This window comes from Haemorhous mexicanus, chromosome 3, assembly GCF_027477595.1.
Source record: "Haemorhous mexicanus isolate bHaeMex1 chromosome 3, bHaeMex1.pri, whole genome shotgun sequence".
NCBI classification, from domain to species: Eukaryota; Metazoa; Chordata; class Aves; order Passeriformes; family Fringillidae; genus Haemorhous; species Haemorhous mexicanus.
The window spans coordinates 15,658,935-15,803,113 of NC_082343.1; the positions used below are offsets into that span (position 1 = coordinate 15,658,935).

Below are 144,179 nucleotides of genomic sequence, written 5' to 3' on the forward strand. Positions count from 1 at the left end.
ATCCTGGGCAGCAATGCTCAGTCTTAGAATATGGGACCTGTACAACAGTTGCTCTTGCTGATCTCTCCTTTCTTTTAAAAGCAACTTGCTCCATCTGCAGCCTTTTTCTTGAGCATCCTCTCAACTGAATTGCTACAGGACCTGCTAGGTTGTAAGTGAAAAGATGGCCTATTTGGCATTAATGTGGGCATGAGAATTTGCTTTAGAAAGGGTATACTTCCAGCTGGCTGAGAATATCAATCCTCCTGTGCCAGGATTGGCTGGTTTTATTCATTGCAGCATTTTTTAAATGCTGGAGAGCTAGGACACTGTGGGTCTTACACGTTTTTTACTAGGACAGAAGTCTGTGAATTTATGTGCCACGTATTGTGTGCCAGTGTATATATATATATGTTCGTATGTAGAAACAAAATAAACCAAAGTATGCAAATTATCGAAGAATAAAATCACTTTTCTAGCAATGTAGAGACAGAACAGATTCACAGCTGGAAGTCTAGAATAATTAAAGCATGTTATCTGGAAACTTCTGCTAAAATGCTGGCAGTAGTACTTCTGCCTGAAGTGCAGGTTTTAATTTGGTCAGTTTTTTAATTTTGAAGAATTCTTGCTAAGAAAAGTCTAGGAAAGAAGTTAATGGAGAAGATTATTTCTAGATTTTCATTTCAGTAAAATTTGCCCATATAATGTTGCCTTAGAATGGAGATGCAGCTGGCTAGCTCACTGTTACACACTGAGCTAGCTGGATTACATCAGTGCCACTGTCAGTTCCTTTTGGCTATAGAAATCTAGTAAAGCTAGAAAACTAGTAAAGCCTTTTGATTAATAACTCAGTAGAAGAAAATATTTCTTTGCTAATTCAATTCTGTCCTAAATCTTTACTTTTCACACTATATTACTGGAACTAACTGCATATTAATAAGCTCTTCTGAGTGTTATCATATTAACCATCTGCATTTTGGCACACTGGATGTGTCTTCCCTAGAAACAGTAGCTTTGGCCTGCATTCTCAGAAAGCACTGGCTACATACCCTCTACTGTCTGATTCTCTAAAACCACTGCCTTTTAAATACAGTGTTTTCAGCTCATGTAGATGGCCATAGTAGAGAAGAAATTGTTTAGGTCCTTTATTACAAAGATCAATAGTCATGTTTACCATTTACATATACATTTTACAAATGATTCACAAAGGGAATAACAGATATGCAGGAACTGACAGCTTACTTCAACCCAAAGTGGAGACAGGACAAGTGTAGTTGTTTCCTTGCTTCCCTGTCTTCACAGAAATAAAAGATACATCTGTTTTGTGTTGTCTGTTTGTGTTAAACACTGATCTAGTGTTTATGAAGCACCTTAGTTATAACTATGCAAATGCTTGCATGCTTATCTTTATTTGAAAGGCTGCAGTGCATGTATAAATGTGCCCTGGGATCTGCACCTTCACACTACTGAGTGCTTGTTGGTCAGAAATCTTGTCAGTGAATACAGTGGTCAGGCTTGAAAATGTTGATTTGTAAGATTTAACTGATCTCATCAATGTGTCATTAAAATAAAAATGGAGTTTAATATCAGAACTCTTACTCTAGGAAATAAATTAGGTATGGCTGCTGTATCTCTCAAGGATACTATATGATCTTAAGATAGGTCTTAGCCATGTTGTTAGATGTCTTGGATAACACAATGGACTTACTGTTTTTCCTTCATCATGTTTTATACCATTTCCTAATGCTATTTCAAAGACTGGAAAGCTTTACAAAAAAGGAGATGTGGTAAATTAGCAAACTTCACAGAATATCTTACAGCACTTAACAAAAGGGAGAATGAGTTCCCAAATCCCTTGGTATGAAAGCACAATACCAACAGTGCATTAGCTGCCATTTAGCTAAACCTACAAGTAACCATATTTTTAATTTTTGGTGTCCACTGGGAAGACAGTACAACAAAATGCTTGAAGGAACACACCGATTATGGAGCAAACACAGATGTAAATACAGAAATCACCAATGTGATGTTAATCCAAATTCTAAGCAATGAAGCAAAACACTTCACAAAAGTTGTTACATCTAGTCAGAATAATCCAAATACTTACAACAGTATTATGATATGACTTCCTACCAAACTATCAGATAATCCTTTACCATGAACCTTTCAGTATTCTCAGGGTGACAGATAAAGAATGTTGCAGATGCCATGGTAAACTTAAAATGCAGTAATAGGCAAATATTTTAGTGGCATCACCTAAATATACAATGTAGTTGCTGAAACCTTATGGACAAAGCAGTGTTACAGTATGCCTTTGGTAAGGCTTCTTGCTGGTTTAAAAAGGTAGATTTTTCTTTAGGGAGATTGTCCAGCAGTATTGGTTTCCCATCTCTTCAGTGGAAGGTCTCTTTATTGATCCACATGAGACTGCGTGTTTCATTTGGTTTGCATTCGTACTCAATACTGCCAAAGCTGTTTCCCCATTGGCAATGATCCCGTTTGTGGTAGTTGTAGAATTTGACTTGCCAGACTGTCTCAAAAACGCCAATGTCATTAAACTGTGAGGAAAAGGGAATACCAGTGTTAGTGAGCTGATTATTTTGTTGGTTTCTCTCTCATCCTGAGAAATAACACTTATGAAGCTGCAGAACATGAAACACCTGGTATAAGGACCATTGCTCCTCAGATCAATAAATCGAAGACCTGTAAAACCTGCTCTAGCAATCAGAAAGTCTTATGTTTAACCATACATAGTACATGAAGGATCAGATCCTGCATATACTGTCCTCTTGCACTCACATCTGGGATAGTCGAGGGAGTAAAAATATTCAAGTTGCCACATGGATACTTGTTACTAACAACAAGAATCAAAGCCATAATCTTTCTTAAGATGACACAGCCTGTATATACTGTAGATCATGTGCCAGTGATCTGCAGTGATACAGACCATCACTTTACCTTTATACCATACCTAGAGACTGCAGTTGGGATTGGGAAAATTCTTCTTTTCTTCAGTCTGAAACTTTTAATGTATCTGCATTTTGGAGTCTTGTATTTGTAGTGTATTGACTGAGATGTGCTGCTCTTGCAGCACACCACTTACTACTTTTCTGGAATTCTATTCCACATTTTAAATGAGACTTGAGCAAGAGAATTTCTGTATGCATATCTGTAACTGTTAGTTGGACTGTGATAGTGCAGCTGAGTAATAAGAGCTAATAAAGAGATAGCCTGTTTAGCAGATAAGTGTCTAATACAGTGAAGTAGTGAGAATTGACTCTAAATTGTCTGTGCATGGAGCTTTAAAGTGAATGAGACTGTGGCTACAATAGAAGTTCTATGGCTATAATAAAAATTTTTGTAAAATAAAGTTGTTTTTTTTTTCTTTGACCACTCCTAGACACCTGTACAACATCAGAAAACCTCAGTGAGGCTTTCAAGAATAAATTATTATTTCAGTTTTAATGGTAATGGAAAATTTGAGTTCCTATGCCTTGAGACCTTGCAGAGACTCTCATGTGTGGGTGTGAAGCCTGTACGTATTGCCATTGGCACTAAGCCAGTATGGCTTGTTGATTGTGTTATGTTAGAAGATACTAGATAGTGAATTTAATGCTACTGAATGGCACTATTCTTCAGTATTATTTCCCTTTCAGTATTTCCATCACTCACTTTAATGACAGCTTCTACTTTAATGACAGCTTCTTCACTTGACTGTTTTCCATTCCTATCATGTGCCTGGGAGCTGATCTTTGATCATCTGCCTGCTACAATCATACTTGCAAAGTCAGTATAAAAGCCCTTTTACAGAGAAATTGTTCCTGATTTACAAGCAGAGTCTTCTGTATCCAGATTTTTCAGAAGGACACATTTGTCATTGTTTTTTTTTGAAATTCAAAATGTGGTTTGTAAGGTGCTGCTGTGTAATAGCCATTACTTTAAACCTTCCTCCTGCCCACCTTGATAAGTTAAATTTAGCCTTGACAATAGCAGAAGTTGCCGTGTGCGGTAAGTGGAGGGGTTTTATTTGGCTCCAGTTACAAGTGTTACCTTGAAGGAGTAACAGAAAAATTTCTGCCACTTCCTTTGACTAAGAAAGAATCACATGTACAGCTATTTTATCTCTCCTAGCAACTAAAACATTAATTAAGGACTTTTTTAAAATCAATCATCTTTGATAGTAGAACTGTTACACTCATAATGCAAGACAGTAAAGGTTAAGCACTTTGGGTATTACTGTGCACAGTCCACAAAACTTGTCAGAGAGGAGAATCAGCCACCCTCACTGTGGAAACTAAGGAAGAAAAAGCATTTCTAGTAACATTTTTAGAAGGCAATGTGACACAAGAGCATAATTTCATTTCATTAATGTACAAAGGATCTGAATTTCAAAAAGATAGATGAAGAAAGCAAATTTAATTTTCCTTAATGATCCAGTTTGCTGAGCTACCCTGAGTAATTAGAATGCTCTGGCTTTCCAGGAGAAGGAAAAAATCAATTACAGAACTTTTCTACTACCATGTGCCTCCCACAGCCTGGTACTTAGCACATGCAGAAGCTCTGAGGCATAATGAACATTCTGCATCCTTAGAGGTCCCCTGAATTCCCGTGGGTCCTACAGTTGAATACTGGCTACTCCACTGAGCTTATATATGGGCATCCCCAGGGAGGAAGAATAGCCCTGCTCTTTGCAGGTCAGGCTTCAGATTAAGTGTATTTCCCTGTCTGCTCTCCTCTATCATCTGGTGCTGTAGGAGTAAATAGTTATTTAATCACTTCCTCTACATTTGCATGCTGAGATGATTTTATAGTTATTACTGTGAATACAGTTCTAGCTTCTTTATTCAATCTTAGACTAGTCTGATCAAGAATAAAATGAGGTCCAAAGGAAGGTTTCTAACTTAGTTTATACCATTTGCTAGACAGTTTAGAAGTTTCTGGATAGTGTGCATGATTGACCAATCAGGTAACAGAAACATATAATCAGATTCTGGAATTCAGAAACAGGATTGCTGTTCAACATGTATAAACTCTGGCTGTCATGGGTCAGATGTCTTCTAGCCAGTTAAAGCAGCAACACAAAGAATTATTTGTTTAAAGTTTCAAAGCAGATAGGAAAGAAGTTCTTATGGATTTTAATGGACCTTAAGTCATTCAGACACTAGATTAGCAGTATCAGACTTGTTTTTGACTGCAGGACTGATCTCACAATCTATTTCTAATGTGAATTCAGTTTTTATGTGTAAAATAGTGTCCTTATCGCCATAGGATGCATCGCTATTCTGTCTGTTTTAGAAAAGGAAGTGGAGGCAGAAGTTCCTCATAATTGAAGGAAATAGGAAAATCTAAAGCTGTCTGCAATAGGCTCAGTTTTGAAGATTCAGGAAGTAGGTATCCAAAGCAGTTTTCAGGCTGGGGTATCTGAGGCTTGTTCACTAAATCTATTACAGCTCTGCTTAGCTAAGCAGCTAAATGATGAGTTAAACAAGTAAATCCCTATTGAGTTGCCTATATTTAATACTTAAAAGCATCATTTGTGGGTATCTAATTCTGTACTGATGAACTTATCTATCAAGATCAGTTCCTAAAAGGAATTAAGGACTTGCTTAATGCTTGAAAATCCTGTAAGCTTCATGGTTAATATCCCAGGATCTTATCTGTAAAAGCAGCTCTTTGGGCAAATATTGTGGCTACTCATTCTGATGCTGCAACAAACCATGTCAGAGCTTGTAACTGAAAGTCAGAACCTCCTTACATTTCATCTGTGATTTGACTTAACTTTTCCAAAGGAAAAGTTAAATTTCTAGATTTTCAGAGTTCACATCAGTGCTGCACTTAAGGGTAAAGATGACCAGCAAACAGGGATGCCTTAATCAAAGCAGATGGTTTTTTGGGAATGCTGTCCTTTCTCCTCCTGGTGCAAGGTGAAATATAAATACAATGATCAACAGTGGCATCCAGCAGCTATGTTCAGCTTTTTGTGAAATAATACTGCGTTTGGTTTTCCTGGGTGGTGGCTGTATATAAAAGTGATTAACATAATACTCCATATTCATCTTAATAACCTAAGATTATGAAATAGTAATGTGATGTGGGTCTCCAAATTTAAGTTAGGCACATTGTAATTATTAGAAACACCAAATGGAGATGTTACAGTTCTTATTCATAAGGGGATTACTATGCTGAACTATGATTCCAGAAAAAAAATACTGAAGAGCAATATGAAATCTTGTGTGCAGAAAGCAAATGTCATAAAATTCTGAAATCTGGTGGGCTTGTTTAAACTGGAACAGACTCTTAAGAGAGCTTCAGATGAAGATGGCTTACTGCCTTGATTCCTTTTTTTGGTAGAGAAGACATGGAATAAACAGCAGGAATCCCTCACAGGAGAAGAAAAAAAACTGCCAAAACTGAGCATACCACCCAAAGAGTGCTGTGGAAATCTGCCTGCTGCACTTCAAGTCTTCTGTTAGCTCTGCTGCCTTGTGGGCTGGAGCTTTTGTCATCTCACTTTGGGGCCATGGAGCCTCTCTTTAAGACTAGGGTGAGAAGCCGCTTAAATATGAATTTAGGTTTGTGGGTGCAGATAATGGAAACATATGGGAAAAGAGAGAAGACAGCCTTGGTGTTCTCCTGGCAAGTCCTCTGGCAAGTCCTCAGGCATGCAGAAGGTGACAGATGGAGGGAGAGAGCAGTCACCCCTTGTGCTTGGGGCATGCTCTGTGCTAAAAAAAGGGTGCTGCCAGGCAAAAGAGGGTCCCTGTATGCCAAGGGATTGGATCTCTAGCCAAGAACCTCAGTGGGAGCTGCCTGATATGTATAGTATGTCCTATAGAAGGGGTGGGATGTTCAGCTCACAATTCTTTCAGCTGCATCACCCCAAAGGTGCAGGTCTCTAGAAAACCTTATCCTTCCTCCTGACCCTTGCTGTTTTCTTGGGAGAGAAGGCAGTAGGATTTGTATTTTCCAGCTATGTTCTGTCCAGCGACCTTAGTGAGACAAAGCAAAGAGGAAGGCAGCTGCAACTAGACTTTGTCCTGGAATATTTCACCACACTCTCTCTGGGAGTCAACCCCCTGCTGCCCTCCCCTCATCCTCTTATGCCAGGCTTGGAGAACCACATACCTGCATATTGACTTGGATGGGCTGTCTCTCCCCACTTTTGGTATGGGGCACCCCTTCGGTGTCGTAGATCCCTGTGTAAGAGGCCACTTGTGCATCGCGTGATTTCTCTTCCAGTGGGACATTAACACCGCCGATGCCCATGGTCCTACAAAAAGACAGGATCCAGCCTTTCACAGCCCTGAATTCCCCCTTCCTTGGCAGTTTGAAGCCAGCACGTGGGTTTGCAACCTGGTAGCCTCTGTGCTGGGAAAAAGCTTCAGGCATTTTAGCAGACCTGCATGTGCTGCTGACTCATTGGGGCTCCTGAAATGTGCCAGGGCTCTGCAGTCACCCAGGGAAGGAGTAGAAAGGAGTAGCAGGCGGGATCTGATTTCGAATGGATCGAGAGAGGTTAGTCGAATCTCTTCGGCGGGGCTGCCCCTCCACCCAGAGCTGGTTCCCCATCTGGTCCCTGTCTCTGCTTTGCAACGCCGCAGCGAGGCTTCGGCGTTGTGTAGGAGGGGCTTCTTCCTCCAGCGAAAGCCGCGGGGAAGGAAGGAGAAAAGGAGCTGGGCTTGAAAAGACTCCGGGAGAAGGTGGGGAGGGAGAGGGAAGGCAGCGATTCCCAAACGTGGCCCCCCCGCCCCAGGCCAGCCAGGCGGAGCACAGGGAACAGCTGGCGAGGGACAAAGAAACGGGGCCACCGAAGTAAAAGGGCGGGGAGGGAGAAATCACGGAAACCCCGCGCTGACAGCCTGCCAGGAAAAAACATTAAACGTCTAAAAATAAAGCAGTGGGAGGGAGAGGAGGGTCGGGGGAGCCGCCCAGAGGAGGACGGCCGGACTTACGTGGCCTGGACGGTGCCGGGTCGGAGGGACACCTCAATCTTGTATTTGGCCCCGGTGAGCAGCTTGATGGTGCGGTTCTGACCGAAGCGCTGCCCGTCCACCTTGAAATACACGGCCCCGTCGTTGGGCTGGATTTTGAGGGAGACGCTGATTTTCACGAGGCCGGGGATGTCGCCCATCGCTTGCGGCCGGAGAGGCCTATGGGCTCTGCGCGCGTCTCGCCCCCTCCGAGGAAAGGCGGCTGGCCGGGAGCGAGAGAGAGGAAGAGGAGGAGGAGGAGGGAGAAGGAAGAGGAGGGGCTGCCGGATCACAGCCAGCCCAGCCCTTCCCAAAAGCAGCGGATGAGATACTTGATTATTTATTTTCCCTCCCATTAATCGCGGCGTAGCATCTGGGCGGTTGATGTCTTTCCCCCCTCTTCTTCCCCCCGTCTCCACTTCATCACCCCGCCCCATATTCTGGTTTGGGGGACATTTGCAGCTGCTCAGATTGCTGCCGGTTTCCAGGGAGTTAATCCGGCCCTGATTACTGCAACCTTAATCCCGCAGTTCGTCCCGGAGGAAACGAGGCGGGCCTGGGCCGGGCTCCGCTGGTTCAGCACCATGGGCGCGGACAGCGGCAAGGGCAGGGAGCGCCCCGACCCCGCTCTGGCTCCTCCGTGGGGTCCCGGTTGGGGGGAGCCCCCCAAACCACCCCCGACCCCCTCACTTGGGGGGAGCCCCCCAAATCACCCTCCGATCTCCCACCCGGGAAAGGCCTCCCTAGGGTTGATCGAGCCCTCTGGGGTGGGCTGAAACATCTGTGTGGCGGCATGGAGGAGCCAGAGCTGCCCGAGAGAGAGGGGAGGGCGGGCAGAAAAGACGTGGCTTTCTCGTTCTTCTCTCTCCCGGTGCAGCAAAAGGTTTGTTGAGCCACCGTGCCTGGACTGAGGGTCGCTGTCTTGCTCCCTGAGGTCAACAGTCAACATCAGCAGGCCAAGGTTTCTCTTGGGATTATTTTAATGACTTCATTGCAATCCTCTTATTTAAATAGAAAAAAACCCCTCCACTGTAACAGCACTATAAGTCAGAATGTCTTGTCTTGAAGTCTAATACTACTCTTTACATGTGGCTGGCGCTCTTTTTTCTTGAACAAAGATCTTTGAAACTGAACAATTTACCATAATTCAACTCTCAGCCTGTCTCATTCCCATCTCTAAAGAGATTACTTTTAACCCAGGTAGGTTTGTGCCTATTTTCCATTCTTTTTTATTTGTTCTTGTTTGCTGTTAAAACTGCAGCACCCTTATGTCTGACACAAGCTTTGGGCCACAAATATATATTTTGCTTGGACATTATAGCAGAGTTAATGGTTTTGTTAGGAGAAGTTCATAGGTCCATGTTGCACTGGACCTAACCTGTCCTTTGTTTCTTTGAGGCTGGGATGTACATGTAGTGGTGTAATGCGAACAAAGCCAAATTGTAGATACAGCATTGCCCACCTGCATTTTCTTATGCATGCAAGTTATTCAGTGCTTTAATTTTATTAGGAACTTTAGGAAAAATAATGCATTCTGCTGAAAACCTCTGGGAAAAAAAAAAACACCAAAACCCCCAAAATCCTACTGAATATGCCTTGCTTCTGGTCCAGCTAAACACAGGCTTCATAATGTGTTCAGCCATTCAGGTTTCCACAAATATAGGGGCAGGATATGATCCCTGCTTCTCAGAACTGTGTATCTCTGCAAAAATCCTACTAAACAAACAAACCAAAAATAAACAAACAACACCCACTCCTGGTGCATTTCTCTTATCTCTTTCATCACTGCAAGAGAAATCTCATTTTGCATTGCATTCTGCAGAAACTGCTGCATTTTGTAGCTTGTTGGAAGTTTTGCTGGCAGCAAATGCCCTTTCTGTAAGTTTAAATGTAATTCCGTATGAAATCACAGAGGCCTCACCTGTGGAGAATGTGATACTATCACTTAAAGTGATGTGTGAAGAGTAATGGCCAGGGATCAGATTTACTTGCTTCATGGGCCAGACATAACATGTTGTAGTAAATTGTGTGTGGCTGAAGTCATTGATTGCAATTAGCTTCCTAAGTACATGAGAGGTCAGATCTATAATGAGGGGTTTCCCTCATTATTTCTGCCTGAATGATTATCTTTCTATGGACACAGCTCAGACTGGAACTTTATTCCTGACCAGTACTAGGCAAACATGAGGGATAACTAAAAAAGCATTATATTTTGGAATGTGTATGCATAGTAACTGTCTCACCATATGCAAGTGTAACATGGTGAGAGTAGAACATTTCTGAAGAAGAAATTCTTAATTTAGGCAATGACCTTCTTTTGACTGATCTAATAATTTCACTTGTGTTAATACCTTTACTTATCTGATCCCACCAGATGCCCTTTATCAGTATAGATCAAGGGAAGGGATTGCATTTGCTAAGTCCTTCTGGGAGATTAGTTTTGCTGCTGCCCACATTAATGGCCCTGACCAGCATCACCTGAGGCTGCCCATGCTTTAGTTTTAGTTTAGTTTTGGTTCTCATGCCCTTCCTGAATTATGCTTAGGACAGCTGTTCTCCATCTCCGCCACTGATGTCTCCAGCCATGGATGCCCTTGACCTCACCCTGCATGTTGAGTACCTGGCTTGACCTCAGCCCAAGGATGGAGGTGCTTGATGCTGTGGGATGGGCCCTGGCTAGAGAAACCAGGCCCTTCCAGTCCCCATGAGGATTTTCTATGGGTCCCATATCTCAGGCTGCTACATTATCTGATGTTAATCGCTTGATATTCTGTAGGGAGCAAAATATCTGAAGGAAGAAGAGTTGGTGTGGTTTTTCCAGGAGCACAGAGTAAACATGCTGACATTTATAATATTCAAAGCTAAATAAATCATCACAGACTTAGGACAAAGTCCTATTTCTCCTAAGCCACAGCAGCAATTTGCTCCTGGGATCAAAAGGATAAAGTTGCATCAATTCCTCCCTTCTCTATACCTACATTTGAAGGGTGGACTACAATATTTAATGTCTTTCTAAACTGCAAAACTGTTTTTCTATTTGTTTGTTTGTTTGTTTTGAGGGGGATTGTTTGGGTTTTTTGTGTGTGCATCTATGTTTTGGTTTGGTTTTTTTCGGTCCTCAAATTTACTTTTCATTCCCCTGGCAGCTGAGGCTTCCCAGTCTGTTGTGTGGAGTCAGCAAGGTACACTAAGCTAATTTCCTTCCCTTGGGTATGAAGAATGGAGCACTCACCTGTGTGAGTGATGCCTCAGTGTGATGCCTCAGTGCTTTTGAAGGGAGTGGTGAGTGAGTTGTACCCAGAAGTTCTGTACCTCTTTTTCTTCCTAAGACTATGAAAGTGTCATACATCCTGCAACATGTGTGAGCTACATACAAGCTACATCCTCCAAGACCTCTTTCTTGTGCATAGACCTTCCCTGCTGCACCAGCATAACCTGCATGTATTACTTATGGGGAGCTACTGTAGGGGAGAGGTGAGGGTGGATGTTTTCAATGAAAGCTAAGAGATAACATGCAGATGAACCATGACCTATGCTTTAAGAATTATCTGTCTGAATTATCTAGAAAACATTCTGGAGAGATGTGTTCAGTCTCTTGATTGCACCTACTCAATATGAGCTCTCTAGGCATGATATGTCAACTGCATAAGCTTTCAAGTATTAACATTTATGCAGAACTTCTCACTAATGCACTAATCCTACTGCAAAGCTCAACAATCATTAAATATATAAAATGTACCTCGAGGCAGAACAAGATGGTTCATTTAGGATGGCCAAACCACAGCATTTAGATTCCAAGGTGACGTGTGATACCTGTATTAGCCTTTTTATGCTTGCTCCTCTTTGATTAATTTCTTAACACAGTGCTAAATTTGGAAATGTTGTGGTTTGGGGTTTCTTTTCAAGAAGGGCATACAAAGCCACAGTCTCTCATGCTCTAAAAATAGCAATATGTATGATTCTGTATGTAGGGAATTGTGCTAAGGCTTGCACCTGCCAGCTCTCAATTTAAAACTTTGATTCTTTCAAGCCCTCTGCCTCTGTGCAGAATTAGAAGTGTTTTTTTTTACTGAAATATCAGCTGGACAGTCTTTATCTTGTTTGGAAATCACTTGAGTGTATCTTTCCCATAGAGACAATAATTTTGAACATATAACAATTGTTATAATTTCCCCTGCAAATGCAGCTTGATTTGCCGTAGTGACATATACTTATGGATAGGTCATGTGTTTTGCTGCAGATTAGGTGGGTTTGTGGCATTTACAGTGCAACAAACATGTTAGAACCATCTCTGTAAGGGATTGTGGAGCAATGGGGCAGGTGTAACTGAGAATTTTGCCTTCCTTGCAGCTGCTGTATGGTTCCAATTTTTGGTATAAAATTAGTCATCTTAGTCCCTCTTGCTTAGATACATGTGGTTGATCTTTTTTTTCTCACTGCTTGCAGGAACTTGTATTCTGAAGTAGCAGAAATAAAGAAGAATTTTCTGAAGAAATACAGCTGTAAGTTCTCCTGTACAAGAAGAGTAAACTGAGCTAACATATTCAGCTCTGCTGCAGATTGTGACATTGTGACAAATTCTGATCATCTGACATCATACACCTTTACCTACTTGAGACAGAAATTGAGAGGACATAGTAAGTTATAACAGATTTCCACATTGCAGGTTATCTTCTCTTTCTGACAAAGCTCTTCCTCCCCTTTGTGGAGAGGTAAAAGAAATGCAGCTCTTCCTCTCTCTTATGCCTGGTGCTGCTGTTTAGGAATGGCTGGACAAAGAAGACTGACATCCACAGTCCACACTCCCTTGCACCTGCCACAGCTACTGTGTGTTTAAGGACCATTTTGCCTGACATGAATGATTCAGCTACATCAGCATGTTTCTGTCTGGGGGGGGATGAAGTGCTGATTTCCTTGCAGTAGTGTGTGGTAAATGAAACCAAACCTCAGCGTTAAAGAACAGGATTGCACCAGACTTGTAAAATGGAACAGCAAAAGGACGAGCTGAGCTTTGAAGATGAAATAGAAACAATATAAAGGTGTTATAAAAGTGGTTGCCTTCAGCTAACATTAAATGGAAGTTATTTTGTGTTTTGACACTGAGTAGCATAAGTAGTAATGGTAAATTCTGGAGCCTTTGGCTAGGTGCCACTGTGTTTAGATTTACATTTCATACCTCCAAAGGCTTTTCACGCAGATAAGTGAGAAAAAGGAGTTTTTGTCAAATTGTGGAATCCCCATCCTTTTCTGTTTTCATTAAACCACTTTTTAGTATAGGGATATATAGATATTCTATTGAGGAGTACCTATCTCTGGTCATCTCATATCGCAAATTTATTGTGCAGGGCCCTGTCATCCTGATTCAGCACAAGCACTGAGTCAGCAGGAGCAGGTGAGCAGGAAAACCTGCACAAAGGATGCCTGCAGGGAGGGAAATACTGGCAGGTTCTTTTGTCTTTGCTCTTCATAAAGCCTTCCAACTCGGGAGGGGGCTTCCTTTCCTCACACTGAGGTGGGGGAAGCAAAGTAGGGACGGAAAGAAGAGCTAACTGTGATCCTGTTCTCGGTCTTTAATCATAGCTCCAAGCTCTGAAGCATTATGTCCTCAAGGCAGGTAATAAAGGGATAATTTGGCTTCCAAATTACACTTTGAGACTTACTGTTGTCTATGACTGGTATTTTTTGGTATTTGGTATTGGCCAGTATTTTTGGTTTATCCAATTGGAGAAAAGGGAAAAAAAAAGTATCTTTTCCTGAAGATAGAACCACAGAAACGAAAGTGAAGAGAAATAAACAATTCCCCTTTGTAGGATTCTTGGCAGAACAAGGGCATGCTATTTTCCTACAAGAATTGGACAACCCTGGCCTGCAGCTTACAGAGTTACTTTGAAGACCATGTACTGTCCTTGGAACAAGATAGACCATCTGTTCTCAAATAGATACAACAAAGAAAAATGAGCATTGTGCCAGGATGAGGCCAGATACCAGGTACATTGTGGGAACGTCTAATTTAGCACACCATAGCAAAAATGCTTATAGCGTGACAAGAAATCAGCAAATAACATGTATGTATGAATGCAGCCACTTAACCAATGAGCATTAAGCATTAGTGACGTGAGACAGTGTATAGGGAAAGATAAATATGCCAAAGTTTCTTAACAAAGTAGAACATGTAGCTCCATTGGTGTGATTGTCGTTACTCAGCCGACTCCATGGGACCCTCTTCACACCTTCTTAAAGCAAAAAGAATTAGTGACCAAAAAAGACATTATACAGGAAGATTCTACAAGCTCCTCTGTCCCTCAAACACCTTTTTAAAACTTCTGGGGGAAGAAGAGAACCTTCACAGAAATATAACTCAGAAATCCCATTAGATTATCTCTGCTCCAGGAATCCAGAGCATCTTCAGTTCATTCCAAGTCCTAGACCTGGTGGGCAAATTTTCTATTGTAAATGTTGGACAAGGTTTTTGATAACTTTTCAGTGGTAATTTTTTACTTTTAGTTCCAAGGACCATGAAGTTTTATTAGGTCTGTTTGAGATTCTGTCTCTAATAATTTTAAAATCTAATTGTTGAATTCAAGTATGCTTCACAGCTAGAGAATACATGGAGTCTTTAATTTGCAAACTGATGCATGATTGGGTTCATCAGCAGCTAGTGCCTCTAATAGCAGTAAGATCCTTACAACAGTATGACTTACATGAACAAAGGAGCAATGTACTGGGACTGCAGGTTTTAGAAACCCCAAACAATATAGTGATAGATTAAATCATCATAAAATGGTATGCTTTGGACAGAATGCACCATGACATAACCAGAATGTTTCAGGTTAAAATGTTTAACCTGAAACAGGTGTACAGACAGGTGCTCTGCCTGCACAGAGACTGGATGTGTCATTTGAGCAGCAACTCATTTAGAATGACCTGGAAAAGGAAAATCTCAATTCAGACATTGAGGAAAAACACCCAGCAACTGGGATAGTAAAGCATTGATACAGATACCAAGGAAGGAGTGGAGTCCCATTTGTGAGAATACCACTAAATAGGCATCAGTGAGGAATGTCTAGGAAAGGTCTCTGAGGGCTCTGCTAACCCTCTGGTCCCCTATCAGAGACTTGTGAGTAAGACTTCCTTCAGAGTAAAGTCTGAGACAGAGAGTCATATGGAGAACAGGAATTTCTGTCTGTGAAAAAAGTCCCTGTTTAGGAATCTTTAGCTTGGCAGTGGTGACAGATGGAATCACCCTGGGCTCAATCAACATTTATCTGAATGAGGTTAGCTGCAAAAGTGACCTGGAATCTTGTGCTTGGAAGAACACAAGAGGCTGCTTCAAGATACCATGAAGCAGCCTCTTACTGCTTCCCATATACACCCACTGTCTTCTATATGGGGAAGAGGGATTGTGACTCTGGTATTTATAAAAACCTATGGGTTTGCCTTGTCTTTTCCCAAAGAAAGCCAAACAAGCTCTGCAGCAAGTAAAAGATGACTGTAGAAAGCATTTTGTGGTCAGTGCTTTAGGTAATGCACAGGTCTAATCCATTTGTGCCTATTTGACAGCGGACGTCTTTGGGAGGCCTCAGCATCAAAATTCAAATCCTGAGCAAGTCTGATAAACAAATTTCTTATGTCAGCAGAGGGCGCATCCTCATTAACCAAGTGAGGGTCCTCCACCTTCCTACCAGACCCCACAAACTTGCCCTCACGGAGCCAGGTTTGGAAGGCAGGGTGAAGTGAAAGCATTGATGCATTGAAAACCTGTCTCAGAAATCATTTGGCACACACCAGGCAGCAGCAGCACCATGCCCTGTGTGTTTTGGTAGAGCTCATGTATTTGCAGAGCAGGCCCAGTTTCTTGTGACTGAGCACTGAAGTGCTTATTTAACTTCCCAGGACTCTGTCATCGAGGCTGCCTGTATTTGAGAGGATGGAGTGTTTTGTCAGGCTGTTGTCTGTGCTGTCAGAGACATGTATTTCTGCATTTCCCTATCTCTCACTCTCTAAGAGGAAATGGGCTTGTGATTAGCATTGAGAGGAACTTGTGAAATGACACAGTTGTACTGTAAAAACACCATCCCACAGACTTTGCTGCCAGAGGAACTCGACAGCCAGCGCTGACAGAGCTGAGAGCAGGATTGTTCAAGCCATGGAGCGAGAGCCAATGCGCATAAGGGAGGGGTACTTGGTTAAGAAGGTAAGTGGGGTAGTTTTGGATTGAGTGGAAGAGAAGACTAACTCTGGGAAGGTGTCGGGAAACATACTGTGGAATCTTGGCAAAGAGGCAACAGGAAATAGCCACAGTCTACTCAGTTGCACTTAATTGAGTTAAACATCAAGGAAGAATAGTGAGATTAAAGAGGTCATGTCACCTTGGCCTCAAGACAGTGTGTGGGGCCACAGGCATATCCAGTCTTTGGGAAGGTGTTTGCCACTCCGCAGCAACCTCTGCTTCAGAGTCTTTTGTAGTACAGTCCATAGGACAAAGCCTTTGCTTTTATTTAAATCCACAGTGGCTTCCACTGGCAGAGCAACTACAAGGGGAAATATATGGTGGCCAGAAAAATAACAACAATATTTAACTGCATAGTAGGATGGGTGAGGTTGTGGCATGTTCCCTTTGAAACACAAACTGTAGTTATTTTAGCATCAATCATACACTCCCTGGAAGCTCATATCTTCCTTGGGTATCACATGAAGAGTGCTTCATTGAACATGATTTGTGATTTATTGATGCAGGGCAGCATGTTTAATACCTGGAAGCCAATGTGGGTTGTGCTCTTAGAAGATGGAATTGAATTCTACAAGCGGAAGGCTGATAACAGTCCCAAAGGGATGATCCCACTAAAAGAAAGCTCTATTCACAGCCCATGCCAAGATTTTGGCAAAAGAATGGTATGTACTTTTTTTATAAAAGAATTGACAGTATACTTCTGGAAGCACTGAAAAGGCAAAAGGGTGATGGTTGCAAATTCCTGGCACTCATCCTAGCGGAGATTCTCACTTGCCTTAGGAGGTCACAAGCAGGCTTGGAATTGTGCACTATTTGAATTCAGGACACTTCAAGAGGAATAATTCAGAAAGCACTTGGGGTTTGGTTGGTTGGTTTTTATTAAACTTCTGAATTTCTCAGAGAGCAGAACTAAATTTAATTGGTGTGAGGAGTTTTTGCAGCTGAATGGCAACAACTCTTGAATTAAATGTAAATCTAAGTGCCACAGAAAAATGGTAGTGGGACAATATTTTGTGAGCAGGAGAAACATTTATTTTTTGTCAAGGAACAGCTGGCTTGCTCAGACAGGAAGGAGATAAATGCTGTGACACACATATTTTGTTACAGGGTTCCTGAAAAATAGTTGGTAAAACAGGATTTCTCATATGGGCAAAGAATCATATCATTAGTAATTTATTATTTTGTCAACTCAGTTTAATCAAATAGACATGACATCCCCATGAATTCCTCTGACAAAGGGGTCCCCCAGAATCTGGAACATTATTCCACCATAGTTTAAAGAAATTTACCACAGGGATACCTGACTAAAGATAAAAGTCTCTGTGAGAGTACTAGAAAAATAGAAAGTGTGAGACATGGCTGAGATGGTGAACTTTACTTTTTCATATGAGTAAAGTGAGGTTTGGTAGCAAGTGGAATCAGGATCCCTTGTGTCAGATTTGGACCTGCTGGCTTTGCTTTTTCCTTCTTTTCTTTCTTCTGCTTTCTTTCTTTCCTGTTTTATTGGGGGGGGGGGGCGCGGGGGGCGGGGAGGGTGGTGTTGGGTTTTTTTTGTTGTTGTTGCAGAACCCATATTTATATGAAAAAAAACACACCCTGATTCTTACTATGTCTTTTTAGACTTACAATCTGTCAAGAGAAAGGGCTTGTTAACTTCCAAGCTATCTTTGAGACAGTATAGAAAAAGGATGGGGCAGAGAATAAAGATTGCTGTTAATCCTGTGCTGATTATCTTATTAACAAGCCTCAGCACAACACTCCTTACTCTATACATGAGGTATGAAGGGTATTATGCAAGAGTATCATGGACCTAGATTATAATGATAGAAATAAAGTTTTTCTCACAAAGCATTCTTCTCCAAACAGTTTTGTGTTGAGTTTTGGCTTTTTCCTTTAACTCTCAGAAAGGCACTGCCATCAACATTGTTTCACAATAGTTGCTTGAAAATGTCAGTAACATATTTACAATAAAGGAAAAATAATTCACCAGCATATGTGCATTCAACAAAGTAGGCACAGAGGTCTGAAGTATCTGATGTCTGCTGAAGGCAGAGTGAGAGAGATCCTCACCTGCCCAAAGGCATCCTTTGGGATTCACCAGTCTCCAGAAGATGCATTGTATCTTTATGGAAGGGTGACAGTAATTCCTTTGGCTGCACTGGTTTTTCTGTTATGCTTCATTTTACATTGGGTGTTTACATAATAAGCTTTACATTATGTTTCATTTTAGTTCTTGGGGTCTTTTCTGAGGGACAATAAAGACAAAGAGAGACCCAGGGGTTGGGGCACCCAAAATAGCTTTCCATAAATGAGATTTGCTGCAGAGTTTGCTGAAGTCGGTGGAAACAATCCAAATTACTTCAGCAGGTATTGGAGCAGATCCTTCATATTGAGGTGGTGAGATTGTTCTGCAAGTCCATAAACCAGTAGCCCTGGAGATAGATTTTCTCTGAAAATTTCAACTAGCCAAAAATTGAACACGTTAATTAATATGAACAAAGCTATCACCAGGATTGTTCTTACAAGTACTGCTCAATATTATTACATCTAACTTCCTACATGTATTCTTTGAAAACGAAGTATCTTTATTTTTACATCTTTCATTTTACAGCTTTACTGTACTGCTGAATTCAATGTTTCTGCATTCTGTTCTGGCTTCTCACTAGTTACAGGTCAAAGCATACAGTTATTCCTCTTATGAGAATTACTCTGGTTCTTAAGTTTATATGGCTAGGAATGAAAGTATATTTTTAGGACAGGAATTCTGTATGGTGAATAGTGGGATAATTCTCATTGGGTCAGTTTTAAGGATAGTTTCATCTGTCTGGGCCCAGTTTGGAACAGGGACTATTGGGCCACAAACAAAATTCCATATTTCTCTGGTTAAATTTTTGAATCAGCATGTGTGTCTGCACCAGGACTTCATTTGAAAGCTCAGAGTACATCACCAACATGCTTTGTTTACTACATTAGTTGCAATTTGCAGGTGCTGAGGGGAAAAGAACCAATCTTGGATTTGTTAAGCACAGATAAAGCCTGTTCAGAAGGGGCTGCAACTGCATATTTTGAGATTATATTTCAAAATGCATTCACCACTGTCTGCTGTCCTTGATTTAAAATTTTATCATTGTTTAATGTAACATAAATTCTCATATTATTCAGCTTTTTCCATTTTCCCCATGGTTTTCTTGAGGACAGCATTATCCTGTTTGGTTGCTCAGTTAAATTCATCTCTCTCTATTTAAATATGTAAAATGTTGGTATTTAGTTTAGTCTAATCATCTAATTTTCTCAAAAACACAACCAGGTATACATCATCAGAGGGAGGCTTGGTCATATCTAGGATTGGAGAATCAACCTCTTTACCAATTTCAGAGGAAGCCTGGAAGTCTATCTAACTTACTGGCTTAACTTTGTAAATGCTAAGAAGAAATGGCTTTGCCAGTCTTTTCTGTGTGCTGGAAATGAAAACTCTTCTTAGCATTTCACTCTAGGTTGCTTCTCAGCTCTTTGAGAAGGCCATTTTTTTCCTTTGGTAATAAATCTCATCAATGCTTTGGTATTTCATTCTATTAATCTGGGGTGTTAGCTTGACTGTTGAATATTGGGATTTGGATAGATCTGTCTGTTTGCTTTAGTCATACACTGTGCATTAATTTTCAGTATGTCTTTCCTGCATAACAGAAAAGGTGAGTATTGCTGGAAATATGAACAGTATCAGATAAGAGAAGGCTACTTTTCTATCTGAGATGGACTTTGAGGACTTGTTGCTTTATAAGTTTGAAATGTATCTTCCATGAAATTCAGCTGGACTTCTGCACAATTTCAGGGTGTCAGATTTTTTCCTGTTAGCCATAGTTTGGAAAATGCTTGTGAGGGATGTTCAGAAATGTATCTTTTACAAACGTGGACTTCAGCAGACTCATTCAGAGTGCTGATTTCACTAATGTAAATTTGCTGTTCTTTGACAGTAGCCTTTGCTTTCCTTGCCCTAATCAAGTCGTGCTGTTGGCTTGTGGCTTAGCTTGGCATTTTTAGACAACTGCTTAGTCAGAACCTGTGATATTTATTATAACACGACTACAGAACAAATTAGTGTCACTCAAGGGGAGCTATATTTTAGAGGAAGTGGAAACCAGAATAATTAGATCCAGATTTTCCATCCAGATCATCACTGGATGGAAATGAGTTCAAACAGTGTGAACTTATGTTGGATGGTTTTAGGGTTTGTTTTTTTGTTTTGGTTTGGGGTTTTTTTCAGGTTATTGTTATTTTTTCTGTTTACAACTACCTCTAGGTGATCTATTCTCATTTTTTTGGAAATATAGTCTTTTCATTGTTGCTAGTGTGTTTGGATAGGTGATCCTAAGGCGTAGCCAAGGGTTGGATGTGTCATCTCCCTACCAAGCCATTAAAGGTTTACTAGGCTGCAAATATACTCAAATACTCTCTAGCATATGACTTTTTCTTCCCTTGTGACTCAGTAGCTGAATATGATGTGAGGTATTTTTCCTTCTTCAGACTGCTCACGTGTCTCTAAACATTAAAAAAAATTTACATCCATTGTAAGCCGGCAGGGGGTGGGTGCTTCTTATGCCTTAGGATTTTAACCTCTACATTTTTCAAATCCTGTACTGCTTTAGTGTACAACTCTAAAACTCCATATAGAGTGTCAGCTACTGTCTTCACATTTTGGTCAGACAAAATGATTCTCTAGGCCTGAAGCTCAAGGACACCTCACTGTTCCAGGCCCTGAATATATAAACAAAAGTGAGTTGGGGGGAAGAAACTGGGGGTACATGACTTCATTACCTGAAGCTGTAATGGGAATATGAACCCCTGATATGTAAATGGCCCAAAATTAATCTGTCTGAAAAACTTGTGACCGTTGTCCATCTTGGGTGGAACCCCTTGGAGGCTTCTGACTGCCCAAGGTGTACCTATTGAAGGCCTTTAATAAATATCCACTTTTATTCTCTTAATCTTGTCTAGCTTCTGTTCTAGGTAGCTACTCCAAGGAATCACTTCAGCTTTTCAGCTGTGTTGAACTTCCGAGCAAAAGTTAGAATCAGCAGCTGTACTGGTGCCACATACTGTTGCTATTGAGTCAGAAGCAACACAGATAAACAAGTGCCACACTCCATGCATTCACAGAAGACTAAATATTTTATTAAGAAACTCATTCCTTTAATACTCTAGTTCACTACGGGTGGACCTGATTGGTCCTTTAATTAAAACACCGTCACCATTGGCTAATTAAGAGACCACCTTTTTGGTAAACATATCTCCATAACACATTCCACATGTTCACAACACCAGGTGCAGCAAGTTAATATAAGAATTGCTTATAAATATTTTTTTTTTTTTTCTAGCTTCTTACAGCCTTTCCCAGAACAGTGCATGGGAAAGTTGTCTGTTTCTCTTTGCGACTAGAGAGCTGCTTCCACAGCACACCTTGGATGTGCTGATGATGTCAGGATCAGTGATGGTGAAGTAACAAAAGGATTCAGTTATGTGCAGTGCTTGTTCATGGTTTTCTTTAGAGTTTCTATCATTTTACTGTGTCTCTAAGGCACTTTCTATAGTCCTTAGGCATAGGTAGGCTGTATGTTGTGGTATCTTAATTGTGCCCAACTGGCTACACCAAAACAACTTTTAAAAACACCCCCTGTAATTTATTATTCCAGTTTGTCTTCAAGCTTACAGTGGCCAAGCAGCAGGACCACTTTTTTCAAGCTGCCTACCTGGAGGAGAGAGATGCCTGGGTGCGGGATATCAAGAAAGCAATTCATCGCATAGATGGAGGCCAAAGATTTGCCAGAAAATCCACAAGAAAGTCCATCAGATTGCCTGAAACAATCAATCTGAGGTTTGTTCTCATGGCTCTGCTCTCTCATTTACTTCCATCTGCAGTCAGTGTGTCAGATATGTAACCTTAGTCAGGAAGAACAATGAGCCTGTCTGTCCAGGGATTCTCTCACAACCCTTTCTGCCTGACTAAAAATTTCAGTTTGTACAATGTGTCAGAAATGAGCTGGCAATCAGAACTGGGAAGATCTTTTTGAATATACTATAATTTACCAAAACATGCTTTTTTTTATCAAATATTTTTTGCTGATAAAGAGATTCCTGGGCATAATGGAGTGCAAGAGGGTGTGCCAGCTAAAGTGTGACTCTTCCAGGAGAAGCATTTTATACAATAAATCATTTATTACTAAAAATATTTTAGACCTTTTGTTTGCTCTCCATCTTCTCTTCTTCTAATGTTAGCCTAGTTTTTGGATGGTGAGGGGGGTGTGGTGCCTGCCAAAGAACAAGAAACTGACAAAGAGAGAAGAAGAGATAAAAGGAAGCATTCTGTTAGTACTTTTCAAAATCAAGGATGACTTGTTTTCTGCCTCTGAGCTGTAAATATCAAGATAAAAATAAGCCTGAAGTGTTCTTATAAGACAATAAAACTGCACAGGGCCAAGATCATCAGAGAGCATGCAGACTTTGGGACAGGGACAGGTTTTCTGCTCGGCCCAGTGTCGCTATCAAACACGAAAGAACCAGACGCACACCGCTGCTCCAAGGTGAAGAACAAAAGAGGAAGTTTATTTTCTGACTCCAACATTTATAGTTTTCTAAAAGTGACAGTGGATTGAAGGGTGACCGTGTCACCTCTCCAATGCCACTGGTAAAACCAACAGTCTATCAAGCCTCTCCTCCTCTATAAAGGAATGCAAAACAATGTGTTATCTCCAGACAGTGTGTGATAAAGTTCTCCACAAGGAGGTAAACATCAGAAGACTTAGAAAATCCTAGAAAATCAGGGTGACAGCCCAGGACTTTTGGGTAATACAGAGCACAGCAGCGAACCCTCCTGCTGAGGCTGTGGGGCCCTGTGAAGGTGCCTCAGCAGTGGGTGTTCCTCTCTTCATGCTATAGTCACCATAAGTAGTTGCATTCTCAAAATAGGGAGATGTGGTGAGCCCTTTGTGCACTCTGCCCTGTGCTCCCACAGCTGTGAAGTAATGTAGTGAGACCTCCAGGCTTTGCAACTTGAATTTTTCAGGAGATGCAAGAGATGAAACTAAGCTATTTTACAGCTCTGCAGAGAGCTGAACATGATGACAATGACATTGTTGTACAAACTGGCAAAACCTTTTTATTTGCTAATAGTTTTTGTGCTACTTTTTATGCACAGTGCTTTGTACCTCTCAATGAAAGATCCTGAAAAGGGAATCAAGGAGTTGAAGCTGGAAAAAGATAAAAGAGTGTTTAATCACTGCTTTACAGGTAAGGAGCTCCTGTCCCTCTATACAATAAAGGGAGCACAGAAAAACTAGAGGTGACACAGCTCTAAGCTCTGTAGAGGATAGAGAAGTTTGATTTTTTTCTTGACTAACCCAGGAGATGCTCAAAGGATATATCTTGGGAAAGTGCTCAGTTATGGCCATGGTAAACAAAGGAGAAGAATGAAATTTTACTTGTGTCAGAAAGATTAAAGTAATCTTTTGAGTAGATTGTAGTGTGAAACACTTCTATACAGAAGAATTTTTCCATTCTGGGTTTTTCATCACCAAATGGTGTCCCATTGTAATTCCTGTTTCTCTCAAAGTCAAATCTGTATTTGTGCTCAAAACCACATAGATGTAGCACTTGAGGACATTGCTTAGGAGGGGACATGCCAGTGTTGGGTTAATGGTTGGACTGACGATCTTATTGGTATTTTCCAACCCTGGTGATTTCGAACAGCATTACGTTAGAAGCATGGCAGCTTAGATCCAGGCTTGGCTATCCTCTGTACATCCCCAGTCTCTGTCTTTGAGGCTTCCCAGCTCAGCCCTGCATCTCCTCCCAGCTCTCTTCTCCATCAGGAATGGTGTTTGAGAGCTGTCCCAGCCCCTGCCATCAGCTGGAAAGGCTGTACCTCACTGGATGGCCAGGAACCTCCCTAGATTAACTCCCCATATTGTTACTAAGAACATTTTTCAGGAGATTGATGAATACATGGAATAGGCTTGTTTCCTGTGTACTTTTAGGCTTTTTCATGTCTCTCTTGGTTTGTGGCTAATATTTTGTTCCTTTGTAACTAGGCACCTGTGTGATTGACTGGCTGGTGTCCAGCAGCTCCATCCGAAATCGCAAAGAAGGTCTCCTGCTTGCCTCTTCCCTCTTGAATGAAGGCTACCTACAGCCTGCTGGGGACACGTCCAAGGCAGCTGCAGAGGGACTGTCAGACACCCCCTTCCTGGATCTCAGTGACGCCTACTATTACTTTGTGAGCATTGTATTGTGTTTTTTTACTGTCTCACTTACTGATGCTCTGCTTTTCTCATGCTTCTTTTTGGAGTTCTTAAATCCTGGAGGAAAGATTGTACAGAAGTGGAGACATCTGTCTTAAATTGTCTTTTTCCTGTGATGCTCAGAATGAGCCTGCTCACTTTAATAGTTGTAACCAGGACAGATTTTTTTTTTTTTTCCTGGCACCTTATAAGTGTGAATTGAGTGCTGAGACTAAGTGTGGGAAATGAATTTGCAGAGAATTCTCAAAGTATAATAGAAGGCTCCCATAGTACGCACCTTTAAGCTGGGTTCTTTTTAACTTAGAGTTTGTTCCTGGTAATTGTACTAGTGACCAGAATTTAACCATCTGTTTCCCTGTTGATTCAATGGAAGAAAAGAGAGTAAATCATTATCACAGGGCTATCACAGAGTGGCAGAAGCTACAAATCCATTTTTGTGCAGAGCCATCAAATCTGACACAGTGTGAGTGTGCACACACACAGCTTGCCCGTGAGCAAAGAAGTAAAAGTTTTTAATATCCCCCAGTAACCTGTCCTGGGTGTCATACCCAGCCTTCTCCATTTATTACTTCATATTCTGTGGCCTGTTTTGAAGAACTTGAAATATCACAGTCAAATACTGTTTGAAAGATATTTGGCTTATGGACTTATGCTAACAAAATGTATGTCTTCTATAAAGTGAAAACAAGTAAATTGGTATTACAATTCTGTTTATACTTACCACATGGAATCATTTCGCTTCAGCAGAATGACTCTCCCACTACTCATTTGTTTTCCTAAATATATTTGTGCTAGGGAGACTTTACCTGTTAGCAGAGACACTCCTGGTAAAGGCAGCCTTGTGACCTCTTGGGGTGCTTCTTGTAGCAGCCCATGTATGACCTGCTTGCTTTTGGATTATTTTTAGATTGATTCAATGCCAGTGTGGTGTGAGGAGGCCACAGAAAGTCAATGTCTTGACTTGGTATCATAGAAGTGTAGTCCCACCTCCCACTGAAATGTGTTCATGTGGTTTGGAGAGCTCCTCAACTTCACTGGGAGGCTCTTCCAGTAAAAGGTTAGATTATTTAACAATAACCATAACAACAACAACAATGATAATATCTTCTTTGGGGTGGCAAAAAACAGCATGGAGGGAAGTAAAAAGATGCCAGATTGGTACAGCTACAGAAGCATGCAGCAGCTGTGTAACTTCTGTAACATTTCTCTTGTGGTCTTGCAGCCAGACAGTGGATTTTTCTGTGAGGGATATTCCAGTGATGATGATGTGGTCCTAAAAGAAGAATTCAGAGGCACAATTGTCAAACAAGGATGTTTGCTGAAACAGGTCAGTTTTGCCCATGTTCCATCCTGTCACTAGGATGATGTTCCAGGGTGCAAGACTACTCTTTTACAATTAAAAGCTTTAGGTAAGAGAGAAACTACCCTATGGCATCTCCACACTTGGCAGGTTTCTTCTCTGTCTCTCTTGCCTTTGCACAAGGAACACTTGCTGCAGCACAGCAGCACGACTCTGGACAAATATTGCAAGGTTAATTGCTCTAACCACAAAATAAAACAGTTGATAGCTTTAATTAGGAAAGAGTCCTAACACAGAAGATGTGACAAGTCTTTGGTACAATGCAAAACTGAAGTCAGGTAAAAAAGCTGCCACTCCTGTGTCCCTCTGGACACAAAACTGGATTCAGTTGCCAACTTTCATGGATTTATTTCAGCATGCTTGAGCAAAGGAGTTGTTTCAGTCACTAATATTTCATGTGTAAGACAGAAGATAACTGGATACTTTAATTTCCAGCAAAACTTTAATCAATACAGTGAATGTCATGTCTCCAAGGCCATTGCAAGCAGATATCAGTGAGCTGAAGGCAAAATCAGGATTCTTCAATGAATAAAATGGGTCAGGTGGGAGGGACCTGCAACAATCCTCTGGTCAAACCGCCTGACTACTTCAGGGCTGACCAAGGGTTAAAGCACCTTATTAAGTGTTTTGTTGTCCAAAAGCTTCTTACACATTGACAGACATGGTGAATTGATCAGCTCTCTAGGTAGCCTGTTGCAGTGTTTGACCACCCTCTCTCTAAAGAAATGTTTCCTAATATTGAGTCTGAACCTGCACTGTTAAAATAGTCTTTGAGGGGCTAAGAACTTTTTGGTGGTGCTAACAAGTATTTCTCTTTTTTAATCAGTTTAGTTAAAGGAAGAAATTAGACCCATGCCTTGCTGCTCTTTTACTCCCTCACATTCTTACCAACCTAGTTAGTAAGAGCTTCCATGCAAACAGGAGGTGATTGAGAAAGTTGTATTTTGAAATGCCAGAGGAAGTGATTAATGACAATCTTCCACCACTGTTAGTCTGCACTTGGTCACCCTCAGTGAGTTGTGGGTCATTGCCTGGGAGGGTCCCTGCTTCTGCTGAAAATGCTTCCACACCCATCCTTTTCAGTCACAAAAATGGGCCATGAGGCACCTATGTCCATATTTCTGCCTGAGCTTCTCAGCTGAGAGCCCTACAGGATGTTTAAGCCAGATAAGCTTTTTTTTTGTTGTTATCTTTGCAGGGACAGAAAGACTTTCAGCTCATCCTTGCCAAGAATTCAAGGTGCCTTCCTGCAAGGCACTTTGCAGCCATGTTTTCTAGCAAGCAGTTAAACCCAGTTCTTACAGAACTCACGTAAATGTCATTAACTACCAGACTGTGTGGTATGTTTAGGGGAAATTAAAAAAAAAAAAAAAGAGAGAGAAAAAAAGAAAATGAGAGGGAGAGATAAAGCAGAGGATAGCCCAGTTCTTGTGCAAAAGATTGGAATGTAGAAAAGGCAAATTCAAGTCCTACTCCAGTGAGTATTTCCTGTACAGAATATTCAGGTTTTTTCTCCTTTGTGTTTGCCTGTCCTCTCACGTATGGGTAAGATTTGCATGCAAGCCAAGCAGCTCCATGACATTCCTGGTTTTGAATTTTCCTAGGGACATCGGAGGAAGAACTGGAAAGTGAGAAAGTTTGTTTTGAGAGATGATCCTGCATATCTTCACTATTATGATCCGGCTGGAGTAAGAGAGATTCGGTTTATTTCCCTGTTTGTTTTGAATCCAGTGCCCTGTAGAAGTACCTGAATGGAGTATTTGCATGAGAATGTGACAGGGGAGATCAGGCAGGACAGTGGGACTGTTCTTCCATGGCCTAGCCATCCTCTGGAAAAGCAGAGTGAAGGATAGTTTCTGGGGCTGTAAAGTCAGGGTGGCAAGTGCCACCCAGACCTGGGAATAAGTAACGCTGATCTGTATTTTCACCTCTTATTTGTGATTAATTAGAATCAATGTGTACTCTCACTTGATCAAAACAAATTAGGTCCTAAGTGCAAATTAACACAATGCAGTAATTTTGCAGTTTATATTTGAGGTATTTGCCATGCTAGGCTGAGACATGGCATCCTATTTCTTGTGTATTTCTAATGGGACCATTCCCATACTATGTATTCTGCAGATCCTGAATTCTAAATCACAAGAGTTTACCTATTTATTTGTAAGCCTTTCTCTTGCCACACCCCCAACCTTCCATGTCAACACTGACTGAAGATCCTGAGATATACAAAGTAACAAATGGTTTTGTCTCCATTCTGAAAATGTAGCCATATGTTAACATGCTACTGGTTTCAGAAGTGTTGCATTTCATTTTGATTCTGTGTCCTCCCCAGGGAGAAGAACCATTGGGAGCAATTCACTTGAGAGGCTGCGTGGTGACAGCAGTGGAAGATATGCCAGACAGTAAGGAACCATATTGAATGAGCTCTCTAATAAGTTTTTGGAAAAACCCCTCCTTTCAAACCCCTCCTAAAATCACAAGTGTTTTTTATTCCAGAGCAATGTATGTACAATAATTCAGTAATTCTAATAACTGATCTCTCTCTTTCTGTATGAATTACTGGGGAAGGGCACTGTGGTAAAAGCAGCAATAGGCAATCTAGTATATTGCAAGTACTTTGGGGAAGGCTGGTCAAAAGGATGACACAAACCCTGTGTTAGGAGAATTGGCCTTTAGGCAAAGTAAGCTGAGTTTAAACTCTTTAGTTAATGAATTTGGGATGGAAGCTTCACGTTAGAAATGGTTATGCCAAAAAATTGTTACTGTCCACCTTCTCTTCCTTCCCAAAGCTAGAAGTTGTGGGAACAGAAACAGTGTTGCTGAAAGGACCAAGAAACATTAATTTCATGCATTCTCCTCTCCACATGAGAGGCTGGCTATCATATCCAGCAAGGGATTTTGTTGGCATCTCAGAAAAGAAATGGATATGACATAAACTCAAATATCTTATTTCTGTAGCTGGCAAGGCATGGGATGGTTTGGGGAATATGATCTGTGTGCAGGATTGCAGATCCCTCCATGATTTGAGACCAACAAACCAGTGACTCCTGAAGGTGAAACGTGCAGAATTCATGAGTGGTTTTGCTGAGAGAGAGAGACTCATCTCTTGGACCCAATGTTTGTGAAGGCCTGATCAGGCTCAGCTGTAAAAAGAAAGGAGATCTCCTTACATTGTGTAAAGGAGGAAATATTGAAAGTACAAGACTTTTTTCTCTCATAGCTGACTTCCTTATTTTTTCCCTGTAGCCAAGAAGCATGATGCTGACAACATCCTCTTTGAAATCATCACAGCAAATGAAATCCACTATTACTTGCAAGCAGCCTCATCCACAGAGCGTACAGAATGGATCAAAGCAATCCAGTCAGTTTCTAGGACTGGTAAATGAAGATGACAACAAGACAGACAAATTAAATTAGTTACTCAAAGCAGAATTTAGCATTTCCCTAAGAGAAAGCAGTATCATCCCAAAGGGCTTGTATGTTGGAATTGAGGACTGGGTAGAAGTTTCAATTTTATAGTGGACACTAACAAACTAACATTTTTCCACTTGTGTTATGGTAATATTTTACTAAATTATAGCATAGAATATGCCATATTAGTGTGTTGCTTAGTGTAATCAGTTGACTTTGACAAGGTTGTACCTGTTGCCACAGCTGATAGTGGGAACGTCACCACTAACAGGGAACACAGTCATGTCACTGACAGAAAGTACCTCAATTAATCACTCTCTTCAGCCTGTGATGTGTTTCAGGATTTTCATGTATTTCAGTCTTCTCCAGGCAATTTTTACACTTTCTTCTTTACCAGATCTTGTTGCTGCTTGTTCACTTATACAAATAATGCCATAAGATATAAGGAAAAGAAGTCAACTCATTTGGAAACCTGATCCACTCCTTTCCAATCTGTCAGCATTAAGAGAAGGAAGAATGCAGACAGCTATGGAAACGCCACAGTATAACTCCACGGAGTTATACTCTTTGGAACCAAGTGTAACTCCATGACAGCAATATGAGGAAAAGTCTCTTCTCACAGTATTTCAAACACAAAGGAATCTCACTCCAAACTCCATATCACCCAATTTTAAACCTTGCCAAATTTCTCCACAAGAATCTGCCCCGGGACCATTGTTTCCTTTTATTTAGGTCTACAAAGCAGTTGCTGGGTTGTTAGGTACTGCACTCTATTTGAATTAAGAATCTTGCAGGAGAAGGGCAAGGATGCGTGAGTTGGGTACTTGAACTTGATTGAAGTGCTTTTGATAGGTTTTCCTTTTTTAACCTCCAGCAACATACTCAGTCCTTGATTCTGTGCCTTAGCAATATAAGAGAAACCTTGTGCTTGTAACTGAAATAAATATTTTTATTTAATAATCAGTTCACCTGATTAATCCTTGCATTTTTGTCTGACTGTATATCAAAAAAACTTCTAAGTCTTAAAATCTAAGGAGGAGTTGAAAATCAAGTTAATGTCAGACTGTGCATGTAGGCTGTTCCTCGTACAGACTGATGTTTGCGTGAAGGAGTGTCATGGCTTGAGCCTGGTGCAATGCCAGTGCCCCCATGAAAATGCTTCTTCCCTGGTATCTACTGTGAGATGTGATCAGAAACAGAGTAGAGCAGGCTCCAGCTTAAGAATGAAAGAAAAAAAATTTTATTAACCCAGGACTATAAGAGAAACACGCAAAACACAGGATGAAAACCTCCCAAATATCCTCCTCCTCCCCCCACCAGATTTCCAACACATCACAATAAGACAAAACCTTGGATTTTCAATTCAATTACCACCCCTCAGATCACCCACTCTCAGTCCATCACCACCCTTCAGATAATCAATTCTCAATTCCTCGAGAAGAGAGGAGTCCCTCCTGCACCACAGACTTCCCCAGGAAACAGTCGAAACTTCTCGTGATTCCGTCTCACATGTGGCACCGCCTGGAGAACATTTGCCATTGTGACCTCTTCCTTCCATGTCCAGTGCTCTCACCACTGCACATGGACCAGAGCTGCTTCTAGGGTTTTTCCCTTTAAGGATGCTTTGTTCAGTTCCAAAAATAGCACAGTCTCTTTCTCCTTTTGGGACACCTGTCCCCCACCAAATTTCACCCCCTGGGGCCAAGGGGTCTCCTGAACAGAGATCATCTTCCTCTTCTTCTTCTCGGAAGACAGAGGGCATCCATCCTCCTCACCTGTCGTCTCTGTTCATGCACTCCTTCACATCACTGCACTCTCCTGGCTCTGAGCCATTGCCTCCCCCTAGATGCAGTCTCTGTGTCACAGGAACACAAGTGGTTCTGCCCATGGCTATACAAGAAAAGTCCAGCCAAAGGCCACTCCATCATCTTCTCCCACATAGGATTCTTCTGAGCCTCTCTCAAACCTCTTTCACTTGCACCCACTTACACCACACTTGCCCATTTCCTGTTATCCTACTATCCCATCTCCATCTCTCTCCTCATTCAACTCCAGGAGGATCAGCATTTGCAAGGTTTCCATCATCCACAAGAAGGGTTAAAAGTCCCAGGCTCTGCCTGTCCATGAACTCCCACGGCTGGCTGCCCTGCGGCTGGCTGCCCTGCCGGGCACCCCCCTCCCCGCCCTTCTCCTTCATGCTGCCCGCCATCACAGGCACAGGTTATCTCCCTCTCTCTCCCTCCGGGGGGTGGGGGTGGGGGGAAGCCCAAAGCCTCACAGTGCTCCTCCACCCTTCTATCTCGCAGGGGCCTCCTCCCTTCTGTCCCAGGCCAGGCCTACCTCCTCCGGCCGCATTGCTCCCCTCCCCCGCCCAGCTCGGAGCTGGGCAGGGGAGGCCCGCTCTCCTCCACGACTGGAACCCAAGAGAGTTTCCCCCAGGAGTTCACAGCTTTTAACACCCTGTGTTCTCAGAGGCGTATCCATACCCTCAGTGGACAAACCAGATGCCAATATTAAATTCTGAGCACCTACTGGTTTGACCACATCATCCCAAAAACTCACTTCCTCTTAATCAAACCGCGACAAGGAGACTTCAAAATCTTTAAAACTCTGTTCATAGATCTAATAAGGTACCTTAAACTTAAGAATTTTTATTGGGATCTCTTCCATCTAAAAATAAATGCAGAGCTAAAGCTTCTCTCCAACTGTGCTTAATTATACCTGTAGCTGAGCTAATGAGCCTGAAGCCCTGTTGCCTTGCATTTCTTATCCCAAAGAAAACACAGCCTTGCAGGAGCAGCAGGCTGAGACACTGTATCATCATGTCCACTTCAGCTGGCCGGCAGAAATCAGTTTCTGGCAGGCATTTCCTGTCTCTCATGCAAGCTATCAGGATCGTTGCAGTCTGATGTGCCTTCCTTCTGAGGAAGGAAGACTCATGGTAAAAAAAACCCACTTTTTGCTCAGCCTGCTTTCTTGATAATTGCTGCTTGTTGCTGCTTATTTTGCTTTCAGAGCTCACTAACCCAAAAATACCCAAGGGCACAGGAAAAGAGAAAAAAACACCCACACAACCAAATAACAGAAACTTGTCCAGCTTACCAAAGGAGAGAAATGCCAAAATTTAATAAAACTAAACTGTTTTACCAGTACATGATCTTACAATTTTAACTTGTGCCCAGTCCAAGGTATGGCTGTCCACCCATAAATGGCATTTTCTCAGGCAGAGGATGATAGTCAGTGTATTTATGGGAGAGCTCTTATATTTGTACCATCCTGTATTGATGGGGTCTGTAATCTCATGGCTAGTGCTTCAGAAGACACATTTCAAGGGTTTGTAGGTTCCTCTGCTTCTTGGCAGCAGTGAGAAGATCTTGTCGAAAGGGAATTCAGAATTAAAAAGCAGCTACATGTCTATCAGAGATGATAAGGACAGCCCAGTAACTCAGAAGGCATGGAAGAGGCACAGATCATGAATACGGGCACAAAGAAGAGAGAGACAGCTTTGTGCAAGGAACTACTAAACAAAAGGGAGGAAACAGAAGAGCAGACCTACATGTGTCATGCTTCCTCTAACTTTCACCCTCTAACTATTTAAATCACACTTCCACCACACCCTCAGCAATTACTACATTAACGTCGGTTTCTTTTTTACTTATAAGAAAGACCTAGTTTAAAGGACAACAAAGTAAACAAACCATTGTAGATAAGGATTGTATTTATTATCTTCAGTCTGAAAGACTTGTATAATATACTCTTATATAAATATCCTCTTAAGTTCATGTTTGTCTTGCACAACCTGCACTGAGCAATTTTCCCTTCCCTGGAACACTGCCTACGTGCTTACTACAGTCAGAGTCAGATTTTTGGTAATGTTGCCTAACCATGCACTCATAAAAACATCCACAGAGACACAGCGCACCTACTTCCATTTTAAAATGAAGTTTAAAAGAAAATGGTATGAAACAAACCACTGAAAAAAAATACTGAAAAAATAACAACCCCAGCCCAACAAGCTTTTAGCTCGAGTCAGTGATAGTACTTCTTATAATCCAACAAACAACACATATGGATGTAGTTTGGACTTAATATGTCTCTAGCATTTTTTTCAAAGAGCTATTTACTTTCCCTGCCCCACACTTTTCTTCTGAAGGGTAAGGAGATATAACTTTGTTGATAAGTGTAGTTATTTTGGTGTTTTTCTTTGCAGTGTGCTGTCTTTGCTTTTTATTTGAAAGAGCAGTTAACAGAAAGTGTGAAATGTCTACTGAAAAGGTGTTTTAGTAACAGAACAGTTTACTTAGTAATATTTAATCAAAGTTGTTTCATAAAGACAAAAAAACTCATTAAGGCCTCTGAGGTATCTAATGTTTACTGTCAAACCTCTCTTTTAGAAAAGTTTTTATTTTAACTTCTTTTAGCAATATTACCTATAATTCTTCAATGTAGTAGTATCTCTTCTGTTTTGGCTTAGAGTTCACTTTACTACAAACATTAAACACCTATTTTCCCCCCCTAATTTGTTCTCAAATATTTGAGAAGTTATTTTAAGTTCAAACTACTTGCTTCACAGGGCTCTTGATAAGTGCTTTTCACTGTTTGAAGTGTTTCTCCACTTGTTCTGAGTTCACGCTTGGGCAACACTGAAATCCAGAAAAAAATTACCTAAAGAATCTTTTTGGTGGGGGCCAGAAAAATTTAAGTAGGGTGGGACTTTTTGGGGTCGGGGAGTGGGGTGGGAATGGGTTGGGTTTTTTGGTTGTTCTTTTTCAGTTTGTACCTTTTATAACTGTAGGAGACGGTAGGAGGAACTTGAAAAAGGTAATGAGTAGATAAGAGTCCTCTCCAGGTTGTTAGTATTTCTGTGGGTGCCTTAGGTTTGCGTTTTGAAAAGTGTAGGTAATTTTTATTTGTGAGCTGTGATCTTCTCATTGATGTATAGAGATTTTTCTATGCTCAAAGTGAACTCTGACTGAAAACAAAGTTCTTTTGTTGTTACTCATCAGATTTCTTGAAATAGAACTTCTTTATTTGGCTTCAAAAGAAGCTTGGCAGGGGGGTTTTGATTAGAACATAGCACTTCCTGCCTTGCATTTAAAACGAAAACTGTGGCTTTCCATACTTTGTTTCTGGTTCTTGTAGATTGCTTAATATTTTTTTTCTTCCAGTGCAGTAAAAGGGAGACTTAGACTGTATGAAACGTGAATAAAATGCTGTTTTTCATGCTTCATTGGCCTTCCATGTTAAATTTTATGGGCTACATTAAAACTCTTTGCTTTCCTGCATGGACTCTGCCTTTGTTTTAAGATGACAATGTCTTTCCCTCCTTTTCTTCAACTCATTAAAAGATGACTGAGCAGGCAGGAGGAAAATAATTAAAGGGAAATGCTAATAAAACTGATGGAATTTTGCTTCCAGCACTTGAAAGGGAGAGAGATGATGTTAGTATTGTTTAAAATTTGCCTTCAGTATGTTTTTCACCACAATTTTGAATATTAATAAACTGGAGTGCTCAAGGGAGATGAAAAAGACCTGGGGATTGACTAGTTCAATTAAAAAATCCCAAACAACTAGACATCCTAATCTTCCTACATCCTCAAACTCTGATATAAAAAGGACACTGAGAACTCGTAGAGTACTGCCATTAGCCTCTCTCTCTATCAAATATACTAGAACAGCCTATTGCAGACTAATAGGATATCAATTATGTAAATCAGTGTAGGATCAGTCTTTTCATGTACCTGCTTCCTTATCATAAGGAAAAGTCTGAAAATCCTTTCTTAATCACCAAAGTATATCAAAAGAAAATCAAGAAACCATCTCTTTTGTCCTCCATTGCTTCTGTTATATGTGTATGTAGGTACCCTGCTTTTGAAAGCTTAAGTTGCTGTGTTTCCCAAGTACATGATGGTTAAAGTACAGTAACAAAACCAATGCTCACGTGTGAGACATTTTTGAATAATAGGAAAATAGGTTTTTAACACTCTTATGTAGCTTTTTGCTAAAAGGAAATATTTAATGATTCTGGTATACAACTGGTAAAATAAGATTGGTTTGTTAGTTTGGATTTCTCTTAGTATTTTTACTTAAAGAAATGGTTTATTTCCCAAGTTACATCTTCAGTTTTCCCTTTCTTCTCTTCTGCCCTCCCCCATATCCTTCTTCTTATAACTATTTTGACCTAAACATCCTAAAAGCTACCTTGTGTTTCTGCTTTTAGGCATCATAGAGTGGATCTTGGATGAGAAAACATAAATGCCTCGTGTCATTTCAGAATTGCTACAACATACCATGTGTTCTTTAGTCACTTCCTTAAAACAGTAAAAACCTCCTCTCTTCTCCTCACATTTGTGGGCTATACATAGGTATGTAACTCCTTTATGGTTATTGGGTCCCTGTTTGAGCAGATTCCTGGTGTTGTTATCTCGAAGTACACACGTTGATGGGCTGCATGTTAAAATTACTTTAAAGAGCAGTGTAACTTAGTGAAACAAACTGTCTACAGATGAGTGGTGTTCAAAAATAAATGCGCATTAGAAAAGCCAATTTAGTCTGGTCAGCCACAGTGGGTGACTTTTGACATGTTTTTGTCATTGGCTGTGTTGTTAAAGGTCTATATAGTGTACCTGGTGAAACCTAGGTGTTAGGATATCCCACACATATTTGTTCAGTGCTCTTGTTCTTCAGCAATGTGATGGAAAAGTAGTGGAAATTATTGAAAATATTCCTTCAATGGAACAGACAAGTAAAGCTCTTATGGGGTACTGTAACATTTCATTTATTAGTTGCTAGATACTGCTGCTGCTGCAAAAAAAAACAAACTCTGTCTTTCTTAACTTTTCGTTTTTCCCATATAGGATTAAAGGCTTAAGGTGGCTGGTTTGTTTGGTTGAAGTTTTCTCTCTGTTTCCAGCTTGCTCAACCTATACCTTCAGTTCAAGTCTTCAGGCTGAATATTCCAATAGGCAATTGACAGCATATTTTGGTTTTGGCATTCTGAGACCATGGAAATGTTTAAAAACAGTATTTGGTGCTGAGTGAGACATTATCTCATGGCCACTGGTGTCCTGTGGCATCTGGAGAAGCCTTTGTGTATAGCTCTGGTATCTCAGCAACAAAACAGCTCATGCAGTCAGCACCCCTGGACTGGCAAAGAGCAGCTCCTTTGCCCCTTAAGGTTTTTAAAGTTTTTAAAAATGCAGCTTTAACAACATTTTTAAATGTGAGTCAAAACCAGCTAATGTTGTACCTAATTTCCGTGCTTTAGCAGGCTGGATTTTATTCCCCTCTGGCTTTGTAAATCCATAGTTGCTGGGCATGGGTTGGCAGTGCTGGACAGGGTGATTCTGAGGATCTGGGGGAGATTTCAGCAAACTGTGCCAGTACACAGAATTATCCTCTTGGGTTTCATCTTGGTAGGTCATCCAGGATCTCTGAGTTTGCAGTCCATCACCTCCCTCCTTCCCTTTCAACCCACAGTTGTAGCTTGGGTTTTTTGGTTTACCAGAATAGCAGAAGTGGGTCTAGCCCTTCACACTGAGGCCTCAACCCCTCCTGGCCCCCTACACTCAATTCTTCGCATTGTGCTGATCAGAAACTTCTGCTGACTTAAGGTGTTAAATGCAGCAGGTGATTTCTTCTGTGGTTTTGGAGATGGACTTTTCTAAACAAGCAATATGGTGGAAAACAACTGTCAAGTGTCAACATGCTCTTGGGAGCCCAATATACCTCATCTCAAGTTCATTTGGAGGGAAAATAAAAAAATAACACCACCACCACCTAAGCCCTCCCAGCTGTATGCTTTTATTGTCTTCCTGTCAGCTCTGGTGGGCTGAAACGATTGATTTCAGTCCTGAGCTCAACTGTTCTACCTTCAGTTGGGATAACTTTGTCACTTGGTAACTTCCAAAGATGATCAGGATAAAGACATGACTATCTGCACGTTTCTGCCTATTGGCAGAAACACTTGACAAAATTAGCCTTGAAATTTGAGTAGTCTGATTAAAAGTCTGTAGTGATTAAATATCTCGTGCACACTTTTTCATTTAGTCAGTTAATGGCAATGGCCCAAAGCCACATCCTGCACCATGATGAAATAAAGCCATGCTGTCAGCTAGTCATTTCAAAAATGGAGCACAGCAACAATGAGTAGTTGCAAAGAAGGTTCTAACACCAACAGGTGTTATTAAAAATACCACAGGTGGTTTTGGAGGTGCAGAAATAAAATGTTGACCTGGGGGGCCCTCCAGCTGAGCTTCAGTGCTGGTCTTTTTGATATCCAGCTGTGCAGCACCTCAGAGGGTTTCATGCAGGAGGGAAGACTTTTTTTCCTCACAGATGCCTGGCTGGCTTAAAGCCTTGTTGTATAGTTAAGTTGTGTGGGCAGAAAACATTTGCAAGCAGCTCTGCACACAAAAATTTCACGTGCTTTCTCCAAAGGGCTCTGTATCCTAGGAAAACCAGGTGGGTAGGATGGTGAATGGCAGGAAGGCCAGGTGATGCCTTGTTAAGGCTGACCTAGAACAGAGACTAGATGGAGCTAAAGAATAAAGTAGGTATTTATTAGAAGGCCTCAATGGATACACCTTGGGCAGCACAAGAGCCCAGCCAGGACTACACCCAAGATGAACTCAAAATGGTCACAAAATAGACGACCGGTCATGGGGTCTCACACTTTTATAAGTTCTGGTCCATTAGCATATTGGAGCTAATTGTCCAATTATAGCTTTAGGTTATGAAGTACCATCCTTGTTTTTCTCTCTCCAGTCCACTGTTGTTTATGCTCTTGGGCCTGAAATTTGGATCATTTGTCCTTGGTCTCCAGCTGGAGAAGGAATTGTTTTGTCTACCTAAGCTGTGAAGAGAGCCTACTATCCCCTAATATGAAGATCAGAAGTACACTCTAAAGCAGTACAGAATCTGAAAAACATAAAAGCTAAAACCTGAGGCATCACAGGCGGCTAATGGAAAGCCTAGGTGATGGACACCTTGGGCACCTTTCTGCAGCTGACACCTTCCAAGTGTCAGAGGCATAAAAATGGCATGACAATGGAAGGTCAGTGGGGTTTGTAAAAGTAGAACTTCACACTTCAGTAAAAACGTGTGGGTAAGAGGTAAGCACTGGAGCGGAAAAAGGGTTTCACCAGCCAAGGTGTGAGGGCAGCTAATGTGTGCCCTGGGTGGTGTGGGCTTTACATGTGTGGTTTTAGCTGCTGAGCATGCTCTCTGGGGAAGGACACCCACATACAAATGCTAATTTAGGCATTGGTACAATCTTCCTATTTCTGGCATTTCAATGGCTTCTGTTGGCAGACGGAAGGGGCAAGAGATGAGCCCAAACCAGGTGATGCAAGGAGTGCATCACTGGATGCTGCTGGGATATCCTTAAAGGGAAGGGAACACATCCATCCTGCAGCAGAGATGGGAGGCAGAGTACATGGTGCAGGGGCAGAGAGGGGTAGAATAGATGACCAGAATTGATGTAATGAAATCTCCAGGGGGAATTAAAACCCTAAAAGGAAAGAGTCAGAGTAGAGAGAGGAAGAAAACTTTGTTTTTATGTGGATTTGTACTTAAATATTTTTTTTTCTCAGTAATAGATTTTTTACAAGAAATATACACCACTGTTACTCCAGCTTTAAAGATGCAGGCCTTGTGTAATTGCGTAGCTGCATATTTCATTCCTTGTTTATAAAGAGGCACAGCGACCTGATCTGAATAGAGGCAGAGACACAACAGATAGTGGGGATTCTTAATGCTCATTCGAGAATGGGGAAAAGCTACAGCTAAGTGCACAGTGAAGTAACTGTTTTAGGATTCATACCTGAATATTATTCTACTTACAAACTGTATCCTGAGACAAATGCATGAGAACTTACAGCATAAGGGCATGAAAGGAGCAGGAATAGGGGGAAAATGTCAGGGAGTTACAGACTAGACGTAACAGAGAAGGCTGGATGAGAAAAATGAGGAACTAGATCCATTATTGAGCAGTTTCCCTATGCTATGATTAAAAAATGGGCAGATTTGAGGTGGTGAGAATGTACTGCTAGTATTGTTTTCATCTTGATTAACTTAGACGCACTTTTTGCACTTCTAGCTCTCTTAAGTCAGGGTAAAACATGCTGTGAGCAGGGAGGGAAGCAATATCCTCAATGTGCTTGGGTACGCCTTTTTGTGTTTTTTTTTTTTTTTTTTTTTTTTTTTTGGTTTTTTTTGTTAATTTGAGCTAACGAGATATAATCTTGGAGCAGAATAGCTAACAGTAGTGGAAGCAGTGTTTTCAATTCACTGATCTTTCTGGTACATCCTCTATATTTAGGAATGTTCTTTATTCTGAGTTACACTTGTTGGAGGTTAATATTTTTCTTTTTTTTCCCCCTTTCCCTGTTTTTTCTCAGGGAATTCTTTCCCACCTGTTGCCTAAGAAATGATAATGATGGTACTTAAGAGAGACAAAACATGTAGCCTGAAATAAACAGGGCAGGAAAGCTTTCTCCTTTTTAATACCTTTATTAAAAGTGATCAGCTCAAGGTTGGGCGGCCTGACTCGTCCACGAGTTCACCTCCGCGAGTTCACCGTCGCAGCTCCCTGGAGTGAGTCGCAGCTCCCTGGAGTGACTCGGAAGAGGAAGAAAAAAATGCAGCTTTGTCCACTAAAGAGCAGAGCTGAGGAGATGGGTCCGTCCTCCCGTCAGCAGGCAGGGGTATACCCCTGGATCCCGACTTCTCGCATTTCCATCTAGGGTACTGCCCCCAGCTGAGGTCTTCTTTAGTTAGGGCGAGGGACAACTAAGGTTTCCAGCGTCTCTGCTGGCTTCTCACCTCACCCCTGATGTCCAGACACTACTTTGATCTCTAAATTCCATATTGGCTTGCCGGTTTAGGGGTTCATTAGCTGTTGTTTGGTGGGGGGCTTGCCCCATTGCATCTTGGCTCTAAATTTATTTGCATATCAACTCCTGGTTCCCTCCCCTCCACCGTCTGGGGGGGAGGATGCCATCCTCCCACCTGGCCACAAGCAGGGTGATACTGATACAATAGAGTGAATTCTCAACAATAGATGGCTAAGGACCTGATACTTAACAGGTGATTACAACATGCAGCCAACAAAAGCACTCCTCTCTGCCAGAACTGGTTAAACTTGTAATTCTACAACCTTAGGAAAAAAAATGGGTAACCCCTTTTTTTTGTTCATAACAGTCCCCCCTCTTTTTCTTTGATTGAGCTTAAACTTAAGCTCGCATCAGCTTGCAATTTCTGATTCATGAGCATAGAATTTACCAGGCTTGCTTCAGTAGCATCGCGTTCAAAGCACAACCAGGCTTCTCCTACAGGGCACTCTCCCAGGAGTTGCTGCCCAAAAGTGGTGGTGTTCTGGGCCATCCAATACATTTTCCCTTCCTTTTGACAAAAAGACCGATTGGGAGAGGTTAACACAATTAGGGTTAAAGTTGGTGTGGACTCTTGACAAGGAACTTCTTCTTCCTAGAGGAGTTGGTAGCATTTACAGCACGGCTCTCCTGGGCTCCCTAGAGCATCAGCAATTAAAGCCATCACTATTACCCTTCCCAAGAGTCCGGTATGGGTCATCTTACACAGCCTGACAACCGGCCTTGCTCCTTGGGGATTTTACTTAGAAGTTTTCCAGCCCTTTAGAGTACCTTTTACCCATTCCTCTGGTTAAACCTTTCTTGGTCTGTCCTTACTAATTTGGTCTGTCCTGGAGGGGTACTCTGTAGAGGATTGACCTGGAATCTTTGGTCCTAATCAGGGGGAGCTTAACCGAAATTGCTCATTAACAGTCTTAGCTTTTCACAACCTTCTTTTAAACACAGAACTGTCTTAAAACACTTTAAGATATGTTATGGTTCTGATACCAATCTATTTCCTCATACAGTTCATCAGTCTTTTTGACTCTTCCTTCTGAGAGTCAATTTTTAGTCTTTTGGACCTTTTATAACAGTATACCCTGGTGAATTAACTTGTGATGTGGTTGACTCCTGTCCTGAGTTAGGGGGTGAGTCATGTGGAATTTAGTCCAATGCTAGAAGGTGAGAGGGAGAAGGTAAATCCTGGTCCAATACCAGAGGAAGACTGTGGTGTGGATTCTGGCCCAATGCCAGAGGGAGAAGCTGATGTTGAATCCTGGTCCAATACTAGAGGAAGACAGTGGTGTTGAATCCTGGTCCAATACCAGAGGAAGAGGCTGATGTTGTACCTGGTCCAGTGCCAGTTTAGGTGTTACTGGCCAGTCCTAGTGCTATTGGATATCCCTCCACCCAGCTGTTTTGTCCAACCCCAGATGCCTTTGGGCATTTTACTATACCTTTGGTTACTTTGTTGAGACAGGACTTACCTGCTCCTCTATCTACCAAAAATTCAAATTCTTCATTTAGGGGTCTCACTTAAAAGTTTATCAACAGCTTCTCTAGATGTTGCATTGGGTCTCATAAAGTGTAAAGCCCTTGACCCCTCCTAATTGTCACTTCTAAAATCCCTGACTCCTCCTGGTGGTGGACCCACCCACCTTTTTGTTACTTCAAATTGCAGGGTAGAATTGCTTGCCCCCACACTTTCTCTAGCTACCGAAACCATGATCCTAGCTTTGGCCTTTGTTCCTTCTTCTTCCCTCCTTAAATATATCTTCAATGCTTCTCTCAATAATTGCTTGGGATTGGTATCCTCCCGAGCTGTCAGTGACTCAGTTGTTGATACATCCACTTGTCCCTTGTCCCACACCAAGGCCATCCACCTTGCACCTCTAATTCTGGCCAGACTTCTACACAGTAGTGGATCATCTTAACCTTATCTAATCCCTCCGTGGCCTCTATAGAATCCCATCTCTCTAACGGTTCCCCTAAGAGACTATGGGGAGGTATATTCCTCAGCCTCTTGCCGGTCTTCTTACTATTACATTCTTCCATTTTTCTCAGGTCTCAACAAAAACTCACAAAGGTGCCTCTCCTTGAAGAGAAATACACCAGCAGGTACCTATTTGAGGAGTCCCAGCCTCCTCTACTGAACTTCAAATTTGCCTGAAACTCAGGACTTCATACTTACACAACTGCCTGATCTCTTGACTGCCTAACTTTCCCAATGTCAGGTCTTATGTCTATCAGGACTTAACCCACGAAACCCTTGCGTAAGAGCCTGGTCCGTGCCTGACTCCCTCTGTCAGGAAAAACAACTGCCTGATCTCTTGACTGTCTAACCTTACCAATGTCAGGTCTTATGTCTATCAGGACTTAAAAACCCGGCCTCCTTCGCCAGGATCTGCGCCTGACTCCCTTTGTCAGGACTTAATTTGCCTGCAGGGCTTTGTGAGGTTGCTAAAATCCTTCTCGAGACTTACGATTTGCCTGACTTCCTTTGTCAGGACTTCTGGGGTGCGTGCCACTCATACCCAGGATTTCCTCTGCACACCTGGAGTGGGGGGGCCTCTCTCTCCCCCTTAGGAGGCGACTCACTCACATTAATTCCACTCGCTTCCCTCCGTTCCTGGCTGGCCCCCTCGCGGGAGTCCGAAAATGCAGTACTGGGAAGTCCCACTCACTTTGAGGATCTGAGCTGCCTGTCCTCGTCTCATTCACACTCACATTCTCTTGCCCCCACTCCTGTCTCACCAATCTGGCGTTCTTCCGCATCACTGGTCCTGAGCTGATCTTCTCTGGTCCTGATAGCCAGCTGTCCTGGAGGTCCTAGGGTGGGCAGCTGTCCCAGTCCCGGTGTCCTCTTCAGGCGTGGCTATCCCGGAGAACCCCCAGCTGAAATAGACAGGGCAGGAGATCTTTCTCCTTTTTGCTGCCTTTGTTAAAAGTGATCAGCTCGAGGTTGGGAGGGGCTGGGCTCAACTCCTCCCTCTCTCTCTCATTCTCGGCTCGGAAGGGGAATGGAACATTGCAGCCCAGAGGATTCTCTCCGGGGTCTGGATACGTCCCTTTCCCAGCCTTCCTTTGAGGGCTCTCATGTGCTGCTGATACCATACACTTCATGTTAAAAGGTCAAATACACTTTGGGGGTTTTTGGGGGTTGGTTGTTTTTTGGTTTTTGTTTGCTTGTTTTGTTTTTATTTTTTAAAATATAAAAATCATCTCTTCCAAAACAAAAAGTGCAAACTGAAATTAAAATCAGCATATTTTTGACAGTGCAGTAGAACATTAAATTTATAAATATAAATTACAACTGAATATTCAGTTGTTTTTAGAATTTTACATAAAATTAATCCAGTAAAATGCAAATTAAAAAAAGACATCCATAATTTTTTTGGAGAAGTTTTCATCACAAATTCATAATCAGTTCAAAATCAGTTTTACAACTGCTGAACAGTGTGTCTGCTATAGGCAAAAGCTGTCTGAATTGCAAGAATCAGCACTGGTTTATCATCTCTCAAGTTCTGCTTCCAAGATCTCTCCCCACGTGTCAGCATCCGTTGGATACAGGCTTTTCTCTGGCAAACCGAATTGTGAAGGAATGTTGCTGTATTTCCCACTAAGCCATTCCTGCTTCACTTTGCTTCTCCACTAGTTTCTCAACAATGTAATCTGGTGGAAAAACATATAGTTAGATCTTGGAAAGGAACCAATTTAAATTGCATTCAATATAACAAGTTTACACTAGAAAAGTAGTGCTAGAAAAGGGATTTGGAATGTGTCTTTGGATATCTAGACATTAAGTCCAGGAAGGGGCAATGCTGCCAACAAGCAGAACTTTTCTGTTCCTGCCTCAATTATTTGGTGGTCAAGATGAAAAACCCAAACAAGGAATTTGTTTTACTCCTTAAAAAAGGCACCTTCCACTTTCTGTTTAGGCTGTGACCTTCCTTTTGTTTGGAGGCTGGCTAGGTTCTTTTTTTCTGCCAGCCTTTAAGGGCAAGAAAACGTAGACTTGGTGTGTTTGTAGCTTCTATTTCAAATCCCCTCCAGATAGAACAGACAATCAATGCAGGGAGCTCTGGAAATTGCTGTGCAAGGGTAGCAAGACCTATACACTGAAAGGGTAAGAACTATTTGCTCACAGCTGTGCCTCACACTGCAGAAACTTTACTGAAATGTCAGAGTCCAGCGGCTGCTTTTGTTTCATTTGCTGCTGCTTCTCTCCTTTCACCTCTCCAGTGCTCTCAAACACACCAGCTAAAATAAGGTGGAAGACTGTGGGAATCCACAAAATCAGAGTGTTTTGGGAAAGCTGCAAAAGACAGCCCTCAGAGACAACAGAACTGTGATTAGAGCTAAGCAGTAGCCATGAGATTGGTCAGGAGAAAAATTATTTAAAAAGTAGAAAAGCAAGGACGAATAGAACAATGGTCTGTGTATTAACGCTTGTCTAGGATAACTTCCTAAGCTGCACAAAAGTTTACCTAGCAAGATATTAGGAAGTTTGAAGTTTAATAATGGAGCTCTGTGCATTGTGTTTTAAAGCTTACAAGCAGGCACTGTATTCGAAATAAGCAAGCATTGTTTTAACCAAAGGTACGTCTGCTTATAGTGGTTGGATGGAACCAGTGTCAATATGCTTTTGCTTTGTGTGATTGGTCAAAAAAGTTATAAAGTAAGTTGTAACACTAAGTTCTTTGTCTGCTGCTTGGGATGTGAGCTGCTGGCATCTTTCCATTGTCATAACCATGTAATGAAACTGATGCTGAAAAATAAAACAGCTCAAGGCGTGTTCCACAGCAGTCCCATCCCGTTCGTGATTTGTACATAGGCCCCGGAGACTACCCTATAGCTGGTTCAGAGTAATCTGTGGAACCATCTATCTGGTCTATCTGATTAGGTCCTGATCTATCTCAACTTCCAGGCTGGGTTCAACAGGGAGAGATCATTCAGCAGGTTCTGGAGCTAAACCTGCTGCAAACTCCTCAGAGCAGTCTGTGTGTGGGGAGAGTTTCTGAACAGTATATAAAAGCTCCTGCTCATTTCCTTTTCTATTCCCCATTTTTTTTCCTCCTGAATGTGTGTCATTTGAGGTGTACTGAGACAGCACTATTGTGAAATGCAAAGCTGTGTTTTGTGTCAGGTACATACAGGCAATGTATGTATTTGCGATTGCGATATGTGTGGAGTCCGACAATGGGACAGTTGCAAATTCTAATAATTACTGAGGAAAGTTAAGCATGGAAGAAAGCCTTTGAACCCATCCTTTGTTTGCAATTAACCTTGGTTGATTTAGGAGCATTTGAATTAAAGTGTTAAGGACGTTGCTTTTTGCTTGTAGTCAGGCCTTAAAGAGTGCTGCAATAATAACTTTTTTTTTTTGGAGTATAATTTTAGAATATTGCTTGTATCCTTGAAACTATAGCTTTGGAATATATATAAAGGAAATATGCTTATCTCACGCCTTAACAAAACAGAGAAAAACAGCTTGAGAAAGGAAGATGAACATCATCTCAAGGATTTGTGGTTTCGACCGAGGGAAGCTGGACATCACTGTTATGAGATTTATAGTCATTGTAATTAAAAGGTGGACCCACATCTAGGGAACTGGACTTCACCAGATGGGATTCATCTTTATTCTTGCAGAAATCCAGACTAATATTTCGGAAACTACTACTACCGTCTGCGGATCCTGCTTTTTGGGATGCATCCGAAGAACTAAATCACAATAGTGTATAGAATTGTGATGTAAAAATTGGAAAATAGAAACTGCTGATGAGTAAAAAAATTGGAATAGAAACTGCTGATAAAGCTTGAGTACCCCTATAAATACCTGTAAGCCCCAACTATCGGCGTGCAGTTGGAGGGAAACTGCCCCCACTGTACCCAGCGCTGTGTTGCTCATACTTTACCACATTAATTCATAAATTGATTGCTGCTTGAATATTGGCATAGTCAAGCTTCTTATTTATAACACTATCCAGGATGATTTTTCAGGAAGTCATTCCCAACCAGCAGATCTATTCCCACAAAATACAACCAGAGAGCACACACCGCATATTGGAGTTCTTTACCTAGTCCCTGCCGGCCCTATGTGCAGGAACGTGGGCCTTGCCCCGTTAGGGCTTGTGCATGACGAAGGTCAGCGCTGAGGCTGTGCGGAGCAGCATGAGGACAAATGCCGAGCCGGACAGGCTGTGTCCTGGGTAGGAAAAGGGACAGCTTTTCTTTATCTCAGTGTATTTTACCAGATGTCCGTCTGCCGGGATGCGCTACCGAGCTACGCTGTCACCGCAGCCGTTCCCCCCACAACCCTAGGATGGGTGTGACAGGCTGATGTAATTTCCTTAAACTTTTCTATTGGCCCCCAGCAGTCTCGTTTATGTCACTGCCGGTGTTCAGCCGCTGGACGTGGATTTACCTTCCAGGAATAGCAGTTCTCTCGGTTGCAGTCGATCTCCCGATGGCAGACGGCGCGCACAGCCAGGCAGTGGCGCCGCCACAGCCGCTCGTTGCTGTCGATGACGCAGTGCCAGCGCTTGCATGTCACGGACGCGTGGCACAAGCTCTCGACATCCAGCCCACTGAAAATCCGGGACGTGATCTCGGGAGCAAGGGCAGACACGAAGTCACCCACTCCTCCTCTTCTTCCCTCGGCGCTGTCCCGGCCGGCAGCGAGCTCCGCGTCCATCCCCGCGGCCTCTCTGTGTGCGGGCGGCCGCCGCCGGCAGCGCTCTGGGCTGGGTGCCTGCCTGGCGCCATGTCCCCGTCGCCCGCCTGCTGCGGGTGTGCGCGTGGGGCGTTGATTTTGGGGCGAATCTCCGCAGTTTCGGGACCACGGAGGCGGCGCCGCCGCGCGGTCCAGGCAAGCTGTGCGTCACGGGGCGGCCGCGCGTCATCAGGCGGCGGCGGCTCCTGCCGTGCTCGGCACCACCTCCGTCCTTGTCCCGGCGGCTCCGGCAACCTCGAGGTGAGGCCGGCCCGGCCCCACAGAGCCGCGGGCCCGAGGGAGCGACCCCCGCTCCCAGGGCCGGAGTGGTTCGTGTCCGCACCCGTGGGATTCAGGGAGGAGCGCTGTAGCCCCGAGGCGGCTCTGCCGTGGATGGAAGGGGCGGGGAAAGCTCGGCTCCAGCGGAGGGCAGCGAGGATGATTGGGAGAGTGGAGCATCTCTCGTAGGAGGAAAGGGCTGGGGGAGCTGGGCCTGATCAACTTCGAGAAGAGACGGCTGAGAGGAGACCTCATTCATGAGTATAAGTATCTAAAAGAAGAGTGCCAAAAGGATGGACCAGGCTGTACCCACTGGTGCAGAACTATAGGACAGGAGGCAATGGGCAGAAACTGATGCACAGTTCTCCCTGTTATGAATTGAAGCAAACTCCAATAAGCTTAGTCCAATTGGAATTTATTAATTACAGCAAGCAAGGCATAAGCAAAATCAGAGCTGGGCGACAGGGGAGCCTCCGCTCGCCAAGAACTGCCGCACCCACAGTTCCCTACGGTCTAACTTTTATACTGTATTTCTTCTCGTTGGTGACGTGTCCAGAAAGTATTCTGCGCATGTGTCTTCTTGTTGCTAAGGGGTCGTCCTCTGCTGGTAGTCGTCTGATGAAGGCTGCTAGTCTTCCTCGGTCATCCTCTGGTCGACTTCTCCTTATTTAGTGGTCATGCCTAAAATTCTAGAACTTATGGTTTATTGAGCAAGCACTTATTAAACAAGAATATTTTAAGCAAGCATTTATTAAGCAAGAATATACTTGTGATTATATGCGGTTTTGGTTACACGTGGTTTTAGGACTAAGTATTTTATTCCCTCTATCTTTAGCCCTTTAGTGAACAAAACATGAACAAAACGCACCAGGTTCCACCACACCCCTGACTATAAGGAAGAACTTTACTGTGCCGTGGCTGCACATCTAATAGATTGCCGAGAGAGGTTGAGGACTGTCCCTCAGTGGGGATATTCCAGAACCATTTGGATGCCATCCTGTGCCATGCGTTCTGGGGTGATCCTTCTTGAGCAGGGAGCTGGGGCCAGATGACCCCCTGTGGTCCCATTGAACCTCACCCATCCTCGGGTTTTGTGAGCCCCTGCAGAGCTGAAAGGGTGAGGGCAGAGCTTAGCCTTTGGTGTTTCTCTTCCCAGGGTGACAAAGAGAAATTTCAGCTGGTCAGTGTGCCATCTCTGCAGTGCAGAAAGTTTTGGAAGGGTTGGCAGAGACTCCCCAGTGATTCTGTGCAGTGAATACTCCAGCAATTAGACTTGTTTTTCCCTGATTATTTGTGCTGGTGAATTGAGTAGTGCAAAGGCAATGTTTTGAAGGAAAAACAGTTACAGTTTGGGTGTGCTTTTATCGTCTAAAAAGATTTTTCGATGTAGTGGCTCTGAACTGTGGCTTTTGAATCTAGCAGCTGCGTATCTGGTGTCACTTCAGTGCTGCAGGCTTATAGCCTGTAGTGAGAACTTGCTGGTAAGTGCTTGATTCATTGGGCATCTGATCCTGAAAACTGCATCTTAAAATTGTTGCCTGACTTTTAGAGTAGGATCAGATTCTGGGGAGTTGTGCAGATTTACCATAAAGCAAATTCTAAGATGCAGTTTCAACTTTCTCAAAGTTTTGTCATGGCAGCAACCAGTGTAAATTATGTACTTAAGCCCCAAAACAGCGCAGTTGTGGTCAGCAGTTATTAGAGAGTCTATTGTTCAAAACCCTTTAGGTGTGAGGTAAAAGGAAGGTGCTTTTATTTCCTCTGTAAGCTGATGTTAAGAGAATGTTGATGGTCAGTTTCAAACTGCATTTGTTAATGGCAAACATTCAGACTAACTGTTGTGTTTGAGTCAGAAGTGCATGTTTATATTTGTGTGTGAGTAGATAAAATTGATTTTGTTTTGTCAGAAAAAAATCAGGAGGCTGATGCAAAAGCACCAACTGTTCATGCTGTTGAGATGTCCTGTATTCCATTGTTAATGGAACCAGCATGTTCCAGCTCTAAGGTACAGGGAGCTGCAAAAACAAGGAATAATGCTGCTACCTCCAGATTTTTGGTGGGTGTTTAAGTTTTTAATGAAGTTTAATATTCGTAAGCATGTGTTGGAAGTTAAGGAGCTGTTATGTTCTCTATACAAATGAAATGTCAGCCTTTGCTGTAGTTGAGATCCCTGGGGTGGACTGGCTCAGGAAATTCAAAATTATAGTGTTGTTTTCAGTAAATAATTAATATGACTCTAGTGTATTTGCATTGTTTTTACAGAGATTTAGAGTCTGGTTACTTTCTGGAGAAATAAATTGTAGGGATTTAAGAAAGACTTTTATGTTTGCGGGGTTTGGGGTTTTTTTTCTTGGACATATTTGTTAATGTTAGTTTGACTTTTGTTAAACTTGCTCTTTCTGTTATATCTATGTAGGGAAACTCTAGAGCAAGGTGGTGGTAAAGCTCTTCTATGAATGTTTCAGTTTGTAGCCTTTTAGATATTTTCTCCAAAGATCTAAGAAGTTCTGTTTTATTTTGTTTTGTTTTTACTGCATGAAGGTTCCTATAAATATTGTTTTTCTGAGTGTGCGGAAACTGCAAAAAAAATTAAAATATTTGAGCAATGGTCCCCATACAAGAAGTATGTGGTTACCCAGACTGCATTTGAAGGGCATAACTGAGTACAAACTATTGTCTGGTTTCCCCCCACTCTTCTGTAACTGGATAAAGGCACTAAACAGTAAATGTTCTTTCAGGTTCCTCTTTCTGACAATAATGAAAGCAAAGAGTCAAAATCTATTCAAAGAAAGAGAGTGCTTCCATCTTGGATGGTGGAAAGAGATCTGTTGCAGAGGGTTTCCAAGCCTGTTACGATGGGAGGTAGGTTTGCAGTGTGATAATGATTGTGTTCCAATATGCATTTCTGTGCTTTGATATACTTTTTAAAATTATAATGGTGGTGGTAGGAAGTATTAATTTGCTACTTCTCTTTCCATGCTCGGTGTGGGGCCAGCTGACTCAGACTGACTTCTCTTGTCTCCTTTGTCATCAGTCCCATGGGTGTAATAGAGCTCTTTTTCATCACTTAATTTTCTTTCTGTTCTTTTTGTTTTTGATGCTAGATAATAAACTCTGTTTGAACAGCTGAGCATTGGACGTTCAGGATCCCTTTCCTATAAACTTGCCTATTTTGTATGTAAATTCTAAGTAGTTTCTGTCTCTTTAATTCCTAGAGTTCTCTCCTCTTAAGTCACTGATGTTTTGCCTTTCTAAATTTAGATTCTTAATTTCACAGGTTTTAAAGGTAGAAGGGTTTGGGTGGTGTTGTATGTTAGTTTTTTAATCATTACTGAATCAAACTTGGTTTAGTCCAAAGTTAATTCCTAGGAGTAGCAGTTCATTACAGTCTGATACCAAGGTAAGGCTAAAATAGTGTTGCATTCCCTCCTGTTCTTGTGGGAAAAGAAATTGCTGGATGTGTCATGTGCTGCTGCTGCTGCCTAGCAGCAGAAGGCTGTTTTCAGTCACTGTCAGTGGGACACGAGGTGCCTATTGCATTGGCACAAGCTTAAGAAGACTTTCTAACATGTCTGCCTTTGGTCTTGGGAGCTTCTAAAACTGCCATTAGACAAACTTTCTACATGGCATTTATTGCCCTTGTGACTTTTACTGATGGAACAGGAAGGCCAAAGAAGTGAGAGGGGGAAAGTATTTCTGTCACTCCCTGTGCTGAACACAGCACACCCCACCCTCTTTGCCCTTCTGTGGGGAGGTGTGAAGTGGTGTGGGTGCAAACTTGAGTTTGCTGATCAGTCCAAGTATATGAACTGTGGCTGGTGAGTGTGAGTCTGCTCCCCTGTGTGCAGCAGCTCTACTCTAGTGACTCTTTCCAGCTGCTCTTTCTGCTGAGATGCTGTTATGGATCTTAATATGCTGTTATATCTTAATATCCAAGCAAGCCCACAGGAGTATGTTATGCAGTGTCTGGCCAGTTGCTTCTTGTCTCCTGTTGTAAATACAGGGGTCTGTGTGAACTGATGAGGGCAACTGTGGCTTTAAAAACCTTAATCATGTGCCATCTACTGTTATGAACAAAAAAGTTACCGTTTTTTTTTAAGAGAAGGAGCTGCAGAGGAGTTTTCAGTTGGGCTAGGAATTGATCGCTGGCCAAGAGTTCTTTGTTAGTGAAATGTTGGAATCACCCCTTAAGTATCCTTAAGTACCGCCGTTTAACTCTCTATTGTAGAGAATTCTTGTTTTTCAGAACCACCCTAGCCTGTTGCCAGGAGGATGACAACCTCCCCTAGGACGGTGGGGAGAGGGAGAAATTTGCATCTCAGGAGACATGCAAATTTATCTCAAACCCAAACTGCACTGAGACGAGACCTTCCCCAAATCCTGGAAAATACCCCAAAAAAGACGAGCCAAAGCAGAATTGAGAAGTCAGGGTGGTGTCTGGACATCAAAGCCGAGGTTCGGAGCCGGCAGAGATGCTTGAAAACCTCGGTCACTCCTCGCCCCAACTAAAAATGATGCCAGTCGGACCCAGGACCCCCTGGACTGTTAACCCAAACTGAGAAACCTGGGTATACCCCCACTGCCCTTGCGAGGACAGGATTCCCGGCTCTGGCCCCTAGGGGACAGAGCTGCAAATCCTCCTCGTCTGAGTCACTGCTGGGAGTGGCTGCAGAACTCTGCAGACATGCCTAAAACCCTACTTTGAGCTGATCACTTTAATAAAGGCATTAAGAGGAGGAAAATCTCCTGCCCTGTTCATTTCATCTACCACACTGCCAATTCTTTTCCTCAAAAGCTTGTTTGGAATAAAAATATTAAATGACAAAGAAAATCTATGTTTCGGTATTTTTTTCTTTCATCTCCCTTCTAAATCTAGACTGTTCCTGCCTGCCATATTTATATAAAAATTGCATGGTGTTGAGTCCTGTACTGGTGTAATAGTTTTCTTATGTTTGTGCTTTTGCTCTGTATTTTTGGGGGAGTGGGGTTTGTTTGTCTATTTGTTTGTTTCTCTGCCAGTATTATAACGTTTGCTATATGTGTGAATATGATGTTTATTTCCAAGACTGAATGTTTTGGTTTTGTCAGTGTTGAGATTAGGAACTGTGTGGGTGAGATGTGTCTCAAGGCCTGACCTTGAGGGATACATGCAAACATTGGAACTGTTTAAAAAGTCTTTTTCACAACTGCTGCTGTTTCTCATGCCATGTGCCCAGTGTTCTGCTTAAATGATTTCTAGTGTCAGGATTTCACTAAAAAGTTGCATTCCAAGAGTACCCTTTTTCTTTTTTTAAGGTAGTAGAAAGATAAAAGGCCAAGGAAGGGGAGAAGGTCTTACAGAGTCATTAAAATCAGCAGTACATGTACAGCAGAAAAAAAGATTACCTTCTGAAGAAACTATAGAGGATTTTGAAGGTGGAGAGCAAGATCAAGAGAAAACGAGCTGCCTTCCCATCCCTATTCCTTTATCTCAGGTAACTTCTTGGCTCAGGGCAGAATCATGATATTGCAAAAAATGAGAATGTAGTTGGCAATGTCATGTTTAAGGTTGGGTCTACAACAAAACTTTTTGTTCTATGTTTTGTTCTGATCATGATTTGTTGTTTTGAAATACCAGTCTTTTGGATAGCTCTGTAGCAAGGATCATGGAAGCCTCAGAGATTTGGTTTTCTGCATTTCCTTCAAGGGATCTGGGACTTGGACCTCAAATGTCCCACAGAAGTACCAGACTGAGAACTTTGCAGCAAGAAGCAGTATTCCAGCCTCCTGCTGAGAGCAGATTTGCCCCCGAGCAGGCAGCATGGGCCAGATAGGTCAGTCCTTAGGGGACAGACTGCCTGAAACCCAAGCCGCTCTCAGCCGCTGGCTACCTTTAGCAAGCATAAGGTTTATCAGCTCTTTTTTGGTGATTATCAGCACTTTTGAGTTCAGCTCTTTTGCTTGCTGAGGCCTTGCACAGGCCAGCCGGCAGATGTGAGAGAGGAGAAGGCCATTCTGGCATTCCACAGTGATGGCTTTATTGGGGGTCTGTGAAGGGTTCCAGCAACGGCTTTTCTCACCAGAATGGGCTAAAACAGCCCATTATATAGGGCAAGGGGGGATCAGAAATTGTCTAGTAGCAGGGGTTAAGGAGAAGTGACCTCTGGGGTTACAGAGAGATAAGCTGGGGTCCAAAAAGGCAGGAGAGAAGGGCTTCTTTTGCTATTTCACCGTAACTTATCATTTTAAGCCTCTTCCCTCCGCGGGGCCCTAGCAGGCCCAGAGCCTGCTACAAAGCAGGAGCACATGGGCCAGAGCACTGCTCCTAGGAGTGGCTGGTGCATGCAGCTTCTTTTTCTGACAACCTTTGGGGATAGGTGATGGTGTGAAACTGATGCAATGCAACACTGGACTTTGCCCAAGCTATTGCCATTCTAGTAGGTGAGGGTTTATGGTCAGATGAGGATGGTGTGTGGCTCAGCAACTGCTGTGTTTCAAAGGAAGGTAGTGTGAAGTGGAGTGTGCTTATGCCACCATCTCAAAACCTGAGTCAAAAAAGGGAAAAAATGTAACCTGAAACCCAAAACTATTTCTGGCAATGAGTGAACAGACCCTTTGGTCCAGTTGGTCAAGTCTCTCTGTGACCTCACAGTACAGCTGCATTTATAGGCAGTTAAATCCTTACTAACAGCATCCTGCAAGTGGTGAAGAGAGAAGGATCATTGCTAAAGTCAAACAAAGCATATTCTGGTGAGAGCAAACAGAGTTTCACTGACTTGTTTCCTTTAAGTGAACCACTCTGGAGGGGGTTTTTAATGACTGGCATTAAAATTGCCTGGGTGTGTTCTAGGATCTGATAAAATTCTTAAAATGCTTCTGAAAACTACTGGGGTATTGGTTTTAAGGTTAATTGAAAAAAACTGTGCATGGAGAGCAAGTAGTAGCAGTAGTTTAGGTATAACAGTGGTCCACTAGGTCCATTAATAACAGCTGCTGAGTTATTTTCTCTTTGCCTGGTTATAAAATGAGTGGCTATGTAATAAATTATTCAATTTTGCAATTTATATGTAGGAAGCCTTACTTGTTTTCACCTAATGATTTCATAAAGCATTTTAATTCCAAGTGCAGTTTAAGAAATTGCTTTCAGGACTTTGCAGAGAAACTGATGTATTAGGGCAAGCAAGAGTAGTAACCATAGAGAGCTCTGAAAGACTGTAATTTGGATAGCAGAGCCTAAATCACAGTCCTGCTGTTGTGTTTAAGCTGATTGAGAAAATGGGAAAAAAGCAAAAATATCTGAATTGTTGTGGTTGGCAGCAGCCACCAGAGGCTGTCCCAGTGCTGAGTGCTGGTGGCTTTTAGTTTCCCTGGATCACAGCCTGGTGTGTAACCAGGGAATCAGTGTGAGCCTTCTGTCTCGTTATATACAGTACAGGCAATGGGTGGAAATACATGGTAGAGAACTCAGAAGTGGTAGTGGCAAATAATAGTGATTAATGCTTTCTTTTGCAAAGAAAAGCTTATTTCTTAAATTGCAGTTGATTGCTGAGCTGTATTTTGGGAGTTGTCTTTGTCTCCTAGTTGAGTCACTGAATGCGCTTCAGTCAGGATCATCTGATATTAATGCGGACTTTGCCCTTTCTTAATCAAGTTGCTGCTCAAATGTAATTGCTTTTGGATAACATATTATGAGACTTGCTTGGAAAGGAGCAAAATCCGGTAGGAAATCACTGGTTGATTTTCAAGCTCTGCAAAACACACCTGTGTAAATTAAGTATAAATTTATTGGAGAGGAAACATAGATAATAATATTTAGAAAGCACAGACATTTGAATAGTTCTATGATGTATCAAAGTAGTTTAGCCTTGAATGTGATATGCTTCCAGGTAATGTCTCAATTGTCAGGACAGTGTTTTTTCCTCAGTTGTGTATCTCAAATTCTTTTTCTAAAGAGCACATTTCTTATTTTAAATGTACATTTTTTCCTAAAATTTTAAATGCAGTTAGTGTCAAAACTGAAATATTTGCTTAATGGTGTCTATGACAGACTGTTGTGATTTAGAGTCATGAGCTGAAGCATTTAAGATGTATCAGTGGGATTAACCTCAGAGTATGTGTCCTGAGTTCCCATATATCTTCCATATAGATAAATACATATATACTCCATGTATCTGGGTGCTTAAATTATTAAGAAACTCACTAAATTAGTGATTCCTTAATCCTTTTAATTGATTCATGGGTAGGAGTCTATCCAAATTACATTCTTCGACAGTCTACTACATCTTCACCTGTACAATCCCCACTAATTTTTCAGGAGCAATACTTTAAATTGTAAGTTAATTTAAACTAGTTCTTGGACTGTTCATAAACTGAGGTGATGAGAGAACAGGTCATGTGAAGGAACTGAAGCTGAGGAAGGAAGCTGTTAAATAAGTCTTTTGTTAAGTTTTTCTTTTAAGATAAATTTTTCTCTTTGTGTTTTCTGAACTTGAGGTTTTCATTCAGCAGCTGTGTTTAGCAGTGAACTTGAGTTTAGGAAGTGGAGTAGAAGATTTTTAAAAGTCTAGACCAGATGAACTTTCAAGGTCCTTTCTAAATCGGGCTGTTCTGTGACTGATTTTGAAAGCAGGGATGATGAGGTACAGTTTTACTTCAAAGCTTTTCATTCTGAGGAGTGCAAATTTTCAGGTTCTTTGAAATGTAATCTTGTTCCACAGAATACATCTGGATTTCCTCTTGAGACTGTCATGAGAGATATGGAAGGAAGTGGCAAGACTGAAACAACAAACCCTGGAAATGCTCTGGAAAAAGATGATAGGCAGATGCTTAGCAAATGATCTAAAAGAGAAGGTCAGATATCCAGTAAACACAGTAGAATTGAGGAAACAGAAAACAAAGAGCACATTGCTGGTTCTACAGGCCGACAAGCTCACTGGGGCAGGACTTCCCAGTATCTTGGTGCTCAGGAAGGGATTCTTGAGCCTGATGCAGATCTGGACTACAACACTGAGATTTCTGATTCAGCCAGAAGTGCAGATGCTTCAGAAAGCTCCAAACAGATGCAGCATAAGAGGACACCTTGCAAGTATGGAAGTGGCTGTTACAGGTAAAGCAAAATCAATACTAGCTTGGTCTAGCTTGTTATTCAGAAATAATGTATTAGCTATGGAAGAGAAAACTGTAAAGTAGTTATAAGCTTTGATTTGGAAAAAAATCTTTTGTTGAACAGGGATCTGCTGAGAAACAAATAGCAGAACACCAATTTTAGAAGGATAAAAGGAGGAGCCGGGATTACTTGCTAACTAATACAACCCAAACAAGTATGAAGTATTTGAGCAAACTAAAAGATGAAGTGTTGCAGGAAATAAAATGTAAAGGTCCATCATAAAAGGAAAAGAAATAAAAGACCTGTGTGTATGGTATGAGGTACTAGCAGGGAGGAGGGATGTTTATAAAAGGTTCAAATGCCCAACACAGACCCTGTAGGTTTGTTATTTAGCAGATGAGACTTATAGGAAAGATTACTGTATTTATTGAAGCTACTGCCTGCTTTGTCATCTGAATGTTTAAAATACTTACTCTTTGTCATCCATAAATAATCAAGAATTTCTCTTATTATAACTTGAAGTTTCTGCAATTTTTTTAAAGCTTTCAGTCACCCCTAAAACCAGAACAAAGCATACTTAGAACTCGAGGTAAACTCTTATCTGGACAGTCTTTAGAAATACTACAAGTGAGGAATAACAGGGGCTTTTCCTCTTCTTTTCACTCATATCCTTTCAAGATGGACGTGGTAGAAGATTTGTCATACAAATATTAAAGAGAAGTTCCAAAACACCAGTGCTGGGTGCCTGGCCTCCTGCTAGTTCTTTCTCCCCAGAAAAGATACATGGTGACCTGTGGTCTTACATTGAAGGGAAGGCTGAAATCTAGAGATGCTCTTGAGTCTAGAAAATCCCCACTGACCTGTGAACTACATTTAGGAGAAGGTTTTGTGCTCTAGATAATCCCATGTAATTTTTTGTAAATACAAAAGGCTAATCTAGGAAACAGCAGACCTGTGACTTTTTCTATCTTACCCCAAAGGGCTTCAGCAATAATAAAAGCAGTGAGTATGGTTAGGAACCAAACAAGCACAAATGACTGGCTTCCTGTATGTTCGATGAGCCTGATGCTGAGATAACTGAATATCAAAATTGTGAAGCGGTTGTGTTCATGAGCGCATCACATGTCGGTTTTCATGTAACTTTGACATATCTCATTTTTCCCCCTTAATGATTATGACAAAAGCATGTCTTATTAGGTAGTTCTGTTTATCCAGTTGTGCAAATGCAGCCTCTGGTTTGCTCCAGCTACTTTGAATTTTGCTGAGACAGGTTTTGGCCTGTGTGGGTATTAAGGAGATTTAATGCTCTGCTATGAAGAAATATTCCTTATCTTTAGGAAGGCAAGTCTTAGGTACTGGTAATAGGGAGTAGGAGTCTGTATGTGCGCATTTCTTCCCGGGTCTCTTGTTTGTGAAACATTTGGCAGCAATACTTTTGGAAAGTATTGCTTTATAAAAAGAAAAGAATGTTCTGAAATAACAAATAGTTATACTGTGTCAGGGAGAAAAATAGGGAGAATTTTGTAAATAGGGAGAATCAAAATGTCAGCTTTGATCTTCAGGAAATATTATGAAACTCAACTTGTTTGCTTGCAGCAAAAGAAACATGCTTTGTAGTCTGCCTTTGTATTTGCTTTTAGTTCAAGGCCCCTAAGTAGTTGTTTCTGTGTGGTGGCAAAAGCGTGTTAGAGCAAAGATTATATGTTAGTTCTAGTTATTTGACTACATTTCTATTAGCCTGTAGCAAACATTTAGCAAGTAAATTTGTAACCCATAGTTTAGTTTCTTCATTTATGAATTTGAAAACACTGCTTTTGAAAGAATTAAACTTGATGCACACCTCTTGCTCCAAGGAGTCTTCTTGTCACCTTCTGTCACTGTCACTTTCTGAGGTGGCCAAATTCAAAGGAGCTGCTGTTATTCATTAGGAGACAAAGTGCTCTGTGTGTGTTGTAGCTGCCTTTATTTGTTGAGGAACTTGCCCTCTGAATGCTTTCAATGTTTTTGTCTGTTGCTTGCATTTCTGAAGCTAGCAGAATAGGGAATTAAAATAAATCTACCACCACCACCCTTTTTGAGGGCCACCATAGAAGAGGTATAGTAGACCTGAACTCTCATGTCTGAAACTGGAACTCAGAATTTTTCTTCCACAATTCAGTTCTTTTGCCATGGCCTGGAGCGCAGTTCTCTGCTGACTGGGGGTGTGTAAATCTCTCCCAAACTGTCAGAGCAAGGGATGGTCAACCAATGTTTGGATTTGTTTGTGGGTTCTTCTAAATACTTTGCTGTTTGTTTATGAAAATAAGTATTTTTCATTTCACTCTAAGCTTGTAAATCAGGCAGCTAAAGACCTGCATCTGTCTTTTTTTTCTTGAGTCCTGTCTCCTATATTTTAATTAAGAATTAAAATATAGAACTTACAAACATGTTATGTGCAGTCATAGCATAACTTCAGGCTTGAATCCTGTGGCTTTATAAGCAGTGCTGATATTTCATTACATTTTCACTAGGAGGTTCTTTCAGTAGCTGAAGAAATAAGCCCATTAGGTGGCAAGGGCTCTTCTGTGTGGGATTGTGAGGAGTCAGGGATTCTGAACTGGTTAGTTAAATTTGCTTTATAAAAAGTTTTTAAAGTTGCTTTTTACAGCTACACTTAAATACACTTTACAGCTGTCTTAAATATTTCACTGAGCAATACTCAAGTTCTGCTTGAGGATGATTGCATTGATTCTGAAGAAGTTTTAAAGTTTTATTTGCATAGTTTTAGTTCACATAGTTTCCTGCATCGTGAAGTGTTGAGTACACAAATTTAGAGTTTCTGTGAAAGCAAAGCTGCAGTAACTGTGTCAGTATGTTTATATGAAGGCAACAGTAATAACACTTTCTTATTAAAATAGGCTTTTAATTGGTTACTTTTCATGCAAGTAAAGCCTGATGATTTTGTTTTGATCAAATGAATGAACACATTCCTGTGCACTGAGGCTTTTTGTGAAACAGTTAACTTTTGAGTGCAATTTACAGTGTGATAGATGTGCTCCGTAACTCAAATATCTTATGTCTGCAAATAAATATAAAAAAACCCCAAACAAAACCTTAAAGGAAGAAGCCTTAGGGTTTTTCTGAAAAAAGGGAAGATGTTAGCTTATTAACTTCTCTGCTTCCTATTAGTTTGTGGGGTATTGTTGCACTACACATAGAATAAGTATAAATTAGCCAGGTAAAGCTAAGATAAAATAAGATGTTTCTACTGAGCATCTGAGGTAGGACATGTTCAAGAGATAGGACATGTCTGAGGTGCTCCACAGGTAATGTATAATTTGACGAGCATCATCTACTGGCCCAAAGACTCCTGAAGCCTAGTAACTAGGACTTGTACATCACAACTCTTTTGTTGCTCTTCCTTCTTTCTCCCCTACTTCTTTTTCTTTTTTTCCCACTCTCCTTCAATAATGGCTGTTTGGTGTTGTCCAAGTAGGTCTTGAAGCAACATTTTAAAAGGAATGGATGTCTCCTAAAATACAATACCAATACACACTCTCAGCCAGGCCGAGTGGCAGCAAAGGGAGGCCGTTTTCCATGGGAAGAAGAAGTCATTTCCCCAGGCTCTGGGTATCAGATTCGAGGTCACCTTTGTGGCTCTAGGGACTTGAAGGGTCTTAGTTGCCTGCAGTTTTAGTTTTAGAGAAATCCAGCAAAGTTTGCCAATTTCTAGCTTGGCCCAATACAGTCGGTACAGGTAAGATGTCGCAAACGGAGCCCATTTTCCATGGAAAAAAGAAGCCATTTTCCAGGGTCTGGGTATCATATTCAAGGTGGCCTCTGATGCTCTTAGAACATCCTGTCTCCTTCCTGCTTACAGCCTTAGTTTTTGAGAAATATAGGAAAGTTTGCACTTTTCTAGCTGGGCACCGCACAGTTGGCCTGGTGGCGTGGCAGCTAACTAAAGCCATTTTCCATGGGAAAAAGTCATTCCCCCAAGGTCGGGGTATCCGATTCAAGGTGGTGTTTGGTGTTGTAAGTATTTGCAGGATCCTAGTTCCTGGCAGCGTTAGTTTTTGAGAAATCCAGCAAAGTTTGCCAATTTCTAGCTTGGCACAGCACAGTCGCATAGGCAAGTGGTTGCAAACGGAGACCATTTTCCATAGGAAAAAAAGTCACTTTCCCTGGGTCTGAGTATCCAATTATAGCCGGCCTTTGTGGCTCTAAGGACGTGGCACGTCTTAGTTTCTGGCAGCTTTAGTTTTGCAGAAATCCAGCAAAGTTTGCCAATTTTTAGGTTGTCACTGCACTGTTGGCCAGGCCAAGTGGCAGCAAATGGAGGCCATTTTCCATGGGAAAAAGAAGTCATTTCCAAAGGCTCTGGGTATCAGATTCAGGGTGCTGTTTGGGGCTCTAAGGACTTGCTGGGTCCCAGTTGCTGGTAGCTTTCATTTTGGAGAAATCCAGCAAAGTTTGCCAATTTCCAGCTTGGCACAGCACTGTCGGCCAGGCTGTGTGGCCGCAAATGGAGGCCTTTATGCATTAGAAAATGAAGGTATTTCCCCAGGCTCTGGGTATCAAATTCAAGGTGGCCTTTGGGGATCTAAGAACATCCTGTCTCCTACCTGCTGACAGCAAATGGATGCTTGTGAAATGTTTGGTTATAAAGGGAAAGACAGGACAACAGGAGGGCAGTCTCAGGATGTAAATGCAACAGTAGACATTGAAAGAAATGCAAGCTTGTGGTGTAACTACACCTCAGGTCATGTATCACGTGCCTTTGATGTGTCTTTGCAGCTACCAAGAGGTGTGTTTTTAATCTGTGGTGATCGTGCTTGTGTTGGCATTCCAAAAATGATAAGAGGGGGTCCCTGCAGTTTGGGGCGGTTGACTCTATTGGCACCCAACAAAACAATGATGCATCAAAAATCAAGAAGCAAGCCATCACTACGACATAAATTTACTTCTCAATGTCGGGATGAGGTGGCTTTTGGGGGGCATGGTTCTATTGCTTCTGCATCAATTTTTGCACCTGGAGTAGCTCCAGCTCATGCTCTGTCTTCCTTAAACAAGCTTGGTTGTTGGCTTGCTAAGCAAAGCAATGACACATCTGTGGCTTTAAGTGGGCTACAGCTAGATGTAAACAGCATTAGGCATGCAATACTGCGAAGCAGAGCAGCTGTAGAGGATTTTGAAGGTATGTGTTGCATGAATTTTTCAGATCACAGTGAATCAATCTACAAAAGCATTGCAAACTTGAAAAAGAGAGTCAATCACTTACAGGTGGATAAGGGATGGGGAAGGCTGAGCAGTTTCATCATGAGCTGGGGCATCACTGGGAGGCTTAAGGCCTTGTTGAAGACAGGATAGTTAATTTTGTTGGTGATTGTAATTATTGCTCTGTGTCTCCCTTGTCTGCTTGGATTTTTGCATCGGGCCCTGCAAAAATCCTTGTCAGCTGTGTTTGTCATTCAAATACAAAAAGGGGGAAGTATGGAGGGGCTTGACAACTGGTCTGCAAGCAAAGCTGAGTTAATGGAAGAAATAACAATTGATGATTTTCGCGTGTATCCATAGCAAGGAAGAAGACAAGGCCGTCAGCATGGAAACCAATTAGAAAAGATACATGAGAATTTTTGTAAGCTAGACTTCGTGCCTAAGTAGATGTGTACACGTGCCTTATTAAATTTCTGTAAAAGTGTTGCCAATTATATTGACGCTGATTGCTTTGCACCAAGGAATATAGTAAGTTATTATGATGTAGTTAATGACTTAAGATCACGCTTTGTTAAGGGTATATAAATTGGAGAACACGCAGAATAAAAACTTTTTTTTCCATGCACCTTGGTCACGTGTGTATGTCACGTCCAGCCTGATGGTGACACTGGTCACTCACCTGCCTCTTATATTCACATTATCATTCCTGTGGAAGGAGTTTTTGTACAACTTTCCTGTTCATCCTGCTAGTCCTCCTGCAATCCTCTGTGGTAAATCTAATTCTGCTATTTAGGCTCCGAGTTGCAAAGATCTTGATGAATTTCTAGGCAAGATCTGGGGATGTTTGCTGTGCTGGCATAGTTTCTCCCTGCCAGAAATTGTGGAAAAGCTTTTAGCGAAGATGCAGGCAACAAGACATGCAGAAGACGGAGATACGGAGCTCCCCGAAGGTAAGCGCCGGTCTCGGGTGTCTTTCAGCAGAAGCCAGGCTCTGGAGAGCACCGTGAGTGGCACAACGTTCAGTGCGCAAAAAAAGCCACTTCTTCGCCCCGGGGAGACGGAGAGTGCGGCAGCTGCTGAGACGTGAAAAACAAAGCCACACAACACTGGCATTCTCTGTGCAGCTTTCAAAGTAGGAGAAGACAGCACTAGGTCACTTACCGGCCTCCTAAATTCACATTACCATTTGTAAAAAACTCACCCGCCCGGGTCCCTGATGGCAGAATGCAAGAGCCACTTGGCACTGTCAAAGTGTCAAGTGGTGCCAGCTTGGGTCTTGGAGGCATCCTGCTCAATGTGGAATTTCAGGAGCCAGCCGGCCACTCTGGGCCACAGACCCCTGAACTCTAACGTCAGTCCTTTTCCCTGGGGAACAAGACTCACTAGGCCAGGTTCCTACTGTCATTTCAAAGGAGCCACTTGTCTCTTACTGTCTCTCTGACGTGCTGTGTCTGCTTTCCGGGTTATGCTACCAATGTACAAGGAGTCCTAAAAAATTCGTCACGATACTACGGAACTATGCCAATGAAGACCCTTGAAAGACTGTTGTGAGCCACCGATGTGAAAGACGGTCTGAAGTCCCCCTCATTTGCTTACGACCATCCCCAGGACAGACATTGGGACCCTGAAGACCTTGATTTGAATTCTGGCCTGCTGGTGGTAGATGAACGCCAGAAATCCTGAGGCCCCTGAGCAGAATTCTGACCTGCCAAGTGATTTTCGCAGCTGTGTCTACAGTGGCTGCTTCTAGCAGGGCCTGCCAAGGGGCCATGCGCCCCATATGCTTGCACCTGCTTCACAACAATAGCCCAGGAATTTTCCCACCTCTTGGCCAGATGAACTTGCTGGGGCAACTTTGGTAGCCACCCCGTGGAAAATCCTTCATCTCCTCCACTACTACCGTGAGTGACAGAGATTGGAGCTCCCTCCCAAGGACTGAGACTGAGACGCCCGTAATTCTGATCCCGGGGTGCTGGCGTGACTGAAACAGGATGCCTGCTAAGTGTTGCCTGCAGATGTGTTCACTGGACCTAGAGTGGTTTCTCATAGAAAACAGTCTTGAAACAATGGGCCCTACTCACTGCTGATATTGACTTATCCTGCTGAGAACATGGACTGTCTGTACCTGTCTTCAATGCCTTTTTTCCCCTCAGCAATTTCAATAGACTTACTCTTTATTGTATCTGCTCCCCCTCAGCCATTTCAAGATCTGTTTCCCTCCTCAGCAATGGGCTATGAGAGAACCATGAGATAACCAGGACTTTGAGATCTTCCTGACGTGACTAGGCGAACTCCATCGGCTGGACTACGAGGACTTTGTCTCTCTACGTTTGGTAGCTATAGTCCCTCTCTCTTGTTGCCCCTCTTTTCTATTCTTTCCCTCTCCCTAATTCCTTTAACACATTTGCTGTGGTCATTCTATAGTGGTGCATTTGTTTTGATTGATACTGCAATCCCCTTTCCGTGTTGTCTTTTGCACTCCGAGTTAAGGAACCACCACCAGTCCCATTGGTATGAGTGGATCATGACAATATGTTCTTTCAAGCTGGAATTGGTTCTAGTTGATAGAAGCATACTGGTAGGTAAAAGTAGACTATTAAAGATTACCTTCCAAATGTATTTCCCTTGTCTTCCCATTAAAGCAAGTGAAGAAAGCAGGCAGGAGATCTTCAGATAACATGCTATGCAAATTGTAAAGAATCTGTCCTTCTTTGAAGCAACTGAGAAACTCACACAATGAAATATAGCTCAGGCAGATGAAAGGGTCACATATGATGTCAAATCTATACTTTTCATGTTTGAATGAAAGAAGATTTCTTGAAGTACAATCCTATAAAATTAAGGTGAATTTGCAGAAGCAATTGAACTGGGTCTGTTTTATAAACACATTGTTTTCTAATTAAACTGAGCATTCAGGAAGGCAGCCTTGAAATTCAAAGGATTTAGAACCATACAAATACCAAGACTGGCAGTTCATTAGCTTTAACAATCTGTCCTGGTTTGAGAGGAAGTGAGTTTTTGGGATGCTGTGGTCAAACCAATGAGTGCTCCGATTTGGATATTGGCACCTGGTGTGGCCACTGAGGATTTGGGTACGCCTCTGAGAACACAGGGGGTTAAAAGCTGAGAATTCCCAGAGGGAAGCTTTCTTGGGTTCCATCTGTTAAAGAGATCAGACCTCCCCTGTCTGGCTCCGGGCTGGGTGGGGAAGGGGCAGCCCTTCGGCTGGGGCAGGTAAGCCGGGCCTTGGACAGAGAAGAGTAGTGAAGGCCCCTGCAGGATGGAAGGGTGGAAGAAACCTGAGAGACATCGGACATCGAGCAGTGCCACCCCCTCCCCCCCCCCCCCCCCCCCCCCCCGCCCAGAAAGGCAGAGAGAGAGAGCTTGTGTCTGTGCCTGTGCCACCTTGAAATTTGATAACACGACCAGCCGAGAAAGAGAAGGGGGGGGGGGGGGGTGCAGTGAGAATGTGCCGGGCAAGGCAGAGCCTGAGATTTTTTAACCCTTGTTTGGATGATAGAAACTTTAGAAATGCTAATCCTCCTGGAGTTGGATGAGAAGAGAGATAGAGATGAGGTAAGAGGAAATCGGCCACGAGAGAAGTGGAAAAGAATCTTAGGTGAGAGGAGGTGATAGAATGGCCTTTGGCTGGACTTTTCTTGTATAGCCATGGACAGAACCATTTTTCCTGTGACACAGAGACTGCATTTAAGGGAGAGGCAAAGGCTTGGAGCCAAGAGAGCGCAGTGATGTTATGCAAAGATGTGGCATGAACAGAGACGGCGGGTTAGGAGGGCAGTGTGGTGGTGCCCTCCATATTCAGGGAAGAAGAAGAAGAAGATCTCTGTTCTCAAGACCCCTCAGCCCCAGGGGATGAATTTGGGGGAGACAGGTGTCCTGAAAAAGAGAGACTGTGCTTTTTTTAGAACTGGGCAAAGCATCCTTAAAAGAGGAACCCTAGAAGCAGTTCTGGTCCATGCGCAGTGGTGAGAGCACTGGGCATGGAAGGAAGATGTCACGATGGCAGATGATCACTGGGCAGTGCCATGTGTGACATGGAAACACAAGAGGTTCCAACTGTGACTCCAGGGGAAGCCCATGGTACAAGAGGGACTCCTCTGTCCTTGGGGAACTGAGAATTGATTATCTAAAGGGTGGTGATAGACTGAGAGTTGATGATCTGAGGAGTAGATATATTGGAAATTTGGTGGGGGGGCGGGGAGGAGGAATGTTTTTGGAAAGTTTTCATTCCGAGTTCTGTGTGTGTTTCTCTTCCTATATAGTTGTAGGTTAATAAAGTTTTGGGGTTTTTTTGCTTTTTTTCCTAAGCTGGAGCCTGCTTTGCTCTATTTCTGATCATATCTCACAGCAGACATCAAGGAGAAAGTATTTTCATGGAAGCACTGGCATTGTGCCAGGGTCAAACCATGGCACAATCTCTTTAAGAGAAGATTGATTTTTAACTTCTACTTGTAGTAGGTCTGAAGACATTAGGAATGATCAATTAAAAAAACCAAAACAAAACAAAACAAAACAAAACAATTCTCCCAAAAAAGCTTTGAGAAACCAGAGAAATTATGATTTTTAGGGGTTAAGTAGTCGTTTAAAAGTTGTCTCTAGGAAAAGAAATAAAAAACTGACTGAGATAAAATGACTGTGGAGTATATTCCAAAATTGTAATGAGGAATGTAAGGGGCAAGAGCCTGTAAGAAAAATACTATGCTGGGTTCATCTGTTGAAAACATTTTGGAATGGTTGAAATGATGAATCACATATTGTGGGATTAAAAAAAAAAAAAAAAACAAAAAAAAAAAAGAGGAAGAAAACAGAAGGAAAAAAATATTTTGAACATATTTTTCCATTCCAAGATGGTATAATGGCTTTATTTCATTTTGTTCCTAAAACTGGTTTATAGCTTATGAAGTGTTTTACAATAGAGAGTGAGAGTTCACACTAACAATACAATTTGGAAGGATCTCTTTTACTTTAGACAGCAGTAGATATGGTTTATCACTCCACAATTCAGTCCCGAAAGTGAATGGGTGTGGCACATTTAGTCTAACTGCCCAGTCCACCAGAATGCTTAATTATCTTGAAAAATGTTTTGCTGTATCTCATTATCTGGACGTGTCTCTCTAGCTCCACTTTGAGCTCCTTGATCTTTCATCTAAAGGATGAGATCCAATTTAGCTTAGCAAGGATATAGCCTTTCCAAACCTTATCTTTTACCTTCTGTATTCTTACAAGTACATTTCTTCCACAGGGACCAATTTGGAAGATCCTAGTTGTTTTATTCCTTAGATTATGTTGCTGCATTAATTAGCTCTTCTTTTAATTTTTTCCCTGCTCAAGTATAGGGTCTGTGCTTAAATGATTGTGATGCTAACTCGTTCTCGTATATTCTGCAAGCTTACAGAGTATGCAGCAAAGTTTTCTCTTCTTCTGAGGACATTCTACTCTTTTGATGAGAAATGCTAAAGGTCTGACTTTAGTTGCAGTGGTCAGTGAATGACAGGTTGCAAAATTGTTAAGTCTAGTAACAGCAGGAAAAGTGGGCTGTTGCTGTGTTTGTAAAGTGGCCAGTTGCTGTTGGGATAAAAGGCATGAGCATAAGCAGAGATATCTGCATGGATATCAAAGAAACAAAGAAGACATTTGTTGTGATTTCTGCACTAAGGAGCAAGAAGAAGCATGAAGCACTAATTTCAGTGGCAAAGACAGTATCATCCTTGGGCCACTTCTCTTCAACATCTTTTGAACAACAAGTGCCTGGACATGGCACTTGAAGGAATATTAAGTACGTTTGCCAGAGACACTAAATTGGGAGGAGCTGTGAACTAACTCCCTTGAGGGCAGAGAGACCCTGCAGAGAGATCTTGACAAATAAGAGAGATGGGCAATTATGGCTGGCCCGGAGTCTATGAACAAATCACGAAAGAAGCGGGACTGCTGGGGAAGGCGTCTCAAGCTGTTGTATTTTCCAGCATCAGTCTCATGACATGGTTATGACAGTGGGAAGATGCCAGCAGCTCATGTCCCCAGCAGCAGACAAAGAACTTAATGTTGACACTTACCTGAAAAGTTTTTTGACCAATCCCACAAAGCAAAAGCATATTGAGAGTAGTTCTATCCAATCCCTATAAGCACACGTACCTTCAGTGAAAGCAATGCTTGCTTCTTTTGAATAAAAGTCCTGCTTGTAAGCCTTAAGATAGAATGCACAGAGCTCCATTATTAAGCTTAGAACTTCCTAACATCTGGCTAGATATACTTTGCTGTAGCTTAGGGAGTTCTTCTGGTCAAGCATTAATACACAGGCCATTGTTCTATTTGTCCTTACTTCTCTACTTCTTCTATAATTTTTCTGCTGACAAACCTTATGACGACTGCTTAGCTCCAACCACAGTTCTGCTGTCTCTGAGGCCCGCCTTTTGCAGCTTTCTCAAAATCCTCTGTTTTCAAGGATTCCCACAGGCAATCCCCAACCTTAGGGAGTTGTACGAGGGCAAGTGCTGGATTCAGCACCTGGGACAGGGCAATCCTGCTGTGTTTGTGTATAGACTAGGGAGCCAGAGGCTGGAGAGAAGCACTGCAGAAAGGAAGCCAGGCTCCTGGCCAATGGCAAGCTAAATGTGCATCAGCAGTGCCCTGGCAGCCAGGAGGGCCAAGCCTGTCCTGGGGTGCATCAAGCACAGTATCGCCAGCTGGGCAAGAGAGGGCATTGTCCTGCTCTGCTCTGCTCTGCTCTGCTCTGCTCTGCTCTGCTCTGCTCTGGGGCGGCCTCACCTTGAGTGCTTGGGGGCAGTTTTGGGTACCACAATGAAAAAAGACATGAAGGTATCAGAAAGTTCTCAAATGAGATTTACAAGGACAGAACTGGAGGAAATGGCGTGCAGCTGAGTCAGGGGAGGGTCAGGTCCGGTATCAGGAAAAAGTTTTTTAACCAGAGGATGGCTGGGCACTGGAAGAGTCTCTCCAGGGAGTGGTCACAGCATGACGCCTATCTTGAGTTCAAGAAGCTTTTGGACATTGCTCTCAGGCATCCGGTGTGATTCTTGAGGAAGGTCCCATGCAGGGCCAGAAGTTGGACTTGATGTTCCTGACGGGAGCCTTCCAATTCAACTGATTCTAGGACTCTATGGTTCTGTCCTGGCCACTCAAGGTGTATTGCATGGTCTCACCAGATTTTGACCTGCTCTTGTTGGTCAGAATTTGTCACTACTGCCTAATGATATTTACCACAAAAGACAAAGTGCCTTTTCTCAATTTTCTCAAGAAAGTTGAACATGCACCCTAGAATCCTAAAAAAGTCTTTTCCTTGAAACAACACTGTCTCCTGCCCAGTATTCTTTCCAGATCTTAAGGAGAAAGAAGGCAAAATGAGGGGATGTATTACAATGAAGCACTGTCAATTTTCCGGACCTTTAGCGGTATATTTGTACTTCCACTATTCTTTTCTAGAAAACCATGGTTTTGTAGAGCATGTCATTTTCTAGGAAAACACATTTTTGCAACTGAGCCCATCAGTCTCTGTGAGAATATATTGTCAAAAGCACAAAACATATGACTAGGCAGTGGCAAGTGAGGGGAAAAAACAGTATGGGAAGCAGCTCCGTGATACTAAAGTAAGACAAGAAGGAGGTGGAGGTGTTCCAGTGTACAGAGCAAAGAATCCCCCGCAGTCCCTGGAGACATCCTAGTGAAGCAGGTTTTCTCCCAGCAGTCCCTAGAGAACCATGGAGATACAGTGCAGCTGGTGGAGGGCTCCATGCCACAGCAGGTGAAAGTGCCTTGAAGGAAGCCGCAGCTCGTGGAGGAAGGGCCAGAAAACCATCCTTGACCTCTTCTTTAGCAGAAGAGTATGTGCAAATGTTCAACAGTTGCTAACTCGAATCTATCCTCTTTCCAGTTCTTGTCATAGGTAAGTAGGACAATACAAGAATTAGAAGCCTAAATTGTTTTGCTTGAGGCTCCCATTCTCTCTGCCACTCCCTTAAAATTTAGTTTGAGATGAAATAAAACTCATGATCAAGTTCCTAAGGCTTGATAGTCAGACTTCTCAGAAAGTAGGGAGTGCAAATACCTCTTGTCACTGTCATTTTTTTCGTAGAACTAAAACAGTTAAATTACTGTTTTCTAAGAACTTACGGAAATCAACTGGTAGAGGTGGTGAGAGTGAAGAGTATAATTACGCTGGAAAGAGAATATCATGTAGCTACCCCATCTGCATCTAAGTTTTTTACCAGGAACTCTGGACTTTTAAACAGACTTAGGACACAATAGTTATCTCTGGGAATGTTTTAGTATGTATAGAACATTCATCTTTAAATAGCTCAATCTGTTTTACAGTTATGACTTACGTTTTAAATTTTATTTGAAGAGAAATATTTGTGATTCAGATCATTTCGAGTTCTGAAGCATTTCAGTTTTTGAGAGTTTTTGCTGTCTCCTGAGGGCAGGAAAATAGTCTTGGAACCAATACTGAAAGAAACTAGATGGAAAAATTAGTTTTCCTCATTCTTTTCTGTCTATTCTAAGAGACACAAGAGCAAAACCACTGCTATGAGTCTGAGTTGCCCTACCACTCATGGATGACAACCTTGTAGTGAGTAGTCTATTATTTGCACACATTTCTGATGCTGATTGTTACCTGTTGTGCAGAAAGATCTGTAAACTATTTTCACGGAAAGACATTCCTGAATTGCTTCACTTCTCTCTGAAGCAGAGAAGTAAGCTGGCACTCTATTTCTGAGATCTTGCTGTGCTCACCCCCAAACCCACTTCCTTCAAATTCATTTTACTTTCAACCAAAGCACTTCATTACTTCATGAGGTAATCACTTGTTTTTAATGTTCGGGGGATTGCTTTAAAATGGTAAAAACATATTCTAGTAAGCAGGTAGAACATCAGTCTTAGGCATTATACATCACTTGGCTTTGGTTAATGCAGCATAACAGCAGCAAGGAAGGTCATTTACAATCAATAAATGGGTTGGGGAAACCGGCCACAAGTTTAGGAATCTTTCTCCAATTAATTTTGCTTTAAAACTTGACTCTTATCATTTCGAGTGTGTCTTTATTAAAACAATCAACTATTTATTACCTGTACCACAATGAAGCACTATCAGCAGTGCTTGTGCATCCTTCAACAATTCCAAGAAGAGAAATGATCTGAGCCCCCAGTGTAGCTCAGGGAGTCTGTCATCAAGCCAGAGTCCTCCAGGCATCTTCTCAACCTGGAGAAGAGCAGACTCTGAGCAAATGTTAGAGCAGTCCTCCAGGATCTGAAGGCAGCCTAGCAAAAGGAGGCAGATGAGCTACACAAGGGCATGGAGCGATAAGAAAAGTGTTGATGGCTTTAAAACCTGAAGAGTATATGTTTCCTTTGGGTATTGGGAAGGAATTCCTTGCCAGGAGGCTGGTGAGACACTGGAACATGATGTGGGTGACCCATTCCTGGAAGTGTTCAAGGCCAGCTTGAATGGGTCTTTGAGCTTAAGGCGGCCTAGTGGAAGGTGTCCCTGCCAATGACATGAGGGGTGAATTTAGGTGAACTTTAAGGTTCCTTCCAATCCAAACCATTCTATTATTCTATGGTAATATTCATTCTGTGCAGTAGTAATAACTAGCTGAAGATAGAAAAAACAAACTATTGATTCTGAGAAACTGCCATCCAGTTTAACTGTTTCGGTCTCACATAGAAGTTCCTTTTAGCATTATTATATGTAGGAACAGTCTCAGCACTTAAATATAATCCACAAAAATATTTATTTTATAATTTTTAAGGTTTCTGACATTTGGGGATTTCCTCTCTTTCTTTCTTTCTTTCTTCCTTTCTTTCTTTCTTTCTTTCTTTCTTTCTTTCTTTTCTTTCTTTCTTTCTTTCTTTCTTTCTTTCTTTCTTTCTTTCTTTCTTTCTTTCTTTCTTTCTTTCTTTCTTTCTTTCTTTCTTTCTTTCTTTCTTTCTTTTTCTTTCTTTCTCTCTTTCTCTTTCTCCCTTCCTTCCTTCCTTCCTTCCTTCCTTCCTTCCTTCCTTCCTTCCTTCCTTCCTTCCTTCCTTCCTTCCTTCCTTCCTTCCTTCCGCCACTTCCTTCCGCCACTTCCTTCCGCCACTTCCTTCCGCCACTTCCTTCCGCCACTTCCTTCCTTCCTTCCTTCCTTCCTTCCTTCCTTCCTTCCTTCCTTCCTTCCTTCCTTCCTTCCTTCCTTCCTTCCTTCCTTCCTTCCTTCCTTCCTTCCTTCCTTCCTTCCTTCCTTCCGCCACTTCCTTCCGCCACTTCCTTCCGCCACTTCCTTCCGCCACTTCCTTCCGCCACTTCCTTCCGCCACTTCCTTCCGCCACTTCCTTCCTTCCTTCCTTCCTTCCTTCCTTCCTTCCTTCCTTCCTTCCTTCCTTCCTTCCTTCCGCCACTTCCTTCCTTCCTTCCTTCCTTCCTTCCTTCCTTCCTTCCTTCCTTCCTTCCTTCCTTCCTTCCTTCCTTCCTTCCTTCCTTCCTTCCTTCCTTCCGCCACTTCCTTCCTTCCGCCACTTCCTTCCTTCCGCCACTTCCTTCCTTCCTTCCGCCACTTCCTTCCGCCACTTCCTTCCGCCACTTCCTTCCTTCCGCCACTTCCTTCCTTCCGCCACTTCCTTCCGCCACTTCCTTCCGCCACTTCCTTCCGCCACTTCCTCCACTTCCTTCCGCCACTTCCTTCCACCACTTCCTTCCGCCACTTCCTTCCGCCACTTCCTTCCTTCCGCCACTTCCTTCCTTCCGCCACTTCCTTCCTTCTGCCACTTCCTTTCTTCCTTCCTTCCTTCCTTCCTTCCTTCCTTCCTTCCTTCCTTCCTTCCTTCCTTCCTTCCTTCCTTCCTTCCTTCCTTCCTTCCTTCCTTCCTTCCTTCCTTCCTTCCTTCCTTCCTTCCTTCCTTCCTTCCTTCCTTCCTTCCTTCCGCCACTTCCTTCCGCCACTTCCTTCCGCCACTTCCTTCCTTCCGCCACTTCCTTCCTTCCTTCCGCCACTTCCTTCCGCCACTTCCTTCCGCCACTTCCTTCCTTCCGCCACTTCCTTCCTTCCGCCACTTCCTTCCGCCACTTCCTTCCGCCACTTCCTTCCGCCACTTCCTCCACTTCCTTCCGCCACTTCCTTCCACCACTTCCTTCCGCCACTTCCTTCCGCCACTTCCTTCCTTCCGCCACTTCCTTCCTTCCGCCACTTCCTTCCTTCTGCCACTTCCTTTCTTCCTTCCTTCCTTCCTTCCTTCCTTCCTTCCTTCCTTCCTTCCTTCCTTCCTTCCTTCCTTCCTTCCTTCCTTCCTTCCTTCCTTCCTTCCTTCCTTCCTTCCGCCACTTCCTTCCTTCCTTCCGCCACTTCCTTCCTTCCTTCCTTCCTTCCTTCCTTCCTTCCGCCACTTCCTTCCTTCCTTCCGCCACTTCCTTCCTTCCGCCACTTCCTTCCTTCCGCCACTTCCTTCCGCCACTTCCTTCCGCCACTTCCTTCCGCCACTTCCTTCCTTCCTTCCTTCCTTCCTTCCTTTCTTTCTTTCTTTCTTTCTTTCTTTCTTTCTTTCTTTCTTTCTTTCTTTCTTTCTTTCTTTCTTTCTTTCTTTCTTTCTTTCTTTCTTTCTTTCTTTCTTTCTTTCTTTCTTTCTTTCTTTCTTTCTTTCTTTCTCTTCCTCCCTTCCTTCCTCCCTCCCCCCACTGTGATTTCAATTTGTAAAATGTGAAGTAGTTTCAGTAATTTACTCTTACCTCAATATCATTTTGAAGCTTAGAAATGGATCAAGAAGAAAATTGTGAGAAGACAGAGCTTTAAAAAAGGATATTAACATGAGATTTAGAGTTAGCTATTGAAAATTCAAAAAGACAACATTTAAATGAAGCAATGGATGATTTTAAGGGATTTTTATTTGTATTTCTGTGATCCCAAATATGATCTAAATTTTTTCACCTTCTAAAAATACATCATGAAAATTGCTGCTTTGAAAACCAAAAATATTTCCAAAACAAGGAAATGGATTGATGCAGATGAAAATATCATCTACTATGTAGTCATCATCTAGTCCAAAGGAGTCTCCTCACACAGTAAGCTTCATGGAGATTTCTATTCTCACACAAACACAGAAGAATTTTTCAACTGACTAGAAAATCTGTAAAAAGAAATGAACATTTGAAATGAAAGATCAATAAAGAGCAGGAAATTATATGCATCCACCCTTACGATATGTTGGTTACTAAATATTGCCTCTGGTTTGAGGGTGAGTACACTTCCCATTCACACACACAGATACACCTCTGCACACAGATGTGTGATATTGGGTCTCAAAGAAGGGATTATCTTTTTTCTATTCAGTATGCATTGCTTCTCAAAGTCAAGGCATATTCTTCTTGGATTCTCCTATTGCCTGGATTTATTACCTACAAGGTAATGTGCCTGTGTCTATTCGCACGCGGTAGGAGGGGACATGGAGAGCAGTGATTTGAAAACAATGAGCAACTTAACTAAGAAAGAGGAGTACTGCTTGAATCCACTGCTAAGGCAAAATAGGAGGCCATAATCAGGGGCAGTTTGCTGTGCTGAGGCAGTTTCTTGTGGAGAGAAATTGTGGAAAAGCTTTTCACTAAGATGTAGGCGACAAGAGACGCAGAAGACGGGCATACACAGCTTTCCGAAGGTAGTTGCCGGTCCTGGGCATCTTTCAGCAGAAGCCGCGCTCCTGGGAGCACCGCGACCAGAACTATGCTCTGTGCACGAAAAAGCCGCTTCTTTACCTCGGGAAGACGGAGAGCTCGGCAGATGCTGAGACGCGAAGAACGAAGTTACACAGCACCAGGATTGAGCGTGCAGTTTTCAGACTGAGAGAGGACAGGAACTAACCACTTTCCAGGAGTTTAAACTTACATTAGCACACATAGGGAAAGAGTTCTTGGACAACTTTCCTTTGCATCCTTCTAAACCTTATGCAGCACTCTGTGGCCAATCTTACATTTTTCTTTTCGTCTCTGAGCTGGTAAGAACTGGACTAACTTCGTGGAAAACATCGAGGGACATTTGCTCTTCTGGCACAGTTTCTCTTTGAGAGACATACTGAAAAAGCTTTTCGCAAAGATGCAGGTGACAAGAAACGCAGAAAATGGGGATAGGCAGCTTTCCGAAGGTAGGCGGCAGTCCCGGGCATCTTTCGGCAGCAGCCACGCTCCAGGGCACTCTGCAACCTTCACAATGGTCTTTGCACGAGGAAGCTGCTTCGTCGTTTCCGGGAATACCGAAAGAACAAGCACAAGCTTAAGACGCCATTGCCACCATTGTGTAGAGTTTTGCTCATTCCAGCAGGAATAACTGCGTCATTCCTTATGCCAGGTGTCGCTGCTTATCAAGGTTTGGCTGCTTTTAATCATTTGGGATGCTGGATGTTCAAACAACTAAACATAACATCTTCTGTTTTAAATCAGGCGCTCACTGACGTACATACGATTAGACATAGCACACTGCAAATAAGAGCTGTAATAGATTTATTGTTAGTAGCACATGGGCACGAGTGTAAAGACTTTAATGGAATGTGTTGTATGAACCTTTTTGACGATTCCGCAGCCATTCATAAGAAACTCACACAAGTACAAGATAACATGCAGAAATTGACTGGGAATGAGTGGGGTTTGCAGGAATGGTTTGAGGGATGGGAAAGAACTGGATGGTTGAAAGATCTCCTAAATGGAGCTTTGTTTTTACCAGTTGTCATAATTTCATTGCTTTGTGTTATTCCATGCATCGTGAAACTGGTGTGCCTCTTGGTAGAAAATACGGTGGAAAGGGTCTGTCTGGTGCAAGAAGAAGGGGGAATTATGGCAATGTATCTGGACCGCTTAGACTACAGGGTGCACCAGCCATCCAGCTTGGAACAGTTCTTCTCAGAATTTTCTCAGGGCATTCTGGAATTCATCAAGACATAAGCTATGCTAAAACAAGAGAGGAGAAGCTGAGAAACCAAATTCCAAGACCACAAGAACTCCAAAACGGGGTGGGGGCAAAGTAACTGGACTGTAAGGAAACACATCTTCTGAAAGGTGTATGCAGAATGCGTGGACAAGACAAAGGCACCAATAAGAAATGCGTGACTAGCGTGTGCAGAGAGTCAGAATGTGTAAGTGCATCATGTAAACCATAAACGGCTTCTGCTTAATCCTCTTGGTCCATTGTGCAGGAGTCCTGAATTTCCCCTAAGTGATACTTACTAAAAGGGCTCCGATTTTAATGCTAGAGTTACTGTCTATACGATGATTCATGAGAATATTCTTTCAAATCCTTCCCTTGCTGACATCAGTCAGTTTAGTCTTTTCCTGATTGTACTGCTGGCTATACATTAGTTATAAATAGAAGGGAATGAGTTTTAGGGATATGTTGCAAGGAAAGAGATTGGTAGCTCTGCTTCCATTTCCTTTGTCTAAGAAGAACTCCGATTATTTTTGGACCTTTCATAGACCTCTGACAAGATTAGCATTTGTCTTTGATTGACCCCCTAAATTTTAGGCTACTAGGCTTGACCAATGAATGGAAAGGGGAAAGTCACAGAGCTTCAGTGGTTCTCTTGTCAGCAATTTCTCAGGAGCAGGGAGATTTCTGTCCTCAAGTTTGTTACTTCAGCTAGCAGATTATGCTCACGCCAAAAGGAGGTGAGAAGGTTGCTTCCTTAAATGGTCAAATAATTCTTCCTGCTATTTGTGACGCTTTTGTATTACTGGAGTTTGTTCCAAAAAGTTGGACTAAATTGCATGCATCCGGTCTTGGGGAAACAGAGTATTTAGCCAATAGCACGTAGGCTTTTATCAACCTGAGATTGTCTTAACGGACCGGAGGCTTAAAACACATTAATTCCTGCCCAGTAGTTTCAATTCCACTTTTAGGCTTGACAAACCAAATGGTAAACCTGCATCAGCAGGAAGGGACATTTAATTGGTTTTTCTCCTTTTTAGAGAGAAGCTAATGAAAAAGTTTCACCAGAATCAGAGCAGGCTGTATAACAAGAGCGTCATGAAAAGAGGCCAATCCTATCCTCTTAGTATTGCTAGCTGTGATTGGACTTCAATGAAATGTGTCAAATCTGTGTTCCTGGGTATCGCATCAGTAATAGGTACTTCAGCTGCTGTACTTCTCTCCTAAAGCTAAGAACAGAATCCCAAATAATCTTGATTCCAAGGTCACAATTCACCCTGTGATGCTGATAGGTGAAAAAGGAGTGGAAGGTGCACCAGTAAATGAACTTGAATGGCCTATCTAAATCAGCGGCCACTGATTTCCTGAAGGCTTAAACAGGTCAGTTGCCCCTATTTTTCTTGGGATTCTTTTAGTCTTTGGTCATGTTTTTCTTGGGATTATTTAAATCCTTCCCCATTAGTTCAGCCTCTGCTCTCAAATCTTTTGCTGCCATTTAAAGTATCTCAATAGCCTGGAAACGTGTTGTCTTTATTTATCACCTCATTATTCCCTTCAAAGGGTTGTTTGCCTCAAGTCTCATTTTTGCTGATTTTCTGCTAGTTCATTGTCAGATGGCAGCAGGTATTTTGTAAGAGCAAGTACACAATCCTATAGCTTGCTTTTCTTTTGATTTGGCCTCTCTAGAAAATGGAATGACTGAACATCTCCGACAGCATTTTCTCTCTCCATCATGTTTCACCAGAAGGGCAGATGCAAATCGTCTACCTAAACTCTTGGCGCTGAAGAAATTAGTGGTTTGCTGTTGCATATAGGTAGAACCTTCCAAAAGGAAGGCCTTGTAAAACCATGGCTGAGGCCCGTTACTTTGGCTAAGTAGAAAAGGACTATGGGAAAGTGAGGCAGCTGAACTAGAGGTAGATCAACAAGTTCTAGAAGCATCGCGTGTTCACAGCGTGGTGTATGGCGGTTGGTTGAATTATGTTTGTTGTGGCTTAAAGCTATGCAACTGACAAAGGCCTGACTGCTTCAAAAGCCTGGCTTTTGCAAGAAAGCAGCTCTCCTTTGCACCTGCCTGGGGACTCTGCGTCACTACGGACCCTCACGCCCAGTTTGCCAAGGAGATGATGAGTAGGAATGTTGCAGAGCTGCGGTGCGCATATGAAAGGAATGGCAGAGAGTGAAGCCGTGGACATTTCTGGGCTTTAGTACAATGCTGCTGCATTGGTGCCAGTTTAGTCGGTTTTCCATCAGTGGCATTTCTGTCTAGAAGTACACTGCCCAGAGTCATTCTAGCATTTGATGCCATTTCCTTACTGTCGTGTTAATACCTTCCTTCAGTTTAAAGGATGATGCAATCTTTACATTTGGAAGATCCCTGTTAGGAAACACTATGCCAAAGGAGTCATCGCTCCCTTTTCTTTTGCCTCCTTTGTAACTTTTATAGACTCAATTCAAATTTCTGCTAATGTCCATAAGAATACTGAGACTACTTAGCAGGGATGACACTCTCAGCTGCTTTCTTCTTTCCTACTGCTTCATACCGTATGCGACTTAATGGCCTCGTTTTGCAATCAGCATTTTGCTGTGGTTTGCTAAAAACTGGCATGTACTGCTAACTCACAACTTGTGTGTTGGCATTTCAGGGGCTTTGATGGGTTCCTTTCTGAGATTGCCATGCAGTGGACTTTCACAGTCACAAAGACTTCATCTACCATGGGTCGAATTTCAGTATTTAATACTCTTGCCTGGAATGTAGGCAACCTAGCAGCAAGTACTAAATTCGCTGCAAGCCCTGTCTTCCCAAAGGACCACTCAAAAAGATTGCTTTTCCCCTCTGACCAATCTGCCAGTATTTTGATGGAGAATTTGGTTCCTTAAATGAACCTCTTAGAAGGGATCTCATCACAGACAATATCTCAGGCTTTCTTGAAATACTGGCTCCTTTGGATCTCAATTCCACTCAGAGTGCATTTAAGATTTTTTTTCACTGAAGCCATTCAGCAATGCCTCTTCTCTTATAAAATGTGATGCACTTGACAAGGATGGATCCCCATGAAAGGTTATACAGATATCAAAGTTTGTCGTAAGAATGGTGGCTCCCTCCTGCAGTTTCATTTGTAACCAAGTTGATATTCCAAAGCTAAATATGCCAGGCCTGTGAACACAAAAGGAAGTCTTTGTCTTTTGCAATAATTACCCCTAGGATGATTTGTGTTAATTTTGATTTCTACAGTGTTAGCCCTGTTGCAGAAAAAAGTAGATTGTACGCTCTTCTTGTGTACTCTCTTCTTGTGCTCTCATTCCCCTCTCTCTGCTTTGCATGCCCTAGTTGATCTACCGGCCTGACTTATTTGGCATCATCTTATAGTGCAAATTCTGCATAGTTTCATGTACTCACAAATGCTAGTTGCCAGGGAGCTTATATAACTGTTCAAGGGGTAAAGAATTGTAGGGGCTGGGCAACTTCAGGTGCTGAAACTGTAAGTGGTTAAGTCATGCCATATTAAAGTGACAGAGCAAATCAGTAGATATAGGACTTTCAGCTGGACACCTCTGAGAATGGCAGCCTGTCAGCAATGACACAGTGATCTTCCAAGCTGTATTCCAGAAAGAGAAAAGGGACACCTTCAATGGTTAAGATTTTTGGCACGAGAAAACAGCAAAAAATGTACCACAAAATACTTGAGCCAGAAAAAGTGCACTTTCCTAGTGAGAACTTTGCAGTTGTTCTTTCTTGTCTGTGCCTTTACATTTCACAGAAAATGGCGGGGGGGGGTAATTGGTATTTTTCTTTTGTTTCGTTTTGTTGGCATCCCTCTTTCAACCTGCAGTTAACAGTTTTGCCTTTCTTTACTGGCTTCTCTCTCTTTTATAGAAGGTTGCATGAGGTGATCCAATCGTGTCATAAACATTCTTATACAGTGGAAAGAAGCAGAAGATACATCTAAATGGATAAAGCAAACCCACAAAAATAGAGGTTTATTTACAGATGTCTGTGAGAACATTAGGACACAAGATACCTTGAACGGAGATATGCAGAATTGCTTTCACTTTTAGTCCACACATTACTATTATTACAAGCGTTTGGACATTAGTACATACCCTTTGAAATCATCCAGCCCAATATTTTGGCTACTTTTATTTCTAGCGAGCCCCCCACAATTAACATAATCCCTTTTCCCTGGGAAACAAAAATAACCCGCCCGGGTTTCCATATGGCAGATTGCAGGAGCCCCTTGGCACTATCAAACCAGCCCAAGCTGGCACTGGTGCCAGCTTGGGTCTGGGAGGCATCCTGCACAATGCGGAATTTCAGGAGCCAGGCGGCCACTCTGGGCCACAGGCCCTCAAACAGAAACACTAGCCCTTTTCTCTGGGAAACCAATCTCACCCGCCCACATTCCTGATGGCAGATTTCAGGAGCCACTTGGCAATGTGAAACAAGTCTGAGTTGCAAGTGGTGCCAGCTTGGGTCTGGCAGGCATCCTGCAAAATGCGGCATTTCAGGAGCCAGCCGGCCACTCTGGGCAACAGGCCATCGAGCACCAACACCAGCCCTTTTCCCTGGGAAGCAAAACTCAACTGCCTGGCAGCCTGATGGCAGATATCAAGAGCCACCTGGCACTGTCAAACCAGACTTGGGGGCTGAGATGCAATGCGGAATTTCAGGAGCCTGCCAGCCACTCTGGGCCACAAGTCCCCGAGCACCAACCAGCCAGCCCTTTTCCCTGGTAAACAAAACTCACCCGCCTGCATTCCTGATGGCAGATTGCTGGAGCCACTTTGCAATGTCAAACCAGCCCGAGGGGGCAAAGGTGGGAACTTGGGTCTGCAAAACATCTTGCGCAGTGCGGAATTTTAGGAGCCAGCCAGGCTGGGACACAGCCAGCTTGCAGGAGCCACTTGACACTGTGAAACCGGCCCGAGTTGCAAGTGGAGCCAGCTTGGGTCTGGGAGGCGTCCGGCGCAATGTGGAATTTCAGGAGCCAGCCGGTCACTCTGGGCCATAGGCCCCCTAATATTAACACCGGCCATTTTCCCTGGGAAAAAAACCTCACCTGCCTGCATTCCTGATGGCAGATTGCAAGAGCCACTTGACACTGTGAAACCAGCCCGAGTTGCAAGTGGTGCCAGCTTGGGTCTGGGAGGCATCCTGTGCAATGCGGAATTTTAGGAGTCAGCCCGCCAGCCCAGGCCACAGGCCACCGAAATACAAACACCGGCCATTTGCCAGGGAAACAAAACTCACCCACCTGCATTCCTGATGGCAGACTGCAGGAGCCACTTGGCACTATCAAACCAGATCTAGTGGGCACTGGTGCCAGCTTGGGTCTGGGAGGCATCCTGCGCAATCGGGAATTTCAGGAGCCAGCCGGCCACTCTGGGCCACAGTCTGCCGAACACCAATGCCGGGCATTTTCCCTGGGAAAGAAAACTCATCCAACCACCATCCTGATGGCAGATTGCATGAGCCACTTGGCTCTGTCAAACAAGCCCAAGCTGCAAGTGGTGCCAGCTTGGGTCTGGGACGCATCCTGCGCAATGTGAAATTTCAGGTGCCAGCCAGCCACTCTGGGCCTCAGGCTCCTGAAAACAAATGCCGGCCCTTTTTCTCTGGGAAACAAACTCACCCGCCCTGGTTCCTCATGGCAGATTGCAGGAGCCATTTGGCACTCTCAAACAAGACCGATTTGCAAGTGGTGCCAGCTTTGGTCTTGGAAGCAACATGCGCAAGGCGGAATTTTAGGAGCCAGCCGGCCATTCTGGGCCACAGGCCCTCGAAAGCAAACGCTGGCCGTTTTCACTGGGAAAAAAACTCCCCCACCGTAATTCCTGACGGCAGATTGAAGGAGCCACTTAGGAATGTTAAACCAGCCTGAGTTGCAAGTGGTGCCAGCTTGGGTCTTAGAGGTATCATGCACAATACGGCATTTCAGGAGCCTGGAGGCCACTCTGGGCCACAAGCCGTCAGACACATACGCTGGCCCTTTTCCTGGGGAAACAAAACTCAACTGCCTGGGTTCCGTATGGCAGATATCAAGAGCCACCTGGAAGTGTCCAAACAGCACGATTTGCAAGTGGTTCCACCCTGGGTCTGGCAGGCATCCCATGCAATGTGGGATTTCAGGAGCTAGCCGGCCACTCTGGGCCACACGTCCCCGAACACCAACACCAGCCCTTTTCACTGGTATAGAAAACTCACCTGCCCGGGTTCCTGAAAGCAGATTGCAGGAGCCACCTGGCTTTTTCAAACCAGACCTAGTTGGCACTGGTTCCAGCCTGGGTCTGAGATGCATTCTGCACAATGCGGAATTTTAGGAGCCAGCCTGCCACTCTGGGCCACAGGCCTTCAAACACCAACGCCTGCCCTTTTCCAAGGGAAAGAAAACTCATCCACCCAAATTCCTGATGGCAGATTGCAGGAGCCACCTGGCACTGTCAAACCAGCCCGAATTGGCACTCTTGCCAGCTTGGGTCTGGGAGGCATCTAGCGCAATGCAGAATTTTAGGAGCCAGCCAGCCACTCTGGGCTTAATGAATAGTCTAGAGCAAGAGCGTCCACAGTAGAGTGATGAAAAGCGTCTTAACTTCTGGTATAGTTTGTGTTGGTAATATGTATAGAAATGAAAGGTTTCAGATTTTTTTTTGCTTTCAAATGTAACCATTTTTTGAAATAGTTAAGAGTTAGGGGTTCCACCCCCCCCATATACTTCTCTCTGAAATGTTTCTCAGGGATTACACACAAAAGCTCACCCTGTAAAATATGGTGCAGATACTCAGCAGGAAGTGCCGCTTAGCAGCTAGAGATGATAATGTGGGTTAAATGGCATTCCTTCTGCAGTGATGGAAACTCTGTCTATGCAGACATACTCAACAAAGCTTATGATGGCTTAGCTTCTGTCCTAAAGTTAATGTGCATTTTAAAACTTCCCCAGAAGCTGAATTCAAGCTCCTTCATTGCTCTGTGCTGGAGTCCCAAGAGAATTTCAGTGTGCTTTTTGATATTTACTGCTGTCATTGCTTAGCTCTTGAACATGAGGCTCCCTCATGACTGATGAAAGTTGTCTAGTTAAGAGTGGGTCAAAGCCATGGTCCTGCTCTAGAAAGAGATGAGAAGGTTTCTGCAGTCTTTGTCATCTCTACTGCTTGTGATTTCTCTACAAAACCAGTGGGAAGTTTTCTGAAGGCAGTCCAGAAGCGGGCAATATGGACAGCTTTGAACTGAACACTTGCTGCAGTGCTACCATGGTGATAGCAGAAATTACTTACAAAATTTAAAAGGGCAAACAAAGCAGTTGGAAGGAAAAGAACATTAACCATTATTCTGTTCTTCTAATATATCCTTCTTTAAATTATCACCGGCCGGGGGTTTATATTCAAATCATGAACAGGACGGGACTGCTGTGGAACGTGCCTAGAGCCATTTAATTTTTTCACCATCAGTCTCATGACATGGTTATGACAATGGGAAGATGCCAGCAGCTCATGTCCCAGGCAGCAGACAAAGAACTTAGTGTTACAACTTACTTTATAACTTTTTTGACCAATCACACAAAGCAGAAGCATATTGACAGTGGTTCCATCCAACCGCTATAAGCAGATGTACCTTTGGTTAAAACAATGCTTGCTTATTTCGAATACAGTGCCTGCTTGTAAGCCTTAAAACACAATGCACAGAGCTCCATTATTAAGCTTAGAACTTCCTAACATCTGGCTAGATATACTTTGCTGTAGCTTAGGGAGTTCTTCTGGTCAAGCATTAATACACAGGCCATTGTTCTATTTGTCCTTACTTCTCTACTTCTATAATTTTTCTGCTGACAAACCTTATGACTACTGCTTAGCTCCAACCACAGTTCTGCTGTCTCTGAGGCCCGCCTTTTGCAGCTTTCCCAAAACCCTCTGATTTTGTGGACTCCCACATAAATCATAATTTTCATGCAGTTTCACGGCTTGCGTTGGTATCCCGCAAAAGGAATCTGAGACAGAGTAAGCTTTTTCATGGAATAGATGTGACAAACACAGGCGAAGTTGCCTTTTTTGACATCAAATATGAGTTATGCTTGAGCTACCCTTTGCCTAAGGTATGTAGCTCCCACTAAGAAGCTAAGTAATTTGCTTTCATTCACGATTGAGCAAATTTTACTGTCATGATTGAGTAAATTTTATTCATGACTGAGTAAATTTTACTGTCACTCAGAATTTTACTGTCATGACTGGCATTGAAACTTTTCAAGGGAAGCTCTGAATTGCAATGTTTGTGTAAAAATAGTATTTTATCTCCTGTATTTGTGTGAAGCAGGTAAGCCTTTTGCTGTCACCAGTGTTGCTTAACCTTTGTCATACCTCATGCCATATCCCTCTTCATATCCATATTGTGCTTAAGGGTTATTAATCTACTTTAGAATTGGCACGTGGAATAAGACTACTTTTTCTTTTTGAAAGCTAATGTCATTTGACTTACTTACAGCAAATAATTCATTAATTGTAAATCCCCAGCTGGCATCTTTTACACATATTCCAACCTTCTAAACAAGTAAGAAAAGCTCTCTCCAATACTTTACTTTTTTAAGCACGCAAAATGCTTCCCTCCTTTGCAGTTGGCAACTCTAAAATGAACCACATGTCTACAGTATTTTAACGTGTGCCATATTTAACCAAGTAATTCAAAACAAATAAAAGTAGTCCCTTCAATTGGGAAATATTTTTAAATTGGTTTTCATTGTACACATTGCCTGCAGATTTAATAGTCGTAAAAGCAGACCATATGCTTCTGTTCAGATAGCACGGTTTTCCACAGTTTTCCACAATTGTTCTTGGCACAGTTTTCTACTTGCGTGACTGTTAGGGCACTCAAAGATACTTCTAAGGAACTGTAGTAAGCAGAAAAGGAGGAGAGGTTGTGCCTTATTTCTGGCTTCCTTTCGTTCTCTTTTTGGTTTTCTTCCTCTTGCTCTTTTTCATGTCACCTTTCTAGATACTGTGATTTAGATTTGCAGTTTACTAAGCTATATTTTCTGTCTGGAATTCTTGTAAATTCTGAAAGGAACCCAATCTGTAAATATGCACTGCTTTATGATTTGCTAGCTACATATAAAATCTTCCTGCTGCTCTAAAATGCTTTTAATTTGATATGCATTTTTTTCACCATTCAAATTAAAAGAGAACAGTTCCTCTATTCACTGCTTTTGTACTGAATTCAGTTCAATGTGAGCTAACGGTGCAAAAAAAAGTCCTGTTGGAAGATAGGATCTGCATGCAAATTGACCAAGACACGTGCTACAAGGGTCTTGTAAAGGTTCGAAGTTTCTCTACCTTTCTGGCAGTCTGTCTTCACAGCAAGTCTTGATGAGGTATTTTGCTAGCGTTTCTTTGACAGAAAGCAATAACAAGGCAAGCAAAATGGAGCAGCAAAAGAAGATAGCAGCAAAAGGTACATTATCCCCTCTGTTATTTATCATTGTCAAAACAATTTTTTTCTTGCCATGTTACAGAAAATACCTTAGTAGAGCTAAAGACTAGAAAAATGCAACTCTGTTCTGGATTCGTTGAAACCAAAGCTATCTGTGGACAGAAATGCCCAGCGTGATGCTGGGAACTCCTAGCTGGTCTCAGGAAGCCGTCTGGAGAACAGCATTTTCGGCGGGCTTTACTTGCGTGTCTGTAAGCTGGGGAGTTTACGTGCGGCCTTGAGCTCTGAGAGTGCCATGGGCACAGAGACCCATCCCGTAGCTCTCTGACCAGCTGCAGCACACTGAGGAGGCATGATGGATTACTCCCAGAGTTCATGTGGTAGAAAGGTTTTCTGCCTCCATGAAGGACGACACTTCCATTTTCTTGCATAGAGCCATTCTGTATGTTACAATGGTACCTTGAATTAATCAAGTGCTATTTGCACAATGGCCAGTGAGCTTGGATTCTTAAGCTTCTCATGTTTGATCTGTTTCCTGTGTCACCGACATGTTCTATGAAAAATCCTTTCCTTAGGATTTTTCCCTCCTGAGAAGCTGAGAGGCCTCAGGAACAAACTGTAAACAATTCTTATCTGCTGCTGTGGAATGCAACAGGGGGAATCTGTGATTGGTCTCATCTGGTTGTTTGGAATTAATGCCCAATCACAGTTCACCTGTCCAGACTGTCTCGGTCAGAGACAAACCTTTGTTATTCATTCCTTTTCTATTCTTAGCTTAGCCTTCTGATGAAATCCTTTCTTTTTTGTTCTTTTAGTATAGTTTTAATGTATTATCTATCATAAAATAATAAACCTAGCTTGCTGATACATGGAGTCAACTTTCTCATCTCTTCCCTCATCCTGGGACCCTTGTGGACAATACTACATTTCCTGTTTCAGTAAATAGCAAAACTTCCAAGGACTGCAATGACAAGAAGATGAAGCTGCTACCGTATTTCAAATGTTTGCGCAATAAAATGGTGATTCTTGCACATATTCGCAATGGTAATTTCAGGTACTGAAACACCAGCTCTGCTCAGGGCAATTCTGAAATTGACTTCAGCTGTTTTCCATGTTTCTTAGCAGGTGAACTGAGACACTTCTAGCTTTCAAGGTAAGCTGTTTGACAGTATCCTCAAAAAGGCTCAGGCTTCTGGATGAAAAGGTGAAAAAACTGGGGGAATGAGGGAAGTTTCACTTCTGGTTGATGTCATAGATTCAGCCAGATGATCAACAATCATTAGTTTAATGAGGTAGCAGTGTAGTCTTTCACTCTTGCAGATCCCGAAAGGCTTAAATCATCCAGCAGCTTCTTTCTTGCAACAAGTGCCACAGCCAAAAGCCAGGCCTGGCCATCACTTTCTCCTTGCAGCCAACAAACTCTGCCAAATGTACCAGTGATTCTCACTTTCCTTCTCCACTATATGGACAAGCACATCCTCTCCATGTCACCGAGTCCTTAGTGAAACCAAACAGCGGTTCACCTTCAAAACAGCTCAGTGTGCCAGGACAGAAAGCTTTCATTGACCTGTCCCCTTGCCTTTTCCTTGCAGCCTTTTCTTTTCAGAGCACGCACCGAGGCATTGTACTTTGCTTCTCAGCTGAGTGCATTGTCATATTGCTGGAGTCCCACGTGTCCATCTCCTTCTCGCACAAAGTGCTTCTGTTGAAACATGTTGATGTGATGTGCTTTCCTGCTCAGCTATTCACACCGTCACATTCTGTGACCTGCTTGCAGTCTGAATCTAAATGGAGAAGTTTCTGGCTACGTCTCTCACACACACAAGATGTGCCCGAATGAAAAGGTTGCTTGGACCTTGCCACTTACGTTTGGAAACATCCATTCACTCCACAATCAAGATGTTAGCTTTCAGGAACACATAATCATGAGAAATGATTATATGCAGGTGCTTTTATTGAAGAGCTCTGGGTGTCAGGGGTAAAGACCCAAATCTGACTCCGACATAGGTTCGGGATGGATATGCTTTTATATTCTATCGTTATATAACTTTCATGTTAATTATTAAACTTACATTGTTCTATAGTATACATAGGTTTCAGCCAAGCATGGCCACCTTAGACTAGGAACATACAGTTTCTCATTGTTCTTCTTATGATTATGCAATAATTATTTTAATCACTAAACAATCATTTCAGCTAGCAATTATACTACTTACGCAGGTAAAACACAAGGCTTAACATTTCAGAGTTCATCTTAGCATTTTCCAGGGTGCCACTATCATTATACCCCCTTTGAAAGCATTTTCACTTCACTATAGGTGTAAATGTTTTCACTTGATACAGTCCTTTACTTCTCAATTTATGCTTGATGTTCTTCAAATCCAGGGTTGATGTAAAAGTTGTCGTGGATGCTATCACGGGCTGGAGAACTAGAAGATAGTGGGTGTGGATCTCGTGTCAGTGCCTTTATTATTTTCTGGTTCCAGGACGTTTTCTTCTGTATTTCTCTCCTTAAAATGCTGTAAACTAACCAAATTGCTAAGAATACAATTAGTAAGATTTCACACTCTCAATGATAGATTTAATCCATGAACTCACATTCCACTTTAACCCTTTAAAGATTTTTCCTAACCAGCTTGTAGTCAAATATTTTGCTCTTCTTGTGCCTCATGCTCTATTTGTTTCAACTGATTGATGTCATATTCTACATCTGCAGTTACATTTGGGATGTGATCTCAGCAATGATCAACTCGTCCCTTTAAAAATCCACATACTCCATGCTCCTTTAGGAGTAACAAATCTAAGGCTAATCGATTTTGCAAAGTCATTTTTGTGGTGGCTTGTAATTGTACATTTAATTCTTTAAATCTTTCTCGGGTGATTCTTGCTAGTCTATCTACTTGGCCTGTAAGTTTGTACAGCATCTCTCTATTCTGATAGTTTGCTATAGGACCGAGTAAAGACTCTAGGGCCCACCCAAGTTTCACTCCACCAGAGGGTTCTTGCTAAGTGTCATCTGGATTTTTGTTGTCTAGAACTTCTCATCTTGCTCTTATCTGCAGAAGTTCATGTATTCCATTAAATGGGGACTTTTTCCAAATTGGACATAAGGTTGGGAGGCCCAAAGTAATTTCCTTTACTTTCCCATCTACAGGCAGATGTGTTGTCCAGGTACCATCGCTTGTTGCCTATACAAATTGTCCTGGACTTTTAATTGTACTCTTGGTACGTCCTATAATCACTTTATAATTCATTTTGCCTTGTTTATGTTTGATCTCTCTGCAAGCACAACCAATCTGTAGGGCTATTGCCAGGGGTGGTATCTGTTTTATCTCTGCATCATCAGAAGTGCAGTCACAAGTTTTATTGCATGCCCACCAACTTACTTTGTCTGCCCACGTTCTGCTACTAGTGGCAGTGTATGTTACTGTTGGATCTGTTTCACTCTCAGAACCTTCTCACTTAATACACTAAGGGGTGTTTGCCATATATTGGAATTTTTGAAGTATACTCACAGACCACGCACTATTCCAAGGCTCTATCTGATCTTTCTGATCCTCGGCCTCACACTTCTATACCAGAGTAGTTTCTGTAACATTTTCTATGATCTTTTTATAGTGTGGCAGATAGCATTGCCATTGTGTGGTGCCTCCTGACTGTCCCAAAGGGGTTCTTAGTATGCCATCACTTAGAATACAGTCTTTCTGGCTCATAGGTCTCATCCATGTTCCTACTTTCTCCCAAGTTTCCTTGACTACCTGTCTCGGTTCGAGTACCTGTTTGCATGCAATTGTTTTGTTCTTTTGTATTTCAGGTAGTTTTGATGTTATGATTCCCCAATTTACTGGATCTCCTGCTGCCTTAGGTATTGGCAGACAGGCAGTTATTCTACTGGTGTTTTGTATTTTGGCAAAATCTTTAACTAATCTAATGATTACATTCTCAGCTCGAACTGCGTTAGAAATTTTTATCACTTGTGTTTCTGCCTCTCTCTTCATTCTAGAATGAAGAGTGGTTAGTTGATCTTTTTGCATCTCACATCTCAAAGACATTAATGACCATAACATTAGCACAATTACTAATAACATTCTCAAAGTAATTAAACACATCTTATCTGCAGTCTCGGTTCCACAGTTTACACAGTCTGTGATCCAGGATGTACTTTCTTCACTCGGTATAGTGAATCCAGGGGTCTACACCGGCTACTTTCACTGCTGTAAAGGTGGTCAGCAGTACCTGATAGGGTCCATTCCACTTTTCTTTCAGCGGTTCTTTGTTCCAGTTTTTAATGTACACCTCGTCTCCTGGAAGTATGTTATGAACTGGGTTCTCGAGAGTTATTGGTCTATTCCACACGAGGATCCTCCGGAGCCGAGCTAAAGTTTTCTCAAGAGACAGAACATAATTATACACTTCCTGTTTTCCTGTGATATGTACATTAGGGTTAGGCTCAGGAGATTCATATGGTTTCCCATACAATATCTCATAGGGACTGACTGACATCTCACTCCTAGGTTTTATCCTAATCCTCAACAGTGCTATTGGCAAAGCCTGGGGCCACTGCAGCTTGGCTTCTTGGCATATTTTACTGATTTGCCTTTTTAGTGTCTGATTCATCTTCTCTACCTGTCCACTTGACTGGGGTCTCCATGGTGTGTGGAGGTCCCAAGTTATCTCCAGCAATCTACTTACTTCTTTTACTACTGTAGCTATGAAATGGTGCCCCCTATCTGATGATACTCCTAGGGGTACCCCGAACCTGGGAATAATTTCTTGTAGTAACCACTTAACTGTTTCCTTTGCTTGGTTTGTGCGACAGGGAAGGGCTTCTGGCCATCCGGAAAATGTGTCAACCCCTACTAACAGGTATTTGTATCCTCGAGTTCTTGGCAATTCTGCGAAATCTACCTGCCAATAATCTCCTGGCTCTATTCCTATCCGAATTCTTCCTAGCTGTGCCTGTCGCCTAGCCACTGGGTTGTTTTTCAAGCAGATATCATATTTTGACATGACTGATTTTGCCATTGTTAACATCCGTACCGAAATTAAATTCTGCTTTAGCAATTTTACCAATGCCTCTGCACCCCAATGACATTCGTTATGTTTAATTTGTAGAACTTCTCTCATTATCAAGGGTGGTACCACTATTTGTCCTTGTGCCGTTAAATACCATCTTTCTGAGTTCTTTTGTGCATTTAGTAAACGTGCCAGTCTCTCATCTTCTACTGAATATCTTGGTTTTGGAGGCAGATTAAATTGGGATATATTGAGCTTTGAAGGTATCAATGCTATTGTTGTTTGCACCTCCCGAGCAACTTGTCGGGCTGCCCAGTCTGCCCTTCAATTTCCTTCACAGATTTTGGAGTTTCCTGATTGGTGTTCTTTACAGTGTATAATTGCCACTTGCTCAGGTTTTTGTACTGCTTTTATGAATTGCAGGACTGCATCTTGGTGTTTAATGTGTGTACCTCAAGAAGACAATAATCCCCTTTCTTTCCACAGTGCTCCGTGTACATGCACCACCCCAAAGGCATATTTTGAGTCAGTCCATATATTTACCTTTTTTCCTTCACTTAATTCTAGTGCTCTGGTTAGAGCAACCAGTTCTGCCTTCTGGGCAGATGTATTTGGTGGTAATGCCTTTGCTTCTACTACTGTGCTGACTGTTGTTACTGCATATCCAGCGTATCTGGTTCCGTTTTCCACGAAGCTGCTCTCATCTGTAAATAGCTCCCACTCTGGCTGCTTTAGCAGGACGTCTTTCAAGTCTTCTCTTGCTGAATACATGTACTCTATTAACTCTACACAGTCATGTTCCAATGGGCCTTCTTCAGTTGTGGTACCTAGGAACAAAGCTGGATTCAAAAGGTTAGTTGTTTTTAATGTGACATCATCTTGCTCAGTCAGGACTACCTGGAATTTTATCATCCTGCTTGGAGATAGCCAATGGCCCCCCTTTTGTTCTAAGACAGTGGTTACCATGTGTGGCACATAGACATCTATGTGTCTTCCCATAGTAAGCTTCCTGGCTTCTTGTATCAGCATCACGGTGGCTGCGACCACCCGCAGACATGGAGGCCACCCCGCACTTATGTCGTCAAGTTGTTTGGAAAAGTAGCCCACTAGCCTTTTCTAGCTTCTCAGACGTTGGGTCAGGACTTCTAATGCTAGGCATAGCCTTTCATGTACAAACGGCTGAAAATCTTTAGACAGATCAGGTAAACTTAATGCTGGAGCAGTCGTCAGTGTTCTTTTAGTTTTAGGAAGGCTTCCTTCTGTGGCTTGCCCCAGGTGAATGGCTGCGTCCTCTGAGCTTCGTACAGGGGTTTTGCAATCAGTCCATAGTCCATGATCCACAAGCGACACCATCCTGCCATCCCGAGGAAGGCTTGCAGCTCATGTAAGTTCTGGGGCTCTGGAATAGCACAAATAGCTTGGATACGGTTAGTGCCTAGTTTTCTTTGCCCTTGTGAAATTTCACATCCCAGGTAGATCACAGTCTCTTGGGCAATTTGTGCCTTTTCTCTGCATACTTTGTAACCTCCCATTCCTAAGTGGATTTAAAATCTCAATGGTTACCTTTATACAGGTTGTTTTTCTTCTGTAGCTATTAGTATATCATTAACATACTGCAACAATAGGCATTGGTCTCTTGGTACTTGCCCATTTTCATTCTAAATCTCCAGCTCCTTTGCCAGTTGGTTTCTGAATAGGGTTGGCGAGTTCCTGTCCCTTGTCGTGTCCAGGTGAGTTGGGTCTTTCTTCCGTTCCCTGGGTTTTCCACTCAAAGGCAAACTGTTTTTTACTTTCTTTGTCAAGGGGGATGCAGAAAAAGGCATCTTTTAAATCAATTACAGTAAACTATTTATATATCTCTTTTTACGGATGTTAGCAATGTGTAGGGATTTGTTACCACTGGATAAATGTCCTTTGTTATTTTATTTATTGCTCTCAAATCTTGCACTAATCTATATTCACTATTTGGTTCCTTTACTGGAAATATTATGTCCTAACCTATTTTACAAATTCTATGTCTAATCAGTTGCTATATTCTCTCAATACCGTCGCCTTGGTATCGTTTTCTTGCCGTAACTGATTGCCCTGGTGAAACTTGTCTGGGCACTCTCGTTTCCAATGCTCTTCTCGCTTGCAATACACACATTGATTTCGGCTTAACCTTTGCATATCTGGTCCTCTACCACGACTACCTCCGCCACGTCCCCCGAAACTTGGGTTCTCTTTTCCTTCTACCACTGCTAAAGATTTTGCTGCTGCCCCCCACCAGCTTCTCTTTCGCAATTATTATACACCCTCCAGGCCACCCCCAGGATTCTGAGTTTTCATAACTATTTTCACTACTCGTGCTACCTTACCAGGACCTTCTCTACAAGTTCTAGCTGACCGCCTCTAAATAATCAAATCTGCAGGAAAAAGGCACTTCTACAAACACTGACCCCTCCACTCCCACACCTTGTCGCAAGGGAGCAATCACAGTCTGTTTTTGTCTGCCTGTGTCTTTTCCTTCCACAACCAGGGCAAGCCCCAACCGGCTTCGGGTTCCACGGGCCACTGGGGTCGCTGATTCATTACCACCACCATCCTTTTCACCTGCATCCTTCTCCCTCCTTTCTATCATAGCCAGGCTTTGCTCAACTCCCGAGGAAGGGGAATCAGGTGACGATGGGAGAGGAGGATAAAGAGAGAAAGGTGTACTAGATGAGACAGGTTCAGGATCAGGTGAGGTAGGGGCAGGTAGTGGGACAAGGACAGATGAAGCAGGTGGATAGGGTTAGGTTCTCTTAGTCTTATTGGAACTACCTGTAAATCAATATCTGTATAATTTTCCCTGTTCAACGCCAAACGTTTTAGACAATGTTTCTTGCAAACTCCACACTTATCACTTGCAGATGCTCTAACCACCATTAATCTACATTCATCCCACCATTCTGGCTTTCCCGTAAATAGAAAAACAAATCAACATACGAAACCTCATCCATTGTTGTTTTTTTTTTTTCCTTGTTTTTTTCCTTTTCTTTTTCTTTTTTTCTTTTTATTTTTCCTTCTTGCTTACGAAACGACATTAACTGTGAAATACTGTTATATTGCAAAGTCCCGTATTTTGGCCATTTTTTGCCATTCTCCAAGACACATTCTGGCCACCATGTATTACAGTAACTAATCAACTTAGCTTTACATAATTCTTCCCCAAAATTACCCTGTTTCCAATGTGCTATTAAGCACCCCAAAGGAGAAGTTTGTGGAATAGAGGCATTGCTGCCCAAAATTCCTTTGAGCTTCTCCAACCAAAAATACCAGAGCCGAACCAGCAACGCTTTCGCGATTGTCTTACGGACGGCGCCTAGGAAATACCACCAGGAATTCCTTAGCCCAACCAAGCGTAGCTTTCACTGCATCTTACTGGCAGGCACCCAAACCAGAATAAAAGCACCTTACCTCTCTCCCGGGGATGTTGTGAGCGGCAGAGGCGGTCACGGCCGATGGGCTCCCCGAGAATCCCTCGGTGCCGGCTGGAGCGTGCTCGAGTCGCGAACTCGCTCAGCAGCACTCACAGGGTCCCACCTGGGTCGCCAAAAATGTTAGCGTTCAGGAACACATAATCACGAGAAATGATTATATGCAGGTGCTTTTATTGAAGAGCTCTGGGTGTCAGGGGTAAAGACCCAAATCTGACTCCGACATAGGTTCGGGATGGATATGCTTTTATATTCTATCGTTATATAACTTTCATGTTAATTATTAAACTTACATTGTTCTATAGTATACATAGGTTTCAGCCAAGCATGGCCACCTTAGACTAGGAACATACAGTTTCTCATTGTTCTTCTTATGATTATGCAATAATTATTTTAATCACTAAACAATCATTTCAGCTAGCAATTATACTACTTACGCAGGTAAAACACAAGGCTTAACATTTCAGAGTTCATCTTAGCATTTTCCAGGGTGCCACTATCAAAGAGACACCTTTCTTTGCTTTACATCCTGCAAACTTCACACACACACACACACACACACACACACACACACACACGAGAGAGAGCTATGCGCTTTCTTTCTTTTTTAGCTGCACTCACCTATTTCCCACCTTGACCTCGCTACCATTTTTCTCTTGGCCTTGCTGTGCATGGACATTTCCTGTTGATACCCATTGTGTTGCTTAGCTCTCCCCTACATTGTCTTGCCTTTCCTACCCAACCTTTCATTTCCTTGTCATTACTAACCATTCCTTTCCTTTCCTTTGCCTTCCTGACCCATGCATGTCCTTCCCTTGCTCCTCATACCAACCCAGTGCCTTGCACTGACTTGCTCACCTATCCTTCTTTTCCTTCCCATATGTCCAGCTCCAATCTTTCATTTCCTTCTCCTTCTAGGACTCTTATTGTCTTGCCTCCCTCTCCTTTGTGTTGCCTGGCAAAGCCACCACTTGTCTTGCCTTGCCCTTGAACCCCTCCCTTGCCTTTCATTACCTTGCTCACCAGTCCCCCACCTGGAATTCAACACCTCTCTTTTTGTGGAATTTCTTCAACTTGCATTGCCCTGCCTGCTTCTCCTAGGATTCTCCAGGCTTCCACTGGCTTTTTTTCTCAAGGCCCCAGTGTTTCAGGAGCATGTGAGAGCAAGCCTGGAGGAGGTCATGTGCAAGCACACCTATCTGTCCTTACAGCTTTCTTCTGACATCTATCCTTACATGTCTTGAATTCTGGACACAAAATTCTTCTTTCACCCTTGGGCTTCAGGACCAGAATGACAGTTTGTTTGCATACAAAGGAAAGAAGGCAAGCCAAGTGTCTTAGGTGCAGATTAGAGATGGCCCATGCAAGATCAAGGCTGGACAGAGCGGTCTGTCCCAGCTTTTGTGTACCAGCAACCTTTGAATGCACCTGCCACTTGCCTTGCTTTGGCAACCCAACAGTTTCCTTGCCTTGCCCTGCTGATTCTCCGTTGCTTTGCACTCCCTTGCATGTGACCTGCCTACAGTTTTCCTACTTTGGAAAGGGCTTTGCCTTCCTTGCCCTTCCTGTTACCATTACTTCCTATGCCCAGCCTTGCCTCTAACTTCTGGGATTTCTCTCACCTACCACTCCATTTGCTTTGCCCTCACGGCTTCAGCCTTGCCAACCTCTCCCTTGACTTGCCTACAATTGCCTACACTTGCTTTGCATTGCCTTACCCGCATGGAAGGCAAGGCAAAGAGCAGTAGGCAAGGCAAAGCAAAGCCAGGAAGTTGTTATTTGTAGGGCTAGGCAAGGCAGACATAGGCAAGCAAGCAAAGTTAGGGTAGGCTAGGCTAGAAAAACTAGGCATGGTACTGGAGGCAAGGCCAAGCCTAGTGACTTGGAGTGCCTTTCCTTGCTTGGGAAGTAAAAGATATGGTGGCAATGTTGGTAGGGCAGCTGATAAGGTATCGTGGGGAGGTATAGTCCAGCAAGACATTTCTGTCCTGGCCCCTTTCTGTTTAGGAGCCATTGTTGGACAGAGTCAATACCAGACGTGGTATGCAACTTTTGCTTGGTAAATTCCTGAAGGAGAACAGCAATGCTTTCTCATGGGAAAGAAAGAACTTAGCCCCAGTGTTGGAGGTGCAGATAAGGTGCAGATAAGAAGCTGTGTCGTGCAGCTTAAGGGTGGCAGAAATCTTTTATCCCTGGCATATTTGGTTTGGAAGCCCTGACTCAATTTGCACAATCATGGAGTCGATATCCATCTTTGGAAGGCAGTCTCCTTCCTGAAAGAATCCATTTGGCATGTGTTTTGCACTTCCTTGAGGCAGCCTTCTTGAAATTCTGCCAGCACACTTCTTTTGGACAAGGTAAACAGCTGCACTGGGTCTTGGTGTACAGCGTACCTAGTGCCCTGCGCAGGTAATGCCCAATAGCAATGTCCTGACACCTTTCTATAGGATCAGGCCCTGGATGTTTTGCATTTTGGAGGAGGGGATGCACTTTGGGTGGTCTCAGTGAATTGAACGGCTTTTCCCAATAGGCGGTTCTCTGGGTTAGAGGTTTTGAACTGCCAGTGGGAATGCAGGGGCCAGGCCTCTGCAGGACAGGTTTTGGTCCCTTGTAGCTTTAGTGTGTGAGCAGTCCCTGGTGCCATCCCATTTGGATCCTGACTCTGTGAGATGGAAGGCTTATGGTGGTACCTAGAGCTGAGAAGGAAAAGTGGCAATAGCAGGGTGTATGTTTGTATTTTGATGGGTGCAATTGAAATCGTAGGCAGCAAAGAGCTTTCTCCACCAACAGTTTTGCCAGCTCTGATTTTGGACGACGTTTTCAAGTTTGTTACTGAACTCTATGAGAGTGAAAAAGTTTGTTAGGGCAGAAGAGCTGGTGTTGGCCTTTGAGCGTGGCGCAAAGAAGAGTATCCACTCAGAAGGGGAAGATTGGTGAAATCTTTTTGTCCCGACACAGTTGATTGAGAGCAGGGATGTTTCTGACTAGGCTGTGTCCTGGGGGTGGTTTTGATCCGGGCTTGGTGCGTGTCCTTGTTTTGTGAGTCGACAATGCCATGGTGTGGTTATTTAGATGAGGGCCGACAGTGCCCATGAAAAAGACAAGTACTTTTCTAGGCCAGCCCCGTTCCTGTGGGAGCCGTGTGGGGGCAAGAGCTCCGCTGTGGATCCTGGCTCTTGGGCATGGACAGAATGTGATCCTGCATGTAGCAGAGAAGGAAGAGGAATAATTTCATTGTTGGCTACACAGTTTATAAGCTTCAAAATAAAAGGCAATTGCAGCAGGGCCTCTTCCTTTTAGGACGTTTTCTGGGCCATCAGCTGCTCAACATGTAACTCGCATCCACTGAACTGCATCCAGCTCCCTGGAGATATGCACTTTCCCTCAAGATCTATGTACCATCTTGCACTCTAACTCTTGAAGATCCCAAACTACTTCAAAATGTCCAGCGGCTGCTCTCAAAGAAAAAGTCCTACAACAAAAAGGCAGTGCTGGCCATAACAGTCCCTTTGCAGTCTGTCAACTAAACAAAACACACTAGTGATTCCCACATTCCTTCTCAACGATAGATAGATAGATAGATAGATAGATAGATAGATAGATAGATAGATAGAGCATCAGCACATTCTCTCAAAGTGGCAGGGACTATGGTTACAGCCAAGCATTTTCAGCTGCACTTCTGACTGACAGATGTGCCAGGACAGAACGCATTTGCCAACCTACCCTCTTTCCTGTGCAAACTGACATTGGCAGTGCAAATATTTTCACATTCTTTCATTGTGTCCAACCGTGTCCAAGCAGCTAGAGGTCATGTAGCTGGAAGTGTCAAGACAGAAGATGTTCTCAAAGTACCTCCTTTTCTAAACAGCTTTTAAACTGTGCACAATGCTCTCTATCTTCTTTCCCAGATAGACCTGCCGTCCCTTTTTCACTCTCACATCTTTGTTGCAAACGTCCGGCAGCTGTATGCATAGAAAAAGGCTCCAGAAATAAAAGCGAGCTTTGGGCTGCACCATCCATCAGCCCCACGTAAGCCACATCAAACTCGCCAGTGCACTCTGTCCTTCCCTTCTCCGCTGCATCTACCATTGTGTTCTCTGGATCTCAGAACCTAAAGGTAGGCACAGTTGTTTCCACAAAAGGGTTGGAAGAGGCATAGGTAGCAGCACAAGTAGCTCTCACTGAACTTTGATCCTTACCACTGCCACCGTGAGTTCGGCTGGTAGGCCAGTAACAGCCACGCTCCTTTTACAGCCGGTATGCTGCAGCAACCAGCCCGGTGCTCTGTGGCTTCGTTCTTCGACTCTTGTAACCAGTCCTGCTTTTACTCTCACGGAGGGGAATAGGCATCTATTTCTCACACAGATCATTGTGGCAGCAGCAAAGGGCTCTAGTGCACTGCTTCTGCCAAAAGATGCTCGGGCCAGGCACGTACATTCTCGGCACTACCTAGACCCGCATTCTGCGTCTCTTGTCGTCCGAATCACACCAGAAAGCATTTCAGAGAGAGAAATGTGCCAGAACAACAAGCCTGGCTGGAGTGTACCCCTGAAACTGGTGGAAATTTGGATTTGCACCACATTCAAGGGGCAGTCCTCTTTCCTATGCAACCTGCAAACCGCTGCCAGATCGCAGTGCTTTCTGCCCTCTCCTTCTTACCTTGAAGTACCAATGCGCACATTACAGCCTCACAAGGACAAAAGATCCAGAGAGATGTCACCGTGCATTTGTGCAGCACAGACACTGAAAAGTGGCAAGGCTGAATGCCTTCGCTGAGCTTCAGTTCTGTGCAGATCACAGAATGAAGCGGCAGAGTACCAGGACGTTGTGCGCAGTGCACCTCATTGCAGAAGTCGAGAAAGAGCTCGTTCACAGTCAGGTGAGAATACGCTTGTAGCCATAGAACTTTCTAATCCAATGGACAGTCGCCAGAGAGTATGCTTTGCTTTTCTAACCTGTCACATTTACTTCTTTCTACTGCAATGTGGATACTTTTGCCCAATAAGGTCTGATTACATGTACACATAAAAGTCTCTCTTATAATAGCTAAACTCTCAGCTTATTCTATTACAATCACATGGCTACATTACTATACTATAAAACCCTTCCTTATCTTATCTAATACACTTTCTTGTTTACTTAAGGCCTATTCTTACTTATAACTATAGAAACATAAGTTGATGATTTCTCTGTTCAGTGTCTGTGTACCTTGCTTTCACATCAGTCTAGGCTTCTTCTAAGGCTGCAAATCAAACCCTCTTGAGTCTGTGAAGATTTCTATCTTTCCGATTCCCACACCTTTTCCAGTTCTCTCAGGAAATTCCAACTGGAGTGTTTTCCAGGTTCTTCATAAGTGGGCTTTTTCTGGCTAGATCATGCGAACACTGCCTGTCTAAGGAAAAATCGAATGTCCCCGCTATGGAACATGTAGACAGAGGTTTGTGTGTCATCAATGAGATGTGTGTGCTCACACACATGCAGTGAGAGCAGAGCAGTGTTATGGGGAGGGCTGTGGCTTGCAGACAGAGACGATACACATTCCAAAGGTCCTTGTGACAAACAGCCTGTTTTATTGTTCAGAGCTTACTTTTATAGGCAGCTCAAAACTCCCAGCTCTAGACAGCTCCTTTGGTCTGATCCTCACACAGCCCAACTCCTAATGAGATACCTGCAGCCCAGGCTGGAGGCTGATAGGTCCCTGCAGGTCCCGGGCTATCAAGCCAGGGACTCCAATGGCACAGAGTGGAGACTGGAACCACTGATGCAGAGCAATGTAACAGCAACCCTCAACCAAAAGCAAGAAGAAAAAGTATTCCTCAGTCAAATGTTTGAACAGTAAGGCAGAGACACATAAAGAAAGGAAAATCTCCTGCAGAACAGTTGGGATTATGCAAAGAGTGGCCTCTTATTAGATTATTAGTCTTCATAGGGGCAATTCATTCCCTTTTTGGAATAACTTTGCCTTTCCCACAAATTTATAGCTCCTTGGAGAGAAGGAAAAGGTATTGAAAGGGCACATTTCAGTAGCACAGCAATTTCTTGCTTTATGTATTAATCTTTCCACAAATGAAACAAGTGTAGAGTGGTTGAAGAGGGAAGACTTTGCATGGGTAGGGTGTTGTCTGGAAGCTGATACTGCAATGGGTTTGTTACTGGCATGAGAAGCATCTGTGTCATCTGAGACCTAATAGCAAACTAGTAGTCAATGATGGGTAACTTCAGCTGGATTAAAACCACAGGAGCGCAGATGTCTGAGTGAGGAAAGCAACCATTATTTTTATAGTTAAGGTTATTATTAGACAAAGGGTAAAGATGCAAATGAAAAGTAGACATTTGCTACACTTCACGGTGTACCTTCATACAAGTCAGTCCTATAGAAGAGAGAAATTCACTTCTGGGAACATTGCAGGATTTGAACGCAGTCACACTCATCTTTTGTTTCTTTGTTGTCTGCTAGGCATGGAACGGGCTGCTTTGAAGAGGGAAGTGCCTAACAGACATTTCACTTTACAAACACATATGCTTCCCTCCTCTTCTGAGACCTCAGTACAGAGCCCTTATTAGCATGGTAGTTTCCTTTCATTAGAAGGGAAACTCATCTAGCCAGGCTTCATCACCCGCTGTATCTTTTGGGGTAGTTCTTGGAGGAAAATAGATAGCAACTTTTCCACTCCACATGATTAATGTTTCATTCTCTTCCTAATGTACTTCAGGGAACAAGCTACCAATTCCCTACTGTTTCTATGAAAAGGCATGAATTCCCATCAATATAGTAAGGAATCAAAATCTTTTATGCCTACAAACATGCCCTTATGTTATGAAAAGTATGGATTGTCAAGGCTGGAAGAAGATCTGTATGAAAAGGGAGAAAACCCAGAAGCATGCAGGGGTTTTCAAGTATGAAAGGGAAAATGACATTAAATGGTCGACAGAAAGAAATTGAAAGAGGGAGGAGGGAGGAGGAGGCACAAGCTGCCTTTGAGGCAGCTGACACAAGGACAGTCGGCCTCATGAGCAAACGAGAAAACCAAAAGAAACTTCACAGCAATCTCATCAAAACCTTAGTGGACAAATGTGCAAACCCATTTGTCCATTTATTATGTGTATAATATATATAGTGATGTTCTTCATTCTGACAGAATTTTCAGGTAGCAAGCTAGTGTATGGCACCTGGAAGCAATGGTGTATTGGAAATGGCCAACATGCAGAACATGCTTCATCCTGAACGCTACCATAGCAGAATCACAGAACCATAGAATGGCCGGAGTTGAAAAAGACCTTAAAGGCTATCTAGCTCCAACCCTCTGACATGGGCAGGGACACCTTTTACTTGCCCAAGTTGCTCAGAGCCCCATCCAGTCTGGCCTTGAACACCAGGTAGGTTTGTCCATAACTTCTCTGAGCAAGCTGTGCCAGTGCCTCACCACACTCATAGGGAAGAATTTCTTCCTAGTATCTAATTGAAACCTGCTGTCTTTCACTTTGAAGCCATTGCCCATTGTCCTGTCTCCATAGTTCCTAATGCAGAGTTCCTCTCCTGCTTCCCTTCAGATACTGGAAGGTGCTGGTAGGTCTCCATGCAACCTTCTCTTCACCAGGGTAAACAGCCCTAATTCTCTCAGCCTGTGGGATGTGCTCAAGTCCTGAACACTGAACTGCAGTATTGAGCGATGATTTTTTTGAATCCTTTGAAGGTATTTTCTTTTTCAGCCTCAAATTAGGCTAAATAGCTTTGACTTGTGAGTAATGCAAGAGAAATCACTGCCCTGGCTTGCCTTTTCTTCAGCTCCTTTCCATGGGAATCTTGGTGAAAACATCACAACTGGTGAGACAGTGGGCACACCATCATTCTGAAAGAGCTTTGCACAGTAAATGTACAGGAGGAATAAATAGTGAAATGCAGATGATAGATGCTGCCCAATGGACTGTGCTGGTGAAAATCAAATACTAGTCTAGCATTTTGAATCCAAATAATTCCTCCCAATGAGGCCTGACAGGATTGTTTGGCTTTGAATCTGAGCACGTGGACAGTAGTGGATGGTCCACAGGTTGAAAACAGAGTAGATTCTTCTCCTTTTTTTCGTTGATGGCTCAGAGACTGAAAAGGCAGCTACAAAATGGTAAATACATGTAGGAAAGACATTCTGTGCTGTTTTTGTGAGCTAGGAAAGGCCTCCAGAAAGAGGAGGAAGAGGAAGGAAGCCCTATATCTCTCCTGAAGGAAGACACCAAGGTTGTCACCATGGAGACAGGATGAAGGAGAGAAAGTTAAGAGATGTGGACTCTGGCTAGCTCACAGAGTGACATGGCTCCCCAGTAACCTACTGGAAACTTTGTTTCTCTTTTTTGACCAATGGGCACTGAATGTGTATGTTGGATGGGTGTCAGTGTCTTGAAAAAGTATAAAAGCAACATTGCTAAAATAAATCTCTCTCTTGCACCCTTTCTGATGGAGTTGTGTATTTTGTACCATGTCATACTCTATAATGACAAATACATCCCTCCAGATTCAAAAATTGTTCTTCTTAATTTGCATCTCCACCATAACAGATGGTTAGAACTAAATTACCAATGGGAATTTTATAGCTTCTCAGAAATGAAACAGGAACTGGCCAATGGGCCTTAGCAGTAGCTACAAGTTTTTCAGCACAAGGCATCTCAAAAGTATTATAACCTTACAGTACTTTTCTGTCTTATGCTTTCATCTCAAGGATGCAGGGAAAAATAAAAACAAACCCAAAAAACCAAACCCCCACCAAATAGCTAATAAGCAAAATCAGTAACATATATAGAAACAGAAGCCATGGTTTTTAACTTCCAACCTTGTCTTCTCAACACACTCTCTAAAATGGAATTGTTTCCCTTTCTGCCTTGAAGCATTTTGCAGCAAAAAACACTCTAAGGTCCTGATAGGTGTTTTGTTCAAAAATCACTTCTGGTTTTCCATCCACAGGCGGAGTAACGTGGCTGCGCTGGCAGCTGGCCAAAGGAGGTAGGAAGAGTATTCATCATCCACAACACTGGGGCTAAAGAAATTTCCACAGAAAATTACATGCCCTATTACTTGTTCATGTGTTGGGTTGAACGTTCAGAATCTGTTTCCATTTTTCCCATTCATAGAATGTTCTATTTCACAGAATGCCAGCCCCTCAAACATCACTCCTGCCAGAACAGCCTGCCATAGGGGGCTGTCATACGGGGATCAGCTAATGTCCACTGACTCTTACCAGTATAGTGCTTGTCACCGTTGCAGATCAAGAAATTCTGAATAGTTTTGATTCATGCTCTTTGAGGGGTTGAAAACAAGAAAAGAATGACTAGACATTTCCATGATCAAATCCCCTGATGGAATAAAAATAGGAGCATAATGAATGTATTCATTGTTCTAAGAAGGGAGATGAAGGGTCCAAAAGATTACTTGCATACTTCCTGTTCTAAATCCCTTGTTATCTGGCAAATTGCAAAAGATTCCTGGCTTTTGCCAAAATGCAAATCAGATTAAAATGTGAAGCCTTACAGTTTACTGGATATAAAACTTCATCATCCATTTTTAAATCTTTGAGATTGTTATGTACTTCCTATTAATACCCTGAGGTTTAGAGCTGTAATTCAGAGAGATAAGAATGCTATTTTGAATTCATTCTATTAAATCATCTTGTCGGCACTCTCTCCTCTTGGTTTTCACTTCTGAAACTCTGTACAAAAGAGTGCATTAATGCATAGAACTCTGCATAAATTCTTTACAGCAGTTTCCCCTGTAATTCTTCTTTCAAGGCAAACCTATAAAAATCCACACTTTCTTACCACACCGCTTCAAAAGTTCTATTGAGAAGCAAAAAAGAACCCCATCAAACAACTAAATCTCTGCTCCAATCTGTGTAAAAAAAGCAGTCCATTAACTGCTTTCTTAGCAGATACTTTAGCTTCTATTAATATGGCAACCTTCTCTTGCTCTTCTCGATTAGAACCAAATTCTTACAGCATATAAGGAAACATAGGTTTACTGTATCTGATGCTTAGATACAGAAGTCCAGCAAGGAGTTCAGACCTCAAAAGAAGTGTCTGTACAACAAGATTCAGCACAACATTGAGACATATTAGCTATTTTTCAAGAAGAGCAGCCAAACTGAAACTTTTTAGACTTCTATACTATCATGGCTGCCTGCTTCCAGAACCTGACCTAAGTTGCTGGAAACTAGCTGCACTATTACTGTAAACAGTGCTGTGAATGTAGGACATTGTCATTCTTCTCTTCCATTGAAAACCTCCAGTGGAGTTGTGTCACTTCTCTTCAAAATTCTGTATTTCCTTGCAAGCTGGTAAAATAATGATAAATAAAGTGTTCTGTTCATACAGTTTAAACCTAATGTTCAAAATGAAAAAAAAAATCCATTCAGATATGGTCTGCAATAATACAGCAGAGAGAAGATGAAGCAGACTGGCCTACAAAATAAAGAAGTGAAGCAGAATTTGGGAATTTGGAACACCTTACGACGTAATATTCAAATAAATAAATAAATAAAATATAGCCTTACCCAAATTCAATCAGTGATGCACAGACAGAGAAAAAGAACTAATTACTACTAATATTTCTTTCATTCTCAGACAAGAAGTTCAATGACCCTCTTGAATGCATGGAAGATTCTTGGAAAAGACAGCAGCCTTCTTCTTCACAACATATTCCTCAGAACTCCAGGAGACAAATCATTTGAGCTGTGAGGATTTTTCTCTCTGTAAAACTCCCAGAGCATAGCCAATATTCTATTCCTTTAGGGATCCTCGCCTCCCTGGGGGAGTGGTGGATAGTCTACAGCCCCAGTACATCAGCCAGACACTCCGCCTTATTTCCCATGGCTACTGCAGCAAGGACATCATCTACACTGGCTTTCTAGCCAAAATATATGCAAGGCACAACAAAGAACATAGCCAAAACCTTGAGCACAGCTTATGGGCTTCGAAACAAAAATCTCAGGATGGCAATACTGGATCTTCTGATCCAAACCATCAGGAAACATTTCTTTAGCGGTGTTGGGAAAGATGAAAGTTTGACAAGAAAGTCTCACAGATATGTATGCTTGGCAGAAAGATTTTTGAATGTGGAGTCTGAAGAAGGAATAGAGTTGGAAGTTTTGATCTAGAAGAAAAGAATTACTGAGCCAGTCTTACTGGATAACCAAGGAGGCAAAGGATATGTTAGTTAGAAGGGGATTTTATGACTTAGAGCAAAGGATAAACCCAATCCAAACAAGAAGATGTTTTTACCAAGCAGGAAGATAGCACAGGCAAACAAGTCAGCAAATGTGGCAAGCAGAAAAAAGGTCTCTGAATTTTCCACTGCCAAGAAAACTGAAAAACAATTTTCAGCTTAAACTTTAATGTACTGACTTTTAGTGATTGAAGAATAGTAACATGAATATGGTAATGAGAGTAGTTATGATAGGCTATAGCTAATATTTAAGGCATAGATTGGTTCTGCTCTATTAAGATGCTCAGCAAAGAAAAGTATATAATGCATTGTAACCAAAACCAAAGGGTCTCCAGGCCTGCCTGCAGCTAGAGCTGACAGCTGTAGGCACAGGCTCTGTCACCCATGACCCTGCACTGCTGCAACGTCTTGGATGGAATAAACCGCATTTTGAAGAGCCGCCTGGAGTCTTGCATCTCTCATTTAGGCTCTTAGAGTGGCACCCACGTTTTAGTTGTCAAACTCAGGCTTATTGGCAGTAAGAGACCTCCAGGTGAACTCAGTAGGAAGTTGCCGCAAGGATCAGGCACCTGGAACCCTTGTTTTTCCCATTCCTGCAAAGTGAACAAAAGCCTGGGACCAGGGCCATTCTGTATTGACTAAGGGGACTCAGTCCCTACTACCTATTGGGGTGTAACTCTTGTACTTAATGTGGGCTTTGTAGTCTCAGTCCCTTCTACCTACTGGGATGTAACTACCATGTGAGCTTTGTGCTCTCAGTCCCTTCTACCCACTGGGGTGTAACTACGGTGCTCAGTGTGGGTTTTGTTGTAGGGTTTATCTTAAATTTATGAACTAAGCCTTTTAAACCTAACGGGTTGGTCAAGTTATTTTGCCAGCGGCATGCCACATAAGTCGGTTTAGCTAAAGTAAAATTATGCCAGCAACCAATTGGTTCATTTTTACAATCCTTTGTAATTGCAACATTGTTAGTTTTGGGACCTAGAGTGTAATTACCAATATACTCCTGGCGGCAACAGAGAGTAAGGGGAATTTTTTTGGCACACTCCCACTTCTTTGTAGGACACAGTCTCGCTGAAGGGATAGCCAGATAATTTTTCCCACCTGGTTCCATAACATTTCCAGCATCTGTAATGGAGGTGACTTTCTCATAGAGAGATCCTTCCATTTTTCTGCATGCTCCCAGAATGGACTCACCAATTGTTCCAGTTAGGGTTCTAGTCCAGTCCTTCTGATCCCATCCCCACTCACTTGGATGATATACCTCGGAGTCATGCAGCACTATAGGCTCTAGGTTCAGGCCGTGACCCTTGGGATACCATCCTAGAACATTAGTGTGATGGATGGTAGCTTCAGACCACGACCACTTAGCAGGATTGTGTCCATGGAGTTTGGTAGGATGCAGAAAAGTATCACCAGTGTTCTCATGGTTCAGATGATTCTCATGTCCCCCGGGGTTCTTCTGTAAAAGTAAAAACAATAGAAATCCTGCCACTGAGAGGCAGAAAAGAGTTCAAGTGATGGGATTATCCAGTGTGTATTTATCCAGTGCTCTTCCCTTGAGCACCAGAGGCTACCCATGCATATTTATTCAGAGGGGTTTTCAGCACTAGTGGTACTTCCCCTACAGTATGGAGGTCCACCAGAACAGGTTGTCCAGGTTAATGTGCTGGATCTTTTGAATCGTCAGGGCCTCGTAGTGAGGGACTAATGCTTGGAGCTGTCAGGCAAAAGGCAGTGATTTTGGGACATCCATTCACACCCCATCTGCTGTTCACTCCTTCAACAGCTTCCCATAACTGAACGTCCCAATTTGACTTCAGAAGTAATTTCAAAATACCATTGGTCCTTTCTACAATTCCTTTAGCTTGAGAGTAGTAAGGGGTGTGGAAAGTCCACTTAATTCCTTCACCTTTTGCCAATGCAGTACACCTGTAGCAGTGAAGTGGGGCCTGTTGTCAGACTGAATTTCCTGTGGCTTTGGGAAAGTTCCAAACCACCCCTGCAAAGCTTTAACCGTATTATCACCTGTAGCTCTTTTAAAAGCATCAGCTTCAACCAACCCAGATACAATTTCTACACCTACTAGCACAAAGTGTTTACCTCCTGACTTCTTATAGTCTACCTGCCACGCGTCCCATAAGCCTTTACCCTTTCTTAAATGCAGAAGGTCATCTTCTAAAGGATATCTCTCCAGTCACCTGCAACATTGCTTGCAGGCTATACGCATGTTTTACATATTTCCCTGGTAACCGGCAACCATGAGCATGAGCTTCCTTGTACAAATTTTTCGCACCTGTGCACTGTTTTTTTACATGCAGCCATTCTAGTAGTTGATCCCAGTCCTCTGTAGTTAGTTCCTTGTTCAGGGGGCTTTGCCTTGCTAGTTCATCAGCTCAATTATTCCACTCTCCTGTTGGATTTCCATCTGTTTGGTGAGAAGCAACCCAACAAACAGCAAAATTTCCTTGACTCGCCATATCTGAAATTTCTTGCCACTTTTCCTTTTGCCACACTGGAATTCTGTGAACTTCCCAATCATTTTGCTGCCAGAAAGGAAGCCACTCGGGTACAACCTTTGTGCGCTGCATAAGAGTCGGTGTAAATGCAGACAAGAGAAATGGTCTGTGCCTCACGTCGGAAAACACTCCAAACAGCTGTGAGCTCCCCAACCGGAGCGCTGCCTTCCCCTTCCGTAATGATTCTTTCACCAGATGAAATGTGTAAGGCAGCTGCTCTACATCTCCATACCTTCCCTTCCCGTTTTGCAGAGGCATCTGTCAACCTGCTGCTAGTTCAGGGGAGAAAGGAAGGGCAGCTTTGATTCCAGAGGCAGGTTTATCTTGGCTGCTAGCCAGGCTCTCAGTGTCTTGGATTGCTAGATTTTTAGCAGCACCTTCTGTTATTGAGACGGTATTACAGTAGTGTTCCATCTGAGCGTACCATTTTCTAAATGAGGCCCTTTGGACCAGCCTGCCAGGTGGGGGAGGGGTCCCATTAGTGACAGTTTTGATAACTTTGAAAGGGCCTCTTTATACAATAGGCTATTGTCGTCCAATTTTTTCCTCTTCTATGAGAGCTAAGCTAAGCACAAACAACCCCTTTTCTCAGGTAGTCTATCTTTTCTCAACATCTTTGAAACCACGGGAATAAAACCCAAGAGGCCCAGTCCGACCCTGAGGACCCCGCTGCCAAATGTGTACAGATAGCCCTGAGGAGGCAAATCCCCATTCCACCTGAAAGGGATCTGTGAGATGGATAGGGTCTAGTGCTTGGTGAGCTGTTGCCTCAAAAATCAGTAATTGCAATGCTTCTTCCTGAGAAGGAGTCTAATCCCATTTCACCCTTTTCTTTAGCAAGTCATAAAGCGGCCTAGCAATTATTGAGGAATCTGGGATGTGTTTTCTCCAGAACACTAATAGAGCTTCCTGGAGATCTTTCCTGGATTCAGGCATTTGAATCTGATCTAAAGAGGTTAGGGTATCGGGTGGAATACATGTCATACCTCCTTTCCACCAAATTCCCGAAAACTTCACTTCCTGAGAAGGCTTCTGAATTTTCTCTGGGGGCATCTGCAAATCAAGACTTTCTAAGTGAGAGATTATTTTCTGCTGATGTTTCCCTACTACCTCTATTTCATCCCCCCCACCCCCCCTGCCACCAGAATGTCATCCATGTATTGATAAACAGCTACAGGATCAGGTTTGGGTATTTTTTCTAATTCCTGGGCTAAAGCATGCTGGGCCAAAGTGGGGGAGTGTTTGCAGGCTTGGGGAAGCCTAGTGAAAGTGTACTGCTGTCCTTCCCCTGTGAAGGCAAAACGGTCCATATCTTCTGGCTTGATAGGTATCATAAAGAAGATGTCTTTGACATCTATAGTTGCCATGATTGGGTGAGCCTTTTCTTGAATTGATGTTATTAATTCAGCTAAGTTTGGGACCAATGTTGTTAGAGGGTCTGTGCTGGCATTAGGCCTGCAAAAATCTACTGGTAATCTCCACTTTCCATTGGCTTTTTGGACTGGCCATACTGGCGAATTAAAAGGAGAATGTGTGTGAATTATTACCCCTTGGTTTCTCAAGTCCTGTATAACTGCTTTGATACCTTCTCTGGTACCAGAAGGTAGAGGGTATTATTTTACATTAGTCCTTTTACTATACGGTAGAGAGGGTGCGGTTTTGAAGCAGCCTAATGTTAAGTGGCAGTGTACCAAAAGACCGCAGAAATCCCTCAGAGTTTTCCCACTGTCTCCCAGCAAGGTCATCCATTCCTAATAAGTTATTTGGAATGTCCCCAATTCCCATTTTTGACGACTAATTGATGCTCATCTACAGTGGAGCATCAGTTTGACTAAGGCAACATTCATAGATTCTGTAGCTCCCAGAGCATTAAGAACACAGCATTGTCTCTTAGTTGGAACAATTCCACACCCCTGGGCATCCTTTTTGGTTAGTGCAGAGTTTTGAGCCCCAGTGTCAATCCAAAAGGTTACTAGTAGCCTTTTGGGGCCCTTGATAGCTGGGATTATTATATCTCCTGATTTATTTTTTGTGAGCCTTCTTAAATAAACCCAAGGTCCGCCCCTTCACCCACCTGTAAGCGGCAGAGAGATTAGTTTCCCAAAAACCCTGTTGGTTTTGGCTCACTGCCTGTGTTCTGAGGGAGAGCCTAGGGGAGGGTTCTGCTGCCTGGATGCTGAGAAAGAAGCTGGCAGAGGGGTAATTTTGGCTCGTTGCCCGTGTTATGTGGGAGAGGCTGGGGGAGGGCTGGTTTTGGTTCCTGAGAAGGGAGGGGTGCACTGGCTTGAGCTGATGGATTTGGTTTTCGATGGTGCCAATTTTTTATCATTTTCTGCAATTTATCAAGGGGCAAACCATCTATCACCTCTTTGGGGACCCCCCTTTTTGACTCCCAACAACCACCAATGGTGGCGATTAGAGATCTGTTTTCCCTTCTCTTTATTTTCACTGTGAGGAGCCCCAAATAACCCAACACCTTTTGTTTTTTCTGATTTCTCCTCCGGGGTTCTTATGGGTCCATATTGTCTACAATAGTTAATCAGATCTACTGCAACTTCACCCCATGTCCAAACTTTACGGCTACTGGCAGGTGAATCTGATTGAGAAGCTGAGGCTGGGAGGGGGAAGAGTACGGAGTGAAGCCAGGATCTCTAGATCCACTTTGGTCACTGGAGTTCCTGAGCAATATATCTAGTCTTTCTACAGGACTCAAAGCCATGTTGGTTTTCTGTAGAGTGACTGCTGTAGGTTTAAAGGTTTCTGGAAGCCCACAAATTCAAGGGGTCATTAGTTCTGGCTTCACAGGTAATTGCACTGGGGATTCAAAACCAGGAATTAATTTCTTTTCATCAATCATTTGCGGGCAGGCAGCTTTGTGGACACTTTCAAAGAGCTGGTCGGGGGTACCAACGACTGCCAGGGGTTCACCCCTTTTCAAAGGATTCATTCCCCTGGCCCAAAAAGCCGCACGCTCTGTCAGGGACCATGCGTCACGCTTACCTCCTGTTGTTAAGAAGACTCCATGTCCCCAGTACCCATTGGCCTCCTGTTCAGTTAATTTAATTTGATCTCCACCAGTGAGGGACACTCGGAAGACATATTCTGTCTCCGATTCTTGTGGGAGGCGCCCAAATTCTTTTTTCAGCTTAGCTAATTCAGTAGCGCCGAATGGTATTTGTTTAGTTGTGACATGTGGGTCAAGATCCTCATCATTAATATAGTTCTATTCTGTTTGAACCAAGGGTCTCAAGCAAGGACAGCAGTATTCTCCCCAAGTTTTTACTGCCTCAAGTTCCTTATGGGGATAGATTTGTTTGATGTGAGGAGTTTCCTTCTCCTCTGCCTCTGTAGAGGAATCAGTATTATGTAAATTCTTAACACGTTCCTCTCTAAGGGCAGCTCGCAACATATAGATCTCATTTCTGTCTTCCTTTAATTTTTTATGCAAAATTTCAACTAGGTTTGGAAGGGACTCTATTACTGCTATTTCCTCATTTCTTTGCTTAAAACGGGCTTCTATGGCTGCTGTGAGTCAAGCTCCCAAAACTGAGCAGAGGATGGTTTTATTTTTGCCCAGTTTAAATTCCATTTCACGTTGTAAAGAACATATTTTATTGTTCTGGATTAGGGCAAAATTGGGAGAGAATCCACAAAAAGGGGGCGCCTCCAGAAAGCAAACCCACATGGCCCCTCCCCCCAACCAGTTTGGGAAGAATTCCTTGGAGAGAGGAAAGAAAAGAACCTGTTTATTTAACAGGCACTGCACCCCCCAACACACAAAATGAACAATACCGGATGACACCACTCTTTCACCACTCTGAAAAAGATGACCAATTCAGAAAGTCTCTCCTGGGGTGGTTGCTCTGTTATCAGTCCCTCCGGCACTGGGGCAGCTGCTGCAGCCTCAAGGTGCAAACTCCCTGTGTTTCCCAGGTCCCAGTCCGGAGCAGGTTCAGCTAGATCCAAAAAGGAAAAGAGAAACAGTCCAGGAAGAAATTTGGACTGTTTAGCTAAACTAACTAATGAGAAGAAGCAGAAAGCAAGAGCAAGCAGAAGCAAAGCAGAAGCAAGAGCAAAGGGAAAAGCAGGGCAAAAAGCAAAAACAGCACTATGAACTGTCCTGTCTGTATGTCCCACTGGCTGTGAGGGAGTGGCTGATGAGAGGCCCAGAACACAACTTTCACTCTGCAGAGCCAGTCTTGAAGGCACAGAACATAATATCCAGCACAAATAACACACACGGATGGGGATACAAGCATCCTATCGTCACCCTAGGAGGACATCTATCTACAGCATTTTCTAAATTAAACCAGTTGTTCTCTGCCCAAATCTCCACCAACCCCCCCCTCCCCTCCCCCCTACCCGAGAAGGCTTGGCATTGTATTTAGCAAGCAGAGCTGAAAATTCAGCCTTAACTTTTGTGCTAGGGTTTTCAGTCATTTTATGAAGGGACCAAAACCATGACAGGGAGGTGCAAACTTAAGTTACACAATCTCACAGCCTTTGCTGTGTTCCCCTTTGCTTCACTGGGTGGGTGAAGAGACAAAATCTGCCTGGGAGGCCCTGCTTAGTTCCTTCAAGTTGTCCCTTCCTTACCAGACAGTCCAAATTCATGCATACACAAAAACAGTTTTCCCTTTTGTACCAAGAGATCTTTTGTGAAATTCTAAAGACAGAACCCTCAATAGAGTATGGGGGTGTATTTCACCTGGGCATGTGCAGTTTGTAGGAAATTCGAAGAGCTTTCCTTGCTATTCAGCTTCGTTCAACCCTTTTGGGATGAGGGGCTAGGTGCGGCTGAAGCAAATCCTCCTTCCCCTGTTACAGACTACAAACAGCCCTGCAGACCCCTCTGTCTATCAGAATCCTGTCCGTGACGCCAACTTAATGTCACAATCCGCTCATGCGAAGGGGGCCGGTGATGGTTCCTTAACGGATGGAGGAGTGCAAAAGACAACACGGAAAGGCGATTGCAGTATCAATCAAAACAAATGCACCTTTATAGAATGACCACAGCAAATGCCTTAAAGGAATTAGGGAGAGGAAAAGAACAGAAAAGAGAGGGAGAAAGAGACAGGGAGTTGTCCTAGGTTAACTATATGATGCTTTTATCCCCCATCGTCTTGTTCTGTTTATGCTGAATAATAAGTTTTGCACCTTTAAGCCTTGTTCCAGAGAGTCAAGGGGTGAAAGAAGAAGAGTGCAGTTTGTTTTCAGACACTGCACTCATTCCTCCACATTCCTGCTCCTGGACTGTATTATCTGTGGTTGAAAAGACAGCGGGAATGAGCTCTCCTTTGCTTTTAGTTAGCTTTAGCTAGCTGAGGCAAAGAAGTTCCCTGGGCTGTGTTTTTTTTCTTTTTTCCCTTTTCTTTGGACCTATTTAAACCTGCTATGGACTGAACACCCAGAAGAGCACTGGTAGCTAGCATCTGTGGCTCATTGGGCCGGGCCTGGCCCACGACATTTACAGCACAGGAGGGACTGATAAGGGACTGAGTGAGCTGAACTGCAACTCGGAGAGGGGACTTTCACAGTTTGTCATCTCCTGTGGAGCAGGAAGGGGTTTTATTGTTTAAGAAACAGATTTTTTCCACTTTTCTCCAAGGAGGTCTTTTCTCCCAGACTAGTTGCAGGGAGGGGCCAAGCGAATCTGCTTTCCTAGAGGACCCCATTTGGGGGTTGTCTCCAAAATTTGCCCTGAACTAGGAGAGGAGTATAGCTACCAAATGCAGAGAGACCAAGTCCTCACAGTCCAGCCGAAGGAGTTCTCCTAGGGGAGATCTCCAAGTCCTGGTTAGCTCAAGGTTCTATTATAGTCCATTGCTGAGGCGGGAAACAGATCTAGAAATGGCTAAGAGAGAGCAGATACAATAAAGATCAAGTCTCTAGAAATTGCTGAGGGGGAAAATGGTATTGAAGACGGGTGCAGACAGTCCATGTTCTCAGCAGGAGAAGTCAATATCCATATCAGCAGTGAGTGGGATCTAGTGTTTCAGGGCTGGTTTCTATGGGAAACCAGTCTTGGTCTAGCAAACACATCTGCAGACAACACTTAGCAGGCATCCTGCTTCAGTCAGGCCAGCACCCCTGGATCAGAATTACGGGGGTCTCAGCCTCAGTCCTTGGGAGGGGGGCTTCAATCTCCATCCCTCATGGTGGTAGTGGAGCAGATGAAGGATTTTCCATGGGGCGGCTACCACAGTTGCCCCAGCAAGTTCATCTGGCCAGGAGGTGGGAAAATTCCTGGGCTGTTGTCGCCAAGTAGGTGCAAGCATATAGGGCGCATCGTCCCTTGGCAGGCCCTGCTAGAAGCAGTCACTGTAGACACAGCTGCCAACAATCACTTGGCAGGCCAGAATTCTGCTCAGGGGCCTCAGGATTTCTGGCATTCCTCCACCATCAGCATGCCAGCATTCCAATCAGGGTCCTCAGTGTCCCCATGTCTGTCCTGGGGACGGTCGTGAGGCAAATACGGGGAACTTGAGACCATCTTTCACATGTATCAGAAAAGCTGTTTACTAAAATGGCCAAAAAGAATGCGTAACATTTAGAATGGAGGAAAAAAAAAAAAACCAAAACCAACCCCAAAGCATTGGAGCAATATCATTCTAGAGAATGCCATGTACCTATGAGAAGTACAAAAAACTTCTATTTTCAAACGCACTTACAAATCACCATTTTGCATCTGTTTTTTTGTTTGAGAGCTCTGGCACTTATCTGATTCCTTTTTGAGCTAGTTCAGCTCATTAATCTGGTAAGAAAGCAGCTAAAAGTAAACAAAAAAACCTATGGGGACCAGGTTGCCACTTCAGCAACGTTGTGGTGAAGCATTAGGTCAGCCTTCTGTGTTGTAGAAATACATCTGTCATAGATGAAAATCAATGCATAGCACTATCTTCTTTTAAACTTTGTCCTTGCTACTGGGTTCCTGAATGATCAAGATGCTTTCAAACCAAACAACACCCAGCCCTCTAAGATACTCCCCAAACTATTGTGATGGAATAACTTGATCAAGTGAATAGCTCACTATGCAAAACCTGAATATGATGTCAAGAATGCTTTGTTGTGGATTACCATTGTTCGGGATCGTTTATCCCTTACCTCACCATGTAGGTATAGGAAAAAATTAGGTAGCCACAAGGCTTTTACAGCTCTTCTTGTATTTTGGGATAGTAAGGATTTAGGGGAGTAAACAAAACTGTGGTGAGTTTTCCTATTGACTTTATTGCTGCTTCACTTTGAATTAACTGCTTTGCATGTCAGCTTACCCATCAGTATAAATGAGAAGAATATTATCTTCCTTCCGGCCCAAAGGATCTTTCATCATGCCTGTGATGTCAGGGACTTAAAAATGAAGAACATTGGGATTGAAAGGAAGCACTGGCATGCCACAAGGTAACTGTAGTGAGCTGTGTTTCCTCCTCAGCTTCACTGTGATAGTAGAATTTTAACGAGCAGGTCCAAAACTTGGTCTTAGCATAGTCTGGTGACATATCTCAACAGAGCAGTGTCCTAAGGTGACTTTATGATGCTTGTATCCCCAGTCATCTGTTCTGTTAATGCTGGATATGATATTCTCTGCCTTCAAGACTGGTTCTGAGAGCAATGATGAGGAAGAGAAGAAGCACGGAGTTTGTTACCAGAGGCTGCACTCCTTAAAAAGCAACACTCCTCCACATTCTGCGCTGGACTGTGTTGTCTGGGCACTGACAGAGCAGAACGGAGCGCTCATTTGCTTTTTAGTTGGTTTAGCTGGCTGAGGCAGAGTTTTCCCTAGACTGGTTTTTTATTTCCCTTTCCCTTTTCTTGGAATGTTTCGAATCTGTTCCGGACTAGGACCTGGGGAGCACTGAGAGCTTGCACTTTGTGGCCTACGGGGGCCTACTCTGGGCAGCAGCCTTCCCCATTGCCGGAGGGATTGATAACAGAGCGAGCACCCACAGGAGAGACTTTCTGATTTGTCATCTCTTCAGAGCGGTGAATGAGTTTTGTCATCTGGTATTGTTCGTTTTTTGTGCTTGGGAGTGCTTTGCCTGTTAAATAAAGAGCTTTTTCCCACTTCTCTCTGAGGAAATTTTCCCCAAACCAGTTGAGGGGAGAGGCTGTGTGGGTGGGCTTTCTGAGGGGTGAGGCGGGCCCTTTTTGAGGTTTTCTGCCAAATTTACCCTAAACCAGGACAATCAGGATGTGCGACTTAGAGAATGATGGAATCACTTACGTTGGAAAAGACCTTTAAGAACATTGAGTCTAAATGGAATTAGCAAATGCAACCATCAAGAAATGCTTTGCTGTTTGAAGAGAACATGATTTATCTGGTAAGCTTTGCAAGTATTTGTGTCATCACAAGCACACATGTCCAATGCATTAGATGGGAATATAATAAGACACCTGTGCAGATCAACAGAATGATTCTCAGGGAAGGATATCTGCATGTTTCATCTTTCTTCCTGACTTCTTCTAATGAATTCAAATGAATTCTTTTTAGAAAGTAATGATTGGAATTGTTACTCTTTTGACTGTTCTGAATGTATTACTGACCTTTTTGGCATATGAATGCCAAACGGGTTAATTCACCGAGTTTTTCAGATGAAGACCAAGATTTAGTGTTGCTTCAGCTGGAGGGAGAAACACTGAAATCCTCTTGCCTCCTTCTTAGTACCTAATTTCTATTACAAAATCAGCGCACAATCTTATCTCTTAAGTTCAACTTAGCTCAGTTTATACCAACAGGGTGACATTAGCAGGGCTCACATGATGCTGCACACAGAAGCCCTCAGTGTGCAGCTCTAGCAGACAGTAATTCCATGCAGTTGGACAATCCCAGTGCTGACTTTGAATCACCAGAAGAGTAGAACGAGAAAGATTTAATGAAGTCTCTGCAGGAAGTGGCCTGAAGAAGACAGCAGAAATCCCAGCTCTGTGTTTGTAGAAATCATTTGAATGCCATTTCCAGGAAAAGATCTTCAAATCTAGCTAGCTTTTTCTGCAGATTATTTGTGAACTATATGCATTACATGGACAGTTTCACTGAGCATCTGAAATACAGCTGCGTTTAAATGAATTGAATCAGGGTTGGGAAGCAGTGACAAAAAGCTTTTCAGGAATACCTGACATCCAAGTCCCACAGAAATTGATCAGGTTTTTTATGTCCAGATGCTTTTTAAAATAATGGGTGACCATTTAGCTACCTCATAGTTTTAATCAGAAATACAAAGAAAATTTTAAATTCACATTTTTTATAGCTTGAATATTTTTCTTTGTTAATTTCCTGCTTTCCAATTCAGTTATATAAATCATATGATTAGGTAATGAGAATTCATGCTGTATAAAAATATTTAATGCTATACTTCCAAGTTAAGGCCATGTATTTCCTGGAACTCTTTCAAAAAAAAAAAAGCCTATCTGGATTCTCTCTTCCCCATGCTCATTATTGTTTGAAAATCATATAAATATTATATTTTGACTATACACAGTGCAATATTATATTCAGAAATTCAAGCCTCTACTGTTAGGTTGTTTACATGGTTTTCTGGCCATTCTAACTTTTCACAACCACCACTCTTTGCAGCTCTATATTTTTGCAGTAAGGCATCCCAGGGGTCTGTGAGAAGTTTTAATGTCAAGCAGAACTAACATGTAAACTACACGTGACATACTCAACATATTTCATTCAGAAAGTTACAGTATGCTTAGACGGGATGAAATACGAAATAAATAGACTTAACACAATATTTCTAAATCTTGGAAATCTATTACCTGAACTTTGAGTCAGTTTGCAGGACTCTGTAGAAATGCAAACGTGAAGTCCAAGGAGTAGAGCAGAAGGCGTATTGGGCAGGGGGACAGAAGATTGCTTTGAAGGGTGATGTAAGCAAGATTGCATCCTATAAAGATAGCAGCTGCTTCTGCTGATGTCAACATCGAGAATTTGTGCCACTGGCCTAGTTTTCTGGGGACTTGTGACCTGTACGTTCTTGAGGGCTTGCAGATGTGAATTAATCCGTCCGTTGATTTTTTTCTTTCTTTTGAATGTCTATGACCTGATTTGGTTTTGTGTACTGTACTGTATCATTTTATAAACAGACATGTTTCCACTGTTTGAAAGCTGTAGTTGAAAGTTAGGTTGCAATTATGAGATGGCTGTCAAAAGAATTAATTTTCTGCTTTAAGCAAAATATCAATAGAAACATTCAATCCACTCCTGAGATAAAGATTTATTTTGAATTTACAGGGTAATTTACATGAGTGGTTGTACTGCATGAGCAAGAAATATGACTTGCTTGGTTTCTAATGATGATAATAGTCCTCTTTGTATTATTGCAAGAATTGAATCCACCATCATTCTTTTTGTATTATTATTGTGCTGTAAAGGAAAAACAGTTTTGCATTTACCAAGGAGTGAAATGCATGCATTTAGCATCATTCTTGCAGGTAGTCCTCAATTCTGAAAAGACCTCTCAGAAGCTGCATCAAATGGGAAAGCTAGACAGATGGCAGAATGCAGAACCTGCCGTTTAGGATCAAGTACAAAATGACACGCAAGAAATTCTTCATGGATGCTGCATAAGTACAAAGATGCCGTTATTTCAAGGTGAAAAATAGTCAATGTGAAATTTGTTCGATGAATAAAAAACTATGCTAATCAAGACACTAGAGTACCAAGTGTGCGACAAGGCTTTTTTGTAATGAACATCATTCCCAGCATGAAAAAGTGCTAGTTTTATTGTAGATCGTTTAGGAGTGCACAACAGTTTGGAAAAAAGTGCTTTTCTTTTTTCTAGTAATAAGAACTGTGTATCATTCTAAGAGATACTGGAAACAGGTTTTTGAAAACAATGTTATTTTCAAGGTTAATTCTATTCATAAATGCTTCACAGGAAAGCATTTGATCTGCTGTTCACCCTGAAGACTCTTAAAGGAAAATGCCTTGGTTGCGTTCTCTTCTGACTAGTTCAGGAGCTCAGTCTTTCCTGCATTCTAATGCTTTTTTATGTTCCTGATGGCACAGCTTAGATATCCTTGTCTCCATTACCGTCATGATTTCCATATCAAGTGATGAGAATTTTTCTTCAGGATTGTTGAAGTGTCATAACAGTAATGTCAAGTCAATTTGAAGTTTTTTTTCCAAAGGAATCTCTTCCTTCCTAATGAAAACCATTGGCAACAGCAAACCTACTCAGTTTTTCAGAAAGTGATATAATACACCTGTAGAGTACAATGTCCTCAGAGTTGTTTTTTCACCAGAAGAAAAAAACTGCTGTTTTCTTCATCTATCACCTTAGACTTACTTTATTCAAAACCTTTTTAAACCTTTGAATTTCTATTTATAGCTAATTACTATTCTACTAAGAAATGGCTGTACTTCTATTAGGGAAACATCAAGGTGCAGTAATGTTTCATCTTGTACAAAATTTTAAAAACTCCAACTCTTAAAAATGATACCAGAAAATGACGTCTGTAAGACTGTGGCAGGAAGCTTTTTCCAGAACAATGTGCAGTTCTTCCCAATTCTATTTTTCCCTCCGATTACTTTGTACACAAAGATTTTTACACAGTCTTCTAACAGTGGCATGTTACTACTGGGCTAGAGTATTGCCCTGCCAGCATTGGAATTGACTCGAATGCAGTTGTGTTCAAATCTGCTGATGGGACAAGGGTTTTTTGCTGAACACACTTTAGCAAGCAAGAGGGCATCTTGCTCTTTAGATGCTATGAGTCCCAGAAAAAGATGAATGAGGTGGTGACATGCCTCGTGTTTTGAAGAGAGATCAAAAACTTATTTCTGGGGTCACCTCCCTTTTGATACAGAAAGCGCACAGAGGGCTTTGAAGCAGCGCTTTCACCCTCTTTGCATTCACTAGTAACTCTGAGAGAGAGCCTGCCCCAAGGTTTGTGCAAAAATGCTCTTTTGATGCAACTGTTAACCAGACAATATCTCTGGGAAAATTTGCAGGGGCAGAAAGCAAGCCCTTCCTGGGAAATCTACTGAAATGGTTCAGAAGTTATTCCCATTCACTGCTGCTAACCTCTGCTGTCTAGCTGTCGGATATGCTTGGGAGCATGTTGAAATAATTCTAAACAATGTACTGAGGCTGCAACATTGAGTAAACATAGGTATTTTCCATAGGTGTCAGGGAAAAATATTTCTATTGGTAAAAATGAGTTCCATAGAAAAAAAGAACAGCATGGAAGAAAATAAATTTCATCAAGAGAATGAAGATGCCCAAAAATTTTTTTTTTTGAAGTTACACAGAGTCAATATTTTCTAAATAAGGTTGTGAAACTTATGAAGAAGTAGGAGTACATTCCCCCTGACTGGTGCACAAGTTCATGTTTCCAGCTTACAAAAACCACATTATTAAAAGAAAAATGTTCCGCCTTCTGGAAAAGTAGCCCATTAGTAATTTTATCAAAGGAAGGATTAGATCAAGTATTCCTACAAGACAGTAGTAGTACTATGAAAAGCCTTTTGGCATCTATTTGACTACAGGAAACTTGAGCGAGCAGAAGTGTCTTTCCCTGCCGCGAGCTGTACTTCCTATTTGCTACTGCTGCTTAAACATTGTCGAAAGAAAACTTGTCAAAAAAGGACTACTCTATACAAGCAACTGGAACTACCCATTGCGTTCCAGTCAATTTTAACTAGAAAATTTCAGACACACACTCTAGCTGAATATTCTAATGCATAGATGAAGTATACCATCACAAAGAAATGGGAATGCTGGACAAAGGAGCAAATGCAGATGAATTTCAGGGAAGGAAATTATTGGAGAGCTAACTGCAGTCCCTCGACTTTACAAGAAATGATGTCCAGTAAATCCCAACCAGAAACCTACATAACTCCATTTTGAAGTGAGTTGCATCTATGGTCCTCTGTTCTTCCTAGATGAAGAAACTGTGTTTGGAATCAATCTTCCAAGCGGTATGGCTAAAGACCTTAGATAGCTCAATTTTATTTTTTTTTTTTCCCAGAAGCAACTGTCTCGAAACTTCTTTAAACTGACTTTTCCCCCTAAGATGCCATATTTTAAAAGAGCACCTTGTCTTTTAACAGGGTATTCCAAACATCATTTCCAAATTTAGACTAAAAGTAACATTCTTCCTAGTTATCTTTCTTTTTTTTGCAGCTTTCTGCTAACATAGGCAGCAAAGTAGAGAACAGACCACAGCTCTTTCTGGAGCATCTTGAACAAATGCCCTTGCTTGTGTTCCAATCACTCACTTTGCCAAAATCCCTAACGATGCAGAAAAGGTTGTGAAGGCATTAGTATGATATGGCAATGTATGGGTGTGATTTATCAAGTAGAATTTGTATCACATAGATGATACTTGGCAAACAGCAAATGAAGGGGTTTCTTTCAGCTTTCAGACTGAGGTTACATGTAAGTAATTTAATCAAAAGATAACAGGAAGGATATTTTTAAACAGTGAACCTAATTACACCCCTACCCATGGACATCTGAATCTTAGGAATAGACAGTGTCTGATTTAGAAAAAAGTAAAGAATTATCACAGTTTAAAGAAGCATATGATCATGAACACTTTGCTGATGGAACATAGCCTATTCATTGGCTGAAAGGAAGCAGGTGGACAGGATATAGGAAATATTGTTTTGTGGATCAAACATTTATTTTTTTAAAGTGATGCTTACAGATGGTGAACTCACCAACTTCAAAATTGCACAGTAGATAAGGGTACCTAACTTGCTCCATCAAGTTATCCCTTGGAATCATCATCCAAGGGCATTTCCCCCTGCCTCTGTGAAAATGTGCCTACCTTTTTCACAATACTTTTGCAGCAGCATTGCTAGGCCTGATCAGCTGGTATGGAGGGTGAATTATCAGCAGCAAGGTGACTGGCCAGGGTCATTTGCTTCAATGGATTTTGATCTACCGGATATTTTGAAGACCTGCTTCAGCCCTCTTTGTCAGACACAGCCTTCAAATGGCGCTAAATAATTGTTCGGGCTGTGGACCACATGAAAAAGTACTTTCTGGTGCCTGTACTGGGCCATATGCTCTTTATTCTCTCCCTCAACTTCTCCATCACCTCTCATCTGTTTCACATGAGCTGTGTTCAAGGTCCACAGGATACTTTTCACAGAATCTTCAGGCCTGATGCAGTAAGAATGATGAACAGAACGCAGCTGGGATGAATTTTCCAGTTTGGATAAAACCTTTTGTGCACACAAATCCCCCTATGCCCAGAAAAACCTTCACTAAGTACTAGTGTTCTACCTAAACTGCAATTTAGTCTGAAAGAAAAGCTTTTGTCTGAGAGTATCTGAGAGATTTGCACGAAGCACAGATATCTGACCTATGCAATTTTGAATATCAGAGAAAAAAGAAAATGGCAAGAAGTTTTTAATTTTACTGGTTTTAATTTTCAATTCCATGCACTTTTTCCAAAAGTGTCAATCTCAAATGGCCATCAACATATTTCAGTCATCTGTAAGTTAGTATTCCTATCAAATGTGTTTCAAATTAAAAGAATTTCAAACCTTTCCTCAAAGTTCATATGCCTAGATTTAGTATTTCTGATCTATATTAGAAGGATGAAAGGAAGACATTTTTGCTGTTGGGGTGCTGGAACGCTGGAACAGGTTGCCCAGAGAAGTTGTGGATGTCGCATCCCTGAGCGTATTCAAGGTCAGCTTGGATGGGGCTTTGAACAGCAACGAATGCTACCCTTGATGGTAGATAAACAAAGCTTGAATATAGAAGAAACTCAGATTAAACTATAGGAGCAAATTTTCTTTCAGCTCTTGGGGTAAGTTCAAAGTTGTACACAATTGCATTTCTCTGTGATTTTCACTACTGTAACAGAAAGCTTCACGAAAACTATGCAGAAGCTATCAAATTTTAAAAGAGATAAGAACTACAACATCAAACACATGGGATGGGTTTCAACATGGGACACTCTCTGAGAGAAAATCTCTGTAGCTCAAGACTTCATCCCAATCATTAGGATTTCAAGAAGTGCCAAAAAAGGCGGCAAAATATCCTTCAGGACATTATTTACTGTAGTTCAACCTGGCCATTAGTCGGAATTGGTGTTTGAACTAATGTAGATGTACCACACACACTTTCCATGCACTGAAAACTTACTGTTTACAATGAATAAGCAATGAGGATCAAAATTGATTGAAAGCATCTTAAAAATGTCAAGCATTTCACTGTAAATGATCTATGATCGTAATACCTCTTCCACCTTAGTGAGGGACAAATAAATTCTTCCATACCATGATGGTTTAAAATTGGTTATACCAATGTTTTCTTCTGAAAAGACATCATCTAATTTTTTCTATTTTTAGAAGAAAATATTCCTAGACATAGAACTCAGTAATTTTAAAGGAGCAAATGAAAGGAAAATACTCTGCAAACAGAATTCAATGAAAAGCTGTGTTTTAAATATGAGGTAGATATTAAAAAGAATTTTAGTACCAGATATTTGAAATAGTGTACCAGCTATTTTGCCCACAAAGAGAGGCATTTAGCATTTCAGTCTTTTCCAAGGTGTTCATGATCTGCTATGCTGATCTCTGTGCGTGCCTAGGTGTGTGCAGAAGGGGGGCATGTGAAGGGGAGTGTCTATGTTTGCTTAACCCTCGTAGTGGCAGATTCATGCCTCAGCTCCATCATTTTTTGTTAGAAACTTCACAGAGAGCAGATATGAAGTTTAATATGCAAAAGATATTAAACAATTCCCAAGTCATCCATTTTACTCTACCTTGTAAATCACATGCTTTGTTGCATATTTTATCAAATATACTTTCAAGCCACATGGAGGAATGAGAATGTGGAGAATCCTTCCAATGTCTTGCAACTTTTACGCAAATAGATTTTCAAGAAAATCATCATTTCTCTTTTAAATACGTCTGGGACAGGCATGATGGTGGTGTCAGCCTGTTGGAGTTTTTGTTGCTGGGGAAGCTGTAGGAAAGGATTGGTTTTTACATTGACCAGTTACTGAATCAAGTGCAGGAACACATTTGAAATTCAACTGGGGTTTCCTTTTCCTAGGAGACTACTTCTAGAACTAGCTAGCAGACTCAAGATGACTCTTTTTCTCTGTTTTTGTTTCTTTCCTATTTTCTTGGCTTCTTTGCAACTATCTACACAATTGTAGAACTTTTTTCCCAACTAAAATTGTTTCATAGACTGATAATTAAGATATGCTTTTTACAAGGAATGTTTTAAATCTTTGTTAGAGTTAAGAAAGTTAAGGACATAGGTCCTTTTCTTCCCTTCTGAATATTGCAATGAAATAGTTAAATAACTTGTCTTTTTTGAAGATGGGTGACATTTGCTTTCATCCAGTCTTTGCGCACTTTCCTCAGTCACCATGACCCATCCAACATGACCAGGCGTGGCCTCAGAATAACATCTGCAAAAACCCCTGGGACCTGTGGATCCATCTCAACAAGGCCTGTGGACTTAATGGAATATTTACCAATTCAGTGACTATGCCCATAAAAATTTGCATGGGATAAGAGGACATTTTAACAGGTACCTGAAGAGTGAGTGAAAAGCTATGGAAACAATCCAAAAAGACAAAGACTAGAGCTCCCTTTTAAGACAAAGCATCCTATCATGGTGCTGAGCAGGTTTAGATCCAGGTTGGCTTGCTCTCTGAAAGGATGCAGAAGACATGATTTTACCTTAGCCAGTAATAAAATGTGTTGACCATTCACTTGCAATACAAAAAATTCAATGATTTCCAAAATTATTGCCCCCTAACTAGACAATAATGTACTGGCTGGGTATTCCCCTAACAGATGAGAGTATCTGCTTGATGTCTCTTATGCATGCAGACTATTCGAATTAGGTCATTTGAGTGGGGATTACTGGTCTTCGAATTTTCTTTCTGATGAATTTGGAATATTTACTGAAGCAAGGACCTGAAGATGAGAACTTCATTTCCCATCAGCGCACTCTAACATCCATGGCCATAATGCCATTGTTTCTCCCCAACTGAGTCAAGAATTGATGACTACAAAGTGGATCAGCTCCAAAAGGAAAGATCAAGGCTGGATAATATTCTCTCTTGGTAAAGCTATTTATCTCAAATGAAGTGACTAAATTCTAATCACGCACTGGTCTAAAGCTACAAGGAGGGGGAGATGGACAAGGTTTCCTTCCACTGCCGTTCTCTTTGTCACCTCAGTTTTTAATATGGTTATGAAGACATTGAAAAAGATAGCTTTGCAGAATTCATAAAATTCAGTCTTAAAAAATCTTTTCTTAGCAGCTGAAATGAAAATAGCAAATAAAATGCAATTAATTCCGTGGAAGATTGAAATGATTATTTCTTCATTTTGCATTGGAGGATATATATTGTATAAGTTTGTCTGCCTTCTTCTACAGGTTTTGTAACTGGCACACCTTTCCTTATGAATGCACTGTTCTTTCCTAAATACTCTCATATGGAGGAACATAAGAAGAGCACTAGGATGTCTTTACTTGACCTTTTCTTTTTACTGATGCTTGGTCCTCTGAAATGAATGGTTTTCTAAAATTGAAATGTGCTACTACTGTTCCCACGGGGTAAGCCGCAGACTCTTCCTGTCGGAGCTGTCACTAATCAGCTATTCTCCTATCTGCCTTTAAGTAGTTGAATGTTCCGGTCTAAAAGTAGCACCATCTATGTAGCCATGCTCTTAGTTGCCAGTGTCATCCTAAATCCAAACACCCTCCTGCAAAGGACTGCTGGTTCTGTAGTCAATTAGGGAAAAAAGACCCGTCCATCCATGCTTTCTGATTTAAAATATTAGGGTATGACCTCCCTAAACAATTCTCTGCAGCTGAACACTACTTATCTTTGGCGCATTCCTTCAACTCACTTGCAAGTCATTCATGCGTTAGGTTATTGGGAGAATTGCTTCATTTGAAGATGATTAAAAGGGGTATGAGAATACTTTTGTGCCTCTGGTACAAGGATACTTTTCAAATCCATACAAACTTCCTGCAAATGCAAAAACCTGCATCCTGTATTGTCCTAGCCTACAATATAAAAATGCATTCTATTCCCACCCTCAAGAACTGCTGAGCGGTGGCATTGTTTTTTCCTTACCTCCTGTTAATGGGCCCATCAATGTCTTGCCACATGACTCAGAGATAACTCCCTCCAGGAGCCATTTCTGTTTAACGGGTAATCAAGGACCCATAGCATGACTCAGAAGGATATCAGCCCATTGCGAGATGCTCCGCCCAGGGGGGAGGAGCTAAGCATCCCCACCTGGATAGAATCTGGGTTTTGGGACACAACAAGCAGTCTTTCCACTGCATTGCCAGAGGAACGGCCGCCCTTACCCAATGGTTTTCCAGAGGAAAAGAGCAACCAGATGGTTTCTACAGAATCACCATTTCAACAAGACCATTTCATCCAAACTGCTACCACCACCCTAACTAGCAGGACGTCAGCTGCTATTCTGACTCTGTCAGTGGTTTTTCTTTTGTATTCTTGCATGGATTTGGGTTTTTCCCCCTTTTCCTAATAAACTGTATTTCTGACTTGGAGTCTTGCTGCAGTGCCTGATTTCTTCAGCCCGACTAGCTCCCGACACCGACAGCGAGAGTGGGCCGCCCCAAGAAAGCTGTCGAATCCGGGCTGCAGCTGTAGGGCACAGCTGCTCTACGGCACAGGTAGACTGCCTTGGGGATAGAATTGCACTGAGGGCAGGGACAAGAAACAGGGAGAGGCGTTCTGTATATTTTCCAGTTTACTCCCTGGAGGGTCAAGGACAGAAAGACACTGACTCAAAGGCATACATCAACTAAGAAATGAGGGGAGGTCCCAGGGGAGGATACAATCTTTAACCAACTGGGAGAAACTGGGGGTGGAACACAAGGCGGGGAATACAATGTTGAAACCAATAGCGGGACTACAGGGGAGGAGAATAACTTGAACAAACCAATGGGGTTTCCAAGGGTACAAAACTGATAGGGAAGTTTCTAGAGAAAGGGGCAGGCTTGGGGAGGGGTTGATGTTCAATGGGAGGAGGAAAAGGGAACAAAAGGGCAGGTCTTTGGGGAGATGGACAGCTAGGGCAAAACCCAACAATACAGGGGGGAAGGGAACAATCCATTAATAATAACATATGCTATAACAGCACAAAATAGGAAGGATTATAAAACGCACTACTAGAACTGCATTACGATAATAAACACACACTGCAACAGAGTGTCTCACTGGTTTGGCTTTCAAACCAGAAGAGACGCCAACCTAAAAATTTCCCAACTTCAAAGTTAACTGGCTGCAGTTTTGATTTCCTTCTTAAATATATCACCGAGGCACTACCAGCTTCTGAAATTGGCTTAGCAGCATGTCTGTTCTTAGTGCCAAGCAGGGATTCACTTTGCCAGGCATGGAGGAAGTTTCTAGGAGCTTTTCACAAAAAGTCACTTCTGTGGCTGGCTTCTTCCCTCCCCACCAAAAACCAAGACATGAAAAACCAACACCTTAACTAATTCGTAGTATTTAGTACTCATCCAATAATTTATTTTAAACGATAATTTACATTTTTTACCAAACGCACTGAAAAGAAGTGGATCAATAATATTGATAAAAATTGTTCCAGTTCAGTAGAAATATTGGGTCATGAAACTCTAGATTAATTAGCTTTTTTTTTGTACAATACACAGAAGCTTTTTTCACCTCCATGTAGGAGCCTGAATGAGGGATGCGGGACTCCAGGCGGCTCTCCAAAATGTGGTTTATTCCATCCAAGACGTTGCAGCAGTGCAGGGTCATGGGTGACAGAGCCTGTGCCACAGCTGTCAGCTCTGGCTGCAGGCAGGCCTGGACACCCTTTGGTTCTGGTTACAATGCATTATATGCTTTGCTGAATATCTTAATACAGTAGAACCAATCTATCCCTTAACTATTATCTATAGCCTATCATAACTACTCTCATTACCATATTCATGTTACTATTCTTCAATCACTAAAAGTCAGTACATTACAGTTTAAGCTGAAAATTGTTTTTCAGTTTTCTTGGCAGTGGAAAATTCAGAGACCTTTTTTCTGCTTGCCACATTTGCTGACTTGTTTGCCTGTGCTGTCTTCCTGCTTGGTAAAAACATCTTCTTGTTTGGATTGGGTTTATCCTTTGCTCTAAGTCATAAAATCCCCTTCTAACTAACATATCCTTTGCCTCCTTGGTTATCCAGTAAGACTGGCTCAGTAATTCTTTTCTTCTAGATCAAAACTTCCAACTCTATTCCTTCTTCAGACTCCACATTCAAAAATCTTTCTGCCAAGCATACATATCTGTGAGACTTTCTTGTCAAACTTTCATCTTTCCCAACACCGCTAAAGAAATGTTTCCTGATGATTTGGATCAGAAGATCCAGTATTGCCATCCTGAGATTTTTGTTTCGAAGCCCATAAGCTGTGCTCAAGGTTTTGGCTATGTTCTTTGTTGTGCCTTGCATCTATTTTGGCTAGAAAGCCAGTGTAGATGATGTCCTTGCTGCAGTAGCCATGGGAAATAAGGCGGAGTGTCTGGCTGATGTACCGGGCCTGTAGACTATCCACCACTCCCCCAGGGAGGCGAGGATCCCTAAAGGAATAGAATATTGGCTATGCTCTGGGAGTTTTACAGAGAGAAAGATCCTCACAGCTCAAATGATTTGTCTCCTGGAGTTCTGAGGAATATGTTGTGAAGAAGAAGGCTGCTGTCTTTTCCAAGAATCTTCCAAGCATTCAAGAGGGTCATTGAACTTCTTGTCTGAGAATGAAAGAAATATTAGTAGTAATTAGTTCTTTTTCTCAGTCTGTACATCACTGATTGAATTTGGGTAGGTTATATTTTATTTATTTATTTATTTGAATATTACATCGTAAGGTGTTCCAAATTCCCAAATTCTACTTCACTTCTTTATTTTGTAGGTCAGTCTGCTTCATCTTCTCTCTGCTGTATTATTGCAGACCATATCTGAATGGATTTTTTTTTTTAATAATTTTGAACATTAGGTTTAAACTGTATGAACAGAACACTTTATTTATCATTATTTTATCAGCTTGCAAGGAAATACAGAATTTTGAAGAGAAGTGACACGATTCCACTGGAGGTTTTCAATGGAAGAGAAGAATGACAATGTCCTACATTCACAGCATTGTTTACAGTAATAGTGCAGCTAGTTTCCAGCAACTTAGGTCAGGTTCTGGAAGCAGGCAGCCATGATAGTATAGAAGTCTAAAAAGTTTCAGTTTGGCTGCTCTTCTTGAAAAATAGCTAATATGTCTCAACGTTGTGCTGAATCTTGTTGTACAGACACTTCTTTTGAGGTCTGAACTCCTTGCTGGACTTCTGTATCTAAGCATCAGATACAGTAAACCTATGTTTCCTTATATGCTGTAAGAATTTGGTTCTAATCGAGAAGAGCAAGAGAAGGTTGCCATATTAATAGAAGCTAAAGTATCTGCTAAGAAAGCAGTTAATGGACTGCTTTTTTTACACAGATTGGAGCAGAGATTTAGCTGTTTGATGGGGTTCTTTTTTGCTTCTCAATAGAACTTTTGAAGCGGTGTGGTAAGAAAGTGTGGATTTTTATAGGTTTGCCTTGAAAGAAGAATTACAGGGGAAACTGCTGTAAAGAATTTATGCAGAGCTCTATGCATTAATGCACTCTTCCGTACAGAGTTTCAGAAGTGAAAACCAAGAGGAGAGAGTGCCGACAAGATGATTTATTAGAATGAATTCAAAATAGCATTCTTATCTCTCTGAATTACAGCTCTAAACCTCAGGGTATTAATAGGAAGTACATAACAATCTCAAAGATTTAAAAATGGATGATGAAGTTTTATATCCAGTAAACTGTAAGGCTTCACATTTTAATCTGATTTGCATTTTGGCAAAAGCCAGGAATCTTTTGCAATTTGACGGATAATAAGGGATTTAGAACAGGAAGTATGCAAGTAATCTTTTGGACCCTTCATCTCCCTTCTTAGAACAACGAATACATTTATTATGCTCCTATTTTTATTCCATCAGGGGATTTGATCCTAGAAATGTCTAGTCATTCTTTTCTTGTTTTCAACCCCTCAAAGAGCATGAATCAAAACTATTCAGAATTTCTTGATCTGCAATGGTGACAAGCACTATACTGGCAAGAGTCAGTGGACATTAGCTGATCCCCATATGACAGCCCCCTATGGCAGGCTGTTCTGGCAGGAGTGATGTTTGAGGGGCTGGCATTCTGTGAAATAGAACATTCTATGAATGGGAAAAATGGAAACAGATTCTGAACGTTCAACCCAACACATGAACAAGTAATAGGGCAGGTAATTTTCTGTGGAAATTTCTTTAGCCCCAGTGTTGTGGATGATGAATACTCTTCCTACCTCCTTTGGCCAGCTGCCAGCGCAGCCATGTTACTCTGATTATGGACAGAAAACCAGAAGTGATTTTTGAACCAAACACCTATCAGGACCTTAGAGTGTTTTTTGCTGCAAAATGCTTCAAGGCAGAAAGGGAAACAATTCCATTTTAGAGAGTGTGTTGAGAAGACCAGGTTGGAAGTTAAAAACCATGGCTTCTGTTTCTATATATGTTACTGATTTTGCTTATTAGCTATTTGGTGGGGGTTTGGTTTTTTGGGTTTGTTTTTTTTTGCCTGCATCCTTGAGATGAAAGCATAAGACAGAAAAGCACTGTAAGGTTAAAATACTTTTGAGATGCCTTGTGCTGACAAACTTGTAGCTACTGCTAAGGCCCATTGGCCAGTTCCTGTTTCATTTCTGAGAAGCTATAAAATTCCCATTGGTAATTAGTTCTAACCATCTGTTGTTATGGTGGAGATGCAAATTAAGAAGAACAATTTTTGAATCTGGAGGGATGTACTTACCATTTTGTAGCTGCCTTTTCAGTCTCTGAGCCATCAATGAAAAAAGCAGAAGAATCTACACTGTTTTCAACCTGTGGACCATCCACTACTGTCCACGTGCTCAGATTCAAAGCCAAACAATCCTGTCGGGCCTGATTGGGAGGAATTATTTGGATTCAAAACACTAGACTAGTATTGGATTTCCACCAGTACAGTCCATTGGGCATGAACTTTGACATCTATGTAACCTTTCATGGGGATCCATCTTTGTCACCTGCATCACATTTTATAAGAGAAGAGGCATTGTTGAACCGCTTCAGTGAAAAAAAAAAAAATCTTAAATGCACTCTGAATGGAATTGAAATCCAAAGGAGCCAGTATTTCAAGAAAGCCTGAGATATTGTCTGTGATGAGATCCGTTCCAAGAGGTTCATTTAAGGTACGAAATTCTCCAACGAAATACTGGCAGATTGGTCAGAGGGGAAAAGCAGTCTTTTTGAATGGTCCTTTGGGAAGACAGGGCTTGCAGCAAATTTAGTACTTGCTGCTAGGTTGCCTACATTCCAGGCAAGAGTATTTAATACTGAACTTCAAGCAATGGTAGATGAAGTCTTTGTGACTGTGAAAGTCCAGAGCATGGCAATCTCAGAAAGGAACCCATCAAAGCCCCTGAAATGCCAACACACAAGTTGTGAGTTGGCAGTGCATGCCAGTTTTTAGCAAACCACAGCAAAATGCTGATTGCAAAACGAGGCCATTAAGTCGCATACGGTATGAAGCAGTAGGAAAGAAGAAAGCAGCTGAGAGCGTCATCCCTGCTAAGTAGTCTCAGTATTCTTATTGCCATTAGCAGAAATGTGAAATGAGTCTATAAAAATTACAAAGGAGGCAAAAGAAAAGGGAGCGATGACTCCTCTGGCATAGTGTTTCCTAACAGGGATCTTCCAAATGTAAAGATTGCATCATCCTTTAAACTGAAGGAAGGTATTAACACGACAGTAAGGAAATGGCATCAAATGCTAGAAAGACTCTGGGCAGTGTACTTCTAGACAGAAATGCCACTGATGGAAAACCGACTAAACTGGCACCAATGTAGCAGCATTGTACTAAAGCCCAGAAATGTCCACGGCTTCACTCTCTGCCATTCCTTTCATATGCACACCGCAGCTCTGCAACATTCCTACTCATCATCTCCTTGGCAAACTGGGCGTGAGGGTCCGTAGTGACGCAGAGTCCCCAGGCATGTGCAAAGGAGAGCTGCTTTCTTGCAAAAGCCAGGCTTTTGAAGCAGTCAGGCCTTTGTCAGTTGCATAGCTTTAAGCCGCAACAAACATAATTCAACCAACCGCCATACACCACGCTGTGAACACGCGATGCTTCTAGAACTTGTTGATCTACCTCTAATTCAGCTGCCTCACTTTCCCATAGTCCTTTTCTACTTAGCCAAAGTAATGAGCCTCCGCCATGGTTTTACAAGGCCTTCCTTTTGGAAGGTTCTACCTATATGCAACAGCAAGCCACTAGTTTCTTCAGCGCCATGAGTTTAGGTAGACGATTTACATCTGCCCTTCCGGTGAAACACAATGGGGAGAGAAAATGCTGTTGGAGATGTTCAGTCATTCCATTTCCTAGACAGGCCAAATCAACAGAAAAGCAAGCTATAGGATTGTGCACTTGCTCTTACAAAACACCTGCTGCCATCTGACAATGAACTAGCAGAAAATCAGCAAAATGAGACTTGAGGCAAACAACCCTTTGAAAGGAATAATGAGGTGATGAATAAAGACAACACGTTTCCAGGCTATTGAGATACTTTAAATGGCAGCAAAAGATTTGAGAGCAGAGGCTGAACTAATGGGGAAGGATTTAAAGAATCCCAAGAAAAACATGACCAAAGACTAAAAGAATCCCAAGAAAAATAGGGGCAACTGACCTGTTTAAGCCTTCAGGAAATCAGTGGCCGCTGATTTAGATGGGCCATTCAAGTTCATTTACTGGTGCACCTTCCACTCCTTTTTCACCTGTCAGCATCACACGGTGAATTGGGACCTTGGAATTAAGATTATTTGAGATTCTGTACTTAGCTTTAGGAGAGACGTACAGCAGCTGAAGTACCTGTTACTGATGTGATACCCAGGAACACAGAGTTGACACATTTCATTGAAGTCCAATCACAGCTAGCAATACTAAGAGGATAGGATTGGCCTCTTTTCATGACGCTCTTCTTGTTATACAGCCCGCTCTGATTCTGGTGAAACTTTTTCATTAGCTTCTCTCTAAAAAGGAGAAAGACCAATTAAATGTCCCTTCCTGCTGATGCAGGTTTACCATTCGGTTTGTCAAGCCTAAAAGTGGAATTGAAACTACTGGGCAGGAATTAATGTGCTTTAAGCCTCCGGTCCGTTAAGACAATCTCAGGTTGATAAACGCCTATGTGCTATTGGCTAAATACTCTGTTTCCCCAGGAGCAGATGCCTGCAATTTAATCCAACTTTTTGGAACAAACTCCAGTAATACAAAAGCATCACAAATAGCAGGAAGAATTATTTGACCATTTAAGGAAGCAACCTTCTCACCTCCTTTTGGCGTGAGCATAATCTGCTAGCTGAAGTAACAAACTTGAGGACAGAAATCTCCCTGCTCCTGAGAAATTGCTGACAAGAGAACCACTGAAGCTCTGTGACTTTCCCCTTTCCATTCATTGGTCAAGCCTAGCAGCCTAAAATTTAGGGGGTCAATCAAAGACAAATGCGAATCTAGTCAGAGGACTATGAATGGGCCAAAAATAATCTGAATTCTACTTAGACAATGGAAATGGAAGCAGAGCTACCAATCTATTTCCTTGCAACATATCCCTAAAACTCATTCCTTTCTATTTCTAACTAATATATAACCAGCAGTACAATCAGGAAAAGACTAAACTGACTGATGTCAGCAAGGGAAGGATTTGAAAGAACCATTCCCATGAACCATCGTATAGACAGTAACTCTAGCATTAAAATCGGAGCCCTTTTAGTAAGTATCACTTAGGGGAAATTCAGGACTCCTGCACAATAGACCAAGAGGATTAAGCAGAAGCCGTTTATGGTTTACATGATGCACTTACACATTCTGACTCTCTGCACACGCTAGTCACGCATTTCTTATTGGTGCCTTTGTCTTGTCCACGCATTCTGCGTGCACCTCTCAGAAGATGTGTTTCCTTACAGTCCAGGTACTTTGCCCCTCCCCCGCCCCCCATTTTGGAGTTCTTGTGGTCTTGGAATATGCTTTCTCAGCTTCTCCTCTCTTGTTTTAGCACGGCTTATGTCTTGATGAATTCCAGAAGGCCCTGAGAAAATTCTGAGAAGAACAGTTCCACGCTGGATGGCTGGTGCACCCTGTAGTCTAAGCGGTTCAGATACATTGCCGCAATTCCCCCTTCTTCTTGCACCAGCCAGACCCTTTCCACTGTATTTTCTACCAAGAGGCACACCAGTTTCACGATGCATGGAATAACACAAAGCAACGAAATAATGAAAACTGGTAAAAACAAAGCTCCATTTAGGAGATCTTTCAACCATCCAGTTTTTTCCCACCCCTCAAACCATTCATGCAAACCCCACTCGTTCCCAGTCAATTTCTTCATATTGTCTTGTACTTGTGTGAGTTTCGTATGAATGGCTGCAGAATGGTCAAAAAGATTCATGCAACATATTCCATATAAAATTCCTAACACTCGTGCCCATTTGCTAGTAAAGATAAATCTATTTCAGCTCTTATTTGCAGTGTGCTATATCTAATAGGATCTACGTCAGTGAGCACCTGACTTAAAATAGAAGAAGTTACGATAAGTTGTTTGAACATCCAGCACCCCAAATGGTTAAACGAAGCCAAACCTTGATAAGCAGCGACACCTAGCGTAAGGAACAACGCAGTTATTCCTGCTGGAATGAGCAAAACTCTCCATAATGGTGCCAATCGCGTCTTTAGCTAGTGCTGCTCTCTAGGTATTCCCGGAAACGAAAAAGCGGCTTAGTCCAGCCAAGACCATTATGAAGGTAAAAGAGCCCTCCGAAGAGCGGCTTCTGCTAAAAGAATCCGGCTACCGGCACCTAGCTTCGGAGGGCTGCGTATGCCCGTCTTCTGCGTCTCTTGCAGCCTACACCTTAGCGAAAAACTTTTCCACGCTTTCTGTCAAGAAGAAACAGTGCCAGCACAGCAAGCATCACTCGACGTTTTTCATGAAGGTAGTCGACTTCTTACCATCTCCTGGAGAAAAGAAAAAGTAAGATTGGCCAGGGAGTGCTGCATAAGGTTTAGAAGGATGCAAAAGAAAGTTATCCAAGAACTTCTTCCCTACTTATGGTAATGTAAGTTTAAACTGTTGGAAAGTGGTTAATTATCGTCTTCTCTCAGTTTGAGAGCTGCGCACTCAATCCCGGTGCTGTGCGGCTTTGTTCGTGGCGTCTCAGCATCTGCCGAGCTCTCCGGCTCCCGGAGGCGAAGAAGCGGCTTTTTCGCGCACAAAGCTTTCTGCCGGTCACGGTGCGCTCCGGACCGCGGCTTCTGCCGAAAGCCGCCCGGGACCGGCACCTACCTTTGGAGAGCTGCGTATGCCCGTCTTCAGCGTCTCTTGCCGCCTACACCTTAGCGAAAAGCTTTTCCACGCATTTTCTCAAAAAGAAACTGTGCCAGCACAGCAAGCGTCCCACGACGTTTTTCATTAAGGTACTCTAGTTCTTAGAATCTCCGAGGAGAAAAGAATAAGATTGGTCAGGGAGTGCTGCATCTTAGCGAAAAGCTTTTCCACAAATTCTCTCCAGAAGAAACTGTCCCAGCACAGCAAACTTCCCCTGACTATGGCCTCATATTTTGCCTTTGCTATGGATTCCAGAAGTACTCTTTTTCTTATTTAAGCTTCTAGTTGTTTTCTGCCGGGTCTTTCTTCGAGCCCACACAGGGAACGCCAGTTGTCGTAATCTCTCTTCGAGCCCACCCAGGGAACGCCAGTTGCCGGGGGCTGTCTTTTTAGCTGGTCAGAGTGACCCCGACTAAAGTTCGAAAGTTTCTTTTCCCAGCCCGGTGCTTGAAGAAGAAGTCAGGGCTCTTCATTTTTTCGGTCTCAAGATTGTTTATTGCATCTTATCTATAAAGTTCTTTCTCCCTGTCCAGTCGAGATCCGTTTGGCAGGACAGCCAGAGGCACTCCCCCCTCCTCCAGGGCGGTGTTATCTTTATATACTACAAACTACATGTACAATATTTACAGTTATTTCCAATACCTATCATCTATATTAGACAGTGAGTTTCTACTTTAGACCAATCTAAAAGTGCCAACATCACCAGACAAGATGGAGGTAGAGAAGAAGAAGAAAGGCTAGACACGCCCAAATCCCTCCATCTTGTCACCAGAAACCCCTATACCAAAAATCTTAAAACCTACATTTAGATTATTTGATTCTTACACTATTTACACTATTGTGGTTTTTATCTCTTTCTATAAAGGTGACAAGTTATTCCGTGGTTCATAATCGAACCCACTGGTGTTCTGGGCTGTGTGCCAGGGTCTCCGAGCCCCCTGGCAAGGGTCCCAGGAAACTCCGGACTCCCAAAGGAATGTCCTGAGTTCCGACATCTCCCCCTTCTGTTTGCACCAAGAAGACCTCTTTGGCAGCTTGGTTGACAACCCGCCATATACACAAAAGAATGCATGGCGCAATGAACAAGACAACTAAAAACCCTACTAAAATATAACAAGCAATCATCTAACAACAGTTCTACAACACCACTGTTTCCCACACCCATGAAGAGACCCAAAGTCCACAGTCTTCTGTGGGCAAAACACAAGGGTTGGAATCTCTGTGCAGTCCACATCTCTACATCTTCTTTTCTGCTTATGGAATGGTCAGCGTTTTCTTGCCCACGCTTCTTGTAAGCATTGTCTTGCACTGGATGGAGTTTCACATTCTTCACTGAGATTCACCTGGACTTTTGTACCTGCTAAAACACAAACAAATCCACGCCCCCGAAGAGACTGGAGGATTTTCTCAAAATCTCGGAGGTGAAGAATGGGTCCTGATATGAAAATAAAACATTGATCAACTCTGTTTCAGTCTCTATGCAATTGCATAGGGAAATGTAAAATGACAGCAATTAGAAATCAATTAGATAATACACATAACCAGTAACACATCTGAAATCATACAATTGTCAAACACTACAACACTGAACTGTCATCCCAGAGTCTGCGACAGCTGATGAACCTTACAACAACAGAGAACTGGAGAATCCATGTCCGGATTCATGTTTCTCCAAACTCCTTCTGAAAACAGGCTCAGCTATCATAGACGGTCAAATTGCCAAGCCAAAAGGACTTGAATACTTTTTGATGCAGAAAACATCTGGGCTGATTGTCAATCACTCCATTCAAGTAGAGCTAGGACTTGGCCAGAGCCCGAACTCTAATTGATGGATATCACTTAGCACATTCTTAAAATGAGACTCTTAAAAACAGCAATTATGAATAGGAAACCTTAGGATTAAAGATCTATCAAACCATTAAATAATTGGATCCTTCTGAAACTTCTGTTGGGATAGAAATTCTTCAAACACAGTAGACTTCTTGAATTCTTGGCTGAAGTACCTCTGTAATAACTGAAGAAACAATAAATGAAGAAAACCACAAAAGCGGCAATTTGGATTTAAAAGAAATCCAAAAACCTGTGAGTAGTTAGGAAATAAAGACAAGATTCTGAAGAGACGTGGCTTCACACAAAAGAGATAGTGGAACACTGGCTGGCTATAAACACTACAATACCCTGATAATAATTCTTATCACAAATTCTGAGAATTCTCATTATATAATCAACTTATCGACAGGAAGTATTTGAAGGAGTTAAGACAACCTTTTTAAAGTATTCATATAACATTAACAGCAATCCTTATTTATCAGTATTACCTATAAAATCTAAAAATAACAAAGGTTACAAACTCACCGACAACAATCCCTAAAACTCTGAACCATTGGAGAATCAGCTGATGACCCCACAGATAGGATCTGATTGATGTTTCTCAAATGCTCTGTCTTCAGAGACACTTTGAGTAATTGAATCCTTACTAATACTTCTATCTTTATATGGTGCCGTCTCTCTCCCTGAGAGGCATTTTTCAAAATAGATTTCCATCTACATCATATTTGGAATAACATTGATTTGCATTGATTTTCCCTTCTTTTTTCTGTATCTTGGGCAAAAGCCTGGTGCTTTCTCACTTTTCTCTGATTTTTGGACAACCTTTTTTTTTTTTTTTTTTTTTTTTTTTCACGCCCATCTTTTGCATCTGAGACTTGATCATCTGATAAATGCTGTTTCTGTCACTTCTGTGGGACTAGCCTGTTGAAGAGCTCGGTGTGCCTCACTCAACATGTGCTGCACCCGCGAAAAATCTCCAACTTGAGATTTTGATGGAGGCTGAAACTGTGTGCTGACTGCTGCGGTTGGCTGGGTGCCCATTGCCCTGGGATCGGAGAGGGGTGGTACCTGGGGCAGCCTCTGTACCCTGATCACGCCCCGTCTCTGCCTGTGCCGTCACGGGAGTGTGGACAACCCCGCCCCGACCGCGCCTCCCCTGCGCTCGTCTCGGCGCAGGCGCGGTCTCGGAAATGTCCTTCTCTCTCTGATCAACACCAGTACAGCTCAGATCCCATTCTGGCCCCGTGCCAACACCCGCAGCCGGCGCGCGGTCCCTGCTCGGCCGGTGCCCGTCCCGCGTCCGCGAACTGGGGAAAAAACCCTTCGCGCCCCGACTTCCGGGTCCTGCATCATCACCACGCGTCTCCTGCGTCTGCCTACGGGCACCGCTTGGAGCCCTGCAGCTGCTCCAAGTTTACCGCCCGCGTCTGACGTGGACGCTATGATTTGAGAGCCCTTCCCGGACGTCCCGCGGGTCTCGCCCTGCGCGCGCGTCCCTGGCACCGCGCCAGCTGAGGCCGCCGCTGTCGGTGTCATGCTCACAGCCCCCGCGCCGAAACTCGCGTCCCCCACTGCCTCCGCGCTCCCCCCGCCGCTCGCCGCCGCCGCCGCACAGCCACGCTCGCCGCGAGAGAGCAATCCCTCCTCCCCCTCCGGTCCCCGTTCGCCCCCCCTTTCCGACTTGGACGCTTTTCCCGTCCCTTTCCCCTGCTGTTTTCGCGAGCTGGGGGGGTTTGCCCCTACAGGGCATTCTTGCCCCTCCAGTTCGCTAGATGAAAATCCTAATTCATCTGGGGTAAGGACCGTATTTGCGTCCGAATCGGAACCCGAACTCCCCGCTGTTTCTGGGGTTTCAGGGCGTTTTGGAGGCCTCCTGGACTTTCGGGGTAGAGGAATTGGAGGCGGTAAAGCTGCTTCCCACTCCCTCTCATCGGGAGCTATTTCCCGCTCCCTCTCATCGGGAGCTACTTCCCGCTCCCTCTCATCGGGAGCTATTTCCCGCTCCCTCTCATCGGGAGCTATTTCCCGCTCCCTCTCATCGGGAGCTATTTCCCGCTCCCTCTCATCGGGAGCTACTTCCCCAGGGCTGGTTGGGACCAGAGACAATCTCTGCTTTGAGCTTTGCTCTCCTCCCCCCGCCCCTGTGGGATTCACAATTAATGACCTTTTAGCTCTACTCCGGGATCTTGCCGTAATTGCCTCTAACATGATCCTTGCTGGGGATAAAAGCTTCAAGGCCGTTTTACCTTTTTTCAGAGATTTTCACAAGGTGTGTGGCTGCCAGACCTTGTAAGGCTGACAAAATCCTTAACTGTTCCTGAGAGCATGTCCCCTCCATGTTCTCAAATCTCAACCTTCTTACCAAAAGCTGAATCATTTGCAAGGTCCGTCCGGAGGTCGCCCTGGTCACTGGCCCCCCCGCCAGATCTGGATGCGAGTCTGTTTAGCAGAAGTTGAATCTTGGGTCTTCTGTGTGGATTTTTTTTTTTTCTTCTTTTTTTTTTTCTTTTTCCCTTTTTTTTTTCTTTTTTTTCTTTTTGGGAGTGCCTGCTTCTTTTCCTTGTCCTTTTTTGTTCTCTTCACGGGCTGTGTTTCAGCGGCTGATGTCTGGTGGCGTGGCTGCCTGCCAACTGCCCACCTGGGTGCTTTCTTGCTGCCCAACGTGTCGTGGTCTCTCTTTTGCAGCCCATCTCTTGCAGCCGTCTCTCTTTCCGCCCATCCGGGTTGTTCTCTTGCCGCCCAGCTCTTGCAGCCCACCTGGGAATGCCAAATGCCGGGTCTTTCTTGCAGCCAAGCCAGGGAACGCCAGTTGCCGCATCTTTCTTCGAGCCCACCCAGGGAACGCCAGTTGCCGGGGGCTGTCTTTTTAGCTGGTCAGAGTGACCCCGACTAAAGTTCGAAAGTTTCTTTTCCCAGCCCGGTGCTTGAAGAAGAAGTCAGGGCTCTTCATTTTTTCGGTCTCAAGATTGTTTATTGCATCTTATCTATAAAGTTCTTTCTCCCTGTCCAGCCGAGATCCGTTTGGCAGGACAGCCAGAGGCACTCCCCCCTCCTCCAGGGCGGTGTTATCTTTATATACTACAAACTACGTGTACAATATTTACAGTTATTTTCCAATACCTATCATCTATATTAGACAGTGAGTTTCTACTTTAGACCAATCTAAAAGTGCCAACATCACCAGACAAGATGGAGGTAGAGAAGAAGAAGAAAGGCTAGACACGCCCAAATCCCTCCATCTTGTCACCAGAAACCCCTATACCAAAAATCTTAAAACCTACATTTAGACTCTGTAATTATTTGATTCTTACACTATTTACACTATTGTGGTTTTTATCTCTTTCTATAAAGGTGACAAGTTATTCCGTGGTTCATAATCGAACCCACTGGTGTTCTGGGCTGTGTGCCAGGGTCTCCAAGCCCCCTGGCAAGAGTCCCAGGAAACTCCGGACTCCCAAAGGAATGTCCTGAGTTCCGACAGTTTTCAAATCGCCGCTCTCCATGTCCCCTCCTACCCCGTGCAAATAGACACATTACCTTGTAGGTATTAAATCCAGGCAATAGGAGAATCCAAGAAGAATACGCCTTGACTTTGAGAAGCAATGCCTATTGAGTAGAAGAAAGATAATCCCTTCTTTGAGACCCATTATCAGACATCTGTGTGGGTGGGGGGGAGGTCTATCTGTGTGTGTGAATGGGAAGTGTACTCACCCACAAACCAGAGGCAATATTTAGTAACCAACATATCGTAAGGGTGGATGCATATAATTTCCTGCTCTTTATTGATTTTTTATTTCAAATGTTCATTTGTTTTTACAGATTTTCTATTCAGTTGAAAAATTCTTCTGTGTTTGTGTGGGAATAGAAACCACCACAAGCTTACTGTGTGAGGAGAATCCTTTGGACTAGATGATGACTATTTAGAAGATGATATTTTCATCTGCATCAATCCATTTCCTTGTTTTCGAAATAGTTTTGGTTTTCAAAGTAACAATTTTCAAGATGTATTTTTCAAAGGTGAAAAAACCGAGATCCTAATTGGTATCACAGAAATACAAAAAAAAATCCCTTAAAATCATCCGTTGCATCATTTCAATGTTGTCTTTTTGAATTTTCAATAGCTACCTCTAAATCTCATACTTACTAATATTCTTTTAAATGCTCTGTCTTCACACAATTTTCTTCTTGATCCATTTCTAAGCTTCAAAATGATATTCAGGTAAGAGTCAATTACTGAAATTACTTCACATTTTACAAATTGAAATCACAGTGCAGGGAGGGAGGGAGGGAGGAAGGAAGGAAGGGAAAGGAGGAAGAAAAGAAGGAAAGAAAGAAAAAAGAAAAGAAAGAAAGAAAGAAGGAAAGAAAGAAAGAAAGAAAGAAAGGAAGAAAGAAAGAAAGAAAGAAAGAAAGAAAGAAAGAAAGAAAGAAAGAAAGAAAGAGAGAGAGAGAAAGGAAATTCCCGAATGTCCAAAACCTTAAAAATTATGAAATATTTGTGTGTATGATATTTAAGTGCTGAGACTGTTCCTACATATAATAATGCTAAAAGGAACTTCTATGTGAGTCCAAAACAGTTAAACTGGATGGCAGTTTCTCAGAATCAATAGTTTGTTTTTTCTATCTTCAGCTAGTTACTGCTACTGCACAGAATGACTATTACCACAGAATAACAGAATGGTTTGGATTGGAAGGGACCTTAAAATTCACCTAAATTCACCCCCCCATGTCATTGGCAGGGACACCTTCCACTAGGCCGCCTTAAGCTCAAAGACCCATTCAAGCTGGCCTTGAACACTTCCAGGAATGGGTCACCCACATCATGCTCCAGTGTCTCACCAGCCTCCTGGCAAGGAATTTCTTCCCAATACCCAAAGGAAACATATAGTCTTCAGGTTTTAAAGCCATCAACACTTTTCCTATCGCTCCATGCCCTTGTGTAGCTCATCTGCCTCCTTTTGCTAGGCTGCCTTCAGATCCTGGAGGACTGCTCTAACATTTGCTCAGAGTCTGCTCTTCTCCAGGTTGAGAAGATGCCTGGAGGACTCTGGCTTGATGACAGACTCCCTGAGCCACACTGGAGGCTCAGACCATTCTTCTTCTTGGAATTGTTGAAGGATGCACAAGCACTGCCGATTGTGCTTCATTGTGGTACAGGTAATAAATAGTTGATTGTTTTAATAAAAACACACTTGAAATGCTAAGAGCCAAATTTTAAAGCACAATTAATTGGAGAAAGATTCCTAAACTTGTGGCCAGTTTCCCCAACCCATCTATTGATTGTAAACGACATTCCTTGCTGATGTTATGCTGCATGAACCAAAGCCAAGTGATGTCTACTACTTAAGACAGACATTCTACCTGCTTACTAGAATATGTTCTTACCCTTTTAAAACAATCCCCCGAACATTAAGAACAAGAGATTACCTCATGAAGTGATGAAGTGCTTTGGTTGAAAGTAAATTGCATTTGAAGGAAACGGGTTTGGGGGCGAGCATAGGAAGATCTCAGAAGTAGAGTGCCAGCTTAGTTCTCTGCTTCAGAGATAAGTGAAGCAATTCAGGAATGTCTTTCCGTGAAAATAGTTTACAGATCTTTCTGCACAACAGGTAACAATCAGCATCAGAAATGTGTGCAAATAATAGACTACTCACTACAAGGTTGTCATCCATGAGTGGTAAGGCAACTCTCACTCATAGCAGTGGTTTTGCTCTTGTGCCTCTTAGAATAGACAGAAAAGAATGAGGAAAACTAATTTTTCCATCTAGTTTCTTTCAGTATTGGTTCCAAGACTATTTTCCTGCCCTCAGGAGACAGCAAAAACTCTCAAAAACTGAAATGCTTCAGAACTCGAAATGATCTGAATCACAAATATTTCTCCTCAAATAAAATTTAAAACGTAAGTCATAAGGGTAAAACGGATCAAGCTATTTAAAGATGAATGTTCTATACATACTAAAACATTCCCAGAGATAACTATTGTGTCCTAAGTCTGTTTAAAAGTCCAGAGTTCCTGGTAAAAAACTTAGATGCAGATGAGGTAGCTACATGATATTCTCTTTCCAGCGTAATTATACTCTTCACTCTCACCACCTCTACCAGTTGATTTCCGTAAGTTCTTAGAAAACAGTAATTTAACTTTTTTAGTTCCATGAAAAAGAGAGACAGTGACAAGAGTTCTTTGCACTCCCTGTTTTCTGAGAAGCCTGACCATCAAGCCTTAGGAACTTGATCATGAGTTTTATTTCATCTCAAACTAAATTTTAAGGGAGAGGCAGAGAGAATGGGAGCCTCAAGCAAAACAATTTAGACTTCTAATTCTTGTATTGTCCTACTTACCTACGACAAGAACTGGAAAGAGGATAGATTCGAGTTAGCAGCTGTTAAACATTTGCACATACTCTTCTGCTAAAGAAGATGTCAAGGATGGTTTTCTGGCCCTCCCTCCACAAGCTGCAGCTTCCTTCAAGGCACTTTCACCTGCTGTGGCACGGAGCCCTCCACCAGCTGCACTGTAGGTATGTGTTCCTCCATGGTTCTCTAGGGACTGCTGGGAGACAACCTGCTTCACTAGGATGTCTCCAGGGACTGCGGGGGATTCTTTGCTCTGTCAACTGGAACACCTCCACCTCCTTCTTGTCTTACTGTAGTATCACGGAGCTGCTTCCCATACTGTTTTTTCCCCTCACTTGCCACTGCCTAGTCATATGTTTTGTGCTTTTGACAATATATTCTCACAGAGAGTGATGGGCTCAGTTGCAAAACTGTGTCTTGCTAGAAAATGACATGCTCTACAAAACCATGGTTTTCTAGAAAAGAATAGTGGAAGTACAAATATACCGCTAAAGGTCCGGAAAATTGACAGTGCTTCATTGTAATACATCCCCTCATTTTGCCTTCTTTCTCCTTAAGATCTGGAAAGAATACTGGGCAGGAGACAGTGTTGTTTCAAGGAAAAGACTTTTTTAGGATTCTAGGGTGCATGTTCAACTTTCTTGAGAAAATTGAGAAAAGGCACTTTGTCTTTTGTGGTAAATATCATTAGGCAGTAGTGACAAATTCTGACCAACAAGAGCAGGTCAAAATCTGGTGAGATCACGCAATACACCTTGAGTGGCCCCGACAGAACCATAGAGTCCTAGAATCAGTTGAATTGGAAGGGGCCCGTCAGGAGCATCAAGTCCAACTTCTTGCCCTGCATGGGACCTTCCTCAAGAATCACACCGGATGCCTGAGAGCAATGTCCCAAAGGTTCTTGAACTCAAGATAGGCTTGATGCTCTGACCACTCCCTGGAGAGACTCTTCCAGTGCCCAGCCATCCTCTGGTTAAAAAACTTTTTCCTGATACCGGACCTGACCCTCCCCTGACTCAGCTGCATGCCATTTCCTCCAGTTCTGTCCTTGTAAACCTCATTGGAGAACTTTCTGATACCTTCATGTCTTTTTTCATTGTGGTACCCAAAACTGCCCCCAAGCACTCAAGGTGAGGCCGCCCCAGAGCAGAGCAGAGCAGAGCAGAGCAGAGCAGAGCAGAGCAGAGCAGAGCAGGACAATGCCCTCTCTTGCCCAGCTGGCGATACTGTGCCTGATGCACCCCAGGACAGGCTTGGCCCTCCTGGCTGCCAGGGCACTGCTGATGCACATTTAGCTTGCCATTGGCCAGGAGCCTGGCTTCCTTTCTGCAATGTTTCTCTCCAGTCTCTGGCTCCCTAGTCTATACACACACACAGCAGGATTGCCCTGTTCCAGGTGCTGAATCCAGCACTTGCCATCGCACAACTCCCTAAGGTCGGGGATTGCCTGTGGGAATCCTTGAAAACAGAGGATTTTGGGAAAGCTGCAAAAGGCAGGCCTCAGAGTCAGCAGAACTGTGGTTGGAGCTAAGCAGTCGTCATAAGGCTTGTCAGCAGAAAAATTATAGAAGAAGTAGAGAAGTAAGGACAAATAGAACAATGGCCTGCGTATTAACGCTTGACCAGAAGAACTC

The 144,179-nt window shown here is 42.6% G+C and overlaps 3 protein-coding genes across 3 annotated transcripts; 2 read left to right on the forward strand and 1 right to left on the reverse strand.

Moving 5' to 3' along the window:
- Positions 1 to 1,109: 1,109 nt before the first annotated feature.
- Positions 1,110 to 8,193, reverse strand: CNRIP1 (cannabinoid receptor interacting protein 1). The gene is made up of 3 exons (XM_059840976.1): positions 7,932 to 8,193; positions 7,105 to 7,249; positions 1,110 to 2,537 (listed from the first exon to the last, which is right to left on the reverse strand). Exons 1-3 carry the CDS (start codon positions 8,108 to 8,110, stop codon positions 2,373 to 2,375), a joined length of 489 nt encoding a protein of 162 aa, XP_059696959.1. The 5' UTR covers positions 8,111 to 8,193; the 3' UTR covers positions 1,110 to 2,372.
- A 7,798-nt stretch (positions 8,194 to 15,991) lies between these two features.
- PLEK (pleckstrin) lies at positions 15,992 to 30,204 on the forward strand. Its single transcript, XM_059840977.1, has 9 exons — positions 15,992 to 16,143; positions 16,686 to 16,841; positions 21,867 to 22,048; positions 23,369 to 23,460; positions 24,261 to 24,445; positions 25,693 to 25,797; positions 27,435 to 27,518; positions 28,163 to 28,232; positions 29,077 to 30,204. The coding sequence occupies exons 1-9, from the start codon at positions 16,096 to 16,098 to the stop codon at positions 29,214 to 29,216; spliced, it is 1,062 nt and encodes a 353-aa protein (XP_059696960.1). The 5' UTR covers positions 15,992 to 16,095; the 3' UTR covers positions 29,217 to 30,204.
- A 16,514-nt stretch (positions 30,205 to 46,718) lies between these two features.
- On the forward strand, positions 46,719 to 57,196 carry APLF (aprataxin and PNKP like factor; the record flags this gene model as incomplete). Its single annotated transcript, XM_059840428.1, is given in 5 exon segments — positions 46,719 to 47,085; positions 49,011 to 49,159; positions 49,842 to 49,965; positions 52,399 to 52,577; positions 55,800 to 57,196. Coding segments are annotated over 5 exon segments (1,212 nt in total), but the record flags the coding sequence as incomplete, so codon positions are not given.
- Positions 57,197 to 144,179: the final 86,983 nt, after the last annotated feature.

Bases quoted from the DNA above. Each gene is read 5' to 3' on its own strand.
- PLEK (XM_059840977.1), top strand. From the start codon at position 16,096: ATGGAGCGAGAGCCAATGCGCATAAGGGAGGGGTACTTGGTTAAGAAG. The intron at 16,144-16,685 runs GTAAGTGGGGTA...TTATTGATGCAG, and splicing joins AGGGGTACTTGGTTAAGAAG to GGCAGCATGTTTAATACCTG. The intron at 25,798-27,434 runs GTCAGTTTTGCC...GAATTTTCCTAG, and splicing joins AAGGATGTTTGCTGAAACAG to GGACATCGGAGGAAGAACTG.
- CNRIP1 (XM_059840976.1), bottom strand. From the start codon at position 8,110: ATGGGCGACATCCCCGGCCTCGTGAAAATCAGCGTCTCCCTCAAAATC. The intron at 7,250-7,931 runs GTAAGTCCGGCC...GTCTTTTTGTAG, and splicing joins CCCGGCACCGTCCAGGCCAC to GACCATGGGCATCGGCGGTG. The intron at 2,538-7,104 runs GTATGTGGTTCT...TTTTCCTCACAG, and splicing joins CCATCCAAGTCAATATGCAG to TTTAATGACATTGGCGTTTT.